The 122,951-nt window shown below is 40.9% G+C and overlaps 3 protein-coding genes, 2 long non-coding RNA genes and 1 other non-coding gene across 10 annotated transcripts in view; 4 read left to right on the top strand and 2 right to left on the bottom strand.

The window, feature by feature from the left end:
- The window catches only part of LOC143353883 (uncharacterized), a 15,541-nt gene extending 6,160 nt beyond the window's left edge, over positions 1-9,381 (bottom strand). Inside the window, exons 1-2 of the mRNA XM_076787488.1 lie at positions 8,253-9,381; positions 6,825-7,149 (exon numbers count right to left, since the gene is read on the bottom strand). Coding sequence (XP_076643603.1) covers positions 6,868-7,149; positions 8,253-8,294 — 324 coding nt within the window. The 5' untranslated portion in view covers positions 8,295-9,381 and the 3' untranslated portion in view covers positions 6,825-6,867. The remainder of the gene's footprint in view (positions 1-6,824; positions 7,150-8,252) is intronic.
- A 9,390-nt stretch (positions 9,382-18,771) lies between these two features.
- LOC143353280 (very long chain fatty acid elongase AAEL008004) lies at positions 18,772-86,010 on the bottom strand. 2 transcript variants are annotated; one of them, XM_076786478.1, is made up of 6 exons: positions 85,855-86,010; positions 53,954-54,026; positions 37,754-37,944; positions 21,085-21,222; positions 20,507-20,749; positions 18,772-20,357 (listed from the first exon to the last, which is right to left on the bottom strand). In XM_076786478.1, exons 2-6 carry the CDS (start codon positions 54,012-54,014, stop codon positions 20,004-20,006), a joined length of 987 nt encoding a protein of 328 aa, XP_076642593.1. In that variant the 5' UTR covers positions 54,015-54,026; positions 85,855-86,010; the 3' UTR covers positions 18,772-20,003. The 2 variants fall into 2 exon arrangements, with proteins under 2 accessions (XP_076642593.1, XP_076642592.1); XM_076786477.1 differs by lacking the exon at positions 85,855-86,010 and adding an exon at positions 54,664-54,793.
- LOC143353282 (uncharacterized) lies at positions 54,047-54,394 on the top strand. The gene is made up of 2 exons (XR_013082103.1): positions 54,047-54,168; positions 54,242-54,394. It is a non-coding gene; the product is annotated as an uncharacterized LOC143353282 (long non-coding RNA).
- Positions 54,869-57,923, top strand: LOC143353281 (uncharacterized). Its single transcript, XR_013082102.1, has 3 exons — positions 54,869-54,979; positions 57,060-57,154; positions 57,234-57,923. It is a non-coding gene; the product is annotated as an uncharacterized LOC143353281 (long non-coding RNA).
- Positions 86,011-102,139: 16,129 nt separating the features above from the next.
- Trnav-uac (transfer RNA valine (anticodon UAC)) lies at positions 102,140-102,212 on the top strand. The gene has a single exon. It is a non-coding gene; the product is annotated as a tRNA-Val (tRNA).
- A 3,908-nt stretch (positions 102,213-106,120) lies between these two features.
- Positions 106,121-121,441, top strand: LOC143353882 (nuclear receptor subfamily 2 group E member 1). Of its 4 annotated transcripts, none has more exons than XM_076787486.1 (9): positions 106,121-106,260; positions 106,845-107,014; positions 116,008-116,151; positions 116,532-116,647; positions 118,470-118,658; positions 118,745-118,858; positions 119,325-119,488; positions 120,041-120,287; positions 120,734-121,441. In XM_076787486.1, exons 3-9 carry the CDS (start codon positions 116,021-116,023, stop codon positions 120,961-120,963), a joined length of 1,191 nt encoding a protein of 396 aa, XP_076643601.1. In that variant the 5' UTR covers positions 106,121-106,260; positions 106,845-107,014; positions 116,008-116,020; the 3' UTR covers positions 120,964-121,441. The 4 variants fall into 4 exon arrangements, with proteins under 4 accessions (XP_076643601.1, XP_076643600.1, XP_076643599.1 ...); XM_076787485.1 differs by having other exon boundaries at positions 118,742-118,858; XM_076787484.1 differs by having other exon boundaries at positions 116,532-116,665.
- Positions 121,442-122,951: the final 1,510 nt, after the last annotated feature.

The following is a 122,951-nucleotide window of genomic DNA, read 5'->3' as shown; positions in this document are numbered from 1 at the left end:
TCCTCCTATAATTCCCATCGCCCCACCCACAATATTTCCTTGTATTTCTCGCCCAAAAACTGCTCCTTTTTAAACAATGATATATACTATTCGCATAGAAAAATGATAAATCCAATATTACATCTGCCAACTCTTTTACGAAAACGTGGAATGAACGTTCAAGCAAAATGAAATAAAAATTCAAGAAAACGGATAAACGCCTGACCCACAACTTGACACATTCGCGACCTCTGACGTGAATCCACATCATTTTAAATTCTATTCTTGATTGCCGCTGACGTGAATTCATGACCTGCAATTTTTGCTATTCTAGTTTTCAATTGCCTACGACAAATCTCCATTTTACCCTCTTGCAAGTGATGCTACGAGACTTAAAACATGTTCACAAGTGCTGGTCGATTGTCAATCAATTGTACAAACAACCGTGACAAACCTGAACCATCGAAGTCAATTTTTCCCTTGGTTGAATTTTTATAAAATAAAGCTCCCGTTTCTGTTCGCGTGCATCGGAGCACTTGTATATTCAAGAAGAAACCGAACAGAATTACCGTGAATCGAAGCTTGTGAACAGCCATAAGGTTTCGGAAACGGTCGGCTCAATCGGTTGCGTTCGACCAGCCGTAGAAACGTCCAATTACTGTTCAATGATTGCGCGCGGATGAGCTGGATGCCGATGACTATTTGCACGGTGGAACAATCATTCGGACGGTGTGTAATTCTCGTCGACGCCGAAACTTTCTCTTTGCTAGTCGATCAGAAATCTTTCTCTCTCTCTCTCTCTCTCTCTCTCTCTCTTTCTCTCTCTATCCCTCCCTCTCTTCCTTTCTTTCGTTCTCGCAAACTGTTCGAACGTAATCGACGACGACCAGCTCGACGAAAAGAGAAGCTAGGCATCGAGTCGAGCGAACTATCATTTTTCGAGTTACGACGACGAGGCTGAAATCGCGTAACTATTACTTTACCACGCGAAATTACCCGGCGGATCGTTCAACGCCGATTTGGTTCATTTCCCTAGACGCTTCTGCTCGGTGCGTTACACGTTCTCTGTTCCAGCGATCACTATAAAAGGAATACAGTGATTACTCTATACAGGCTGTTTCACCTAACTCGAGCATCGAAAATATCTCACTTGTTTTTTATGATAGAAGAAAATTTCAGAGGAAAACATTAGTTGGTTCGGAGGGGCAAATATTATGATAGACAAAAAAATTTGTTCGAGGTTATATTTTTTGAGATTTCAATGTCATCGAAGTTTTTTTTTAATGGAATGATATATTTTTATTATCTCTATATGATAGCCAAGGACAAGACGAATCCAACGACCTGTAATGTTATGACCTTCACGTGACCTTGAGTTTGTTATCACCAACGATTCCACACCATACACATTTACACTCCATGGACACTGGTGTACAACTTGTCGAAGCCATTTCGGGTTTTCAGTACACCAATAATACATATTAAGGTTCAAGAACATTTCTTGAAACCCTAGGGGGACCATGTCATCGTTATTTCACTATTCACATCAAGTGTCCTACTTTTATGAATTTTTCGTCCTCAAGGTCAGGTGAAGATCATAATATTACAGGTCGTTGGATTCGTCTTGACCTCGGCTATCATATAGCGATAATAAAAATATATCATTCCATTTAAAAAAAACTTCGATGACCTTGAAATTGATGAATTGACATTTTTTTCTATCATAAAAAACAAGCGAGATATTTTAGATGCTCGAGTTAGGTGAAACACCCTGTATTAGAATGTCCCGGCCTGACTCATGTTTATGCACACTCGGTTGTTGCGTCATGCGATTTATGAAGGTTTCCGGCTGAGCAAAATCCATGAACATGATCGTGAACGTGGGAATTGTCGAATTTCTCTTGACAAGTTCACGAGAGAAATGAAATGGAGTTGTTCGAACGCCTCGTCCGTTCGTGGTGATAATTATTTATGCATTTGTGAGAAAAGTTAGTAGATGAAACACAGAAGAGGCAAAACGTTAGCTGTCCGAGTTCATGTTAAGACACGGGTAAGCTCCGTCAGCGGGCCGAAGTTACGCAATATCGTTAATGTTATGCCTTAGCATTGTTTACTCGAGGATGAGTGGATAATAAAACCCAGAAAAAAAGTTAATCATTTACTACAGTCTGTCTAAGCTATTATCCGTAGTCTATCAGAGTCAGGAGGAAAAACCGGATCATAAAAGTGTAGTGTTATAATAAGTGAATCATTTATACAAAAAATTTATATAAAAGTTGATTCAGAACGTCGCCTCGGCGGAAAAGAAAAATAGAAACAGAATCTTCCGATGTAATCTACAATATTTAATAAAGAGATCATAAATAACAGCAGTAATATATGTACGTCCCTGGCGAAAGCCCTAGTAACAATAAGACTGGCGAACACTTTTGGCGAGAGCCCTATTTAAATTCGCCAACAGATTCAGCGAAAGTCCTACCGAGCTTGCCCAACAGTTTTAGAAAAAGCCCTACTAAGATTGACCAAGGGTTCCACAGTTTAGACCAGTCCCGTTCAGCTATTGCTCGTACGGGCAGAGAATCTGGTTCCCCGGGCATAAGCGACTTGGAGGGCAACGAACCACGCCTCCATCCGATGATTCAGACTATGTCAATATTTGTCCCGCTGACGTCACATTGCCCTCAACTATGCCCGCGGGCATCGACGGACGTCCTTGCCCGCCGCGGGGCTTGCTGAACAGGACTGGTTTAGGCGAAAGCCCCATCACAAGTGTCCAACAAGGCAGCAAGTTCTAAAACAAAACAGAGAAGATACTAGAATAAAATTCGTCACATTCTCAGCAGAGTCGCCAGGTTGAGACTTGTCTCCCCACTCTACTTTCCCCTTCCACGTCGCTATTCCCCCACGCTTCCGCCACTGGTCACGTGACGCGTTTCGTCTCTGTCGTGCATACTCCGGTACCGGCAGAGAGAGGGTAAATGTTTCTCCTCAATTCGTGCTCCCTCCCCTCATCCGGCGACGCTGCGCAGTTTCATCTGAACAAATGGCGAAAGACACATCATCGAGACGAGTTAACTCGTCAAGCAAGCTCGACGAAGCGTTTCGTAGTGCAAGCGAGTTCTGCGAAGGAAAAATCTTTTCGTTAACACACTTTTCTTTTCTGACAATGATACTGGAGAGTGTCGCCGTCGCGTGACCGGTCCGTGGCTGAACCGTGGGGGAGTAGCGCGGTAGAAGGGGAAATTAGAGTGGGGGAACAAGTTTTGGCGATTATGAGCCTTACTAATAGTGATGCTCGAATCGTGTCGAAGACCTACTCGGAAAGTCACAACACCCTCTAAACATGTCCTTGAAGCCACAGTTTCACAGTTAACGAAATAAGCAAGTAAAACTAAGCTTATATGTATATCCGTTTCAGGGGATCGTTAGTCGCCAGAATTATTTGGAGAACCAATCAGGAGATCGTGAACGCGATTTCACGATTTCGGGATCGAACCGCTCGGATCCCGTGCCACTTTCGGCGAGTGTCGACACGTCCTCCGAGCGTCTATTGTCAACGGAATTGGTCAATACCGTTCTAGACTGTATCGACTTTCCCTCCCTCGGCTTTTCCTAACAATTTGCGACACACGCGACGAGTCTCGCAACGATCTTCAACTTCGCTCGCGAGTCCTCGACCTTCGCAACCAGTTGCAACTTGCAACGCGAATTCGCGTTGCACAGCATCGCTGGCTGTCCGCATTGTTGCTAACACTCTACGCTTATTACTCGTTGCACGTTGCTTGTGCTCATCTAACGGGGTTCGTACATAGAAAAGTATAAAAATCGACGATCGATTGCCAGACTGCGTTTATCATAAAAATGAGCGGGTGTCATTTGAAACAGGTACAGACATTAAAAGAACATATTAAAAAAGAAAATAAGAAGAATTTATTTAGGAATTGATTTATATGTTTATTTTATTTATCTCACTCCAGTTTAGTTACAATTCCGGTGGACCATTTTTATTCTGCATGAAGATCCAGTAATCGATGGATTTTCATGCAAAATAAAAATGTTCTACGTCGATTGAACGGGTTCTTCCAAAAATGATTAGCGTTTTTCAATCTTTTGTTATTTTGTATTCTACGTAGTCGGTTTCTTCATGAATGCGTAAAAATAATGAATGCGTTAAGTAATGGAATGTGGTTCTTTCCCGTAAAAATAGACCGAGTTCCAACCATTCGGAATATTTATGGATAATGGTTTTTGCGAAACGAAATTTGATTTTCGAAATGGATACCCAGGGTGAACCGGCGAACAATGGGGCACGCTAATTAAATGGAGGAGCGTGTGTGGCCACCGGAACTATGTCACCGAATGGCGGATGCGCTACTTGGTGTTGACAATGTTATTGAAAGTATTATAAGTGATTATCACTATTTAAACATACGCCGTTCATTAACGGCTGCTCTTTCCTGACCCCGGGGCCTAACGACTGTCCTTGTTCTGGACGTACGGTCGCAAAACGCGTCACAGTTACATGCGAATTGCGTTGTCGTACTTTTCCTACCTCGGGTTACATTGCTTAACCGCTTCCGCTTTTTACGTTGACGCTAATCGATTCACGTCGCGATTTACGGGTTCGGAAAGATCAAACGCAAGTGCAAAGGGCTCCGCTTGCATAATCGGAACAGACAGAGACTATTGTTTAGCACGATAACACGGCTGCCTTTGAACATTTTGTTCGCAGGAACTGTTCGACGTATCAATTACTTTGCTTTGCTTTGCTTTCTTTGCTTTTTGGGTTTGTTAATACGTATTTGGAGTATATGTGGGTTTTTTTAGAGGAAAAATTGCGATTTTTTCCAAAATTATAGCAGATTTTTCTCGACACGATTTCCTATGACGATAAACGTCAAGAATCATCTTCGGAAATTTTTTGACGGGGAACTAGTAAACCTACAGATTCCAAACTTTGTGGATTTGTTGATACATGTTTTGCGAATGTGTGGGAATCTGTTAAAGGAGAGATTATGATTTTTTGCAAAATTATAGCAGATTTTTCTCAGGGTAATTCCCTATGACAATAAACATAAAAAATCTTTGGAAATTTTTTGACGGGGACCTAGTAAACCTACTGATTCTAAACTTTGTGGATTTGTTGATACATGTCTCTAGAATGCACAGGAGTTTTTATGAACAGAAATGGTGGCTCTGGCCAAAGTTATAATAAGTTTACGAGAGTAGCACATGACTGACAAGATAGAATACGTGGCTGCAGCAGTTGTTCAGAATGTTACGGCTCGAACTATAATTTTTAAGAAACAGAAAGCTTGTTTTTATAATCGCAAGGCTAATTTGAGCAATAAAGAGACACCTATTGAACACACGTACAAAATTTCACGTAACCAAGTTAATTAGTTATCGAGATATCATATGAGCCAATTGTAGCATAACAAGCTATTGTAAAGTATAGGAGAGACACTTCATAATGTCATAACAGACTCTCGCGATAGTAAAAAGATAAGCCTAAACAATCTCTTAATAGTTTTCGATAAGGATATTACTCGAACATCTTTAATTAATACTTGGAATTTCATTCGCGATAAGTTCCGATAGTATTCTAAAACAAAATGTACAAAAGAAAAAAAGAAAAAGATGATGACAGTTTAGTGAACAATAACGAAACCATTAATAAAGACCCCAGGACCTACAAGAATCATTATACATCTCTGCGAATCTCTTTCTTGCAAGAAACAAATTATACTAACTAATTATACTCAATGCCTGAGGCCGCCAATGACAGTCACAACACTATAATAAAAACCCGTAATACAATTAAAATACAGCCTCCAGTCTGTAAGTACAATGTATTACTAGATCTTATAAATTAAAATAAGCGAGACGTAGTTAGCATGTGCTGGTTAACAAAAACAGTCCTGAAAAAATCTGTCTGACGCCTTCAATAACGATCACAGCATCTCCAGCATTTGTTCAAAACACAACACACTCTACACGATTAAATATGAAGTCCACTGTATAAGTATAATGTATTACCATAATAAACGTAACAGATTACGATAAAATAATTGCAGCCAGCGTGTGTTAATTGAGAGAAAAACTTTGAAGCAGTTGCCGGAGGCCTCTTGAGACTACGACGTAATACTACAAACTCTATCTTTATAATAAGTAGTTTCTTTCAGCCGCACGTGTAACTAGGCGCCCGAGAGACCGCAACCATCTCGACAAGCTTGCACGCCGGGTTGCCTTAGTCGAGGGGCTCGCAGCGACCTCCGTGAGAGGACCAATTAAAAGAAATGAGTAATGTTTCTCACAACTAGACCGACAATTCAATGTGTTAGATCAGTGCAAACGTTGGTATACAGTGCAATACGAAATTAAATTCGTATTAAAGTACAACAAGGAATCGGGCACTGAAACGTTTACACTGACCTAATAGAGGAGCCGAGAATATTAATGACACATCGTCTAAGCTGCACGGCCTGTTGTGTCGCCGTACTGACTTCACTAAAGAAGTTCAATCGACAAAATTCTTCCAAAAACATCTTTAGATTGGCAACGATAGAACTATCAGTTGGAATCACTCACCTCTAATCTTTTCTTTCAGTTACCGAAATAGCAAAAAGTTCAATCGACAAAATTCTTCCAAAAACATTTTGCAATTTCAGTAGCTGAAGCAAAAGATTAGAGGCGAGTGATTCCGACTGATATTTCTATCGTTGTCAATCTGGCTCGCGACAACAGCGTACCCACGTGGCAAACGCGCGAACACGCGTGTCCGTGATCGTGCGTGCTCGAGAGCCGGCACATTGATCAGCTGATCGATGGGAAACGTTACTGACCGTGTGTGCATACGTGGGTGGCCGGTGTTCTAGAGTTCTGTTTTCACTTGTTGCGCCGTTGGAACGTGTCCTGCGCGCCTCTTCTTCTTTGCGTCTGCTTCCTAACCAGTCCTGGTCTCCTGCTGGTCGATGGATGCCGCGCACACGAGCCTAAACTTGAAAGCCGAGCTTTGGATAGGTCCCGGTTAAAAATATATACAGGGCGGGGCTCGCCGAAGACGCTCGAGCTTCCGCGATGATTCCTCTTCCTTCCTACGAGGTGCGCGCGCGCACGCACGCACCAGACACAGACTGCTCGGCTATCAAGGTATTTCTGTGAGCGATTCTGGAAGCAGAAATTAGGTGGATCTGTGGTAAAGTGAAATTCGCCTAAGTTCTTTCGTTTTAAATAGTCCATTGTTTTGAATTCTTAACACTCGAATGGCGACTCCGAGGCGCCACTAAAAATTGCTACTATTTAATATATTGTTTACGTTATTAAATTTGTATCTAATACATTACTAAATATTCATCCCCTAGCACTTTTAATCTCTACGATTAATATACCTCTACACCTCCACTGTAGCCCGTTATACCCCCCCCCCCCCCATTTTCCCATATTTCTACCAGCACTATGTATTTATGTAAATGAATTGTTCAACGTACCTTATGGACTTGTAGAACCTTTTAGAAAAGAGAAGAAACAACGTACGGACTTAGAAGACGATTTCAATGACAATGGTTACTCGAGGCTTTAGGCTACGGCAATATTCTAGGCAATCATGAAAGAAAAATCAATTGAGAATGTCTCGAAAAGCGAATATACATTGTGCACAATTACGACCTAACTATCAAGAAATTAATTATTAACAAAAAGAGTCAAGTCGAAGGTCCAGAATAAAATGTTCGTATATACTACTTCCTACTTCGGAGCAGAAGTATTCAAAAATGCTCGGACTCCGCTAACCCTACTATTTACCAGAACAAGCGATAGGTAATGAACGAGCACAGGCTGATATTGAATGGCACGCATGCTCGGCGCGTGTCTAAACTTAGTATGTCAAAAACTAAGTCTCGTACCCGAAGAAGTACACTCGCAGAGCTACCTTGCTTTCTCAACCCCTTGCCGCCATTGCGGGATACCTTGTATAGCCGGTAGACGGTTACGTCTTCGAGAGAAAATAATTGAGATAAGAACGGGTTCTTGTCTTCCGAAGGAGGTGGCAGTGGTAAGTACGGAAACCATGCGAATGGATAGCCGGGAATGTAACCGGCCGTGAAAGACCGGTGCCTATAGTTTAAACAGCGAAAAAAGAACGGTCGAACCGGTGGTTGTTCGCGAACTGTCACGAAGCCGTTTCGGACAGGCCCGTGTTGACAGATGATTCTGTTTTGATTCCATCGATCACAGTGTTAACCTCTCGGTTCACCGTGAAACCAGCTACTCACGTGTCCCGTCGACTCTCGATAGGTTACTCTACGGACTGCCATAAAGTCTGCTTTCCGCCGGCTCGAGTGTCACCATCCAGCTGCCATCATTTCCCACCGTCAACGGTGTTGCACCAACGATCGATGATCAATACAGTAAATTCTCATTACGAGACAGTGCCAACTTCACAATTTGGAGTCAGTGGAAAAACTCACACCACAGCGGTGAGAGGCCGAAGCTCGAGTTCCGTCGCCGCCACAACATTGTCGGCTATATCGGTGTCAGACCTGAAGACCACTACTAATCCAATTACAAAACTTCTTTATTTTTCGTTATTTTTTAATGAAACTTTCACTAACATATTCGTGGCATTTTTCTGATTAAAATGAAACCAAATATGATGTAATTCCGATGATATTTGCTTGTGTAATGAACGATGGAAGTCTTCCCATTACAATTACATCAACGGAACATTAGTGTAAATGTGAATCCGAATTATATCGCGTTTAGTATCAGTTTAATCAGAATAATGCCAAAAATATATTGGTGAAAGCCTCATAAAAAAATAATTAATAATAAAGAAGTTAAATTTTTTATTCAAAGGCCTGCGCTCACGCGGGCTTTGATCTGTGCCGGCGGCCGCGACTCGCCGCGTCTCTTTCTTTCCCATACGCTGTCCTTCTCTGCGTTCGAAACCTTCATCGCTCATTACACAATTAAATATCATCGGAATTATATCATATTTGGTTTCATTTTAATCAGAAAAATGCCACGAATGTGTTGGTAAAAGTTTCATAAAAAAATAACGAAAAATAAAGAAGTTTTGTAATTGGATTAGTATTTGTATGTCTTCTGGTCTCAGACCGATATAACCGACAATGTGCGGCACACTCCTCCGCGGCGAAGGCTCTCGTGTCCGTTTCTCCGTGCAACATTGTATCGGAAACAGACATTTTCTCAGCCTTCTTGTCACTAGCGCTTAGTGGTCATAGGTTTTTTATGACTGGTAGACGGATATGAATCTTAGGTTTCCAGCGTGCCCTGTGTATTTCAAATGCGACGCTCGGCGAGAACCTCCGATTTCGTACAAGAGTCAGTAAAAAGAACGGCGGGACTGACTCGTAATGAGAATTTACTGTAACGATTGTCACTGACAGAGAGGATAGGAGAGTGCTCACGCCCGGGTTTTCGGCGTTTCCGATATAGTGCTGACATCTGCTCAGCCTTAGCATGGCACAGAACCGGGCTGTCTTTCCTGGAACAGAACCGAGCTGTCTTTTAGCATGGCACAGAACCGGACCGTCTTTCCTGAAACAGAACCGACCAGTCTCACCGACGAGATATATCTATCCTCTCTGGATATATATAAAGACTGCCAGCCTTACGGGAGAATGTGTCGCTCGAAAAATACGGTGTTTTCTACCGCCCTCTAGGATAGATTTTGGCTGGAGTAAGAAACAGAAGGCCAACGACGGTATTTCGTCGGTGCAGAAGACCACTAAGGAAATTCTCATCGGTGAGAAGGTGAATCCTCACGGACCCATATCGATTATCAAATGTTACATTCGCCGACCAGAGTTGGGCAAAATATTTATCTAAATATAAATTTCGAATAACGAATAAAAGATAAAAAAATTTTTATTTCCTTATTGGAAGGTTCGAATAAAAAAGGTATCTTTATTCGACAAGTATCGAATAAATAATTTTATTCGACGAGAATTTATCCGACGAAAAAGATAATTCTTTTTATTCGAAGCGGATTTATTCGAACTTCGAATAATTTTTTCTTCTTTTATCTGTATTTTCTATTCGAATAAAGCTTCGAATTACTTTTACCGAGCGCCGAGATTCAAAGACCCATCGACGACAAACAACATACAATGTAAGCGGATGGAGAATCGCGCACGAATGAAAGTTTAAACTTTTAGATTTATCAATATATCCTCATAAAATTGTGACGAGCGAATGGAGGGGATTTTTCTGATTAAAATGTGGTCAAATTCGAGTGTAATCGAACAAGTTTCATTGATACGTAATGTTACGATAAAAATTACAATTTCATTAAAGACAGTCCAAATGATGTCGAGTTTGGACTCATTTTGATCGGGATAAGCTCTAAAACTCATTCGTATTAACAATAGTGTTCTGATTAAAAACATAAAAGCATAAATTGCTAATAATGCTAGATACCTCGTCTGAGATGGTAATCAGGAATTTTATCGATTGAGGTGGCTGCCGGCAAAACAGGGTTTGAGTATGCGCGAGGAAATATGAAATTTTGAACTGGGAAGTAGCTGTTGCGATTAGTGCACTCGCGGATTTTTATGTATTTATGGTAAAAATGGATAGGATAAAATATCAGAATCAACAGATTGTTACTGACGTTTTTATTTCATATATTTTTTCATAAATTTAGTAATAATGTTTTCATTAAAATGATTAAAATAGGAAATATGATTGAGGTAGAAAATATCTGCAGGCTATTATATTTTCTTCTCTATAATTGAATATTGAGTTTCTAAGCTTGCGGTTTTTATTGTATTTAAATACTAATGGCACCCTTAAAAATAAAAATTAAATTAATCAAATGAAATATAGATATCAGTTTTCCGAGATTAAAAAGGAAACACTAAATGCGCCAATAAAATAAACATTTATATGAATTGTAGTATCTCTGCGTTACCATTTATTTAAAAAATTGTCCCATAAGTCGTAGAGGACCCCGCAACTGCAATTCAAAATAAAAAAGCTTGAGAACTATCCAAGCAAATTGGATCCAAAGAAACATGTTCTGTGTACAAGTGGGATAATTATCACACCCGACGAATAATTATTCAGACCCCGTGTAATGGCCACGGTTGTAGGGTAATGTCGATCAAATAAATCGGACACCGATATTTTCCCTGTGTTCATGGCTGAAGGCAACTCGCGCCTTTTAAGTTCACTTTATTCTCGTGTAATTCTCCCCAATTATGTACAAAAATATAATGAGAATCGATAATTATTACAGAGTTCGTAACATTAGGTAGGTACATGATGATGTGTGCTCTTGTCTCCTCGGGCTCGACACCTTTCATCATGGCTAAAACAGTTTTCTTTCTGAAAGTGAAGGACGATCGATCATCGACTTGCCGTATCCATACGCGCGTGTAGCCCTCCATTTTTCCATCTATGAGAAAGACCAAGAAACCAGAAAACAAAACAAAAAGGAAAGGACAGAGAATAAGATAGAACACGAACGAACCAAAACAGGAAATGAAACTGAATCGACAAACCTCGACGACAGCGTCCCGGACGTGAACGTCAGCGTTCGTGCTGTACCGGAAAACAATCGTCGGGTGCCAAAACCATCTCGGTCGTTTCGTATTCCGACGTCGATCGCGACCGAAAACAAGGATCAAAGAAATCAACGTTCAGTCGGAGTCGGAGAGTTAATCTTGCCCATTCTTCGATACGTGACCGTTGCGAAATCTGCGGAATCCACCCGATATTCCGTGCAGAGAAAACTCCGATCGATCGATACCGGCTCGAGAGGCATCCGTCCGCTAACGCGCGGGGAAAAGATACCATCGGAAAAATCGCACGGTCCTCCAGCTGTTCGCTTGCCGGAACATTCAATCTGTATTTCGAACGGCGAAACGCAGAATGGAGGCGAGATATATCGAATTGCCAATCAACTGATTCGATTCCCCGCTGCTACGCCGCTGAATAATGCCGGTCACGTCCACTGTTCTTTATGCTGTTTCTATTGTTGGGGACGCAGGTTTGCCACATGTTATAAAGAACTGGGGATTTTTTAAAATAAATTCTAACACGTCGTTTATTGTGGGACATTGTTAATTAGTCAATCTTCCAAAAATGCAATTGTTATTGGGTTTTAAAAAAATCATAGTATTACGTAGATCGTGACGATGAAACTGTGAGAGCACTTCGAATTGCCCCCAGGGGCAAATACCAACCAGAAAAGACAATATCTAGTTCAAATTGAAGTTTCACAGATTCGGGAACCAAAATTATTTTAGAAAAACGAAAGATGGCTGTTTTCTCGATCCCTGGATATAAAGACTATGATCTGGTAGCTTTGCTTCATTTTTCATGAAATATTGCAGAATTCTCCAAGGAGAACGTGCCCCAGAGGGCAATCAGAGTTGTTAATTTCGATCCCAAGGATACAGGACTGTAATTTTGCTCTCCCAAATTTGCTTTCTTAAAATGTTGCAGAACTTCCTAAGTAGGCGTGGCTTAGATGCTTTCAGCGGACCCAGAGCGTGCCCCAGAGGGCAACCCAGCTCTCCCAAACTTCTAGTAACTCTATAAACTCCCTAGAGCTCCGCAGAGCCACCAGTAAAATTCCAAGAAATTCCATGTAATCTTCAAACTCATCGTACCGGAAATCTCGAGCCAGTGTCGTCGACAGAGAACCCAGGTGCGGGGGCCGAACTCGTGGGACCCTTCGTCCTCAACTAAAACCGTGTCATCTAGGTCTACTAACAGTCATCGAAATGTTCATCGTTAGAAAAGTGCACGACTCGGCAGAAAAAGTAGCGCTCGCATTGTGTACGTGGTTTTAGAAAAATACGAAAGTTGTACATCGAGAAGCAGCCTTTTTGTACCGCGTTAGAATCGAAAGGAACACGGAGAGACGGTGCGCGACGTCACACAGTCGGTTCGCGCACCGTTGACGAGAAAAACGGCAAAAATCTTTTTGTTTGTACAAACGCGTTGACGAAAACGCTACACGAACATCCGCCAGAGTCATCATCATCATCATCATCGTCATCGTGTGGACGTGTCTTGGGGCGTCCACAAGCGGCTTTTATTGTCCTCGTTGACAGACACGAGCCGCGGAGCGAACCAGAGCTCGTCTTTTCCCCCAGAATTTTCCTTTTTCATTCCCCTTCGATTAGTCTTTCGTCAGAGCGCAACTTAAATATTCTTTGCAAGACTTTAACAGGTGCGAAATTGCTTTGTTCTCCTAAATGCTACGACGGGGCGTTCGGCCGTGGCCCCGGGTGGCCCCTAGGGGCCAGTTTGAGAGCCAGGTGCTATCATTCAAAAACGAAGGTTAATCATTTACCGATCTGTTTTTGACTGAAACTGATTTTCTGCTTTTGTCTCTCGTGTTTTAGCGTTTGGCCCCGAGGGCCACGTAGCCGAACCCCCTGCGTTATTTTCCGCCGACGCGTCGGTAGTACAGAGTGCAGCGTCGGTAATCCGAGCACAGCAGAACCTCCATTATCCGAACGGATGTTTTCTACTCACTTCACTGGTTCTATGCTAACTACGGTCGAACTTTTTCACAGGGAGCGAAGTCTGTTTTGTCAGACGGTAGCTGCACACGCGCAACAATGGCGGGGAAGCTAGCACTGGCTACGAACGAGGCGATTCAGAGATTGGAAGATGGCTCCGTCACGGTCTTCCCTCCGTAACGTCGCATTCGTCGTCGCGATCGTCTGGTAATACTATTAATCGCAACGCAACTGTGATTTATCGGTATTCAGTAGAAGCTGATTTGACTGAGTGAAGAATGATTTCACTTTCCTCGTTAGTGTCGCGCGACGCTACGGAGGTAACATCGTTCAATCAGCGTACGGCGTCGGAGAAGCTGCGGTTAGCGTTGACAACGTGTATTTATTTTAATAAATCTTCGAAGCATCGGTTGAGAGATACAAAAGGAACGGTCTCGTGTGTCTGTTCCCTTATCCGAACCGTTCTTCGTCTCAGGTTCGGATAACGGCGGTTCTGCGCGGTATCAAAATGCATTTAGGGTATGAAACAATCAGCCTAACACGCGAACGGGATTGCGAACGCGTCCGCGATTGTTGCGCGAGTTTGCACGTGATAAAAAATGTGGAAAAAGGGACGACGTTTGTTGGTCCAAAATGCAATCCCAGTCGAGCAAACGTTAAATAAAATATTCCCAGGCATGTTAATTCTTCGACAAACATACTGGGAGCAATTCATTTCTGGATTATTGTTCTGTATAAAAGAGGGAATCAAATAAATGCAATCATTAAAAATTATTCTGCAGGAAAATGTTTAAAAAATGTACAAATATTCTGCAGAGCAGTTTCCAAAACATTGGAAGAACAATCACATAATGAACTAAGCACCTGCAGCTCACTTGCACGTGAAAAATAATGTAAAAAACGAGGAAAAATAAGTATGGATAGAAATAGTTTCGCTCGGGGCTAGAATTGCAGTTTCGGATTAAATGTTGCAAGTTTGCAATCGTCGAACGATCGTCACGTTGACGGCTTTTGACTCGTGACCGGGGAACACACGTGGAGGAATAATGTGCGGTCTCAATGGGGTAACGGGGGGAAATAACACGTTTTGAGCGTGGACTCATTGCTTCGAAGATAGAAAATTATTCGCTAAATCGTAAACTCGACGATCAATTCCTGTACAGTGTTCGGGGCGAGCTGCGTCGCCGCCGATGCAAAACGAAATGCAACGTGTTTCGAAGCTAGCAGCGGAAGAATGAACGATCATTGCGCAAAATGGAGGACGCTTGCATGGTCAAATGAAATTTCCGAGTTCTGTAGTTGAAGCATCCTTGACTGCAATCCAAGAGACATCAACTTGAAAGTACATCGCTCGTTTGCTACAAGAATAACTTCAAAAATTACTATTTCGAAGAAACAATGTTCCGAATTGTTACAACATTTACACTAGCTCACAAAAAATCTGTAAATCTCGGAAGCCAAAGTAACGATTACATTAATGGAAGAAAGTTGACCTTGAGGACACATTTGAAGGTCGCCCGGGTCCGCCATTTTGTTCAACGATCATAAAACGTCTGTTCTCCTCGAGGAATCACGGCGTTAATAATAGCTCGTTTTTTATCTATTTCATTTGTATACGTCTAAAGTAACAGTCTTGTCGACGTTGCGTGATTTTCTCTTTCTTTCTTTCTCTTTCTCTCTCTCTCTCTCTCTCGCGCGCATAATCTAGCATTTTTTCTTTTCTCTCGTCGTCATTTTATTATAAATCGTCATCTCCACCTCCATCAAATATTTCTCTAATACGTTATTTAAAACTTGGCATTAATAAACTTTTTTGTTTTCTCCTTTTTTTTTCTTTTATATATACGAATACTTTCACCAAGAAAGCACGTCTTTGACACCCATTATTTATCAAACGTGAACGTTCTTCGTCGTCTCGCGATCGCGACATCGATCTACTTTTCCCTTGTAAAAATATACAACATCGAATTTCTTCGCACGGGATCGAATATTTCGCTCTCTATCTCGCATCTGCTGTCCTTCTATCCTTCTGTCTGCGTATCTCTTTCTATTTTCTTTCCCTCTCTCGTGCGGTTTCTCTTCTTCCATCACCTTCGCTCGGTCTGTCTCTCGATTTTCTCGGTTTCCATCTTATCCGGCGCGATCGTCAACTGAAAAAGATAACCTCCTTCGCGTTCGACGAGTACAAAAGTTCTCTCGCAAACCTTAACAAGCGGATACTTCCTACAACGAGTTCGTTTTGTTTCGTTTTCTTTTTTCTCTTGAACGTCCTCCTGTCGTCGCGACACCCGCTTCTACTTCCCTCGAAGTCGCTGTCCAGCTCGAAGAACAGCAAACGAACAAGCTCGTTCCCGTAAAAGAGAAGCCCGAGTGCTCTGCGGAAGCTTGGTGCCGTCGAATCATCCGATATAAATGCATCAGTGCGCACAGTCCGCTTACACCCCGCAAGACCGAAATTATTGCGCGAAATACAAATTCTTGCGGTTGTTCAAATTGTAGTACACAGTCTCTGGAGAAGCGAAAAGGATTTTCTTAAATTTAGCGGAGAACACGGATCATGAAGTTCACCATAGTGTCAGAGAGGTAGATTAACATTTATTCAACTTTTCATTAAGATTATTATCGTTGTACGTGATAGAAAACTTTATTTGTTTCAATATGTCCATGGCAAGCGTGTTTCGAGAACTTTCTGCGGCCTTGGTTTTGGTTTGTTTGTTCCTGGGAATATTGTTATTTTCTAAGGAGGTACTTAAGTGTAATCAACGTCTGACCGAACACAAAGAGAGTACGACTCACGAGAGTACGACTCTTCACGAAGCTTTCAAACAGAATCTGTTAGAGATGTTACTCTTTTTCCTTGAACCGAGGTAAAATTCTATTTCTTTGGTGTCAATATTCAGCTATTTGAACAAATGAAGGCACAGGATGAATACGCATTCTCTATTCCTTGCGAAGGAGTTAATAAACTGCAGATCTTTATGCAAATATAAGTATTTATCAACTAATATAGAGAAAATATAATCGACTGAAAATACAAGCGAGCTGTGAGCTTTTACAAATCTTTCATCCCATTCGCGACCAAACAAAACTTTCAACAATCAGTATAAATCACTTAGAATGACTAAAAAATATTCTGCGTAAAGATCCACCTTTCAAAAATGGAAATTTCATTTGAACCAGTTTGAAGATTTTTCCGAGTTGGCTGTCAAAAGACCCAATACACTGTAAACGCATAATTCTCTATTAATTGTCCAAACATTAGCTTTCCTACGATTAGTATTTGAGGTCTGCGAGGTGTAAGCGGACTTTGGAGCCCGACTTGTATAGAAAAAGAGAGCTTGCAGCGTCGTGGAGGTTCGACTAAAGGAAACAAAGTGTAGCGTGGCTCACCGAGCCGTAAAAAAGCTAACTGGCAGCGAATTCCTCGGTGTTTTGGTGCAATCCGCCGTGGCATACGCTGATTAAACGATTCCGTGCCGGGACCAAGCTTCTCAGAGAGGAAGGAGCGTTTTCCTTCGCGCAATTCGACGCTTATTTTCTACGACGAACACCAAAGCTTTGAACACAATCGGGGCTATGTCGAGTCGCGTTCAAATTGACCACGCAAGATCTCACAGGACATTGTCTTCACCGCAAAGGAGCCACCAAGAAGCCCAGCGCAATCGACGCACTATCAACATCATTATTTTTCATAGCTCCTTCAACATTCGAGAAATTGGAAGTTGGAATGAGAACCACTCGCAAGGATGTTGCCCAATTATCCTCTCAAATTTTTACAAAACTTTGCGCATATGCTAAACAGTCGAAAACAAGAGATATGTTTCACGGAAAGTATAAATTTTATGAACGGACATTGCAAATTTTGCAGATTTATGAAAGGGACGAAAATGAGGGATCATTCTAATAAAGTATCATCTTAGGATATGTTACGCCTCCATTTTGAAAGAGCGTATCCCAATATCAACCGAAGACCTAACCGAAGGACATTTCTAACTCTAATCATGTTTAATTTCTCCAGATACCCCAAACAACATTGTTCCCTTGTTTCTGACTGTTTGACAAAGATCTAGAATTTTTCGAGAATTTGTAGGACCAGTTTACGTCGCTGTATATAAATGCTTTGACCTTCCGCTGACAAAGGCACAGCCACCGAGACGTCAAAGCCGCTTAAAGCCGCTTAAAGCTTTAAGCCGAGTTCGACATGGCTCTGAACCGGGTGAAATCGGGTTCCAGGGAGTTCTCTCAGGTGAAAACTCTGTGTGAGACCAGTGTTGTCGCTTCGACACGCGACCTGGGCAATAGAGAGTCGGACAACGATAGGGGGGGTAACGGTTAACTGGTAGAGGTCTGCGGGTATCCAAGGTTCTGGTACGACTGGGCCATCGTCAAAGTTTCTCGTGGTTCGGTAACGTTTCCTGCGGGTGACATATACACACATATGTATATACAACATATATACATACACATACACAGGCTGGTCCACCTAAGCTAGCCAACTAAGCATCTCTCTCAATTATTGTCATACAAACACTATTTTCCACGCTGCGAATATGTTTATACCAAAATCCTTCTTCCGCAGGGTTTCACGTGGTTTTTGGCATAGTATCTGATCAAATTATTAGAGCTTGTATGGATTAATCAGTGTAGAAACAATCATTTTTATTGAAGTATCAAGCCTTGTAAATTGTAAATGCTTCTTCGACAAGTTCTTTTTTTGTATCCTGGCTTTAACACTGGGTTTACGGAGCACTAAAGTGATTATTTTACATTACTTCATGCAAACAACGGAAACGTGTCTATCCAAATTTTTAGACATTTTTTAAAAACGATGTATACTCAAAGAAATTTATTTATTGAACAATTCCTCATGGATGCATCTTTACAATCTAAAGATCGCATCGTTTGGACGCGTCCCGTAAACCTAGTGTCAATAATTTGATCATCTACTGTAAGTGTATATTATTTTCCCCTATACATTGTAGCTGACGTTAACCCCCATACGTTCCTCAAGCTGAAAACTCACCACTTTTCTGTTTGTATATACCGTGATACATATGTTTGAAAACCCCATGCAGGCGTTATAAACAAAATATAATCTGTTGATTTGGAGTGTGAAACCAGGACGGGTGTTATCTTTTGATGCAACAATGTTTGAGAGATGGACGGGGGTTAAGACGCACTCAGAGACCCGACTTCATCGTCTCCCTGAGATTAGTAGTACGAATGAAACACATCGTCGACCGCGGACTGATGTCCATCGAGTTCGAAACAAAATATGCTTCATACAGTTACAATCGAAAGAGACGTTTAATTGTCGATCTCAGGCTGAACCAGCTCGTGTACACAAGTAACAAACTGACATACGCAAGATGCGGTGGTTGGAGTTTTCCAGACGTGTTCTCTTATATTCCAATATAAAATAAATAATTACATTACTTAAATCGTGATTCGTAACGCCCTTCCCTCCCCAAGGTTTCTACAAAAAGAAAAAAAGGTATTCGAACAACATACGACGCAGGGGCGAAGAGATATAGTATAATCCCGTGGGATGGTCGGTCCGAGGAGAATAAAAATCCGTGTACAGTGTATCTGTGTGTGTTTTTATGTGTATGTCTGTACGACATCATCGACTATGTTCCCGCTTCGTTGCAGCTCCGGTGTTCCAACCCCAAACAACATAATCCCGAAGCGTTTAGGTACCCGCACACCACTAGACGTAGGGGTTGGGAGGTTTTTGTTGGGATCGTATTCTCTGGCGCGTCCCGACGAGAGGGAATGCGCCAGCGCGTGCCTGGCCCCGCGAATCCTCTCTTTCTAACAACAGGAAAAATCATCGCCCATGCAATCTCACTCAGACCATCTCTCTTTCTCTTTCACACGCAAACAGACACGCAATTGGCAGCGCAGGCAACGCTACGATTAAAGAACGGAATCGGACCATCCGACGAAGACCCAGACGACCTTGATCGACCCAGATCTTGGATCGAGATCAAGGATCACCGTGGGCCGTGTGCGCGTTTTAAATTCTCGTCCGGCGTCGTTCCACCACTCGTCCTTTCCGTCCATCGTTTTTGAATTGTGTCGCTACAATGATCTCGCTCCACACTCGATAGCGGTTCGATTGACAAAGGGAGAAGCGCCGTCGGACGAGCCCTTCACCCGCTGGTGACGATCTCTTATTCGATTTCTTATCAATAACGCGAGTTCAAGCGGCGACAACCCCTTCCACGGCGACAGCCGGCCTCCCGGAGCCGCAAGCTCCGCCCCTCGGCGGCTTCATCAAGCGCGAAACGACGCTAGCCGGCCGTCGTGCGTCTGCGCGACTCGTTACGCCGGTTCTGCGCCTGCGTTTGCACGCAAGCCACGCCCCCGGTCGCCGCGGGCCACGCCCTTTTAGCCCGTCGGAGCCGAGCGGGGCCCACGGTGCCGTTGTCGGGTTAAATATCCGTCGTACGATCTATCCGATGGCCCGAGCTTGCCTCCGACGACCAGACGCCGCCGTCGTCGCCGCCGAGGGGTCTCCTAAGCGAGCTTTTTCTCCGTATTGTTGTTCGCCACGTAGCCGTTGTTCGTCCCGTTGCTGTAACAGCTGTTGTACTCCTTGTTGTAAATCGTCGCGTACGATGACACGCCGTTCTGCTGCCTCGAGTCCTCTAAGACAGGCATGCACAAACCGCCCGCCGAACCGTTCTGAGACCTGTGTCTCGATTGGTCCTTCCCCTTCGTCCGGCCGCCGTACTTCGCCTTGTAGAAGTCCGAGAACAGGCCCAGGAACAGCACGCCGTGCAGACCGATCCAGATCATAAAGCCACGCGGGTAGTTGCACTCCGTGAAGAGTAGTTGGAACTGGTGGGACATGATCATCACGAATTGCACCTGGAATGGACAAAACGGGGTTCGTTAGAGTAACACTGGACAGTATACTTTTTTTGTCGAGTTAACAGGTTTGATGAGCCAGTTTGTTAAGGTACGATGAACCATCTATCTGAAGGTTCGATGAATGTGTTTGAGGGTAGGCTGCCTACCATTTGCAAAGTGGTCAGGTACTTCTTCCACCAGATGTACTTCTGATACTCGGGGCCCATCGCGGCCACCATATAGTAGAAGTACATGATTATGTGAACGAAGGTGTTCAACAGGGCGAAGAAAGTGCTGTGACCACCTGGCGCGAACTTCATCCCCATCCAGACGGAGAACGGCATGATTCCGTGGTGGATCACGTGCAGTGTCGACACTTGCTGGTTCTTCTTCCTTAGGATGAAAAAGATCTGGAAAGAAGATGAAACGTCAATTACAAGACAAACAGGGCCGAACGAAAAAGTTCTTTCTTTCATCAATCATTTCAGTCAATAATAACGAAGATAACTGTGACCGATTTTACTTTTTCAGTGCTATTAACGCGAACTAAATTTCATTGACTTTGTTGGATTTTCTGCGGCAATTTAATTCGGCAATCCAGACAGAATCCTCCGGGAATGAATTGACTAACCAAAGGGATGGAGGATCGACTTCTTCGAATCGCAGAAAAATCAAAGTCAATTTTCTGGTGGCCAAGAAACGTTACCAACGATTAAAGGGAGCAACAATAACAGACTATACTCACGGTATCGAAGAATTCGGTGAACTTGCTGATGTAATACCACCAACACGTCTCCGCCATACGTAGCGCCATCGGGTTGTTCGAATAGTCAACCGGTTGGCACCGGAAGCTGTATCCTTTCGCCCAGCCACTCATCAAGTACTGAAACAAGAAAACGGCAGAAAGTGAGGACAATAAAAGGGCTGCATTCAAGCTTCGGCTCGGTCGCCGACAATCAGCATATACAGTCTCCACGGACGACTACACGACCATGATCGGCCCCCGCTTTTCACCGTGAAACTCTGTCTCGCTCGCTTTGTTCGATCAAGAAGGTGGCGCAAGGAGGGGGGTTGGTTCGGAGAAAACGGGGATTGGACGAGAGATGATCCCGTCGGCAGAAGGGGAAACAAAAGGGAGGCCGAGGACTCCACCGTGTGTACCGTCGGGACACACGACGACGACGACGACGACGACGACGTCGTCGACGTCGACGACTGTCGTTCCTCTCGTATTTAAAATTCTAAAAGCTCGCGCGCGCGCACGCGACTCCTTCGAGAACGGGGAACAATGGGGCTGTTTGTTTCGCGTTTCGCCGCGCGTTTTTTTTTTTTTTAAATTTTCGCGAGAACCAGGCCACCGGTCCCTGCGACCCCGAAAACAAGATCGATCCCGAGACCGGCTTCTCACGCTGCTTTTCTTGGTCACTATCGTTTAAATAAAATGTTAATCCGGCGAGAACGTGGAGTAAAGAATTCATTAATTTATATCGTGCTCGAAATTGACGCCAAAATAGTGTACCGTAGACATGAAGACATTTAAACAGTTTTTTCATATAATATATTTGCGTACAATACTGTACGCAAGAATATCGTGCCATACAAATGAAGAATTTTAGATTTCAATAACCTCTGGGCCCAATTTTTAAATATATTTTTAAAAATACTACGCAAAGAATCGGATCGTAAAAATTCACATATTTTTCTGATGATCAAGAAGAGCACGAATAATAAAAGATGTGTCGTTCCAACAGATCGTTTCTGAACAAAACTACAGTGAATTCTCGATATATGTCAACAACACGGGTCTTGCCAGCGTCGTGTATCGTCCAGGAGCTCTTGACCTCTTGACCTCTTGAGCTTTCGGGGACCCTCCCGGGGTATACTACCCCGCGGTAGTGGGGATATTTCCGCGACGTTTATCATCCAGGCCGAGGCGACATATACAGAGAAATCACTGTGTAATGAAGGCGATCGTTTCGTAAAAATTGAGGAACACGTTTGAATAAATTGTTGCTAATTCTTTCGACGCATCGATCCATGTTTTTTTCTTTCTAGAGAAGGAGTTCAGGTTTCAACGGTGTTCACGGGACAATTTAAAGCAGATTTCTCCGGCCGCCAGACGTGTTCGAGCGGAACCTTCAACACAAATGCTCGTTCGAGCTTGATACGAGTCGGCGGTTGATAATATCGGTAGATTCCCGATTAGCGGAAGCCGGTCGTGCACGAAAACGAGACCGCGGTCACACGTGGCAATCACGGAAGCTAAAAATCGTAATTGGTTAACAAGTGTAAATGGAACCGAGATTGTATTCGCGAGTGCCGGGTACGAGAGCCGCTCAACAACCAAGATTACACGATCAAGGACTCGTTCGCGCGTATCAAAGTGGAAGAAACTGCGGCCGTCATCGAGAACGCATCGCAGAGCACTCTCGTTATTAATATTCATTATACCAGCCCGGAAATATACGTGGGAAAGAGACCATTGGCGAAATGATCAACCATTAATTGAAATGAATTAAGATCAATATTTTCTTCTTCCAACAATTTCTATTTTTCTCGCGGAATATGCTGTGGGGAATTTTCTGAGTCTAGATTGATCGAAATTTTATTTCCATTCAGTAGTTCTATGGACTTTTTAAGACTGCGTACTATTAAAACACCAATGAAACAATTACATAAACTATAAGAATTTTATAGCGCACGAATTGAGAATTGAGAATTTTATTTTGCAATAATTGCGGTCAATTTGACACCGATACGAGTCCTATAGATTTTTGAAAATTACGTTCCTTCTACTATTAAAACCGCAATAGAACAACTACGTAAACTATAAGAATTTTATAGCGCGCGCAAACAATTGAGAATTTTATTTTGCAATAATCGCGGTCGATTCGACACGAAGACTGATTAACCCAAAGTGCATAGTTCCCGAGACGAATGATCCTCCAAAGTTTATGCGATCAATTACGCGTTCGTGTGAATAGCTGGTGCCCCAACCTCCAGTAGATCGATCGATCCTCATAGAGAGAAAAAACTACAGGACATTTGAACTGGATCTAATTGTCTCTGACGTAAAGATAGTGCGCTTTAATGAGGCGTTGTTCGACCCGTGACACACTTCTTGTCTCGCCTTTTTTTTTTCATTCGCGACCGTGACTAAAAGGGGAATGCATTGCGCAACGACGATCAGCAGAATTTGATCCACTTGCGCAATTGCGGAAGATCTTAGACAGGAAAGATCACTCGAGGACTCCGACGAATTAGAATATGAAATTGCATCTTCCGCGCTGACTGGACGCTTGTGCACGCGCGATCTTCGAGATATGAAACTCGGAAATACGGAAAGTTTAGTATTAGAAAAGAATTTTTGTTGTTAGATTGCAGATTTTTATGAAGAATTATAATACCGTCTACTTGGTGTCAATATAACAATATTAACATCAAGCGGAAAGAAAAGAAAATTCCGAGACTGAATAAAATGGCGCAGTTCAATTTTTTTTTTTGGAGATCGAACAGATGTAATTTTCTCAGCGAAAGTGTGTCACGCAATTAAAAAATCACCATTGTAACGAGAGGCTATGTCCATTTGAAAACACCGAGACCTTACGGAAGTTGAAATGCGATTCCTCGCAGAAGACCATCCTAAATAGCCGCGGCTAACAAGTTTATCGGCAAGGGCGCAGCAGGGTAATCGGTCCAGGAAGTCGATAGTCGAACTCGGCCCCGATTCGATGTGACAATTTGTCCCGGTAAGTAAAGCGAGCCTCCGTTACATAGCGAGAAGACGTCGCGCTTTGAATAAGTTACGGTCGCGCGGAGGCGGACGTTTCGCGACTATTGAAAAATTCTATGCATCCGTGAGCGAGTCACGTCGCCGGGAAGCCGAGGGGGTGGTTTTCATCCCCCCCTCCCCTTCAACCCCGTCTTCAACTGTCTCCGACTTCTGCAACGGCCCGGCCGAATTAAAGGACTAATTAAAACTTCCAGTGATGCGGCGCACCCCCTTTAGCGGCTCGCTCGCGTTCACAAAAATGGCGAGCGTTGCCCGGCCATTTGCAATTCTGCGATTTGCAGAAAAATCCCCTCCGTACCATTCCCTTCTTCGAACTCAGTCGAATTCAACGGTTCGGATAAGGGAGGTTCCATTATACCGTGGATTAAACGTGCAAATATACTTCGAACCGAGTCGTGTTTGGTGTCATTTTAATCGGTAGAATGTCGCGGATATAATAGTAAAAGTTTCGCGAGGAGATAATTAAAAACACAAAAGATACTGTTTGCGCTACTGAGTCCTTAAAGACTCATAATCTGTGGCACCGGGGTCAGATTTTTCGCGGGATGACAGTAGTTCATCAATTGTCCTTAATTTTCATTTAACGGTGTTCAATTTCAGAGGATCCATTCCCTCGATCGGGAACAACCCTGTGATCGCGTTTCTCGCTCGTTTCCCCATTCTAATTTCTATTTTCTGGGTCGTCGGAGATATTCTTTTGGTATCGCTAGACCGGGGATCTTTTCGCACTTGTGGCATGCTGTACACATTTTTTAAATACACCTGCGGTGACGAGCATCGTGTATTGAAATTGATGAAAATTTACAGGACCCCATGAAGCAAGAGAAGAGTCGATGCCTGGATGATATCAGTGGAGCACGGTGTCCCATTAAACTTGACCGCGTTAAACGGCCAGAAAAGCTCTCCGGTACAGTTGCGTGGGTGGTTCGTTTAACGAGAACACGCCGCTTGTACACACGCTCCAGGGAACGTGTGACAAATGTTGTGTGCCAAGGACGCCGGAGCAAACCGGAGCGATCTCGAGCGAGTCGCAGACTGCACGCGAGTTAGAACAATTTCCACCGAAAGGCTTATCGACGCTGATTACGATTTCGCTAACCGTGCTTCACATTCCCGCCGGAGAACGCTGAGACGATCGCTTGCGCCTCACGGTTAGGCTCGATTTCGCCCGAAAGCGATACCAAGCACGACTAAACTCGAGCACGGAAAAAGGCAACGGATTTCTTAAAACCACGAGCCTTCTACTGAATAGACTACAGTTATTCTCTAATAACAATTTTTGATTTCCGACTCCATGCATTTAATTCTCAAAGTTTCAAACAGATAATGTAGTCATCCTTTAAACACGAATAACTTTCTCGAAATTGGACCAAACGGCTTCATTTATTTCTGAGAGAGAGAGAGAGAGAGAGAGAGAAAGAGAGAGATATATTTTAGGATTACTAGGTGTAAATAAAATTGTTAAAAAAATGCTGTAGATCGAAATTACGGGGGAAAAAAGTGTGGGTTTTTAAGTTCTTTATCTGTTTACATGTCAGCTGGTAAACAAATCCTTTTAAAATCGGTTCAATTTGTTTTGAGAAGGGTGTGTGTATACTTTTGACACTTATTTTTGCTTTCCGCCAGAAGTGAAGAATTTGGTGTAAGAAAATATTTTTAAGAAATTCCCGTCGGCAAAGGGTGAATTTTTAACTCTGGTAAATACTGATAAGAAGAAATATATTAAATTAACAGTGTTCGAGATTTTTAGCTTGACTCGGGCTTGATTGATCGCAAGGGCTTGTTCCAGCGGAGAGTAGGGTGGTAACACGTGGTTCCGAAGGTACGTGACGGAGTGAACGTACGATGAGGTGAACGAATCGTGTCATGGTGTCACAAAAATTACGTCGACCCCGGTCATTACGGTACTGCGTGGCTTCCACCCGTGCTAAAACGAAACAAAACCTTCGCAGCGTACTAATGGCTCCTCCTCGCAACGTTCGTCGAAGGAATTCTCAGCGAACGCTCGCGATCTTCGCGACTTTGTTCGTTCAGCACCTATAGCCAGCGCTTCTCGATACAGGCTTCTCCGTTGCAACTTGTGTTGGCTCTGGAATCCGCTACATAGTCAAGGAGAGATTATGCAAACTTGATTTTATCGATGGCGTTCCTCCCCTGCATTTTACTACCTTCAATTTCGCTTCTTGTTTATTTATTCAATCGTCTCGTGCCGTGGCTCTACTCGTAGCACCGCAGTTTTGAAAATCGGGGAAATATTGCAAATCTTTGGACGGATTTTTATGCAAAATAAAAATGGTCCAAGTCAATTCGAAGAAACTGAAATCACATAAAAGTTCATTTTGTGGTGTCGAAAATGAGAGATAGTCTCTTTCTAATCTTTAGTCGACGTAAAATCTTCAGAAAATACAATAATATTCCCATAAAAGCACCTTCTCAATTTCAACGATTATAACTAGAGAAAATGTATGCACTTATGACAACATTGAGTTGATGAAATTTGAAATAGTGGGAGGACTATAAGATTTGAAGCACGACAATAGATTATTTTCAATCTATTGAAATGATTAAAGAGATAAGGAATTTTCTATTTGGTCTCTATTTGTTGCAATTGATGAAGAAAACTTTGATTTTGCATAAAGATCCGCGGTCTAATTATAACGATGAAAGATCTGAAGCCGACGATTTTGACTATCCCGATAGCTAAAGGGTTGATGTAAAAATGGTATTGGTTGATTTTTAATTGTACGCGTAAATGAGACATCTGGGACGGCTCCAGTTCCACCACTGGTTAAACGAAATTTAGAGAACGACGTCGTCGAACAGTTTCGACCCATTTTCCCCCGGAGACTCACCCCTTGGGGATTCAGCCAATTTACAGACACCAGGTATGTGAAAATATGCGAACAGGGGCGGCAACGAGGCTGACGAATTGCAAGTCGAGCTCACTATCGCGGGCTGTTGCTTCGCAAATTAGCTCCTACAGAGCTGAACGCGAGAGTGAAAATCCTCTATGGGGTGGCTCGCGAGGGTCCCGGGACCACGGGGGTGCGTTTAGGCGACGTTATGCCTCCATTGAATTGCGGTCTGCAAGTTCATGGAACGTCGACTAGTACAGTAGAAAACTGAGGACATGTCTCTCCTCGAAAATGTCATAAGATCGCCCGGCAAAAACGGCCCGCGCAGGCATAGTAATTAGCAGCCGACCCCAAGCAATTAAACTGTCAATTCGAACAGGAATCTTTCGATCGCCGCAATAACAAAACACGCATGTCAAACAAAAACCGTAATTGATATTTGCCGGCGTTATCGGTCTAGCGTTTATGCGACAATTAACAATACCTCTCGCAAAACGTCGTCGTCGTAATTCATTAGAGTTATCGGTTGGCATTTTACTGCGCGCGATAATGCTATTTAACGTCGGGATCGATAAATATTCTGGAGTCGTAATCGCGAGAAAGCAATTCGTATGATTAACGACAATTGGGGGAAAACAATAAAAAATTCTAAGTGTAAGATCCGAAGCGTAAACCTACTGAGTCTTAAAAGTAACTGGCACATGTTTCCTAATGAAAAAATGACAAGATTGATTTTATTCAGACTTTGTGCTACTCCTAAAGATATCCATAAAATCATTTCTTATGAAACAATCTATATCATTTCAATAATTGTAAAACAAAAAATCTGGAACCGGTCATTTTCGGGTTGAAACGAGAGTACGATTTTTTCGTTCAATTTGAAGAAGCTGTGAATAAAGAGCAAGGTTATCGGAATTTTTTCCATGAAAATGTACATTTTTTAATTCACCGATCAATTTAGATTTTGTCCAAAAAAGTATGAAGAAACTTCGATCGAAAATCAATTAGTTCGAGAATTATGATTTTCGTTTCCCGAACGTTCGTGTCCTCGAACAACGGTGACTCGTGGCGACCTTCGTCGAAATTTATATCTATCGAAAGGTGAGTCGCGTAGCTACTGGACAAGTCGGTTTCTGGAAACGGTGTTTTCGAGATTCGAGGCGTTTGTAGTTCCCCGAAATCGCGCGACCCTGAATTTAAATAGATTTAAATATTCCGAAAAAATCGCCTCGTCCGTTTTTAAACTTGATAAGCCGGTGTCAATGAACGGAGAAGTCGTTAGTCCCGTCGAGGGTCAGCCCGCTTCTTTAATTACTAAAGAGAAATAAAAACAAAATCGATTATGGAGGAATTTTTTCGCCATTTGTAAACAGCTCGCGCGATATCTCGACCAGTCCCGTCAGTCGATTTATCGCGAACTTCCGTTCGGCATCGACAGAAACAGAAACAACGTATGCGTCGATGATGAATCCCCCATTGAGACGTTGCGCGCATGAGATAAGGCGTTATCGAGGCGGCCCCGCGTCATCGATGACTCATGCGCCGATAATTTTTTCCCATTGGTTACATTTGGCTCGCGCGAGGACGCCAGGCGACGCCGAGATTAGGGCCGCGATTGTGTTTTACGCGGGCTTCCGAATCTGCCGAAAATTTTATCGGCTTTATCAACCCGCGATGCCGGATTGTGAACTTCGAATTTATCAAAAATTTTACTGGGGAACCGGGACAGTTTTTTTCAGAAACGTTTTGAAAAGTACCGTACAAAAAAATGAAAGAAAGGAAACACTTTTATTTAAGAAATTTCCGATGGAAAAATTTCAACGTCAGAACGCTCGCAAAATCACGTATTCCCGTTTCAAAATTGATTAAAAAATCCCGTCGACGAGAACATTTCCCGAAGAGTGATACGGCAGGGGAGGGGGAGGGGGTGAAACAGCCCTTGTTCAACCCCGTTGCATTATTCGCTCGAAAATATGTGCCCGAGGTGCTGTGAAAGGGCGCGCGGATCTTAAGTATCGGGTCTCGAATCGAGAAGCGTGGGTGTAGGCTAATTTTTAAGGAGCCCCCCTAGGGGCTGCATCGGATTCGAGATTGAAAGAGGGAGCGACGTGGGTATCGATCGATCGAAAACCGAAGGATGGGAGAACCGGCGCGTCTAGGAACGCCGTGCTGCGTTTGCAAATTTCATTTGAATTCTATTAGACTCGTTTACACGGTCAACAGAAACCGGGAATGTCGGAAATGTCGCCTCGGGGCCGTCCGCCATCGTTCATGAATAAGTCCGAAGATTCATTATTGCGTCGGCTAGATGAGAAGGGCATTCATGGTTGTAGACCTTGTGCTCGATCGAACACGAAAATATCGAATCCTGAAGGGAAATTGTCGACACGCGTACAATCCCTTTAATTAATATTCAAACAATTTTTTAACGAACTTTTTTCACCCAAAATAACCATTTTCATAATGTAATATCCTGAAGTATTATAAATATACTATACATTAGGGGTACCCATAAGTAATCAATTATTTGCAAAGAATTTGTTTTGCCTTTAGTTCTGTACCGATCGTTGAACAGGAAACACGTATTCTTTTACAGTTTTCGGTAAACCAGGCCTGTGTTCAAAATATTCCAAAAAGTATAATTTTTTTTACAACCCTTTAGTAAAATGGCGGCGTCCGTATCTTCCGAGGATCATATTCGTCATTGCATATTTTTTCATTTTCATGCGGGATTTAACGCAACGGTAACAACAAAGAAAATTTGCGATGTTTATGGAGATGTATTGATGGTCAACAAGTGTCAACGTTGGTTCAGAAGGTTTGCTGCTGGTGATTATGATCTCTCTGACAGGCCTCGAAGTGGACGACCAGTTGAATTTGATAATGACACCCTACAATCTCTAGTGGAAGCTGATCCAAACTTAAGTATACAAGAATTATCGAGAAGCCTCGAGTCCACATGGTCAACTATAGAAAGGCACCTACACGAAATGGGAAAGGCATATAGGCAAGGAATATGGGTACCGCATCAATTATCCGAGACCAACAAGAATATTTGTCGATCAATTTGCACTTCATTGCTATCCAGATTTCGTAGAGATCCATTTCTTAGCAGAATCGTTACCGGAGATGAAAAATGGATTCTTTATGATAACATAAGGCGTTCCAAGCAATGTCTTTCTGCAAATCAAACCGCAATATCAACCCCTAAACCTAGCTTATCACTTAGAAAGGTGTTACTGTGCATAAGGTGGGACTGTCGTGGCATAATTCACTTTGAGTTGTTGAAACCTAGAGAAATAGTTACTGCTGAGTTGTATTGTCAGCAATTATAACGGCTGTATTCAGAACTATTGATAAAGAGGGCATCTTTAGTCCACAGAAAAGGTGTAATACTGCAAATTGACAATGCCCGGCCCCATATAGCGAAACTCGCTCAGGAAAAAAGCAAAGAATTGCAATGGGAAGTTTTATCGCGAGGCGATCGTTATCGTCAGCTAAAATAATTTACTATTGCAATGCTGCTGCAGCGAAAATAAAAATCGCATCGCGAAGAAAGCATCGGAAGGTTTGCAAATATTTCAAGCTCAGCCATTTCAGTTTAAAAATTGCAATCCGTCGGAACAGTGGCGGAAATAGTTCTTTTTTACAACTTTTTTAATCGGATCCTGTATCGAACATTTAAAACATTTTTCCGATAGATGGCAGGCCCGAACCACTCTGATGGGACTGGTTACAGAATCCGATTCCTCGATAGAATATTCAAATGCGAGGATTTATGGTCGCCTCTCCAGAAGCAGCGAACCCCACCGGCTATTAATTCTGTTTCTGCCATTCCCGTACCTCTTCTTTTTTTCTGCTTTTCATTATCGAAAATAGCCAGTCGCCCGAGTCGAAAAACGATATAAATAAAACAGTTATGATTGGATTGTTGAAATCCGTTGTGACTTGTAGCGGTGTGTTTCTATTTTTGTCCAAGGTTGAAGGGGACATGTTTTCTTTATCTTTGACTTTTGAATAGCATCGCTTCGGACTTTTTTCCTGATTCGTTATTCGAAATTGTTTGCTATTTATAGGACTTGTGAAGAGAAAATTTGCATTTTCGACGAAAGAAGCGTCCATTTTTTTTCGCGATGAATGAAAGGAATTCGGTGATCTTCAGGTTTTTAATAACCTTTTTGCTGTTTTCGTCTAGTTTGTGATGCAGCTAGTGACATTTTAAGAAATTTATGGGACCGATAAAAAATTCTGCATTTTACCGATATACTACGAAAAATGTTTCTATTCTTAAGAGAATGATCTGGTGGCCTTCAAGTAACCTTTCTTGTTCATATTTTTAGCATCACCATTTAGTTTCTCCATATATTTGTTATTCTATTATGACCAACACAATTATAATTTTTTATTTTTTGCACTTTTAGACAGTTTTGAAATTTTAGTGCATCTCAGTCTAATATACAGGCTGTCCCAAAAATGTTGTACTTCCTTGAAAGGGGTGATTCCCGAGGATATTTCTAGTAACTTTTTCCTTTGCAAAAATGTTCTACGCGGCTTTGTTAACGAGTTACTGACGAAAAACACGGACCAATCAGAGCGCGGAGACAGCGGACGGATTCCCACTTGGCGACACGCCCCGCTGAGCGTAGCGTTATCATTGGCCGAACCGGAATCCGTCCGCTGTTGCCGCGCTCCGATTGGCCGGTGTTTTTCGTTAATGACTCCTTAACGAGGCGGCGGGGAGCATTTTCGCAAAGGAAAAAGTTACTTCAAATGACCTCAGGAATTATGCCTTTCAAGGATGTACAGTATTTTTGCATTTCGATGCTCATCGGCGTTCCGGTGTATTTTCTGGAAATTTTCTCGGCTCTTCCGGGTTTTCGGGGCCGTTCGCAAAACCTTGCGTATGTTTCTTGTTGCAAGTGCAATCTGCTGGCCAGACCGCAGTAAACACGTTAATGCTCCGACGAAGCGTCTGCACTATAGTTCTCCGACGTCTGTGGCATTCGGATTTAGCTGTCGCGCTAATGGGATACTTTCGTGAGCTGTCCTCTATTTTGAACCGGCTCGATGTTCCCGAGCCAATCGTGACCATTTCGCTTCTGCCGATTGCAGTTTCCTGCTCGCGAGATAGGTACATTGTCCAAGGCCGTATTAATTGCTCTGCCGCTGCGAAGTTTAATTGATTTCGATGCCGGATCAAGATCATCTGCTGCACGTTCTTCACCGAGGTTGTCGATCGATCTGCAATCGCGTCTTCACGTTCGAAGGACGATGCTCCTAATGAGTGCGACGTCGCAATTAAAACTTTTTACCGGCCACCCTTCACCGTAAATTTTCCCGTCTTATTCCCCTGCATTTTTATACTCTGCAACAATCTTTTTACCAATGCGTCAAGAGTTCGCTTGGTATAATCAACAATTCCATCACTTCAAAATGAAATTCCCCTACACAAAGAAGAAGTGTCTCGCTCGCTTCAAAAATTATTTGAACCTTCTCAAATGTTCATAACGGTACAAAAAAAAAAAACCGTTGTATTCGGGAGAGTCAGTAGAATCATCCCGCACAAGAATCACTCGCGTAGCCATTGCAGTTGAAGCAGAAAAAATTCGCAAACTCAACAATCCGACTAGCTATTCAAACTTAAATTCGCTAAATAAAGAGGAAGTGTCTTGCTCGCTTCAAAAATGATTTGAACCTACTCAAATGTTCATAACGGTACAAAAAGAAATACCGTTGCATTCAGAAGAGTCTGTAGAATCGTTCCACAGAAAAATCACACGCGTAGCTTTTGCAGTTAATGCGGAAAAAATTCTCGGAAAATATAAATGATCGGTGAGAAGAAGCACTTCCGGATTCGTATTCATATAGAATCCGCGCTCAGAGGGGACCAGTAAAAATTGATTGGTAATCAAAGGTGCTGGTCGCGTCCGTGGGTATCGGTTTCCTCGGCGAAAACGTAAAAACCGAGGTATGGGGGACGTCGAGATCGTCGAATTCCCGATCGATCGTCGATGCCGACGAGTGAACGCATTCCTCCGTCGTCTCCCCGTCCCGCCACTCGATAAAATCCGACGACGTAACCCCGATATTCGAGGATCGTCCTCGACGTCACTTCATCGTCTTCGATCGGGTCTAATACGCGGCTCGTCGGGGTCCGCGACGACGACGACGACGACGTCGACGGCTTAAGACCGACTTTTGTCCGTCGTCTTTTGCGCGACGGAATTGACAACGTTGCCGAACCGCTGCCGCCTTTAATTTTGCACAACAATCCCGCCTGCGATCGAGGACACCGCCAATATGTACTCATGAATATCAATTCATTTCGCACTCGGCCAACGAGACCGATCCGTTTCACGGTCTCTCGAGAAACGAAGGAGATTAGCTGTTGTTTTCGATGCTACCTATCCACCGTTCTACTAGAATCGCAATTGTTTTATGGACTGAATAAATTAGGATTCGATGGTCCGGCTAGGCTGCGTTGTTTTATCAGAGATTTGCGGGACACAGGTAATCTGTTACTTATTTACTGATATTCTGGAGTTTTTCGGAGAGCTAGACCTGTCATATGCATTTTGTAATTGGCTATATTAGGTATAATATTATACCATTTTATGATTATCGACTTCAGTTCATATTTATATTATTTCATAATTTATATAATTGTAATCGCTGTTCTTCGGAGAGCTAGATCTGTCATATGTATATTGCAATTGGTTATATTAGGCTATATACTATTTTATGATTCTTGAATTTCAGTTCATATTTATACTATTTTATCATTTATATAGTTATAGTTATCGTTCTTCGGAGAGCTAGATATGTATTTTATAACTGGCTATACTGGGTATAATATTATACTATTTTATGATTATTGGCTTCAGTTGATATTTATACTGTTTTATGATTATCACGTCTGGTCTATCCGTCCGTATTTTTAATTAAAATTGTAACCAAAATCTCGGAAGCAGATTTCGCACTGTAAATCCAGATTTAATCAACAATCGGATCGTCGGAACGAAAAAGAAAAAAAAAAATAAAACGGCGTAGAAAGCTACGGCGAGGAGGACGGTCCCTACGTGAGTACGATTCTCACGAAATAACAGTACCGAGGCGCGCAGGAGACATACTAAACGCAAACCAAATACGATCGGTATTTGATCGGATACGCACGCGCATTCTTGACCCCTCGATCCGAAGAAAACCGGGACTGCCGCGTGGACTCGTTCAGGATTTACATTTCGAGAAACGGGAAAGTCATGTCGGATCCATGGAATCCTATTCGGGCTTCCGATTACGGAATCTTACGGAGTCGTTTAATTAAGCGTTAATGGAATTCGGGAACCCGTAACCGCAAAATTTGTGGGGAACTGTTATTGCTGCTTCGAGAAATCGAATAAGAATTTCCCGTTTGTTTTTTTGTTAAGTCAAAGTGATTAGAATCAAATTTTATCAACCGTTTTGAGAGGTCTTTTAGTATACTGAATTTGATCAGAACTTATCACCGTTCACTAAATTCTACAATTTTAATTTCAAGGTTACTACTTGTGGACACGATCGCGCATGAATAAAGATGATTTTAAATGTTTCCGCGTGTAATAGAGGTATGCGCGATCTAATCTTTGCCACGGAAGATATTGTATGATAGGATCTGACCATTTTGTTACGGTTGTGTTGGTTCATGCTTATCCTATCTGATCATTGACGTAGAAAATCTCTATTCGATTGAAATCTCTCTCACACCGAACTGGGAAAACATCGACAGTCTAAAAATTAGTCAATATTAACATTGAAAAGAAAAAGGAAGCATTCTTCGGGGTACCAGTTTTTGTTACCAAAGAAAACAATTTTTTAATACACATCTTCCGAATCTCCTGTAGTCACTTCACGTGTTTAGATCAACCTTGATAAAATCGTCGGTATTTTGATCGTCGATCGAGCGGTTTTTGTACAAGGAAAAATGAGGAATACGGAACGGCGAGGGGGAGGGGGGGGGATCGCGATAGGATTTCGTCGTCGCGACGAATTCCATTGACTGACACCGAAGTCAGCGCCTTATGCAACCCACGAATCGTCGGCTGGTAGACGGCAGGCAATAACTTTCACGAATAAGGGACGCGAGAGTAAGCGGCCCGGCCGAGGTCGGCTATTAATTATTCTGGACGGGATCGATGATACACGTCGGAATGGGATTATTTTGTCGGGGGGCCAGTCTGCGATACGCACACATAGCGACCGTTTTCTGTGTCACTATAGAAATCGTGAAACTGGCGGAAGGAAAAGGGTGTGTATATATGTGCACTATCTATGGCCAACCGAGAGAGAGAGAGAGAGAGAGAGAGAGAGAGAGAGAGAGTGCGTTAACCCCTCGTTGTCTTCTTGCGATTTCTTTCGCAACTGTGCTCATCAGAGCCACTTTATCGTTAATTACTTGCTCGGAGAAGTTGAGGACCAGGGAAACGCTCGCCTCTGCGAGTTTTCGCTTAGTTTGCCAGCTCAAATACCGGCGAACGATAGGGAAATCCGCTCCGCGAATTGTTTCCCAGGCCGTTTACACTAGCCAGCACTCGATTTCGTCATTAGCCCCTTCTCATCAACGATTCAACACTGTAATTAATAGACTGAGGATTCTTATCGAATTTCTCTTTATGCTTCCCACGAGAAAAATTCTATTCTGCTCGAAGAGTGATTTTTTTCCTGATAGAATAGTCTGGAGAGTTTCTGATATCCTCCTGCGCAGTAAAATATGAATATTGTAATAAATAGACTGAGGGTTTTTGTCAAATCGTCTTTATGCTTTCCACGAGAAAAATTCTATTCTGCTCGAAGAGTGATTTTATTCCTGGTATAATAGTCTGGAGAGTTTCTGATATCCTCCTGCGCAGTAAAATATGAATATTGTAATAAATAGATTGAGGATTTTTGTCAAATTGTTTTTATGCTTTCCACGAGAAAAATTCTATTCTGCTCGAAGAGTGATTTTTTTCCTGGTAGATTGGAGATTTTTGTCAAAATATTTAATTGGAGGAAGAAGTATCTCCTCTATTTCAACTTTTATAAAATAATACAGTACAGTACAGTACAAAAAAATTACAGTCAACTGATGGAGTACTTTTAATCTGGTCAGAAAAATATCTAGCGAAAGACAAATGTTTTGAGGGAGAAATTTGTTGGATAAAAAAATGTGTTGATCGAAAAATACGTTGCATCGGAACGACGTGTTGGTCCAAAAACATGTCCAGCACGAAAAATGCGATTTTGCAACGGGGAACAGGAAAGATGTGAAACGAAAATTTGCACAGCGTTCGCAACGTCTCCGGTAAAATAAAGTGGCATTCCCGCTGCAATTTAGAAAGCACAAGATATCCCATCCATAGTCGCACCATCCACTTCCGAATGCAAATTTCGTTATATAAAATAACGAAGCACCCGTGTGTCACGCGTTTCACGAAGATGAAAGTTTCAATTCGATTCGGCTCCGTCTCCCTCTCTCCCTTCCCTTTTTTACTATCATGGGATACCTAGCTATAAAAAAGTTCTTTTTTGCTGCTCTATCACAGTAAACGGAAGTGAGCGCGAATCGAACAATAGACAGATTCTGTAACTGGAACGTGTTCTTGCCAACTTTCTCGTTCCTAACGAAGCGAACATTCGCGAAAAGTGTATTGAAGTGCGGCGAGCACGAGCAACATCCTAAGCAGAATGTCTGGGCAATTATTTGTCAGCTAATTAGTTTGCAATTTCTTGAATTTTGTTCTTAAACGGTGCAATTATATTTTTCATAATGTAATCAACCCCCTCTAAAATTTAAACTACTAATTTTTTCCTTATAGCGAACGTTGCTCAGCTGTGTTGAATTAGTTTGGACTTTTTTGAATTTTGCTTCGAGATTGTTCTGTGCAACTATGTTTTTCATAATTTAATCAACCCCCTCTAAATTTTCTCAAATCACTAATATTTTTCCTTATAGCGAACGTTGCTCAGCTGTGTTAAATTAGTTTGGACTTTTTTGAATTTTGCTTCGAGATTGTTCTGTGCAACTATGTTTTTCATAATTTAATCAACCCCCTCTAAATTTTCTCAAATCACTAATATTTTTCCTTATAGCGAACGTTGCTCAGCTGTGTTAAATTAGTTTGGACTTTTTTGAATTTTGCTTCGAGATTGTTCTGTGCAACTATATTTTTCATAATGTAATCAACCCGCTCTAAATTTTAAACCACTAATATTTTTCCTTATAGCGAACGTTACTCAGCTGTGTCAAATTAGTTTGGACTTTCTAGAATTTTCTTTTTGGATGATTTTGTGCAACTTAGTATTGCAACTGGTCGTTCCTTATAGTGAACGTTGTCTAGCTGTGGTCAGAGGAGGAATGATTAAATGAGCCCAAACAGAGCCATAAACAGAAGCTCGTTTCGCGGGCCTCGGAACGTGTTCGGTGTTTAAAAACAGTCCCGAACCGGTCGAAAAGGAAAACTAATTTAGAAAGGAGCTGCTTCGCGAGGAACTAGGCTAGGCGCACTTTCCTGCTCTCATGGTACTCTCCGATGATCACTGGACTCGCACGAAATTTCGAGATTTCTGTGACAGGGATTCTCAACTTCGGTCACAAAGCGTGTGCGAATATTCGTTGAAACAAGATTTCAGAAATAATTGATACAAGTCAGAGGTAAAAATAAAAAAAATCACGTGGAAGATTTCGAGATTGGCCACAAGTTGAGAACCGCTGTTTGCGGTAACGGTGCGATGTAAAAAATTGAACAAACCTCGTAGAAGATCCATGACGAGAATATCGTCTGTATGAAATTGTACACTATTAGGATTCGACGGAGGGTGAAGGGTTTTCTGTTCTCCATTATCCTCGGTCCCAAAACCTTGCTGAAATAAGCGTAACAGAGGCATATTGCCATCGTCGGCAACGGACTGCTCATCATCGCCCAATTCTTCACCCTGGGATCTGAAATCGAAACACAACCTGTTAGAGACCAGCCAGACTCTTCAACCCCCAAAGTTTCAAAATGTACTTAAAAAATGTGTCTACTTCAAATCGATATTCATCTATCCTTATAAGGTTCACAACTTACACGAACCTGATTCTTTCCACAATAACACAAAATCAAATAACAAATTTCATAATCATTTTAATGGGATGGAAATAATGCAACAGCATCTTTAAACTGTTTAAATATTTTCACTGTTTTGTATCCCATACAAGCAGTGAGAAAATGATTTTGTTGACAAATACTGCAAAATATGTAGGATTCACCGATTAACCCTTTGCACTCGAAGCTATTTTAACTCCAAAACGAAACATTTCTTCCGACCTAGAATATTTCCCTTCTATACATATCTTTTCATGCTATACATACGAAAATGGTGCAATTTACTCGTACAGTACTGAAATATTTAGTAATTTATTAAATACGAATAAATGTAATAATGTAAAAAAATATTTTCAATAATGATACCGGAATTTTGAATGGTGCCTTACAGTCGCCATTCGAGTGCTAAGGGTTAAAACTTGTAGATATATTATTTTGAACCTTCTAAAATTGATAAAGAAAAAGCATCTGTATTTTGTGCAATTTTTATTTTACATGAAGTAATCCGTTCGTGATAGATTCCTAAAATCACAGATAGCTTACTTATCATCCAGGGTTAAGGGGTGCAAGTGCAAACAAGCGAAATTCGGAAAGGAAGAAAAGGATGCCGGGAAGATTTGGAGAATTTCTGAGGGAGGAATCGGTAGAGATAGGCCTAAAATTCTTGCGGCCATCAATCCGGGATAATTGAGCGTCGGAGAAGTTGGGGGTGGGAAACGTCGGATCCGAGGCGAGGCTGATTAATATCGCGTTCAATGGCGGATCGTTAGCGGTCGGATCGTCGGGGTTATCTCGAAATTAGAGGGGCAACGTGGCTCTATTTCGAAAGCCGTATTAGAGTCTCAGCCGCCGCCGCGGGTAGATACCCGACTAGCCCGCCCAGGCCCGCCCAGGCCCGCCCAGGCCCGCTAAATGAAAGATTCCGCGATCCCGAGGAAATCCCGGCGGCGCCTGCGATATCACCTCGCGATATTTCTCTATCCCTCTGTGTATGTGTGTGTGTGTGTGTGTGTGTGTGTGTGTGTGTTGGACCGTCCATTTCTTCATCCGCGGTTATTCGTTAATTAAACTTCGCTCCCCGGCGATCACGCCGCGGTTTAATTACACTGTCCGACACCAGTTTTGCGTTTCGATAACCGACTTGACGGTTCCCATAAATTGTTGGACCGCTGCGGAACTTTAACAATTCTTGCTGACGTTATTGTTGAAGATAGAGGAATGATTTTTGCGTGGATTGATTCTGTAGACTCTCCCGAACATTGCGGTATTTTTTTCTTTTAAATTGTGATCGATTAAACATATATGAATAATGTTTTGTAGGAATAAAGCCGGCTAACTGGGTACGCAGATATTTTTTGGCAATATAAAATATAATTCACAACCCGTTGACATTGCTATGTGTTGCATATGTATGCATATTTACAATTGCTTAAAAAATGTTCAGAGCACCTCCAGAGCACCAACTCTGTCGGAAATGTTTTAGTTCATTTAATTTATGTATAGTGCAATAAAACAGGTTCTCCTTCGTCGAAAACAATGGAAAATTGTAGAAAGCAAATTTCGTTTTCGAGTGTGAAAATAAAATAGTCTGTGACCATTCAGTCTGTATCATTATTTTATGGCCTGATTTTTAATTACGTTGATCACCCTAGCGAGAATGGAGCCAGAGATCGGTTCATGCTCTCCTCGAGCATGAATCGCTCTGTTCGCGCGCTATTGGTTTTAGTTGTTGTTTTCTTCGTTTTTGTTGTTTCGCGCGCTCGCGCCGGCCGCCCTTTTCGTATCTTCGCGCGTCGCATTCTTTTTGTTCGGCGCCGCGATTTTACGCATCGTTGTCGCAACACACTTTCCTGCGATTACGTGCGACAATAAAGCACAACCTTCCCCGGTTCGTTAACCTCTTTGCGAGGCGATTATTTTTAGAGGAGAGCGACACACTCTTTTTAACCCTTTGTGCTCGGCGGCCACTTTCGAGAACCCGCCATTAGGATGATCATGCTGTCAATCGAATCCTCCTCGTAATAGTTCTGAACAACGCCTCGATTCTTGTCCGTAATCATTCCCACGTTTCTCTGGGTTCATTTTACTTTTAGACGGTGCATCAAATTTGCAAGACTAGATTCAACCATTGCTTCACTGATTTTAGAATAATTTTTCGAACATTAATTACACGCGTAAACATCATCGAAATTATACCATATTCGGTTTCATTTTAATCAGAAAAATGCCACGAATATGTTAGTGAAAGTTTCATAAAAAAATAACAAAAAGCAAAGAAGTTTTGTAATTGGATTAGTAGTGGTCTTCTGGTGTCACACCGATATAGCCGACAATGTTGTGGCGGCGACGTGTTGTGGTGTGGGTTGTTCCACTGACTCCAAATTGTAAGGTTGGCACTGACTCGTAATGAGAATTTACTGTATATGTCGCCAAGGCCTGGACGATAAACGTCGCGGAATTATCCCCACTACTGCAGGGTATACCCCGTCAGAGGCCTCGGACGCCGAGGAGTGTAAACATAACACGGCTCGAGTATGTCCCCTGGATGATACATGACGCAGGCAAGACACGCGTTGTTGACATATATCGAGAATTCACTGTAATTTACATATTTCCTCACATTCATAAAAGTCGGAGCAACGCGGGGGTTTTAAAGAGCAGAGCGGCATTTTCGATTTAGTATGTCACGGGATCACGTCCGAAAAAATTCGCTACGCTTCGCGGAAAAAATTGCAGGCTTTTGCGAATCGCGGACACTTGAAACTCGGGTGCAGAGGCGATGCATTTCAGGCTGATCTTCTTCCGTTGTTTACTTTCTTCAGCCCCGTTCGCGGCGACAATGGCGTCATTAGGAGCATCGACTCAGACGGAGAACAATGGCCGGCTCGCGCGACCATAAAGGCTGCTAGTACGAACGCAGCACCGGATAATTATTCCGATACCGAGAGATATTTGAGGCTGCCCCCCCTTCCCCGGTGAAAAACACAAAAACAGAAAACACGGAATATTCCAATCCCGATGGACACTGCGGCGGGAGAACCTCGACGAGCCTAATCGCGCTTTGGGAATCGCTGAACGGTTCATAATACTTCGCCGCAATACTCTCTGATTAATATTCATTTAATAATGATTCAAGGAATATCTGCATCTTATGATATTAAATAACGCGATGGAGTATTAAAAATTCCGCCAATTTATGTCGTAAGAAGTTGCTCCTGTTTACAAAAATTCTACGGCGTTAAAAAAATTTTGTTTCGCATTCGTTTCGACATGATCTTGTAAAAGAATCTCTCCGCTTTGCAATGACGTCTCAAAAATTGATCTGCGATTTTTTTTCGCTGATTCATTCCATTTCGAATGGAATTATCGATTCGTTGAAATTGTCGATATTCGAACGCCCACAATTTTTTGTAAAAAAATCTTGAAAAATTGTACCTAGGCTCATTTTGCAGGGTGAACTCTCTGCTTTCGCGTCCTTGAACTCGCTCTTCAAGTAACTTCTTCGTTCTCGAACAGATTGAGAAATCGAAGACGCTTCTCCGCATTCGAAATTTATGAAAATTCAAAAAATTCTACGACGATCCATATTTTTTTTTCACATTCTCTTCAATACGATCTTACAGAGAGATATCTCTGCTTTACAATGACGTCTCAAACATTGATCTGCAATTTTTTCCCACCGTTTCATCGCATTCTAAATAATCGCGCAACTTCGTTCGAATTTGTTTGTATAAAAATCGAATCGACTTGCACAGCAAATAGCATAGGAGGGAAGGCATAATTTAATATTAAAATTGAATCGATTGCCCACCGGGCACAGGTCTGCTACAATGCTGCAACGCAAGGGGTTAAAAAAGTAGCGATATCAATTAATCGATGACCCAGCTTCGCCGTCGGAGGATTAGCGCGATGAATCGGATTATCGATCGGGCCGCGAGAAAGAAAACAAAAGTGATCGTTCTGTTTTAATTAAAAGAACCCAGCGACGCTCGCGTCGCCCGAAAATACTGTTGAAAGAAAAAAAAAAAAGAAAATAAACACGGCGATAAAAAAAAAACTATGAAAGAGAAGATTCAAAAGCGTGTGTCGCAGCCGGGTGTTTCGATTTTTCCGCGCGCCGGGGCACATTTGAAATTCCGAGCTCGAATTTGAAAGTTGTCCTTGCCCTGGCGAATCAATTCTTCTTGCACGGCGCTGCAAGGCGACTCGCTGAACGCATAACGATGCCCGATGCACGCGATAATCGCGTTGTAAATCGCGTACACGCTAATTGCGGCCGCGATTACACTCGTTAAGCAAAACGTTGGACCGTCGGGCGACTTCAAAGCGGCGCGCCACGCCGGCCTTGTGCGCTCGATGTTTAAGGGAGTGCATCGCCGGTGCATACTTTACGCACTTCACGGGAAACCAGATTTAGAAGGTGCGAAACTTTCCGGGAAACGATGTTGGACACAACTTGACGAGTTTCTCGGAGGGTAGGAGAACTTCGAACAAAGTAAAGGAACGCTGTTTTGATTCCGATTTGTCTTCCGTAGATTTGCAAGCGAAATTTATGCTCACCGTTGTCGGAAGATACTCGATCGATTCGTGAATGTACTTTGGCAATAATTACGATTTTATGGATTTATCGCGAAAACGAGTCGTGGCAGTTGAGAACAGTCCGAGGACGTCGAAATATTATTTTCAATTTCTTCAGATCGTTAAAGAAATATCTTCACCTCCCCTTCTCGCAATTGATTCAAACGATTTTTATTTTGCACAAAGTCGAGTAATGTGATTCACGTTCTTCATTTTTCAGATTTTAATTTGTCGTCTTCGTGTTGAATTCGACCGGTGGTAAAACAATCGATAAGCGCAAGTGGCCGAATTTAATGAATTTCTCCGGAGCCTTTCGAGGGTTGTAGAACTTCAGATGAAATAAAGAAGTTCTTCAGGGGGTTGTAGACCTTCCGATGAAATAAAGGGGTTCTTCGGAGGTCGACGGAAACTCTCTATCGACTATAGCTTCGGTGAATTACCACATAGTACGATTGTACTATTATTAAAAAATACTTAATCGCATCTTAAATTTATTTTTGTGATACCTGACTGCTGTTCGTCCTTTAGGTTTCGCATTTATTTTATCACCTCGGTGTTAAATCGAAAAGATGAAACAAAAAGAATCGGTATATTGGAAAGCAGTGGCTGCTGGATCTGAGAATTTCGCTCTTGAAAATAAAACTGCAGAGCTTCCGTGTATCTAGGAAGTGGATTCTCGATATTTACTGCAACATGCACTTTACGTGCACCGACTAAAGTGATCTGTCAACTCGACACGAGGGGTCAAGAAACGAATAGCCTCATTACAATCTTCGCAACAGCATCTAACGAACATGCAAGCTCGTAAATATCGGACTTCCGGTGCGAACGAGCCAATAAAGTTCGCTCTAGAAATATTTATTTCTTCGCTGAATAACAATCATTGTTGCAAAAAGCAATCGAATTTTAACTTCGTCGACAACAAATATTCGGAATAATTGATTTCCAAAATGAGGAGGTCTCAAGCTGGTAAAAATGACGTGTACAAACATCAGAAATTCGAAAACCAAAAGCAAGGAGGTTCCCGTTGCGGAAATCTTGAATGTTTCCATGCAGTTGCACCGTGGATGCATTTCTCGAGCAACGTGGTCCGATATGCATTAAAAATCTTCGGAATGCGTGAGAGAAAAGCTCGGGAAGAATGAAATGGCGCGAAAGCGAGCCGTAATGGTCGACCACCTTAACCCTTAGAGCGCTGCATGGGTTGATATACAATACAACCCTGCGAAAACTGTCGGCGCTGCCTAAAGGCGCGTTTATTCGCGCGGAATGATGCGTTCCGCGCCCTAATGGCGGATATACGGTGCCTCACGTGTTCTGCGAAAGCTGTCGTATTCATTTGTCCCAATTATATTTAAGTTTTTCATTCTAGAGGATTTTATAATGGGCGAAGAGGCAATTCGCCGTACGAGCTTTCTATCGGCTTCCGGGAACTTTTCATTTTCTTCTTAATTCGACGAAAAATTGCGTCTTCGTTTCGTAATTTGTGTTGTCCAAGTGACGGTGTGCGTCGAAAATCAAACACACTACTCTATGGAGATCAACTGGATCTCATGGGGCAACAAAACAAAATTTCCCAGCAATTAAATATTTCGTATCTTATTTGTTATTACCGAGTAAACTCTCAAAAAACCCGTTGGTTAACGAGAAAAGCAAACGCATTACGGCGATTCGGAAGAGACACGTCGTTGAAACGCATCGTCGGCCCGGCGAGAGCGAATACGTGCGCCTTTCGCAGTCAGAGGGTTAAATAAGCATCAGCTATGTGGCACTTTAGATCCCGCTCGGTAAGGGTCGTCGTCCCTGCATCCCCTAAGCCCTCGGAGCAAGACCCGTTCCCACCCCTAATCCCTGGGGAACCCCGTCGGTGTGTATACGAGTGTGCGTGTCGATGGTCGAGGAGATTCTCGAGGCGATGCGCATTTTTACGCGCAGTTGACCACCGACAGGCCTCAATTTGCAAAGAACCGGCGAACGGAGAGATTGCGTAACAATGGAGGAGAACGAGCAAGGTGACATTCCGTCGGCCTCGGAGAACGAAATAAGATGGCCGACGGATCAGTTTCGCAAGCTTAGACGTTCTTACGACGCGACCAAGTGGAGCAATCGGCCAGCGATTTCGATCCGAATTATGCGCCGCAATCAATTTTTTTGTTCTTTCAAATTTAAATCGTCGATAACGACCCAAAAAAAAAAAAATCACACAGTGTGTGGACTATCATAATATCTCATCCTTGGTTTTTACAAACCCTGTGATTTTTTCATTCCTCAAAATTGTTTGTAACAGGAGATTTTTTATTTGTTTAAAATAAATTTATATTTAACGGTCTCTCTGCAACGAGCCGTTCAATCGACAAAAGAGATTTTCCTCCGAATTCGATTTTTCGAAAATGAACCACGGAAATTTGCACAAATTTGTAGATACGAGTGTTGAGTGTGAAGGTACATTCACATTCAACATGATTCATGAGAACAATACCGCGAGTGAGATAACGCCATCTAGGGGATGTATGATGTGTGCAGTCGTATGAAAGTGATGTATGCGTGAGCCTAGTGAGAGAACCTTAGTGTGTAAAATTCATATTGTATTACAACAAACCAGTTGTTAGTAGAATCTCTTCACCACGCATCTTTTATTTAACAACGAGTTTGTTAACGGGACAAATTTATTCATCGACTTGGACAGCTGCGCCCGCCTTCTGTCGTCGCCGTTGTTACACTTATCGGTAACGCAAGATCGTTCCCGCATGCATAACGGCCGACTCGCATAATGAGCGAACGGCGCGACGGTCCCATTGTGTCAGCGGAAACCGATTAACGAATCGGTTGCATCGATTGATTCGCGCGACACCCTTCCGCCAGCGGGGTGTCATCATTCTGTCTGCTCTTCGAGGTGATCTCCGCCAGACGAGGTCAATTAGAAATTCATTTCTCAAGGAACTTGTTCGTGCTGAAGAGCATAATGGGTCTCTGAGGTGTATCAGGCAGCTTAGCAAATATTTGCAATGGGAAATATTGCGCAATTTTTAGGCAATTTCGAGTCGAATGCTTGTCTGACGACGTTACTTAGTAGACTGCAAATTGTTGTGCGCAATAAAATCGTCTTATTAATTGCTCGTATTAATTGTAGGACACGGTATAAACATTGATCTCTTTCTTTTTATAATTTTATCGTTCCGCGAACAATGCAACAGTATTTTAACTCTCTCGTGCTATGCCGGAGTCATTCGTGACTCGTATATGCACAATTTTATTATAAGACGACGCTTTTTGTTCCGAAATAAGAAAACCATCCGAAATACGACGAAGGCCAGTCCCGAGCCGTAGCTTTATATCGAAAGAAACCGAAATATCGGCGGTAGTACGAGGGTTAAAGTTCAATGTTCACTGTGAAAAATCCCGACCTTCGCAATTCCAACCGATTATCGATAAGCAAATTCTTTTAGCGTCTCAAAAAAGTTCGAATCGATTGTTACAATTTTAACGAATCCATTTCGAAGAGTGAGCGAATATTTTTGACTATCGCTGCGGCCCGTGAAATTCTTTATTGCGCGTTGAAAATTGTTTTGATGGTCCCCAAATGTTTCGTGTTAACAAGAAGGCGTGAAATAAATTATGGCGAAAAATTCGGCAGTGTGTTGCGAATCCCGTGGAAGAGGAGAAACACGAAAATAAAAAAGCGACCGGTTAGAATGGTTTCGCACGGTGTCGCGTCGCTGATTCGCGTGATATGTAATATAGCAATTCGCATACGTTAATTCGCACTTACGTTGCTTCCATCCGTGACAAGGAGGACGTTCATTAGATCGGACTCGAGCTCCGCGATGCTCGCTTACCGATTTCTTTGCGCGTCGCGTATTGCGCGACGTTATTCTAATTCCGATCGAACCGGGCGGACAAAAAAATCGTTTAATTATATTGTTGTAGGAGAAAGAATTATTTTATTGATGTAATTTGTTTTTTAAAAAATCTGCCATGCTTGTGTATCGAACACTACTAGTATCACAACTACAATGTCATAATTGTACACGAGTGCAAAAAGGAATCCATTAAGTGTCCTGTTGACTTCTTGTCATTATTGACGCGCATTTGCAACATAGGGACGAGAGCCGATCGTATCGAAATTTTTACGTAATTTCACGGAATACGTCATTTCGTTTGCGTAAGAATCTGCGGTGATTCGATAATTTTCGTGCGTTTACGGTCGCCGAGGATTAGCAGAAATGTATCGTGCACGTAATGGTTATTAATTTGATTTTATTGTGAGTGTGTAATTTTCCTATGCATATATAATTTGCACCGATAACTATTATAAATGCGCATCATACATGTGGCGACCGATCGAAGTTCGTTCAGTTAATGTGGATTATTGTAATTTCTGTGTCGGAGGGAAGTTTTCGACGATCACACTCGGTTCATTCAAATTATTCAAAAAGTAAGTTTCTTGCAGATAAACTTTTTTAACCATTCAAACATTTTTTAACCCACGCCTTGCAATGTCGATCTTTGAAATTAATACGAACAGCAAATAAGCGAAACCAATTGCCACAAAGAAATGATAGTTATTAATGAGTCCAATAATTATTCAAAAGCTTCCGCGTGCCGGGATTTACGACGATCCATTACGGCCGGCGAGATCATGAACTATTGCGAAGGAAATCTCGAAGTTTACGACATGGAAAACCTCGAATTTTACGACTGTCGACGCGTTGTTTACTCCGATTTCGATCGAGCACGGGTGCATTTATTTCGAACGGAGTTCATTCCGTGTCCGATGTTTCACGCGATTCCGTTTCTCATTCGTTGTCCAGTGATCGATCTCTATCGCTCCGATAGCAATGATCGACTTAACCCGGCCCCGGTTGAATAATTCATGCGAATGCATACTCTTTCCAGGAATTACTTAGACTAAACAATCTCAAAAATAAATTCCTGCGGTTTGGAACAGTCGATTTGAAAAATTGCTTCGGCCTTCCAAAAGTTATCAAATAAGGGGAAGAAAATTACCAAGCCACTGGAGGGTTCTAAAAAATTGTTTTGGCCTACCAAAAATTATTAAATAACAGGACAAAAAATTACCAAGCCACTGGAGGGTTTTAAAAAATTGTTTCGGCCTCCCAAAAGTTATTAACACATTCGCGACCGCTGACGTGAATTCACATCATTTTAAATTCTATTCCTGATTGCCGCTGACGTGAATTCACGTCCTGCAATTTTTGTTTCTGAATGCGACAACATTAGGCGCATTAATGGGATTGGATTTAAATTAAAATTATTAATTAATTTAATAAATTAATCAATCCTTGCTTTAGCGATACAAGTTTGCGGCAACCAGCTTCAGAATTTCATTATTTTCGCCGGTACTCGGTACCCGGTCGCGAATGTGTTAATTAGGAAAAAAGAATTACGAAGCGGCTTCCCCATCTTGCAACCAGCGCAGAAAGATTTCTCGATCCGATCGATAGCTCCCGCTCTCGAGGGCCGATGAATCGATCAAAGAATGTCGATTGCTGGCGACATTTGCGTGGATATGAAAATTGCGTTGGGTTAATTATTCGTGGAAAGAGTAGCGCGGTAAGAGAATCGAAGTTGAAGGAGAACGTGGACCAAATGAGCGTCGTTGCGAGTGAGTTAGCGACTCAATTAGCGCAGGAGAAAGGAGAAAAAGAAAGAGGCAACGCACATGACGACGGGACCCTCGTGTGTCCGTGGAAAATTCGCCTTCCTGCCTGGCCGGTTGCCCGGCAGCTTGGATAAATTTCTCGGGGACTCTGTTATTCTTTTTTTCTTCATCGGCGACCTTCCGGTAAATTAGCCCTGTACTCGCATGACCCGAGCCAACCGCTCTAAGGACCACGTGCGCGTCCAGGTCGACGCGTTTCGCGACCCTGCCAGAGCCCGTTTTCGCAATATTTATTCACCCGCTCGGATTCCCCAGCGGCTCGATCATCGTTGTTAAACTGCGGATCTTAAAAATTATAACTTCAACAGTTTCGAATTTGATCCCATTTGAAAACATACAGAAACCATTTTTTGATTGCAGGTATTTATTTTTGAAATTATTTATTTATTCGATCGACGGACCCGAGAGCGAGAGAAATTCATCACCGGATTGCGAAATAAAACTTTTTCTTTTAGTGCCTCGCGGAGTCCATTTTCGATTTTCTTTCGAAGCAAAAATAATCGTCTATCAGTTTTCATTGCGAGTAGAAATGAAAAATCTATTCCCGAAGCTCGTAGACCCGTTATAGTGAGAAGATCGTGGAATTGCCATAACGATCGCCTCCCACCTGTAGCCACAGACTTGATCTCATCGCGAAGAATGTTTCCTTTCACTTTTCACTGATAACTGATAATTGACTAGTAAAAGTTCCCCGGGGTTTCGGTGTTTCACAACTTGTGAAACTGATAAACAAACGTCGGATGTTTACGCAAAATCTTCATCCGAACCGACCATTTTCAAGGCCGGGGAAATTAGTTGGACAGCACAAACAACTCTAAAAGAATGCTGTCAAAATTCAGTGGTCGACAAATTTTTTTCTTACATTCCTGCAAACCAGATTGAATATTTAGATATGTGTTTTTTCGCTCTTTCTGCTGGGAATAATAGCCGCGATGTTAGATATTTACGACCCTCAGCTGATTAGCATAAGATCCTGAATTTTATTTTGAAATAGTCCGACGAGTTCCAAGAATTTTTAGCTGTTTCTTAATGTTGTTCGCAGACTGCGGATTTTATGCGTGAAACGCAAAATAGGAGAAATAGAGGAGTTATTTAAAAAGTAGGTTCTGTGATTTATTACAACTGTCGAGAGTAGAAATAAATTCCTATGTGCTTCTTGTTTGTATATCAATTTATATGAAGTTTCAGTACTCAGACCGAGGAAGTTGTTTTGCAAGAAAGAATTTTCACTGTAAAATCTGATCGATTGTGTTTTGTTTTCAGACCGGACACAAACGTTAGCGGTGACATAATGCAACTTAGTCTCGAAAAGAAATGTCAATTCCGATGCAGAAGCTTCTCAGGTGAACAAACAAATCACAGAATTGCAAATGGACTTCCCTTGACCCGATTTCTTACGCAAACTTCCGTCGGCGAAGGTGAACAATTAATTCATTAATCATTCCGCATTCCCAACGCTCGAACGATTCGGTAACACCGAATCAATTATAATTGGCGCTCCAGATATTTGCTATACAAATTCATGCATCACCCCAGATAAATCTGTTGTAACTATAATGCATAATACAAGCGCGTTCACATGAAGGTGCAGGTTTGCAAGGTGATATTTTGCAATTTTTTTCTCGAAAACTGTTCATACACATCTCATCTACATTCGAGAATTTTTATACACGGCTGCCGTCAAAATTGCGGTAATTATTCGCACATGTATGCGCCAAGTACTGTGGAGCAGGTTCTCATTAAGGTCCTAATTTTTGAATCGGCATTCAAGGTGCACTTTTGCAATTTTCTTCTCCTAAAGTATGCATCGAATTTTTATAAAACTTTACAGACTTGTTTATACATGTCTCAGCTACGTTCGTGAATGTTTCTGATACGATAGGCTACGTCCACACTGAAGCACCATCGAGCAACTTTCTGTCGCCTTTTTCTTTTCTCATCGAATAAAATCAGGCGATTCAAAACTGCTCGATGTTGCTTCAATGTGGACACGGCTTAAGATAAGGTGCGAAGAAATTTCGCGGACGCGTTATCGAACGGTTTGCGCGACCTGTTTTCCACGGCTCTGTTTTACACGGCCGGAAAATTTTCCGCGACGATGACGCCTGTCCACCGAATGGCGTGACTGCAAGAACGGATTCCACTGATGCAGTAGGCCCCAGGTGTAATCAGGCAGGTGCTGTCTACACACGATTAGCGGAAAACACACACGGGCTGCTTCGCTTGGCTTTCGGATCGATAATCGGGCTTGGGGATGTGGCAGAAGAGAAAAGAAAAAAAAATAGAGGAACAGAAGGCGAAGGGCCGATGTCGATTCGAGCACCTTCGACGAACGTGCAATCTTGTTCGCGGGTTGCATCGTGTCGCATCGGTTCGTCGAATCAATCGACCAAGCCGCAGAAACCTAACCGGTGCGAATCATGCGCCACGCAATCGCCCAAACGAACCGCTGACCCTCGGATCGGCTCTAAACAAGCGATCTTCGAGGGTTTCGCTTGCGAAACTATGCGAGCTGCTTGTTCGCGATTTCGGGACGGTGAAATAGCTGTTCTGTAACTTGGCGAATTTGTTCTCGGATACCCATAAGGCTCTGTTTATGGGGAAATCATTTTTATGACGGTTTCGATAAGTCTGTCAAGTTTCATAAAAATTCGATACATACTTTAGAAGAAGAAAAATTGCAAAGTCCACCTTGGAAGGCGATTCATAAATTAAGACCTCGATGAGAACGTACTGCAATACTTGGCAAATGTACGAATAATTGCTATAGCTTTAATGACAGCGCCGTATAAAAATTCGCGAGTTAATAAGTCTGGAGTTTCATAAAAATTCCGCGTACTACGAATTAATTATAAAAAGAATCGATTTAAAAGAAGGAAGTCGTGAATATTGATAAATAGACTGTGGTTTTCTTGCAAAATAAATAAATATTTTTAATTGTTTTTACAGAAAATACAGAAAACCATTGCAAGAACAATCGACTCGAGACTTACAGTCTTGGAAAAGGGCCTAGCCGATTAAGATGGTCAAAACTGCCCTTAGAGGTTTTCCAATGATTAATGAACCACTCGAAAGCTGACCAAGAAAAACCCCTCTGAGCAAAATTTCAACCCCCTACCCTGCCCGCCAGGGTAGTTACAGGGTAAATTGGATTTGGCGTTTTTCTGATGCTTCCTAAAATTCTGAAAAAATTTGGCATATTTTGGATCCTAAGGCGAATTTTTGAGAATTTTTCAGATTTTTTTGTTGCAAACTGTGTTCGTAAAGAATGAGAAAACCTCCAAAAAATCGGGAAAATGCAGATTTCTCAAAAATATGAAAACATGCTATTCCACTGTTTAGTTCCCTGATAAAGTACTATAACAGGCAATGTCGTCAATTTTTTTTAGATTTTTTGTTGTGGGGCATCATTGTCAAAAACAATAAAAACCGAATTTTTTCGACGTTTCTGCTATTATGAGGAAATTTACAGTTGTTGGTTTTATCGCAGGTATATATTAAGTAATGTTTAACATTATTACATTGAAACAAGTAATTGTTTGACCTAAGAAATGTGATTTAAGAGAAAGAATAAATTGTATTTTGTGTGATATACACCAGAATGTTCGTAATGTTTACAACCGATCTGTAATGCGCCAACCGACGATGTTTTAGGATCCAAAAATATGCCATATTTTTTCAGAATTTTAGGAAGCATCAGAGTGCGGAAAATGCGCGGAAACGCGCCAAATCCAATTTACCCCGTAACTATCCTCACGGGCAAGACAGGAGGTTGAAATTTTGCTCAGAGGGGTTTTTCTTGGTCAACTTTCGAGTGGTTCATTAATCATTGAAAAACCTCTAAGGGCAGTTTTGACCATCTTAATCGGCTAGGCCCTTTCGGATTCGTATGCCTATTGACTCAGTTCTATTCGCGAGAAATCGATTCAGCAGTCAAAGTTCCCTCGATCGGCGGTTGTAATTTATTTTCAACGTGCACGTTTACGACCAGCCGACGCAATGATTATTTAAACATTAATGCGGTTAATTCAGGTCAAACAGCACTGATTCGGCTAACAAATTCACTTCCACGGTCGGAATAATCGAATCGAACGTTGCTTCGACTGCGCGGTTGATTTCCGGGATCAAGGTTAGAATCGATCTCTGGACAGCACAACTCTATGCAAAATATGTAATAATTGTCGGCATAAATTGTACAACGTACGAGCTAAATGGAAATGTATTTTTTTTTCTCTAATTCGTTTAAACTCCCGTCGCTTGTCAATGAAGTACTGGAAATTCCCCAGCTATGAGTTAATATGCTGGAGCATCAACAAGCAAAAGTACTTCTTTAATTTAAACCACCTCGCTCAAACAGGAACCGAATGCATTAAGATTCCTCGTAAAGAAAATCGAAAGAACTGGATTTCAATTTTATACGATCTCTGTTTATTACTGCGAAACAGATTCGCTGTGTAGACTGATGGATCTCGATGCAGTGAATTTGTTAACGTGAACAAGAAACAAACATTGGTTGGAAAAAAAACTGGTAGTGTTTTAGCACTTCTGTTTTCAATGCAGGAGAAACGGTTGCCTCTTTTCATGCGAAACGACCTGTTTACGCAGCTCGATGCACGAAATGTCTTGAATAAAAATCCATAGTCTAATAATAATATTTCGATTTGGAAGAAACGAACGATATAAATGCTCGGTATCGTAAACGATGCTTCTCGATGGTTCTGAGTGTGGTTGCAGCATGCACGCGCATTCTTTTCGGCCATTACGGGGTCCCATATATCGGGTACCGTTACTCTATGCGTCCCAGATAGAGAATTTCGTGGGACGAGCATGGGAAACACTGGCGTGGCTCGGACAAACAGTTTTCCTCTTGAAATTCCAAGTTGACGAGCTCACCGGGCCGAGGATCGAGAGATCGAGAAACACGCCAGGGAAATCGGGAACAAGATGGAAGCGACGTTGCGACATTTTATTGACATAACCGTGAGCATGCGTCATTTCGAGAAATCGTTTCTGCGAGGAGCTTTGGGAATGCTTTAGACATATACGTCAACTTTTTACGACTCTAAGCTTCGACAAAGCTTATTATGCTCTCGTTATGCTGAATTCGGAAAGAATCTTCCTGTTTCAATTAATGTTCACAATTTGTACGCAGTCTTGCGAAAATATGAACAAAGGCATATTAGAAGAATTTGAGAATTTTGTCAAATTATTTTGTAGTGCGCATGGTAATGCTATAAATTCGAGAATGATATGGTTAAAAAAAATTCTTGACGGAGTCTTGCAATTGACATTTTGACAGACCTATAGAGATATTTTGCATAAAAATCGTCTAATAATCTCCGGTCAAATTGCTCGCGATAATAATGCTCGGTAGAATGAAAAGGTCTAATAAAGTCGAAGGAGGATGAAATACAATTTAATGACAAAAGGTAACAACAAGGGTCGGGAAGGAAGCTTGTTTGCAGCGAATAAAGACCGCCGGTGTCTGGATCCTCGAAGACAGAGTTCGAAGGTCCAGGATTCAGTTGAAAGTAGCGCGGCGCTCTTGTTATCGTTACCGAGAAGACGGACTTATTCAACGACTTAAAAGGAAATCATCTTACCGGATTTGTTATCCATGAGGTCCCTGTACCCGTGCACCAGATCCGCCACTATACTCGTCATCTTGGCTCCGCTCTGAAACCAGACACAAAGCGTGTTCGTTTTACTCCGGTGAACCGAAGAAAATGTCGCAGGACTCGGGCGAATGTTCAAGGGGAAAACGGGGCCGACGCTCTTAAACCCTGTGTCGATAACCGAAAATTTTCAACGAGGCTCCGTAAGTTGCGAAGAGCCTGTACTTTTCATTCCGGAAACGATGACAAAAATAATTTTTCAATCTTGTCTCGCAGGACTTTCAAAAGAATTTTTGGGGAACCTCGACCAGCGATTGTTCGATTGTCGACGGCAGGGTTGAGCGACGAGAATACAGTTTTTCAATACAGTTACTCTTCTAAAATAATTGTTAGCTTGAATTACTCTAGCTCGAAAAATTTCGGTGAAACGTGGAAAAACGTGGAATTTATAATATACAATAATGATACAATTTCGACTATAAATTGAGTTCATTCAATATTGAGGATGAACAAGACGAAAACAATCTGATAACATTTTTATTATGTATTGATTTGATAAAAATTCTACTGCAGAAAGTCTTGATAAAATGTTTTCCATATATTGATTTAATCTGTAACCGAGCAATGTAGAATTTAATAAAAATTAGAAAATAAACGGTCGAAGCAGTGCTATGGTTTGAACGGTAATGCATGCGTACCTCCGTAAGTTCCTATCGTATTGAACACAATGAACTCCACCACGATATCAGTAAGGTTAGTGTCACCTGGGTGACGAACTTAACGAAGAGTAAGGTATAGCTCTAATTCTCGGCGTATTTTAAATGTGTTCGAATTTTCGCACGGGGAGAGGGTAACGCAGAGTGGGAGACGGCATTGACAATGCTAATCAGTGACAGTTCCGCACAGTGGCAACAGCCGGGTGCACGAGAAATTCGATGCACAACCTCTGTACCGTCTCTTGAGCCGCCACCCCCACTACTGCTCGTCTCTCAAATTATCTGTAAACAGGACCCTGTGAGCGCCAAAAATATTTTAATTAACAACACACTCCATTCTTAATCGCATTTTATGAATTTCACTTCATTCAATTACTGTTCATTGGATTTAAGGGGGCCGGCAGGCATTTGGCCTTGACTGTCACGCTATGTTACGCTGTGCCTTTTTTTTTCTAGACATTTTACGTCTTAAATAAGTAAGTAATCAATTAAAAATGCATACCACCGTGTTTGTACATGTCTTTGCTAAGTCTGTATAGAGCCTTTTTTCGATACGAACGCTAAATCTCTCGAAATTAAGAGAATCTCTCTGCGGCAGCCATCTTGTGACGTCGTACTTGCTTCAGAATTCGAATTTTCTGCCGAATATTACAAATTACTCCACGATGAGGTAGAAATTCGCAATTTGAGCTCTATACAGACGTAGATTGGACTTTTAGGAAACACAATTGACCACTTCTAAACTGCTCATTGCAATATTGAAGCGGTAGTTTGAAAAGGTTTTGACCCTTGCATACGTATATGGATTTCAAACCATGCCGGCCCCCTTTAAGGGCCCGGTCTTCGTATATTCGCGATAAGGTAGAGTGACTACATTACCGTCAAAAAATGGTTTTACGTGCCTCAAGTTTTCGTCCTTATATAAGAATATTTTGTCGCTGGTAAAGGGCTCATTCGAAAGAGGAAGGTTCAATCTAGTGCGCGCTGATCTGGAGCTGCTGAGATTATGCAGATATTTGGTAATATAAGCGTTAGAAGTAGGCCAAAAATTGACGACGTGCATGCCGTGGAATCCAAGCATTTTTATGCCATTGGATGAGAGTTTTCTTGATGATATCGAGAGCAGCGCGCACTAGAAAATATCTCCAGCTACAAATTGAGCTATATTTTGTCTTGATTCTCTGCGAGATAAAGCGAAAAACTTGAAGCACGTTTCTGGCGTCAGAATTCATAATATCGATAACACAGAGCAAAAAATGTGACGAGTTTAGTCACAGACTTAAGACCCGTCGGATCAAGACCAAGACGGATCTTAGGTAATTATTAGAAATTATTACTTGAAAGTCACGTGATTATCCTGGGCCCTTAACTCGTGTCCGATTTGTGTTCGTTTAATTTCAATTTTGTTGATGGGTTATGTGAAAATAATTGTGTGTCTACAAGACGGGCGCACAATTACGTACCTTCATACCTGAAGGGAGGACAGCCTTCGATAAAACGAAGGGGAATCAGGTATTTCCCAATAACCCTAGGATCTGGGGTTTTCCACAGAGTACAGTAAAAAGCCTAACGTTTTACTTTGACAAATTTATTTGGCTCTTCCATAATTTTTCTTTATTTAATTTGTTTTGACATTCTATTTGGCCTGTATCGATTTCATTTCGTTCGATTTGTACTCGTTTTACTGTTCCTTCATTTTGCTTATTTTATTTCATTCCCCTTTGATTAATTTTATCTTTATTCAATTAATTGCATGTTTCCATTTGACCTGTACAGATTTCGTTTCGTTCGATTCGTATGTGTTTTAAGTCCCCTCATATTTATTCATTTGATTTCGTTCAAATGAGTTTCATTTCAGTGGTCGAACAAATCGTCGCAGTTTTGCGCGAGCATCGCTGATAGAGACAAATAATAGGGACAAGTAATAGCTAATTTTCGTACATTTATGCAGATGTGTCTGGCTACCATTGTGCAGCAAACTACGAGGTACTGCGATCTACGTGCTGCTCAAAGATTGCTTTAATTTACTAATTTCCATTGACTGACACAAGTTTTTAGATTAGTCTACCTCTTCCGAGAATATTCAACACAGTTTACGTCATGCCACTGTATAAATATTTATAAATTATCTCGCAATGTGATCGAACAAGCCCGAAAGGTTTCATAAATATTCTTTGCACAGTTCAGGGGAAAAAAATTTAACACCCCGTCCACGTGCAATCCTAAATGAGATCAAAAAGTTACATGTGCACATAATTACCGCAATTTTTATGACAGTGCTGTGTAAAAATTCATGAACGCAGCTCAGATATGTATCAACAAGCCTGTGAAGTTTTATAATAATATCTCGCACAGCTTTCGGGAAAAAAAAATTGCAGAAGCGCGCAGAGGAAGGAGGTTGGAAACCACGGGCCGAACGCGAACGGGTTACAACACTCGATGGAAGAGCGCGCTCGCGTTCGCGCGAATAAAGGTAAGTTCGCAATGAAGTTTTGGCGAGGCAACTGTCCCCGTTCCCATTTTTTTAATACTCTCCTCTCGACCGGCTGAAGGCGGAGTAATCTGCGAGGTTCAAAGACTGCTCGATTCGGGGAAGAAAGAAATGCATTCATTCGGGATGGCTCTGACAACTATCAAAGGAAACGAGATGCACCGTACATTTTCGCCTGCCCTTGTTCCGTGGACAATATCATGGTTGCATGCAGCCTGGGGATTACGAGGAATTTCATTCGAATAATGGACCGTTGTAAAAGTTGCGTGCACAATTTCAAACGCGACAAGACGCGCGCCAGATCCCCATCGATCGCTCCCAATCGTTTCAACTATCTTGATTGTCCACACCACGGGCTTCTAATTATTTTCGCATGTTCATTGCACCGAATGACGCATCCTATCCCCGCCCCATCTTCAACCATATTACTTCACCCTCAAATTTCGAACCGTAAAAATTCCTTCACCGTTAAATTTAGGACAGTAAGAAATCTCTAGCCTTCTAACTTGGGGGTGCAAAAATTCCCTACTCCCAAATGTTATAGCTGTACAAAACATTCTCCTACCCCCAAATTTAAGCCTGCAAAAATTCCTTTACCCCAAATTTAGAACTGCAAAAATTCATTCACCCTTAATTTTAGGACAGTAAGACATCTCTAGCCCTCTAACCTGGGGGTGCAAAAATTCCCTTACCCCCAAATTTTATAGCTGTAAAAAAATTCTTCTACCCTCAAATTTAAGACTGCAAAAATTCCTTCACCCCCAAATTCGGGGCTGTAAAAATTTCTTCACCCCAAAATTTAGAACTGTACAATTTTATTCACCCTTAAATGTAGGGCAGTAAGAAATCTCTAGCCCACAAAATTGGGGTGCAAAAATTCCTTGACCCCCAAATTTTAGAGCCGTAAAACTTCTTCCAGCCCCAAATTGAAGAACGAAAAAATGTCTGCATCTCCGAATTCAGAACTGTAAAAATTCCTTTACACTTAAATTTAAACACTGTGCTGTGAAAACACTCTCAAGTTGAATACTGCAAAAATGTCCTCACCCCCGAATTTGGGGCAGTATAATTTCTCCCGCCCTCGAATTGAGGCAGTAAAAATTCCGCCACCCTCAAATGTAGCGCTATAAAAATTCTCTCTCCCTTAAATTTAAAACCGTAACAATTACTTCACCCTCAAACTGTGACCTGTAAAAATTCACTCACCCTCAAATTTACGGCTGTAAAAATAACTCCACCCTCGATCTTAAGATTTCCGTCGTCGATAGATACGCGACACAAAAGTTGCTCTAGATTGTAAAAATGAGAGAAAACGGTGCATCGTATCCCACGGTAAAAAATTAAAATGCAGTGCTTTCGCATCGCGGCTCTTTCGCAGACAATATTAGGGTCGGCTCGTGTATCGTCGGACGAAAGTCGCGAGAGTTTCGACGATCGATTCGCGAGGGAGACGAGGAAAGTCGTTAACGATGGAAATGCGTGCGAAATGCAGGGGGGGGGGTGGCAAGTGTTCGCGAAATCCACTCGTTCCGTGGACTCGCGAGTAGACTGGTTTTCGCGGAAGCGTAAAACGCATCGATCGCCGCGTCCTTTAAAGGGGCCGTCGAGATATTCGGATAAAGCGAACCGTTTTTCCAGAAACACTCTCTTTCTGTTTCCTCAATCTATTCCGCAAATTCTACAATAAATTCTACCGGATCGAAATTGAATTTATTAACCCTTTGCGCTTGGCGCTAGTTTCAATCTAAAACTAAATTTTTCTTCCGTCTTACAAAATTTTCATTTTATTCATACGAAACTGATCTGATTTCTACGTGTAATATTTAAATGTTTAGTAATCTATTGAATTCGAATTTTGTAATGTAAAAAATATTTTGTAATATTTTTTGTAATTTCTTTGAAATAATACCACAACAATTTCTAGTGGTGATTCAGAGTCACCACTCGAGTGCAAAGGGTTAACACTTCAAATATTCTTCACGACGTCCGCACTTTCAACTGTTTTCACCAAAGCGATTGAGAATCCAAAATTCGTGTTCTGGGGAACAGAAAATATGTTTGTGAACTTTTATTTATTCCGATTTCCATCAGCGAGTCCCTTTATGCTAATGCATGTAAAAATATTGCTGTTATCGAAATTGAGCAGCAGACTGTAAATGTTTTCCCAAACAATTGCATTGCAACAAAGTGAAGCGAAACGGAAATTTATTTTCTTTCTTAATGTGACTAATAGGTTGAAAATAATAATAGTACTTTTCGTGTGGCCCATAAAGTATAATGGCAACTTTCGCAGGGTATCAATCTGGCTTGCGTTGATTTGACGCTAATGGAACCGTGAATAGAAACAAAGTTTGATTCGTATCGAAACGTCCATTAAAGTCAGAAATTCAATTATCATTGACGAACCGGTGATTTGATACGCGAATCGCGGCGGTTGCTTAACGAATAGGCTCGCGACCGGGCCTACAAAATGAAACCATCGAACACCGTGGAATGGCATGGCAGGCTGCTGTAACGACCGGTTGCGTTACTTAACTTCCTTTTGTGAGTCGGTTTCGAGCAAATGCGACGAAAAAGCGGTGCACGATGACTGTGCGAATCGATTAATTACGCAAGAAGAGAATCCAGGCAGCTATAACTAGAAATTGCGATTAACCAATGGAAAAGCCACATTCTTAATGCCTGTCATTTATTTAATTGCGTGCTTTTTCTTTGCAAAGCCCCGGCTAAATTGCCATTATCGGTGAGAACGGATTGCGAACTTGCAGCGTCGAAAAGAGAACCTTTATTGTGTCGCAACTTCTGAAAAGTGAATTTGTTCAAGTTGAAATTTCTCGGAATCATACTTCATATTGTCGTATCAATGTGTAAAAAATGTGGAAAGAATCCAACGAACCGTTGCGTTATTAAAAAGATCCGAAACATGCAAATCTGCTGACATTTTTGGGTCACTGTGCAACGTAAACGGGCTTGCAGAAATGTGATTGTAATTTTCGGAAAACTGATCCGATCGAGTTCAAATTTGGCATACGAGCAGTCCACACTATCCTATCAATGTGTAAAAGATATAAAAATTTTCTGCCGCATAATTACGCCGTAAAAAAATGCGCAAGACGCGATCATGGTCTGTGCATATTTTCAGTGCAACGTAAAAGGACCTTCGTATATTTGTTTGTAACTTCCGGAAAACTAATCCGATCGAGTTCAAACTTGGCATACGAGTAGTCCACACTATCCTATCAATGTATAAAAAACATGAAAATTCTGCACCAAGTGGTTACGTTCTAAAAAAAAATCCGAAAGCTACACCATTTCAAGCAAAGATTTCAATTCTCCACGGCTTGCAAGAGGACGCAATTTCGTGTCACCGGCAACGAACGCGTTAGTTCCGCGCGCGTTTAAACGTCGGTGGAGGTCCGTATGAGTTGTGGATCGAGTATAACGCGTGATTCGACGGCCGAGAAGAACCGGGTCACCGAATTCGCCTGTTGAAAACGTCGGGATTCGCGCGGGCGGTTCGGTTTTTCGGTTGCAGCTACTGTTGCATTGTTCGGATCGGAACAAGAGGATGCACCGGGCACGGCCGAGGATCGAGCGCTCGCCCGGACGGTTCCGGATGACTCCGAAGTGCTCCCCGACTGTTCCAAGTTTTCTGATAAACCGATAATAGAGCGCACTCGAGAGCCAGGCATCTGCTGCACAGGCTATTCCCCGACGTGCACCAACGGGGTGCATCGGGGGTGCAACGGGGGTGCAACGGGGGCTGGGGATTCCGGTGGAGGAGACTTGACAAAAACGTTGCCCCCGTTTTCGAGCCGTGGCTCGATAATTTCGCCGTTGTGTCGGTTAATTAAGACACATTAGACGAATTACTTTCGACGGAACTTTCGTCCGCAAAAAAGTTGACGAGACCTCGATAATTCATTTGTGCAATCTCCTGTGTGTGTACGGGAAAACAATTTTGCTTCAATAACGATAACGTCACAACATAATCTTTTTAAAGAATTGTTTGACAGAGAGAAAGTTGTTTTATCCTATAAGGGTTGTTTTTATTTTTCAGGACAGAAAACAAGATGGAACTAAATCGTTTGAACTCTGAGGTTTGTTTAATTGAATTTCCGTTTTACGAAATGGACCAAATGGAACATGTAATATGAAAAATGAGATGTTTAATGATTTTTGGAACAATTTCATCGTCTGATGAATTTCTTTTTTTTTTTTTTTGCTACTATCTTGTAAGGGCTGTTTTTCTTTTTATGAATTGAAAAGAGGCTGAAATTAAATTGTTCGGACTGTGCTGTGTCTTTCTTTTTCAATTTTTTTAAGAAGTGAGAAGAAGCTGAAAAAAATGGTTAGAATTTCAAAATGTATTCTACATTGAAATAAATAAGGAGACGTGTTTAGAAAAACAGAGACATGTGATGATCGCAAAAATGAGATGCCTGTTCATTTTTTGATCAACTTTAACGAACTTCCTTTTTAATTAAGTTAAGACTAGGACATCTCACCGTTCCTGAATCAACGCAATTATTTGCAGAAAGTTTGTTGACCCAACGAGCGTATCGTTATTTCCATCGATTTGCTGAGTGAGTCCAAACTATTTAAGAGTGTGTGCGCGCGCGTGCGTCTCTCTCTCTCTCTCTCTGTGTGTGTGGGTGTGCGTTAACTTCCGCGTTTCATTTAACTGATAAACTAGAATAATTCACAGCTTCCGACTGATTAGTATGGAGTATAGAAGTTTTGCAATTCTAGTGTAATTTAGTTGGACATGTAAGGTGATTAATATACGTTCCGCACAAACTATTTGACAGATTGCGCTTAAAAGTGACATGCAAACAACTGACAAATGTACCGACCTAGAAAAAAAATGATTTTGACAATATCTCAATCGCGGTTCGTTTAAATGAGAATTCCGGGTACTTTTCGATCATAATGTATACACATATTCCGTTTCGCTGTTTCACAATAACGTAAATGGAATTCACATCATCAACATATTTTTCATCAAATCCCCGCCAATGTTCAAGATATTGACGATACGCCAATCTGTTCCGAGATTGTCCAACAATATTGACGGTATACAGCGACTCGAAAAGCTCGTTTGTTTACACACGAAATCCCCTAAAACTTAGCAAACCAACTAAAATCTCTAAAACAATTTAATCTGAGCAAATTGTCTTTCTAGCCAAATTCTGATATTACAGAGAGGTTGAAAAACAATGGGATACAATAATAATTGGCCTAAAAACTACGGTACTCTATGTACTCTTTTACAGACAAGTTGCAGTACTCTGTGCACTATTTTACAAAAAAGATTTGCAATACTCTGTGCACTCTTTTACAGAAAAATTGCAATACCTTACACGTTCTTTTTCCCAGCGAAAGGTGCAAAATATGAAATTAAATGCTTGAAATAAAAATTATCCGGTCCAATAAGAGAAATTCGAAATAAAGAAAATTGATAGGCTCCCCCACCCTGTCCCCAGGCAATTGGCCCAGAAAAATCTGTTGCACACCGAGCGATCCTTTAATTAGAAAAAAAAAAAAACAAGTCGATATCTCAATCGTTTCAAAGAAAGGGACTACATTTATGAAGTACATTAGATACCCCGATCGGTTATCTGCTTTTTAATTACCGTGTAATTACATTTGCTCAGGCTGCGCGTGGCATAGTAATTTCTCTGCTATTTATCTCTTTTGTTGTCATGAAATTATATCTGGGTTAGGTTTACCAGCAGCGATTAATCTCTGAACACCGCCCTCGCACGCAACACTTTGATATTCCAAATTATACTTCGTTCGCTAATTAATTTATGCTCGCTCCCTGTTCAGCATTTTTAATATTGTCTCTGACAGAGAGTAAAAAGAAGAAAGTAATTGGACGAAAAGTAGGCCAAAAAAGAAATTCAATATGGATAGAAACATAAAATAAGGTATACATAAATAAATAAATATTAATAGAAGACTGAGAAGTAACACAGCTATAGAAGTAAAGAATAATATATTTCTGTTGTTGTTGTTGTTGTTCTGTTTGCAGAATCAGAGAAGCATCCGCGAAACAACGGACCACGAATTATCGATCGCAAATTGCCGATCGATCCGCGAGTCGCGCAACTAATTTGCGAGGAACCACACGTCGTGCAAATTTGCACTCGCGGATTTCCTGGAAATCGCCCGAGAGACCAATCAAGCGCGATTCAATTTCCGTGGAACAGTCGGAAGAAAAATAATGCGCGAGCAATGTTCACAAATTCGCACACGTCGCACATAGTCCTCGAGATCGGCTGCCGATGCAAATCTTTATGCAAAATCGACAATTTCCGAGGTGAACGGAAACAACAGGAGCTGTGTTCCAGCTTAATCACCATAATTTACTTAACAATGTTTTTCTTTTTCGTTCAGGGAGCTGCTATGAAAAACTATTCTCGGAGTAGCATGAAAACATTGAATATTGAATCTTTGGAATTACACAACCTTTTTCTCTGAACACTATTAACATCTTGAATGCTGAATTTCCAAAGCTCGGTTCGTCATGCAAGTATTGCGCAACAGTTCAGTTTCAATTAGACAGATTCGCTAAATTAAAAAAAGTTTTGCATTTTGTGCACCAATCATTGCAACGAACGCATCAAATCTGCAATCTGCTCAACACTGCACGCCAGAAATGCATAAAATTTGACTCCTCGTTAAAAGAGTTTCGACGAATCAACAGCGGAGGCAGCACTGTCTATAAACTCTTTTGCACTGTTTACCACTCTACATTTTATGACACTGGTTCTTGCAGCAACTGCATAAGGCCTGCAATCGTCGATCTATGCAGTGCGTTAAACGATCGACACGGAAATAGATTAATTAATCATTGGGAGATATACTTTCAGTTCCCGAAACGGTTTATTCATGACTCACGGGCGTGATCTGTACTCGTTTATTTATTTATTTCGACAACCGTGCCGCGGATGTTTGCCCGCAGTGTTTCGACCGTTTCTAGGCAGAGCATTCGCGCGTTGCGTTCGTGCGCAAATAAAATATAAGGAAGCACCGGCAGCTGTCAATTAATCAAACTTCCAGGCGATTGTCGGTGCCGGTAATTGCACTGTGCATACCCAGCTCGATCATGATAGGGGCACACACGATGACACGGTGAATCATAGAAACTTTCTGCAGAAACCTATATTTCATACAGTCGAAGCCTGTGCGCCTCCTCGCCTGGCAAATTTCCAACGTTTCGGCGAAAAAAATCGTTCCCGTGAATCATTGTTCGATGCCCAGAGTGATCTCATTTTTATTCGGATTATTACGTCTGATTACACGTGAATATTTTGGCAATATTAAAATCACATGCTCTGCAAAAGCCTCCAACGAGCCGTCCTTTCTTTCCCCAATAATTTTGACGAATATGTACGAATGTACGAATGTATTCATTTATTGTTCCCCTCAGGGTTACAATCCCATTACAACACATCTCCTTCAACTCGCAAAATCGCAGACCACTAAATACAGAGAGAGAGAGAGAGAGAGAGAGAGAGCGCTACTGTCGCTTTTCAATATAATAAGTATAATGAAATAGTAAAAACGGACATAAAAATATAAAATAACAATATATCAAAATAAAATAAAACAAACATAACGCTCGCCATAACGCTCGCCGTAGATACAATATAATAAAATAAAATAAAAATAGAAATAAAATAAAATAAAATAAAATAAACTTAATAGATTACATTATGTAAAAATTTTGACGAATACAGATCATATATTTTTTTTATTCTATTATATTTGCACAAAATTTCCTATTCGAAATACACGATCACCAACGATTTCGAGACACGAAAATACTTTTCTCGTCGATAAAAATAACGAAACTGATTAATTACGAAACACGAAAATAAATATTCTCGGTGAGCAACGTCAACATTATCTAACCTTTCTTCCACGTCCGTAGAAATCATGTTGGCAGCGAAAGCGACGTTTTAATCATTTTTCCGCGCTCGATGAAAACATCAGAAATCATCAGAACGGGGAAAAGTCTTCTTTTTTTTTTTTGTTACCGTACAACGAGAGCACTCTGCCAACGACGCCGAAGAGGTAAAATATTAAAAGTTTCGCCAGGCGGAGGGTCGATTCCTGCGTGCGACTGTACCCCTGGCTGCAGCCAGGTAAATTGCATAGATCGCGTGGCAGGCTGCAACCCCTGTTTCCGCGAAAACCGCACTATACTTTCGTTCGCACGGCAGAAACGTGAAAAACGTCCCCGACCGTCATCTTATCATCATGCAAATGATCGCTTCTCCTCGACAGTTTCCCGAACACGTTCCGATAAGGAACGCTTTGAAACCGACGCGTTTCCCGCTTTCACCAATTGGACAATCTGTGACGCGTCACGATTATCAGAATAATCGTTAAACGATGCGATTACACCACGGGGACAATCCATCGGGCCTTAGGCTCGTCCATAATCATAGTCAAGTATAAACTTCGCGAACTGTTCTTTGAAAAAAAAAAAGGAAAAAGTTGAAGATTCCTACATGTCCAGAATATCGATTCTAAAAAATCGTTGGGGAAATAAAAGTGGCTTCCTTATTCAGCAGTTAATGTTAACGTTGGTTAATTTTTCGTGTTCAGACTGCGGATTTTTATTGTAATTTCAATGATCTGGAAATAATACAGTTTTTTGATCCACAGTTCTGTCACAAATGCAGAAAATCCTTCTGTTAGAATAGAATAGAACAATTCTTTATGTAATTGTTCTACAATGCGGATGTTTGCTAATTTTTGACAATGCTAGAAAATTAAATAAAATACTGGAAGTTTCCGTGGGAACTGATTCGGTGGGCGCAAAGACGCTCGGGAGCGAGACAGGGGGAAAATCATTCGAGCGAGCATTCCTTTTGGAAAAAAGGAATCGAGAACTGAGAAAACGCAGGAAGGTGGGATAGAAAGATGGGGAAATAGGGGAAAGGGGCGGCGAGGCACGAGGCAACGACGTGAAAGTTACTAAACGCGTGGTTACGTCGTGCGAGATCGATTACACCAGATTGCCAGCGTAACGACGAAGCGGGGATCATTTTAGTTCCGTTGCGAATTTGTCTCTTTCCCTAAAAAAAAAAAAAAAATCATTTCCTGAAACGTCTCCGGTTCTGGTACCCGTAAACTTAAAACACAATAGTGTTTCGCCAGCAGAAACTTCCTCTAGAACTGTTGACTCGTCACACGCCTTGACCTTTCCAGAACTTTTGCCACGCGCAAAATTTTGAAAAATCTTTCCGATAAAAGTTGTAGAGTTCATCGAGGACTACACGATCATACACAAATTTTTTGCAAATTCTTTGAAGAAGGTGCTTTGACCTTCACATGTAGTTTACAAGGTCATACAGGGAAAATTGTTCTTCAGGATGGGAAAAAAATGCTCTAAAAGATTGTTCGATCCTTACGATCGGCAATCTACACACAACTATGCGAATCTCCAACCATTAGAATTTATTATGAATAAATGCCTGGTTCTTGGTCGGCAATTGTTGCGCACTATGCAACAGCTAGAAAAGTCAACGTTGATTGATCGAACAGATGCGGCGGGACAAAAGGGCTTCGGTTACAATCGGCACTTCGAATCTGTTCGAGCGTCGATTGACAAAATGCCCGCGGGTGTAAAGTTCGACGAGACGGGTTTCTTCTTCCCGAGCGTTTCGCAAGCGTTATCGGCGAGAGATTCGAGAAGTCGGCTAATAAAATACTTTCTAAACGGTGTTAGAAGTCCACCGGAAGAACGCTGAAATTCTGTCGCGTACCTGCTTTCCCCGCCCACCTACAATTCGCAGGCGAATTAACGCGCAACGAGTTTCGAATTGAACTCAATCTGCCCGTGGTCTACATACAGGGTGTTCCTAGCTGTAAAACATAAGTCTGCAACGTTACAGGAACATCTGGAGCTCCGCGCGGCGACAATAGTCTCGTTTCATTATAAAAAGTATTTTAATGAGATGCGAAGACGAACGTTCGCCCTTTTTAAATCGGGAGCTGTGTTTTATTTAGTCGACGGTCTGATCGTTGTTCCCAAGAGAAATCCGGCGAGGTGTAAACGGAATTTGCGACAGAACGAACCTATTGTTCCTGGACAAATGCTGTTCTAAATGCTCTGGTGATTTTTTTGCGAGACTGTAATTACAGGTTTTGTGCTTTTGAAACGTAAAAATTTCACAATTTAATAACGACCGCGAGCCGATACAAACAATTACTGCTCGATAAACGTACAGTTAACAATAAATTGCAGGTACGCAGAATACAAAGTAACACCAACGCAAAATTTGCAGAAGCAAAATCCTCGCAAATGTCAGCACAAACAATTGCAGGCAACGCTGCTTGACACGCATACAGTTATAATGATGCAAAATAATACCAAATAATAATCTATAATAATACATAATAATACGAAATAATGCCAACAGAAAATAGCAAAATCAACAAACGGCTCGTTTTGGAGGCTACGATGGCTCCAGCGTTCAAACAGTGAACAAATGAATACGCGCGGCATTAACGACGCCAAACAATTAACAACGAGTCCGAAGAACTCATAAATAATAACGAGGGTTGGTTTCGTGGTCAAATTGACCCGAAAACTGATTTCCCTCCCCGCCGGTGCGGTGGTTAATGTTTAAGACAAATCCGATGCGAATATTCATCGACACACTTTTCGCTCGGGTATTATAGATTCGTATATTAAAGCATCGGCGAATTTATTTAACTGTACCGTCTCGCCCGCAAACTTTTTCTACAATCGCTTACTTTCGCGACGAGAAATGCTTTATATAACTGGCCACCATTCAAAATCGATGAGAGAAAGAAATAGGAATAACGTTCGAACCAACGCGGATAGAAAACAATAAATCGCCGACCGCGTGTTACGGGGATTATCGTTTATCTAATCTGGAGGTTTTTTCTTTCTAATTAGCCAGTCGGGCAGATTGCACACCGTGATACCGGGAAATCGTAAACTGATAGATAACCGTGATCGTGTTGCACGATCGATTCCGCTTTTTTCCGGGGTCTTCGGAACACCCTGTAGATTCCTAGCGAAGGCATTTGCAATTCCGATGATCGGAGATGATTCGTGTTGCGCAATCCGTTTCACAATGTTTACGCGACACGAACATGCGTAAAATTAAATCGAAAGTACGAAGAGAAATGTCCCCGATAGACGGTCGTTTATCGAGCGACAGATAAATTGTTTTGCTCGTTGCAAATGATCTTGTCTATTGTGCGACGGAACTAACAAAAATATAAATAAGACGTACTCTCTAACAAATTGGACGAAAATAATCTGAAGCGACGAAAATCTGTACAATTTTCTGCGTCTGTAAAAATCTTCACCATTTTTCAGCTTGATTAATAAATTTATACAATTTTGCAGCGTGTCTAGTTCAGCGTGTCATTAAACGATTTTGGGTACTCGGCAAGCGTTTCTACGGCAATTTCCATGCTAGTATGTATCGATAACGCGAGGTAGTAACTATAATATAAACACGATCGCGAGATCGTTCGGGGGGTTCATTAAGGCAAAGCTGGGCGGGATTAGTGGAACAGAGTCAACAGCAGGATTAATGCATCTATGACATGCTTATCGCGTCGATGCGTTGTTTATCTGCGCTGAGTAGATTCGTCGAGTAGACTATAGTATCGTCTCGCGTGACGCAGTATACTTGAGACCCCTCGGCACTTAGATCCGAAGGTTGACACGTTGACTGCGGATATTTCAGCATTTACAGCTTACTTGAACTCGGAGCACGAACCCTCTTAATCGAGATCTCTTTTAACGCAGGACAAGGTGAACGCTTCGATTCTTCGTGAATTAGGGTCGCGGACTTGATCAATAAAACAGAATATGAAGAATAAAAATTGCCCGCGGTCTCGTACGATTCAAATACAGCCATCTCTCCATATATGTCGCCGAGGCCTGGATGATAAACGTCGCGGAATTATCCCCACTGCCGCGGGGTATACCCCGCGAGGGGCCGCGGACGCCGAGAAATGTAAACATAACACGGCTCGGTTTGACGCTGGCAAGACCTGTGTTGTTGGAATTGGAACCGCTCGAAAATACCCAGGCGATCCAGCGACAGTTGATTGGTCCTCGGAGTTGGAGTGATTTTTTTCAAGAGAGGGGAAAGATGGACGAATCGAAGCAAAAGGTTGGCCAGAGGCGAGGTCTCGGGAAGGAAGCTAGAAAACAGGAAACGTCGCCGGCGAAAGTTCCGAAGGGACATGCAGATGGAAAAGCCAGAGAAAGAGACCTCGAGAAAGTATCGGAAGCCTGAAACCGGCTGGAAGAGGCGAGGCCTGCTCGCCCGAAACCTGGACGAAAGTGAACCGCACGGCCGAAACCTCGACAATACCTGGAAAAATAAACGGATACGAAATAGAAATACGAAAAAGTGAAAGCTGCCGTCGACCCGGAGGAATGCACGTGAAGAAACCTCTCTGGACCGAGCCTTAGAGCTCTCACTCCTAGGTTTTCGGAATCTCGAATCCCGAACGCTCGGATCGAGTCCGATCGCATTTTCATTTTCATTCTGGTAGCCATTTCCCCGATTAATTTCAATTTCAAATATACGGACACAGTCTTTAGCTTAGGTTCGGATAATCGAGACTCGATTTTTGTACGTAAGCACTTTGTGTTTCAATCGAGACCGGAAGCGGTCTCTTCAGCTTTCCGAGGTCGCAGCGTCCAAGTGGAAATAGATGCGCATACATCGCAGCAAAATAGATGCACATGCCGGAAAGCCCGAGCCCGAGTCGCGAAGTTAGCGAACGAGAAAAATGACGGAAGCATGAATTCCAGATTCCAGTTGGTTCTTCATCGACCTAAATTCCTGACAAGACGAACTTCACGTTTAAATGATCGACGAGGAAAGTTTTTAATTGGGATAGGTGAGTCTATCAGATCCACAACGACGCATTCAAGAACGAAAATAACTGCGAAAGTATCAACAGGTAGCTTTGTTACTGCACCAAGTTAGCTTCTTTTGACCTAGATCCTGGTAAGACGAACTTCACGGTTAAATAATCGCGAAAGGAAGGTTCTAATCAAGATAATTGGCCTCCCGGGTTCAAGTCCACACAATGAAGTACTAAAATAATTATAAAATCGGCAGAGGGTTGCAATATTCCCGGTTCATTATCTAAATTCGTCAAAAATCAATTAAAATGTTCCGATTCAAAAAATCGAGTTCCCAGGTTCAAAATTATTACCACTGTTCGCATTTCTTTGTCTCAATTTCGAAAAAGTTACGATGAAATAATCAACGGGGAAAATGTTTTAATCGATCTGGTTCTCGGATCAAAACTACGCTCATCCGAGCACCATAACCGCTCAAATCCAAGTCTTAAAACCAACAGCAATCCCTCCCAGCTAATCGAACAAGTTGAACCTGGAGCATAAGCGAATCATGATCGTCGTAATTCGAGCCAGCATTCCATCGACGAGGAATCGTTCCGACGGAGGAAATGTTCGGATGGAAATAGACCCGTCCACTGACATGGCCATGAAATTCTACCGTCGAACTCGCGCCGCTAACTGTGAAGAACAGTTCTCAATTAGCTGCTCGTTTCGTGAAACGACAAAAACATTTTCTCGCACAGTATAGTATCGCGCGACGATTAAATCCTTGCCCGCGTTTTTCTCGGATCAGCGACCCGAGTACATTAATTTCCTCATTATTCAAGCAATCAGTATTAAGTGTACAAATTAATTCGCGGCCAGCTAATCTGCTGTAATTATATCTTGCGCGCAAGCCGTTCATCCAGTGTACTAGAGATTTATTAATTATTTGTGAGGCAGCGTAAACTCTACAGAAAATGACGGAGGTTATTTTCTTTTGGGAACATTACTCTGAGCAAGCAAAAATCAGAATTTGCTAAAGATCTATCCACAACAATGAAAATAAAAACACCCGCTGAAGCGCTAATAAAAAAAAAAAATATTAAATAATAGTAAATATAAATAGAATATTTGTAGATCTTTCAAGTATTCCATAATTGTCGGTAATCTTTCGGTGTCCTTTCGGAGGGGAAATTTAGGTTTACGTCTTTTCAGAAGACTATGGTAACGGCTGAAATGCCACGGTTACGAGCGTATCAGCGTCGGGTTTATGTTCGTTTCGGTCGAAAATTACGCTAGTTAAGCAGCAGCAACTGTCTCGATGCCCTTCAGAGAACCGCGGCGTTGTTACACTCGCGGTTATGGCGAAAAACTGGCTCCGGCTGTGTCACGGGCAACGCCGGATCGATCGGATTATTTGCTAAATTAATATTGACCTTTCGCGATTGTTCCCCGCGTAATCAGGTTTGTCCCGTTGCCCGCCGCGCGTTCATTTCAACGCGCTATGCGAGGGGACGCGAAGCGAATGGCGATGTTCAATCCTCTGCCATAATTTTTCAGCGATTTTTCCTGTCAACTGCTCCCTCGAAGCTCGTTACAATTTTTATCGCGATGGATTCAGTTATTTCTTATTTATTAAAGAACGATTCACAAACGATGTGTATGTTTTACGAATTATTATATATGTCTTATACAAAGATGTTGAAGAAGTTCCGAAAAGTTTCGAATCAAATAGAAATGATTTTTTCTTCGAAAAGAGACTTGCACATTACAGTGATATCTCGATATATGTCGCCAATACTTGGATGATAAATGTATAGTATTGAAAATATTTTTCCAGAAAAATCGTTCAATCCCACAAACGCGGTCTTGCTGCTTTCGAGAGGCAACACAAACTACAGTGATTTCTCTATATATGTCGCCATGGCCTGGATGAGATACGTCGCGGGATTATCCCCACTGCGATAGGCCTCGGACGCCAGGAGTGTAAACATAACACGGCTCGGGTATGTCTCCTGGACGATACACGACGCTGGCATGACTCGTGTTGTTGACAAATATCGAAAATTCACATCTTATCATGTCTATCGCCTTTCGTTCAGCAACCTCTTTCAATTTCAGAGGAAAATTTCGCGCACACAATCGGGACAAACAAACGTGGTCGTAGCGGAACAGCAAGTAAGTAATTATTCATAGTATCGGCAACACGATCGAGTCAATAATCGATCGTACACACAGGGGGAGCACGTGCACGGGAGCCCGGCAACCTTTGTTCGCCTTCAAAGAATGTAAACGAAGCCAGCGAAGCCAGAAATTGTAATTTTTTCGCGAAGCCTCTGCGCTCGTCGGAGCTCTATTCACAGTCTCCCTCGACCATCCTCTTCCTGAACCACCATCCTCAATATTCTCCGGGCCATCTTTGTCCACTCAGGCTGATCGCCACTTGCACATCTTTGGCCGGCAGCCCTAAGCATCTGGTTCTCGGCCGTACCTCCGAAATTCCTTCGGCCATCTGCAACTATAGGCTCTCTTTAGCTCTTGAAGACACGAGCGATCCTTCAAGCTTCCCGGAAGAGTTCTCCAATAGCTAATCAGCGATCTTTAGACGGTGTGCATTTTGTTTCATTTCGAAACGTAGAAATGCAATTTTTGTTCTAATCGCTTCGACCATTGGTAGGTCTTTATGTGTAATATTTATGCATTTTTAAAGTGCAAGAAACGTGTGAGAAACCTTAATAATATATTAATTAAAATATACTACTCGAACAATAATAAGGTTAACACCTTAACTTTTGATTTTCCATAGGGTTAACAGGATGCCCAGTTGTAGTGGTTAAAAATTAAAAGGTCGTTTTCATCCCCTAATTCTCCATTACAGTGGTCATTTTTACGAAAGCCAACTGTGGCCGAGGCTGTACAAAATTAGTCTCTTAAAATTAAAGCCTCGGAGCATCGATCTATTAATACTGAAATCAACTAGATTATTGTGAAAAGAGCAAACATCATTATCAGGTAATAAACAACTGTTATTAATAGCGCTGATAGCTTTCGCGAACGCAACGGGTGAAAGCATGTACGAAACGCACAAAATTCACTATTCAATTAAATTACACGGCTCAAGCAATGTTCAACGCCTCAACCGTTTGAGCAGCTTGCAACAAGGGCTAACAAGAAGGCCAACTATATTGCTGCACACTTAAACGATTAATATTTTCATCCCCTGACTCTCCATTATCAAAGCTAAATGACACCACCGAGAGAAGCCAAGCCCAAAAGCATATCGAGAAAAGACCAGGGTGCGATTTCGGGGTGCGAGAACGTTGGACGCGTGAATCATAAAGTCGTTAACACGATCCTCACCATCCCTCGTCCATTAAGGGCGAAGAAAATTGGACACGGAGATCTCCCGCAGGGTTAAAAGCCGGCCCCGCTGACGTACAAATGAAAACCGCTCTGTAATCGGGGGCGAGATTCTCTCTCGGTGGGTGGTGGTTGTTCCCCTTTAGGGCAGGTGTCACGGGGGTGAGTTTACCATGGGGTGACCGCCTTGCACCCCTCCCCCCCACTCTCTCTCTCTCGCGTGTATAATTTATGTGCGGAGGCCCCGCGCGCGCTTGTTGTTTCGTGACGGAGCACACGCGGTCACTTTCGTATTGATTTTCCCGTTCTTTCCGTTCGGAACGGCGACCCTTGCAACACACAGGTTTCCTAAAGGTAATTTACGGGGTGGGTCCACACACGCACACGAATCGCGTGCCTTTTCCCCCATACCTTCCGCTGCGAGCCACGTGCCCTCGACGAAAGGGGTGGGAGACTGATAACGCGTATCAGGTTGCGACCAGCGTGTTTTTTTGGGGGACTGGGACAATTTTTATTGCTGTCGGAGAATTCTTTCGGGGAAGGAGTTTCATGTGGGTTCGAACAGTGAAACTTCCTCTTTCGAACGACAGCAAACAATTTGAGGAACGATTTTTTAAAACAGTTCTATCGAATGGGACGCGTGCCGTTAATTGTACAGTAGCATAACGAATCGATAACTCCTCGATTTTGTAATATTTTGGCAATACAAAAATTGCAAAATGAAGCTAAAAGACGCTCCAAGATCTTCCAAAAAATTCAAAATTCTTGACTGATCGTTTACCTTCGAAAAAAATTCCCAAAGTAGACATACCTCCAGACGCCACAAATTGTATGTCTGCTGGGTCGATAGCCTCCCGTAGAGAATTGATAGCTCCTCCAATTTGTCACATTTTACCACTTCAAAAATCGCAAAATGAAGCTGAAAGATGTCTCTACGTTTCCCAAAAAAAGTCAGAATTTTCCACCGATCGTTTACCTTAAAAGAAAATTGCGAAATCCAGACGCCACAGGTTGCGGGATTGGCAAAGGGGGTTGACGGTCTCCCATAACGGCTCGATCCGAAATGGCAGTGCTCGGACAACCGGTCTGTGACCAGATAGACGGTAGACGACGACGACGACGGTTAGGTTACCCGCTGCGGAAACCCGACCCAGTTAATAAGGTGCTCACTCAATATTGACCGAGTATTGTAACGCAAGCGTGTGTGCCCGCGTTTGCGAAAGTCTCTGCTCGGCTATTATTTTTTCGGCAGGAGAGCGCAAGAGAGATCCTACGGGTAGCCCCCGTCACTCTATTTGCGAAGCCGCGCATGCGTTCCCCGCGGTTCAATTCATTCCGGAGCAGAGAGCTATAATTCGCTTTCGTCGAATCGGATTCGAGCACTCTTAATCTGATCCAGGAAGACGGACCGAATTCGTTATCCAGATAAAGAGGCTTGGGGCGAGGGGACCCGACGATAAGGAACTAGTTTCCCCGTTTCTTTCATCGAAACGGACGTGTACGTATCTCGCAAATATTTCCCTCTGATCTCGGACCAACGGTCAATTAGTCCAATTAATTTGTTTCTGCCTGAAACCTGCTCCAAAATTATTCTTAGATGAAAATTCACACCTCGACCGACGATCCAGCAACCTTACAAATTACACACTACAGTAATCGAATGAAACAGAATTAAAAATGTTAACGTGTGCGGCACTGAGCTTACCAAAATTACTTATTACAAATCATGACAAATCTCCTAATAAGTTGAGCCATAACCACAGAATAATTGATTATGAACGTTCAATGTCAATCCAGTTCAATCACAAACTTGGGTTCAGTGAACAGTGTTAAAATTTTTCTCTACAGTCTTCAAACTAACAATTATTTAATCCATTGCTGGAAGAGCGAATTAGTCGTTTCTAATTTAATTTTCAAAATAACCTGTGCATGTTTACCAATTTTTATAATTTGCTAAATGAGGTTACTACGAGCCAGAGAAGATTGGAAAACAGTGATTGAGTCGTGTCAGTTTGTTTAACTCTCAATCTCCGGGTCTGAATTTTCGCTCCGAGCTTATCGTGTAAATTCTAGGAACGGTGAAAAATTTGTGCCGATCCTAATCTAGGCGATACAGTTATTCGGTAAAGATAAGCAGACTGATTCCAAGGAATCGTTCAGTTTCACCGTGACGCGCCGACATTACGTGGGCATCTGCCGAACGCGAAGAAAGTGAAAGATGTTTATCTTCCTATTGAACGGACGCTTCGCTTTCAACACTTTTCTCATGAGGGATTTCGTCATTGGCAAACGTAACCTCAGGGGATGGATGCAGTATGGATCACCGGTGGACACCATTTCATCATTGGTGCATCATTGTATCCTCAGATCTAAACACTTTCAATAGTTCAATTGTCCCTTTGTAGATCTAGAAATTTAATTGTTCCCCTCACCTGAGTTTTGGAATTCTTTCAGAAACGGTTCATTGCACATGGACCTAAAATGTTTTGTATGTCCTAGACAATGTACCGAGAATGTCCAATAGCCCTGAGGCCCTGTAAAACAGCCTTGAAATCTGTAAGATTTTTTGCAAGCCAGGGAAGACGATTTTAAGAGGAGTCCAATGAACAAGGACTGTGAATAAAGATTATAACTTAACGACAGACTTGAAATTTTTGTAGGTTTCAGATAGTGCTCCCACAATGCCTAATAGCGCTAAGGCGCCATAAAATGGCCCTGAAGATTGTAGGCATTTTTGCAAACCGGAGGTAATGATTCTTAAGGCTGCTCAATGAGCAAGAGTTGTAAATGAATCTTTGAACAGATACAACTCGTTGAATATTGTTTTGCCACGGGCCTAAAATTTCTTGTAGGTCCCAGACAGTGTGCTTAAAATGCCCAATATCCCTAAAACCTCATAAAATGCCCCTAAGTTCTATAACATTTTTTGAAAGACGGAGATGACGATTTCAAAGAAAGTCCAATGAACAAGGATTGCAAATGAAGCTTGAAACAATTATAACTCTTTGAATATTATTTTGCCACGGGTCCAAAAGTTTTCATAGGTCCCAGACAGTCTGCCCAAGATACCTAGTAACCCTAAGACCCCCTAAAATAGTTCGGAAATCTATAACAATTTTTTCAAACCATCGGTGCCGATTCAACAAGCAAGAATTGTAAATAAATCTAGAAGTAACTGTAACTATCCGAATATCATTTTTTCCTCTGGCCCAAAATTCTGCATAGGTCCCAAACAAAGTACCTAACAGAACCAGAAGCCCCAGGGACCCCATAAAACTAGCATTTACATTATTTGTTTGAAAGCAGAGTAGGCTATCCTAGGAGCTCGAAATAGTTCCATCTACCCGAATATTATTTTTGTCCCAATCAGCCAAGCAATCGTGTTTTGCTTATCGGTTTAAGAGGCTCCCTTTGATCCCGTTGCATAAGACTAACCCGCCTGTAATCGATTATCAACGCGTTGTTGAACACCTGAATCTTTCGGAACACTATAACGCGTCCGCTCGCTCTCAGAAATTAGCAGCTAGGTCGTTGCATAATACCTGTTGAATTTCATACGGCACGAAATGAATTCTTCTCTCCAATAAATGAATCACTCGGGCCAGCCTAATTAATTGGAACAGGAAGTATCGGGCTAGAAACGTTTAAATCCTCGGTGAAAGGATGAACACGTAAAGCGAATTCGCAGCGTTCGCGTACTTTCGAAGCAACAATTAAACGCGGATACGTTTATGTAAGCCTCCGATTTCTGTGTTCTACAATTTTCATATAAACTTTATCGCTTCTTGCGTAATCCGCGTAAATAACTGCGATTGCTTTTCACGAGACAACCACGTGCCATTGTCTCCGGGGACACGCTTTCATCGAAACATTAGATCGTTCGACGTCAAATAAATCAACGAACAAACGCGACAGAAAAAAAATGTTCCTGTAGCTTCAGGATGTATCTACAAATTCCAAGAAAGTTTACTCCCATAACTTCGGTAGTTCTGTATGAAAAAAAAATTTATGAAGATCCGTAACTTTAGCAGCTGTTAAACGGGAGTCCTCCAATTAGTGCATAATCGAAGAGCTACTTGAAAAGTCTCGAGCACCGATGTTCCGCGAATGTTTCCAAAGACCGATTAACAATTAAGACGTCAATATGGCGGCCTAGATTAGCCAAGATGGCCCCCAGAAACAGACTCCCAGGGGACATAGTTCTCGCCCGGTGGAAAACGACGAAACGGCCGATTAATTATTTCCGCGGGCCAAGTTCGGTTCTGAAACTGCATTATTGGCGAAACTGCGTTGTGCAGATTCCTGAGGCACGTCTGTCCGGTTTTACGTCATCGGACGATAACACGGAAACGGGAATCTTTTTATCGAGCGCGATTAAAGTCGCAATCGATGAACGGTAGACGCAGGGCGACTTATGGCTTCGCCATTCGGCATTCCTTTCTATCGATTCCTCCGCGAATCTATTACATTGGATATATACGAGTCCGACGAGCTCTTCCTTGACAGTGACATCGCCATTTTGTCGTTCGGAAATTTTTTTGGAAATTAAAATCAGACAATTCGCCGTCTCAAGATTTTCCAGATTTAACGATCAGATGTTAACTTGGTCAAAGTTTGTGTTGCCATCGGTTGATTTAATTGTAAAACTCACAAACTTGGTTTGCGTTAACAAACGTACTGTTTGGAATCCCATGTAACCGTAATAAATCGTGCCAGTACACAACGTCGCTTTCTCTAAACGTATAAAACGGGAGTTCGCATAAACAGTTATGTCTCAATAGCGTGTAATCGAATTGAGTTTTGCCTAACGCCATTACCGGGACATTTCAACCATAATGTCTCGCAACCCTGAATTAGTCGGGTGGAGATGAGTGTTATTACTCGGCTGGGGTTGGACGCACCCCATTACCAACTAATTCTTGTCGTAAAACAGTTAACAACAAACACGTACACAGAAAAAATTGTGTCTAAAAAATGAATCTTTGAATACTCGATGTTTTACGATGCATTTTTATGCTCATGATGGACTCTCTACGACAACAATCTAATATTTTAGATCATTTGTTGGCAAGTGAGGTAAACTGAAAGAAAAAATTATATATAGAATTGAAATAGAGAACTGATTTTCTAATATTATTTGTGAAGTAGGAGGAACACAAAGTGTTTGAAACAATTGTTATAAATTTCGAAGTTTGTTATATTGCTGTGGTTTTGTGGATTTTTTGATGTTCGGCTATCAGCGTGTGTAAATTGAATCCAAACACATTCCTTGGGGGGAGGGGGGGGGGGGTTGCAGCCCTCGGAACTAATGCAGGTTTAATTGGGGCTCAAGGAGCTTTCGCGAACCCGATACAGTAATCCTTGAACGAAATTATTGGGTCGTCCTGCGGAAATAACGCGGCCTCTGCGACCTGTGCGCAATAAAGCAATAAAACTCGACGCGACACGCTTCTGTCCGGCAAAAATGATCGCCAACGCCGAACAGAAACTTCCCTCGAATCGGACTTACAACTCTGTTCCGTGATGTCCGTTCTCCCGTCGCAATAAATCTGAATTTTCACTATCGAAACACCTGATGTCCTAACTAGACCACAAAGTTTATCTCGACTGCGAAAACATTTCTGACAAAAATGAATTAGTGCAATTTAAAACAATAGAAGGGTTAATAATGATTAACACTGAATTTGCGAAGCACTAAAAATTAATGAAATTGTTAACTTTTTTTTTTTTTTTTTAGAATATATACCCGGTGAAATAAATTTGAATAAAATAAAATATTAGAACTCGTAATTCTGGTTTCTTTTTTAATCTTTATTTTTTATATTCTAGCCTGTTTGCAAAAATACTACTTTGAGAATTCGCGAAGTACGCAACAGAGAGCACTGAAATTAAAAACCGAGTCCTTTTCAGGGCCACTGGGGCTGACAATAAGCTAACTGCTGCTTCGAAAATTTATGAGCAAATCTCCCGTGTGCCTTGAAGTAGTTTCAGCGTTTGCTTTATAAAGTGTGCGTTTATTATTTCTTGTACGAATGTACCTGTCGGGCAGTGCCAAGACAGGAAACACCGTGAAAACGCACCTTTACGTCAAGGATTTACGATCCGAGGAAGGAAGCAAGGGAAACACAACGGCCGAGGCCAGAAACAAATAATAGGGACCGAGGAGCGATATGTGCTCGGTGTACAAACCGACGGAGTCATTAGTATGTAACAGACAGAGCAAAGGGGATTCGAACTGTCGTGAAACAATCTTGAGTCAACGAACCAGGCTCTGTCTCTCTTTCTCTCTCGAGGAATCGTAAAATGTGTCTGCGGTTGAAGGCCTGGCGGATTCGATAAATTTTCGACTGTCGTGGATGCTAACCGCACAACGTGATCAGGGAAATTGTGTTTTGTTGTCCCGGTTGCACGATGCAGACCAGTCCCGTTCAGCTATTGCCCGTGCGGGCAGAGAATTTAGTTCGAGAACGTCCCTTTTCGATAGTTCAACCTATGACAATATTCCTCCCGCTTACGTCACATTGCCCTCAGCTTGCCCGCCGCGAGGCTCAGAGTCGCCAGATCAAGACTTGTTCCCCCACTCTAACTTCCCCTTGTACCGCGCTATCCCCCACTGTTCCACCACGGGCCGGTCACGTGACACGTTTCGCCTCTGTCGTACACACTCCGGTACTGGCAGAGAGAGAGAGGGTAACTTTTTCCCCTCAATTCGTGCTCCCTCCCCTCATCTGACAACACTAACACCCGACGTACACTCACAGAACCTTCAAAACATTTTGCACTAGCTTCTGCCAAACCTGTTAGCAACCAATCATCTGCCGAAACAATTTGCTCCAGGTACGAAACGAAAGATTTTAGAACGTTTTAGAACGCTAGAGATTTTATAAGAGCAGTTCAATTAATCGTCACGCCTAGAATTAGTGCGCGAACAGTGCACGGTGTTTCGCAACGCGCGAGCAGGAACTGTCGCATCCGCAAAACCGCAGATAAAGAGAGAAGCCGGCGAACGTTCAAGGCTCCGTTCTCAAATTCGATTCTGGAACAACTCGAGACTGCTCGAAAGTTTCCCAAGCAAGAGTATTAAAGTTGCAGAGCATCGAGAACGGTGCCAAACTGGTTTGGGCGCCTCGCGGGGCCAATCCCCCAAACAATTGCTCGGCCGCGTATCAAACGGGCACTTGATCGATTCCGAATGTAACATGTTCGATCCTCCGACGAAATGAAGTTGGCACCGGTGACCCCCGTCGTTCAACCTAGGTCCGGGACTCCTTCACAAATTCGACGAGCTATCGAGAAACACACAATCAACACTGTCGACTCGCAGTGACTGTAGAAATATTTAATTGTACGATCAATGATTACATTTATCGCTCTCATACACCATTCAATTTCACCCCCGAAGTGTAGATAATTTTCTGCACGAATTGAAGAGTCCTTCTCCGCAAAGGTTGTCGATCAGACAAACGATAAAATGAGCAAAACATTTTAGAATATAGTATAAAAGTATAGTATTGAAAATATTTTCCCAGAAAAATCCTTCAATCCTATAAACACGGTCTTGTTGCTTTCCAGAGGCAATACAAACTACAGTGTGATTTCTCTGTATATGTCGCTAAGGCCTAGACGATAAACGTCGCGGAAATATCCCCACTACCGCGGGGTAGTATACCCCAAGAGGGGCCCCGAATGCTCAAGAGGCCTCGTACGCCGAGTAAACATAACACGGCTCGGGTACGTCTCCTGGACGATACATGACGCTGGTAGGACCCGTGTTGTTGACATACATCGAGAATTCACTGTAGTCATTTTTATTGCTCGGCAGTTCCGAGAGCGTTAAATACCCAAATCCTGGAAGAATATCTTGGGAAGAGGGGAGAAGCGGGGGGGGGGGCTCTCCATCTGGGATGACAGTAACCCAATAAAATCGTTCGAGATTCGCGAGTGTTCACGGGCCATTCATCGGCAAATCTATTGCTCGGAAGGCGACTCGCGCAAAACGGATCAAACATAACCGCGTTAAAAACACTTTCTTAAACGTTTCCCTCTCCCTCTCTCTCTCTCTCTCTTTACTCCGGGATCATTTCCATCTGGGCGGATCCGAACGATTTATCCGGTGATAGATCGCGGATAGATCGATGATCGAGACGATCATTTCACGCGGGTGCCGTTACTTCCGGTTACCGGAGAATTAATAATTCCTTCGCACGCGGCCCGGCAAACGTGTCGCGTTTGAAAATGATAATACACCGGGACGTAATGCTCGTTTCCGGTACAAATTGGACCTCGTTGCTGCTGCACGATAGTGACGGATACTGACTGTGTCAATGACAGTCTGCTTTCTCTATGTATACTTCGATTTTTTGTTACCAGTCTCACGTTGGTAGAATTTTTTTCGATTTTTTTGGGATATGCGGTGCCTGGATACGTTTGCTATCGAATGTGTTGGAAATAATCACTGAAGATTCTTTTTTGAGAAATTTTGTGAACGTTCAAATACTTTACCACCATATCAGTGTTGAAATAAATATTTCTGCTTTTTTTTTTTTAGAAAAATATCTGTACAATCGATAAATTGCAGTGATAATGACGATGACTCAGTTTGTAATGTAAGATCGTAATCATCTGTGCAATTAATGCATCGATGTCTATGTTAGATTTATCTTGCAAAATTGTCGGATTTTTTTCAATGACAACGCCTATCTCGGGATTCTCATTACCGCAACTTTACGACACTATGTCCCATACTATAGTGTCGTAAACGTTTTATGTATTGTTTTATGCACGTCATGGCCTGTCTAAATATTTGTTCAGCTACTGGTTAATTACCGCGTTTGTAAATTACACTAAATTTATACAAAATGTCAAATTCGATAGTTCTTTTTTTTTAGAGAGTTTTATGCAAAATAGAAACTTGTTGCATCCATTACGAGCAACAGAATCTGAACACAAATTAATTTCTTCGTTAGATAATTTGATAATAAAGTACAAATAATGTGACGGTAATCCTAAGTTCTTCTAATATGTTTATTATTCTATCTTTTCCAATTTTATGTCATTAATATATAAAATTCATAGATTAATTATTAATGGTTGTAACATGCAATTATTAGAAGGTTAATTGTGTAAATAGATACCGAACGCAGAGTTAATTCGTCGCGGCCATTCTAACAGGTTATAGAACCTAATCAAGTGAGGCCATCCTGTATAAATTAGTCGAGTACGGTTTAATCTATAGAGATTTTAGAAGACCTTCGAGTGGCCGTTGTGATCCATGGTTGTATAGCGATCATAGAAATCCAAACACAGTGTGCTAAGGAAGGTTAATACTCGGCGTTCGAGGGTTAAACGATGGTGTCCTGTACACAGAACATGCAGGATGCACCAAGCCACATGGCCCGGACAAAACAAACTCCTTAACAAAATAAACTAACAGTATTCCAAAAACTGTAGAAAATCCAACAAACCTCATTCGCTCACAAAATCTGTAAATCCACACAGGAAAGAAATCAGGCAGAACACGAAGGGCTTGAAAATAATTATGACCGCGTTAAAAAATAAAACTATACTCTAAGCAGTACATATTCACTGGACTGCGGATTTTTGTGCATTTATGGCTTCTCAAAATTTCCAAAAAATGCTAGACTATAAAATTCGATAGAATTTGGTACGATTTTTATTTGTTTCAGATCTACAAAGGCTATGACCACTGAAAATAAAATTTGATTTGATTCCACTTTCTTCAAATTTGCCTACAAAAATTGAAAATTGCCTAAACATCCGCAAGTTCAGTAATCACTTTAGATGCCCAAATTCCTTTTACAAAAATAAATTCTTTAATGGGATTTTAAGGACTTCAACGACCCCACTTAAAATCCTCAGGCCTCCCCGAGTTCAAAGCTAATTAGCGTTAATTGCACACTGAAATACAGTGTGCGTTATCCTTGAACAGATCATGCTTCCTCCAATACAACCAGGACGCGGATAAAGGTGAGCATTCCGAGGCCAATTACATCGTAATGGAGGTGAACGCGACATAAGTGAGGTTGTACTTCTATTTGTAAAAATCTGACTAATCGGTTTTCCATTTAGGACGAGATGACTCGTCCTATCCGATTAACAAGTGAAACAAGGTGGGTCGAGTAACCGCGCGAGCACACGCACACACACACAAAAACGAACGTTTTCTCCTCGCTTTATATAACATAGTTCCTTTTCGCGTTGTGATACATATAATAGTTCAAACTGGTGAATTTATGTTACGTGTTCGCAGCGTACACGTGCCAGAGATTACGCTCGATATCTATACTCCGCTCGAAACCTGCCGTTCAATTCCTTGAGAAACAATTGTATCTCGTAAACAATGTATCTCATGCTTTCAACAATTTCAGTTTCCCACCGGAGAGGGTGATTCATTGATTACGAAAAATATATTCCGAACAACCACTGTCTAGTTTTTTAGACACAGCGTTGGCATGTCTTCATCGATGTAAACATTCTACGCCGGGGCGTTATCTAAACCATATGGCCTTGCAAAATCGTTATTTGTCTCGAAATTCATGCTGGAAATACCGGAACAATATTTTCCACAATATTTGTCTGAACTAAGTTTTTTAACTTGTTACTGACGAGTTAATTCGTCCTTTGTATATATGTATACTCCCCAATTGTTTCTTATTTTATTATTTATTTTCAGTCACCAGCTAATTACTTTAATACGTGCTACACCATTTGGCAATTATTGCACTTGTTACCAGCCGACGAGTTAACTCGTCCTTTGTATTTACGTAGATACTGCAATTTGTTTTGATTGTATCATTTATTTTTATGAAAAGGCTAATGATTTTAAAGTATGCTACTTTATTCAGCAATTATGTATCTCTTATTTAAATTTAAAGTCTCTCAGTACATAAATCTGATTGAATGAAGATTTTATTTAATAATAACATTGTAATTTATTTTTCTTAGTTAAGAGTATTTCAAACGAAAATTTTATTAGTGCGTGTATTATATTCGTCAATCCGATTTGTTATTTCTAGCACCAGATATGTACTGTTATTTATGAAGCATTTGTATTATAATTTGTTTCTCGGAATTACTTCCAGTGATTCGTTCGCGCCGATGAATCATATTTATTATATTCCTCGGAACAATGATCCGGCCGTCTTATTTTCAATTCAAATAGAAAAGTGACCGGATTGAGATACCGACCGTGATTATTTCACGATTATCTTTTCTCCGGTGACTAATTGCTCGGTATACTTCCACGAACCGAGCTCGACACGAGCTTACACTGAAACGCTCGGTAACTGTCACGCGAAACGGTTCGTTACGAAACCGATGTAATCGTTGTAACACCGTTATTATGCGGCATTGTGTCTGATAGCAGTAAAAAAATGTCTTGGCGGAATTAAGGCGAGGAAATTCAGGCCGGATTTAACGCTTCCGTTAATACCCAGGTTCCCACTGTTAATTTCTCTTTGGAAAAGAGGAAATTCTCCAAAACTACATCTGTATATTTTTCAAATAATATAGGAAACAGTTCGTCTATACGGGAAAATTTCCTCCCCGTAAATATCGGCGCTTCCAATTAAAAATTTCGTATATGGACAGTATTAAAGTGGATCCTCCCATTTGCTAATGGAAGAACACACGGAACAAGTGGAAAACACAAAAATCATACTTCTTAATTACCGCTAATTTCATTCGTTAAATTGATAAACTAGTAAAAGTGTTCACAAAGAACAAAAATAAAATTTGAGTCCTCCATCACACCTTACTTTACACAGAGCCAAATACCTAAATACTTCATACCTGATTTTGTGCACAGAAAAATAAGGCGAGTGCGAGACACAAAAATCGTACACCTCCATCGACACTAATTCCACTCATTAAATGTGCAAGTTAATAAAAGAACTCGAAGAGAACAAAGATACGAAAATCTTAATCCTCCCCAACCATACTACCGAACCCATAACCTACCTAATACACAAACACAAAAACTACACCACCTAAACACAGTAAGAATCACGCTGTTTCCCCGATCCCCCCACAAACTACTCCAACAAAATTTTCCAAAAATCTAAGTCTTTCCGGTGGCCCGCACAATCGATCCATTTCGAGGTTAGGTCGCCCTACCAAGATTCTCATAACGTCCGTATTCCCTTCCGGCCGATTTACCCGCGAAACCCTTCGCCAAGCCACGTTCCCCACAGTCGTGAAAAACCACCACTCTTCTTTTCTCTGGACAAACTCTCGGCAAATATAAAATTCTCACAAAAAATTCTCGCGAAAATGCGTGTCCGTCGCGCCGTGCCGCCGCGTCATGTTTCATCGGTGGCCAGATCGATTGTCTGTCCTAACCTCAAACCGCGCGGCCGGCGCGGAGGCACGCCTCGTCGCGCACAGGTACACTCTCGGACCGTTAAAGAGAGCGTAGAGAGACAACACCCACCTGCGTTTACCGTGGTATTCCTTATCCGGCGATTCCCTCGGGAACGACCCCTTCTTCCTGGTGACGGTCCGTCGACTCGAGTACACCGGCTTGATCTCGAGGACGATGTCTCGCGGCCGTGGTTCTCTTGCTGTCACCTGTGCCGTTTGTACATGCAGCGCGCGTCCCGATAAACGAGCCCGTTTATCCTCGGCCGTCGCGGAACAAACACTCGGTTTCGAACAACTACGACGACAACAACAACAACAATGACGACCACGGCGACGACGACGGGGATCGGCTACGGTAGCCGTGTCCGCGGATCGGTTACGAACGCGGGCGAGATCGGTCGTTCGGCACTGCTCGCCGCTGTTACGAGCGAGTGTGCGCGAGTAAGAACGGGGACTGGCGGTCGCCGGTTTTCTTCATCGGCGGCACGCGTCTTCTTCCTCCTCTCCGTGGTCGCGTCGCGCGAAGGCGAAGAAAAAGGGGAGAGAGAAGAGAACAGAGAGAGAGAGAGAGAGAGAAGTGACGGAGGGATTAGGAAAAAACAAAAGAAAGAAGAGAGAGAGAGAAAGAGAGAGAGAGAGAGAGAAAGAGAGAGAGGAAGGAGAAGTGTCAGGCGTTGACGGCTTCCTGTGCACGCGGCCGCACTCGACTGATGACGGTTCCTTTTCGTGCGAGACGCGCGCGGCCGTTTAACGTTCACGCTACCTGCCCGTCGTACTCCTTGCCAGCAGCGGACTCGCCGTCACCCTACTACTCCACCGAGCCACGGTGCTTCATTCTCTGTTGTGTGTTCTAACTCTCTCTCCTCTCTCTCTCTCACTCTCTTTCTCTCTCCCTCTCTCTCTCCCTCCCCTTCCCTCCCACCTTTTTCCTTCCTTCCGTCCTCTTTTCCTTTTCTCTTCCTCCCACTTCTTCCCAAACACCGAGCGATCCGTGGCTCGTAACCTGTCACGACTCGACGCGCTGCTTGCATACGGATCTTCCACCTAAACGTCGAACGATCTCCATGCGATTGATTATGTACTCTCTTCTTTCTATCCGATTCTCGCTCTCTCTATCTCTCTCTCTCTCTCTCTCTCTCTGTCTCTCTTTTTTTTTACGTGGGATGGACGGACACTTGACCAGTGAACAGCACTAGGATTTTCGATGGTTCCATAAGCTTCTTTGAGGTTGCTGTTCGAATGTAGATCACACGGAAACGAAAGACCGCGAGGCGAGGACCACGACCAGGACGACGCGGTCGAGATGAGGGAAACCGAGGACCGCCACGCCGTCACCACCGTTGAAAACTGCACGACATCTCGCGGCGATTTTCAGCATCGCTTTCGGGCGGTTCTCATGGCGTGGATCCCGTACTCTTCTCATGTACAGAGTAGTGATGGGCACCATCGACTAAAAACTATCGACTAAATCGACAGTAGCCAACTACTATTTTCAGTCGACTGATTTTTTAAACTATCGACTGAATTTAGTAGTGGTTGGGTTACTATTTTCAGTCGACTGTTTTACACGTCGCCATCTTGAAATTTCAAATGTCAGTGTCGCACGATGAAACGAAAAGGTTCGAAATACATGATTATGACAGGACGCATGTAATAGATATTTCAATACTTTAATTCATATTAGATGTTAAAATCTTATTGCTATTTATGCGAAATACTTTAATTCATATTAGATGGTAAAATCTTATTGCTATTTATGCGATATAAACTATATATGTGATATAAATAAATTGTGTATATTTATATTTATAACATAGTGTATGAATTTATTATTAAATAAAGACAGATTTAGACAAAATCATTCAATCACGAAATTTATTATCTTTGTACTGTCCTACTATTTATTTAACTAGCCAACATCGAGAATAAGAGTAAATACGAGAATAACCAGTAAATGTAAATAACCAGTATGTAGTAACTAAATAGTAATTAGTCGATAGTTGAATTTAGTCGATAATGTCCATCACTAGTACAGAGTGTCCCAAAAATGTTTTTATTGTCAGCGTGTCACAGTGATCAGGTTTTGGGCCAGGTGATATTGGCGGGAAAGTACCGGAACAAAATGTTCCGAGACGAGATGAGTGTCTTATGAGTGTTTGGTAAGTTATTGTTAATATTTTATTACACAGTGGCAGCTAATATTGGAGAAAGAGCTACAAATCATAACAATTTTTGAAAATTCTGCACGGTGATATATATATATATATACTTTGAAATTTTTCTAATGTTTTTACCGTTTTAAATCACACCCACCCATTACATCCATTTCTTTGATAAGTGCATAAAATTCGCAGTCCAATGATCACGGTACCCTATTTTGTCCAGAATTTTGCTTTACTGATGTTAAAATCGCCGCGAAATATATGTAAGTATGTATAATGTACAGACGTTTAAAAAATTATCTAATAATGAACAGAAGTGTTTGGGGCCGCAGATTAAGTATCTCTCTTTTTAAACATTTATGAGAATTTATGCGCTTTTATGCGAAGATAATGTGCGAAATTCCTTTTCATTTTTAGATGCAGATGGGATTTGAGTGTCAATTTGAATTGCAATGGAAATGTGTAGTTATGTCTGTTTACATTTGCGCGACAGGTTGTAACTGATTTCCATTATTATCATTATTATATGACGTCAAACAGAGAGATTTTAAATATCAATTTAAATTGTGAGGTATTCGCGAGAGACAATGGTATGAATAAGTGACTTTATGCGTGATCACATGATGGCACAGTCAAGGCCGATTCTCATTAATTGTTACGAAGGAGACAAAGTTCAAGCAGATATTTTGATGAACAGAGTTCTTTTACGAATGAAAATGATACAAATAATCTGTGATTTATTTATGCACTGGATCGTGTCGGTAAAGTAACATCCGCCATTTGAAAATTGAAGAAGCGTCGATAAGGAGGCTCGACGAATCAGGTGCTCCGGTTTGCCCGGGAAATAGGGCTCGCAGTTTAAATATTTAAATCTTTTTTAATACTTAACTCGCAGCTTAAATCTTTTCTATATCTCAACAATGATATCGGCAGTTTATCGACTGCTACATTGAACAAGCCCATTCCGCAAGTAATGATTAGGGTGAGATCATCGCAAACAGTCGTGATGCAATGATATTTAATTGAAAATCTAAATATTTACTGTAGTCTTTCAATGTGTAATATGCAACAGTCGCAAATGGACACTAATATGAATACATTTGCAATTCGATGTGCGTATTTTGACTCGTCTGAACAGCCTCAGGCATCGGGTAAATAGTCAAAAATATGTTTATTTAAAAAATGAAAATTTCAGAAAATTTTAATAGATCCCAAACAATGTAATAATATTCTTAAATTTTTTGTACTCAAAACTGGTGCACTATAAGACTGTTACGTATGGAGAAGTTTTCTCCACGTTCATTTCAATTAGAAGTTCTAATCTCTTTTCTGAGAACGAAAAGCGTCCCAACCGGCCCCCTTTTATTAATGGAAGATACAGTATGACTTATTTATATGAAAATCTTGAGAACATTCCCGCTTCCCGATTCCGGCTTCCCGATTCCGGCTTCCCGATTTCGCATTGGGTGCGTCCGCGTACCTAACTAACAAATTGAAACCATATTCCCGGGGTAATAACCCTCTCGCCGGCCTCTCGCGTTGCTCGCAGCCCTGGCTCGTAACAAGACAGATAATTCTTATACGATAAAATCATCTTTCATAGCTACCTAAATCGCAAATTTGCTACTCCATCGAATTGTTAATTAGTTATTGTTAATTGGGTATCAACAATATTAACTGCTCAGTAACGAGCATGGATCATTCTTCTCCTGGAAGTATTCGAATCGCAAAGTCGCTTCTACCTGACTCTCTTCTAGGGTTGTCAAAGGAATTTAAGATGAATGAGCGCAGCTAATTAGAGAGCGGTGATCCTAATTACTCGATAGCTGCATCGTCGATCCTTCTAGCTCTTTACTTTCTTTGTACAGCGATTGCGTCACTGATGTGTTTACACGCTTTAAACGAAAAAGAAATAATGACGAGCTGCTACGAATGTTAGTTTCGTAACTGCTCGCTTCTTGTTTTCGAGAAAGGTCACTCGCTATTAATGCGAGTACATAATACAATATTGCCACTCGATGTTCTTTGGAACAATGGAAAAGATTTATGCATTTTCATTTGTTTCCAAGACCTAGTTCCATCGTTGAACAAAACGACGCAGAGCAGGTGAGAACCAAAATGGTCGACGCTTCCGGTAGCCACTGAATTATTGTAGTACAACTACGCACATTAGAATTCTGCTCATTAGAATATTTAACAAGTCTCTGACTGTTTTTAATTTTTAGGTGATACGCGACACAATGACGATGCAATAAAATACAATAAATCATAATATTTGGGTTAAATCGTTAATGATTTCCGTCACTGGTATTGTAATATTGCGGAATGGAAAACAATGATAATGAGGACAGTTTCAGACCAACATGCAGTTCTGAGAAATTGTAATATAGCTAACACACTATCACTACTAATTAAATGTTTAGATTTATATTCTTCAGTTTGTAATTAATGAAATTGTGGAGATACTCCCAGTGAAAATAATTCAATGAAAATCGTGCACAGCTTGAAGATAAATTTAATTCCATGTAATTTTGGATAAGAGATTTTACAAAATGGGGTTTAAAGAATTATCAAACAATTAGAAAACCGAGCAAAGCAAAGCAATGGTTCCGATTTTGTAATATTATTTTCCTTTGCAAACATATGAAATTTGCATTGCTCGCGGGGTGAGTAATACTTAGTACCAGTGAAATGCAGTCTGCAGATCCGCACGTTCACTCCCCTATTCGTAGAAGCTCGAAGAATCAATATTTATTGCAAGGTATTACGATCAGTCGATTCTTCGATATTGAACTACATCGCCAAGGCCGGGAAAGTGGCCAATTGTATGTTGCAAGCCATATTTGTTCAGCTTAACCTACTTGAAGTCCGTCTGGAATGGCGGTAGCCCTTCGACGTCGAGCGTTACATTGCCGGTTACTTCGAAACTAACTTTAAGCGAACCTTCTTGATGTAATTTTCCTCTTCCTTTCGCAACAATCGAGTTCCTTCCTGCAAAACAGCCGTACTCGTTGCTACAGTTTTTCCAACTTTCTGCTTTCCACCGACCACGAGGAAGAAACACACGAAGCCTTCGGTCGGTCGGTTTCGAAACTTCCTCAAAAACAATTCCTTGGTTTAGTTCTTATTACTATTAAAAATCGCGGGGTTCATATAACAAAATGATTATATTTATCTCTTCAATTTTGTAAACTTTCTGTTTGCTACCCCCACGAGGAAGGATCAAGAAGTCGATATAAATTGTCTTCCTCTCCCAAGAAATTGCTAACGATAAAACGGTTCTAATCAGCGTAACTGTAAAATAAATAGTGCAAGGGATTAAAGAAAGATTTGATTTGTTCCAGCTGGAAATGTTGTTCCGGTGGTTTCGCAGAGCGGAATCGCGGAGAAAAACGAAGGAAATCGCGAAGGATGTTCGCCGATCGTGTCGCGCGGATAATAATCGGGCCCGTACCGAGGTCGATCGTGTCCGGTGATTTTTAACGAGCCGGCAATTGGCGCGTTGCCTCGTTAACTTTGTTTTCCGCAAGGCGACTCCCGGCGCGAAATAATCGGGCAGGAACGAGCGTAATCCGAGCCGAACTTCGAAACCGAGAGGAGTCTTAAATTCAGCAACGAGGACGGAGGGAATACGCGTGCAACATCGCGACGCTGCCTACGACGGGAATCGTGGTAAATCATGCGAAAAGATAACAAGACGTCGAGGCACCGCCGGGGGTTGGAAACGCGAGTAAAACGATCGCGCGAATTATTTCGCGTCGTGTCCTCCCTACGGACCTTGGAAACCGTGACGCTGGGAGACGTCATCGGCTCGGGATCGGACGGAAAAAAGATAGAAATCGGTCCATTGATGTTTGCACTGTGACAAAACCCTTGAAAACAGTATAACACTTTTTAAACAGCACCAAACGACTTGACTTTTTCGAGCAACTAGAATAATTGGTTTTCCAAATGATTTGCAAAAAAGATTTTTAAAAAATTGCAATTGCTAGGAATTGTAAGAGCAAATAAAATGCCATTTTCCAAAACTTTTTTATTTATTCATTTTTATTTCTCATGTAATTCTTACCAATTGCAATTTTTTCAAAATCTTTCTTGCACATCATTTGGAGAACCAATTCTTCTAATTGCTCAAAAACAGTCAGGTCGTTTGATCCAATTTAGAAAAAGTTATACTATTCTAAAGGGTGTTCGAATACTTTCGTGAGTCAGTGTAAATTATTTCAAGGAAGTTATGGTTCATTAAAGTAAATCAAATCTTGTTCCAATAGGGAGTGAAACAACTGGAAAACCGCAAGCATAGTAGTTCGCATAAAAATCATATAAAGTAAGGATTTTTTCCCAATAATGAACACGGACGCCGCAGGGTATAGCGAAATTCAGCATCACAGTGATCATGTTAGGTCCGAAGGACGACGCAGGATGGGGAGTCGCGAGTCATCGTTCGGCCGCGATTATGGCGAGGAAAGAGCGGGCAAGTGGACCGGAATGAGAGTAATTCCGACCAGCAAGGAAAAGAACAGAAAGTGTAATGCCGTGTAACAGCCTTGCGGGAGGTTATGCAAGTCACGAGCAGCTTGGTCGGCGACGACGATCGGCGAAAGTGATTCTTGGCTGAGCTGCACGGTCACGGGATGCTTGTGAATCGTTTCGTCCCCTTCGAGACGATTTCATTCGGGCCAGCATCAGACGAACAGACATCTTACCCAGATCCTATGGAATAGAGTTTCTTCTCCGGGGTGTTGATAGAACGGTCGATGTAGAAATTAAACGACCGAAGCCGCAGAGCCCGAGGAAAGAAATCCGACGAAACCACGAAATGCGAGTCATCGTGATCTTCGTTTCTCTCGGTTCCTGATGGCCTCCTTACTCGAGCCGGTAATACAGAAATTCCAATCAAATTATTCAGTCGGATCCGTGAAGAGCGGGCTCCAAAATTGTCGTCTACGATTACTTGAGGTTTTTACAATTCCAATCAAATTATTCTGTCGAGAAAACGATCGAAAATTTCCCTTCAAAATCTTTACAACAATCTTAATTGAATTATTCGGTCGGGTTCGTCGAGAATACGCTCCGAAATTGTCCTTTACCGTAACTTGGAACTTTTATTCGTTTCATACCGTTGCACGTGAAATGCTGAGACCGTGCTTCGGTATCGCGGAAATTCCAATCAAATTATTCAGCTAGGTTCATGAATATACTACGTTCTAAAATTATCGTCTACGATTACGTGTAATTTTTACAATTCCAATCAAGTTATTCAGTCTGGTCCACGAAGAATACGGTCTAAAATTATCGTCTACGATTATTTACAATTTTCACGACAATTCCGATCAAATCACTCGGTCGGAATCGTCGAGAATACGTTCCGAAATTGTCCTGTACAATTCCATAGAATTTTCGAACTCTGTCACTCGTTTCCAACAATAACAGTGACAAGCCGAACATCCTTCGACTGATCCTCCTTGGTCGTTTTACAACCTTGCTTGCAGACGTTTGTGTTGCGTCGAGGAAGTGTTTACCATTTACTCTTCGTTAGGATTGCAAACTCCGTCGACGCGCAATTCAAATATAATTGAACACTCGACATTGTTGCGTTTACCGTGTTCCGAAACTGTGCCCGATCCTTCGCGGAACTGATTTGCAATCGCGCACGGTGTTTGTACAACATGCGCCACGCAGGAAGAGGATTACATGGAGCTCGTGGGTAAGTAACGGAATACATCGGACCGCGATAACGTCTTCTAGACTCTGTTTTCGTGCAGGAAATCCCGAGGACGAGGAAGATGAAATTCAACTATGAGAATGCCGAAGACGAGGAAGAGGAAAGCTCAGCTAAGAAGTTGCTGGAGAAGAGGAAGAAGATTTTCAGCTAAGAACGTGTCGAAGAAGAGGACAGTTCAGCTATGAAAATGCTGAAGAAGAGGAAGAAGATAAAATTTAGCTCTGAAAAAGCTGAAGACGAGGAAGAAGATTTTCAGCTAAGGAAGTGCAGAAGAAGAGGAAGAAGATTTTCAGCTAAGAAAATGCAGAAGAAGAGGAAGAAGATAAAATTTAGCTCTGAAAAAGCTGAAGACGTGGAAGCAGATTTTCAGCTAAGGAAGTGCAGAAGAAGAGGAGGAAGATTTTCAGCTAAGAAAATGCAGAAGACGAGGAAGAAGATTTTCGGCTAAGAAAATGCTGACGAAGTGGAAGAAAATTTTCAACTAATAAAATGTAGAAGAAGAGGACAGTCCGGCAAATAAAATGTCGAAGAAGCGGAAGTGGAGGAAAGTTCAGCCGCTACCCTAACACATCAGGAATAGTTGATAGAATCCGATCCGTGCCAAGTGATTATGCAATGGGAACGACAGGTTACCGTCTCCGAATTGTCCGAGAGAGTGGATGATCGTAACAACGACACTTTCACAGCGAGGGTTCAAGGTTCTTGGATCGCTTTCATCCGACGTCGACGCTCGCTGACTCCGGTCCACGCGAACCTAAACGTTGCATTGATGACTCGCAACTTGTCGCTTGCCGACTCGTTTCATAGCAGAACTCGCCTTGCGCACCCAAAAATCGCATGAAGCGTTGGGAATCGATGGGAGATCGAACGTTGGACCCTTGAAGACGTTGATTTCTGTCCCTGGGACCTCGAGTCCGGTTATAGCAATTATCTTGTAGATCTTGTGGACCTTGTAGATTTATAAAGACGCTTTGAGTTTCCGTCGGAACGAGCGATTCTTTCGTCGAACGGAAACAGCAATATGGCGGATGGACTACTCTTGTGGCAGGCTGCATAGGAATTTTTTAAAATTCAATATTTCGTGAATGGATTAAAGAAGAAATGTTGGACTGAGGGTCGAACAATTTTTAAGAAATTATTTCTAGAGATATGTAGCAAGTTTTGGTAAGTCCAGGGGAAGATGGTGTTGCAAACTCCGCGCGATTTGCCGCAACCATCCTGCTACGCTCGTCCCGCGCGAAACTAAACGCTTCTAGTTGATTTTCCAGGAAGTCGTCCGATAAACGCGTAACTGCGAAAACGCGGAATGGCGTCGCGGTCCGTCGCGTCTCGTTGCGTTTAAATAAAATGTTTTTACGCGTCGACGAAGGTAAACGAGGATCCAATTAACACCGGCGCGGCGCGCTTCGTATAATAAAGCCTCGAAGCCAGCGCAGCGTTCATTTATGCCGGAACAAAAAGTCCACGGAATCTGCGCTCGCGATTTCTTACAATTAAACCCCTCCCTTACGATGCGCATCGGTAACTCATAAACAAATAATAAATATGCAGACAATTTTATTTAATTCATTCGTCGAAATGGAGTCAATTTTATATTGCGCCAATTAACGTGAACACGGGTTATTTTATTGCAAACGCGACTCATTAATCACTAAAAGCAGTTCCGCACAGAAATTTTAAATCGCAGACTCTTCGGCGGGAAATGTGTCTTCCCAAAATCCCAATTTTGGCCATCTGAATGGGAACATTAATTCGCACAACACAGCAATATGTACATAGTACTCACTTTTGGCGCCAGTTACGTACATAGTATTGAATAAACCTGTCGTAGTTTGTTTTTGCAATATCTCCGGAACCGGTCTGCAATCGGAGACTTATTGATCCTTGCTACTGATAACAATGCGTAAAAAGTTTCCAAGATCGTACAAACGCGCATTTTGCTCGGTGGGACAAAAAGCGTGTGAACGCAACATCCTCGATGTTCTCTATAAATTATTGCTCGGCGTTAAACGATACGTCAAATGACGTATTATACGTGTTATTGTACATTGCGAGTCCTATGCATTTATAATAAAAATGTGCAAGTGGAATGTAAACAAGGAGTGAGTGAGTAAAGAGATCAATAAATGATATATAAATAATAATATAAATGATATATAATCAATAAAGAATATTGTTACATCATTTCCGGTGTATTGAAACCATTAAAGCAGACGATTTTTATTTTGCATGATAACATAGTCCGCGTGTCATCGACGAACTCCATTTTCCCAGTTCCCACACGGCTTCCTGGAATGTGGCCGCACTTTGAAACGCGGTATTCACAAATTTGCGCATGCAGACACGCGTGTATCGGTAATCGAAATTAACCTTTGGTCCATTCAATATTTCCAGTTAACATCACCGACAACGTCAACCAGTTTTAATACGCAGCGACAGGTGGACGAGCCCGAGCACAGCGTTCTTAAATCCCAATCGAATTAGCATAGAACGCGACAGTGTATAATAGTATTAGCATAATCTACGCACGGCGATTAGGGGACACGGAGGGCCGGATGTCGGTTCACGTCGATTTTTATGCCGATTTTATGCGATCGCGTTGACGCACGCTGATTTGGATCGGTCGTAAAAATTGTACCTTAACCCGCACCACTGTCTCCTATATATTTTCTTTAACGCTAAAACTGCCGAGGTAAAATGACGGATTTCAGATTCTTTCACAATTCGTGAAGCTATAGAAATGTTTATTATACTTAATTTTTGGTATATTTCTTTATGCCAGTTACCACAATTCTATGAAATCTGAATGGATTCGATCTTGGTATTACAAAGGGTTTAGGAAGGGGTAGTACAAAAAAGGTGGTGAAAAAAAATGTTTCTAGAGAGTTTTCGAGTTCCAGAATCCCCCACTATCACTTTTATATTAAAATTAAATAATTCCTCGAGTAAAAATATTTTTTAAATATTTTTGTCATTGGAGGAAACCGAGTTGGATTGCGCTATCAGGAAGACGACGAAAAGATAATTGAAATTACACGTTCCGTGTACCTTTTTGTCTCCAAGTAAGTTGCGAACGTCGTGAATATAAAATTAAAATCCGATGAGAGTCGTGGTACGGTTAGCATTAAGTCGCTCTCCATTTTTTCCACAGTGCATAATTATCACTGAACAACGAATCTGTACACAAAATAAAAGTGTTCGACTGCGACGATGTTGCAGCGAAGAAAAATCGATCGAACCCAGAATAATCGCAAGTTATTCGTTCCGCGATTGAATTCGTGCATCAACAAATCGGCATACAATGCGACGCGAATTCCCGTGCAATTGTCATTGTATTCTCATATTCTCGATGAAGTCCACGCGGCTCTACTGCGTCACCACGGCGGAATCGTTGAATCGTCTTGCGTATCCGTTGACGCAAGTGACGTTGCTTGTTTGTTCCCTTTTTTGCCCTCTGTTTTCCATAACGCCTCGATAGACAGAAACACGCACGCACGGTATATGAATTTGTATAATTTGTATAATTTGCAAAGATTGCAACTTTGTTTTTTCAAATAGAAACCTATATGTTTTATTACGGGATCTTATTGTACGTAAAAAGACCAGCAATTTTCGTAGACGAAGCTACTTTTTCTACCCATGGACAACTGAATACACATAATATGCATTACACTGTCCAACAAAATAAAACTTTTCTCAAGTTTTGCAATTCCTGTTGGGTGATTCTTATACACTTTGTCATTCTAAAACCAAATCGCAACGTATTCGAAAAATATTGGTTTTTGTAAAACTGCATGATTTTGATGAAAAATGACGTGTTACGCAAAAACTAAACATGCGAGAAAGTTCAAGTTTGAGTCGAGAGATAGAGGGGACTCTCCTCTACATATCCATATAGTCAATTATATTTTCATGTACTTAATCTATCTGTGCCATTGTTTCAAACACAGGTACAGCGGTCCGTCTCACGTGTGCCGCGCGTGACCCCTCGAATTTAGGGAAGGTTCCTTATGTAACGCCGCCGCAGCGCCACGGTTCTCGGTGAGCAATCATTCTTTGTTCCACTAGTTATGCCGGGCAAAGTTTTCCATTCGCAGCGATCGTGAACGGACGACTTTTCCGTGGAATTCTACCTGCTTCCCAAGCAAGCGAACACTCGAAACGCCCATCAGCAATCTGCATTTGCACAAATTCTTCTGGACGGAGACTCAAAACGCTCTGGAGTTTTTCGACACTTACTGTTTAACCATTTACACTCGAAGCTATTTTAACTCGAAAACCATACATTTTTTCTGACTTGGAATATTTCCATTCGATGTGCACAAGAGCCGTCGCACCAATACACCCAGTGGAACTGAAATTTTTTTTTTCAGTAGGACTTTGAAATTATGATTTTCTTTTTCATTTCATAATATACAAACAAATTTAATACTGTAAGCGATACTTTTAATGGCGCCTCAGAGTCGCCGCTCGAGTGCTAAGGGTTGACACTTTGAGCTTCGCGTCGCGGCGGCCTTATGCGACTCGCAGAAAATTTTTTTGTTAAACTTGAAAATCAATTTTACTAGAATCTACTAGGATAAGGGACCCCATTACTGAGGCGTTACCAATTACTGTGCCTATATTAATTACACTTATTTTTAAAGCATAATGAATATTAAAAAAGAGATATATAACATCTATATTAACTAATTTTAATGAAAAAATTTAATATCTCTTTTTTAATATTCATTATGCTTTAAAAATAAGTATAATTAATATACGAACAGTAATTGGTACCCCCGCAGTAATTGGGTCCCTTCCTCTAGACCCTTGCGAGAACATTTTCGCAAAGGCAAAAGTTATTTCTAATGACCTCAGGAATCACCCCTTTCAAGGAGGTGCAACGGTCTTGGGGCACCCTGTATATGAGAGATTAGTTAGCCTTTTCTCCACGAGTCTGTTGCTTCTGAGTTTCTTACTCGAAGATTCTTCAATCTAATAATACTAGACGTCGGCGTCCACATACATCAATTCCCCCGGAGAACGGAAAAATAAGAATTGTCATAAATATGTCTCCAAAGAAGGACGCCGAGGAATAATTTAGATGAGGCCTTCGCAAACTGTGTTGAAAATCCCGCGATTCGTTAGAATCGTAGCAAAAAAAAAATGATTTGCAAGCGTTAGGAATTTCTTCATCTTCGTTGCGTCGTTGTTTAAGATCATAATATGCAAAACCATGGTTATATCACTGGATCGACGTTCATGGTGGATCGGGAACAATAATTCATTAGCAATTAAAATAGAAGGAACCGAGAAATATTCTAACATTTATTCGCATAATTTAAACGATTAAGGTATCAACATTCTTCTTTGGCAATCACGCAATTACTATGAATTAACCGTCGTATACAAACAGATTTTTTTTTCTTTTCAGACGTCTATCTTTGCAACGTGACTAAGTATACGACTATTATGCCAATTGGCAGTGTGATACCGTTTTTTTCCGACAACATGTGTTTTTATGTTCCTAATCGAGCGTATACCGTTTTTCTATTCAGTGACGCACTAACGAGACTCGATTGTTTTAATAGTAGACAACAATCTATGATCGATGTGAATAAATCGTGTGAAATGGAAGGCTGCTTGAATATAATCGATTTCAGCTGACGGAAGAATTTTTCAGTCAGTGTTTAACTTTTTATCAGTCGGTGTCTGAAACGTTTACCGTTAATGAAACGGTAAAATAAAAATTGCATACACCAATTGCAACCATGCAGAAATTTCTTTCCTTCTTTAGTAACTTGAGAAAATAATACGTCGCAGCTTTTAAATTCTTTCAATCTTTGTACACCTCCAATATGCACCTATTTTCGACGGTCGGTATTTCATACATTCGTTCTTACCGATAAAAAAAACCAAATTTTTCGGCACGGCCGACCGTGGAAAATACACCTAAACCGCCTATTCGCCGGAAATTGTCCTAGTGGCCGCATTTTTGTTACATCGCGCCGATCAACTCCGTCAAGGTCAAAAAGGTGAAAACCTAAATGCGATAATATCAGTCGGTTTTCGTGCTCGGCTTCTAGTTTATTGTGTGAAATTATGCATTTCGTTATAAAGCGAGGAGGAACAAAGACAGAGGGTGGGATTCAAACGGCATCGCGAGAGAAAAGGTTTGCGCGAATAAAGTTCGTAAGACATTAACGGGATTTCCACTGCAGGATTTTATGGATGAGGCTGCTGAGATGGAGAATCCATGTTTGGTTCGCGTTGCGTTAATCTGACTCTGCGAGAAAAGCTGAGAGACACACTATTTACGGGCACAGCGGCGAAATCTGTTCGGTGTTCTACCATTCAACCTGAATAAATATTGCAAAAATAAATACACAACTCAATACTCGAATTATGAACAATGAATTGACAGATTAAGTCCACCAACGTGCATCAAATTTACTGAGAATCAAAGCAACTTGTTAAATAATACAAGAATCATAATAAAATTTTGTTTACCTGATAAATTGCAGTAACAATTGATGTTTAAGTTTGGCAAAAAATTTGTGTCGATCATATAAGACCAACGTACCACTCAACGTGTTAAGGGAGTGACAAAATTTACAGTAATATTGTAAGATTGTTTTCATGTGTGAGCGGGAACTATCAGGTTTCGCACCCCTAATTCTGGTCAGGGGACAGAGAACAGTGGTTTCTAGAAAGCAGCACTTCACCGAGTGGTCAGAAGGAGCTCTAATGAAACACAGCATTGAGCGTCGTGCTTGTGTCACTATAATTGACCGCAAACAATGGCATGGTCGGTTCCGGTTTCAGCACACGAGGCTCGCTCGGACCCTCGATTACGAATTCTGGTTTCGCGCGGTTCGAGCCCGCGGTTCGCCGGTATCGTAATCACCGGGTAAAAGCACGATCTATCTGTCGTAATACATTAGCACGTAGAACGCATGCATTAGCGAGGCGTATGCAGTTTATCCGGAGCCTCCTTTACGTCGCGTGGCCCCACGACTTTCACCACGGCCGGGCCGCCACTTTCTCCGATGAAAATTAGTGTCGGCGTTGGTTCGGTTCGGATAGATTGGCTTCATTGGGACCGTAGGACCCAATCATGACTGTTCCTCCCGTCATTCATCTTCAAAGTTGCGTCAGCGATCAGTTTCCTTCGCCAAAGAATTATTAATAAGACCAGTACGATTGAGGAAGGGATTGCTCGATAGATTGGTTGTGTTGGGACCATAGGACTCAATCATCGAGGGAACTTTTTCTCAAATCAATCATTTTCAAAGTTGCGTCAGAGATCAGTTTACTTCGACAAGGAATTATCAATATGACGAATACGATTGGGGAAGGGATTGTTCGACAGATTGGCTATGTACATTTGGACTATAGGGCTCGATCGCTGTGCTTTGCTTTATATTGCGATGCAAAGAATCATTTGCTTTATACAATTTGAAAACGGCGCTGTTTGCGATAATAGTGCCACTTGTGGCGAAATTTCCAAGCTCAGTTAAGTCTGCACAGCGCCAATTAACGTAGTGACAAAACGCTTAAACTGCTAGTCAAATTTATCGACGGAGCAGCTTTTTTTTATTAAATATGTTCCACAGACTTAGTACCTCTACTTTAATCATTTCAGTCAATGCTCTCGAGCATTAGAACTGGTATTATCCACTGACACTGTCTTACGTAGTTCACAAGCAAATATTCTATTCAGGAAGAGAGCGCGGAACCATCAACAGATACTTGTTACCAATTAGTTCTCGAGTCTACCGCTAAGTAACGCTTACCTTAAATTACGGGACGTTACCATGTGCGATAGCATGATTACCGACGCGCAATCCACATTACCACCGAGATATAAATATATCTCGTCGATGACATTACAACTTGTAATTTACAAGTAAAGATTATAATGATGTAGGATCTGATCCAGGCTAAACGTTCCTCTCTGTCGTGGGTGTGGGATCTGATTCAGGCTAAACGTGGGTGTTGGATCTGATCCGGGCTAAACGTTCCGCTCTACCGTGGGTGTAGGATCTGATTCAGGTTAGGATTTAGTGTGGGAGCAGCACTATACCGGAGACACAAAAACCCCGGGCGTGAGCACTTTTGTATCCTCTCCGATTGATGTAAAAGTAAAGTAAAGTAAAGTAAAAAATACCACAAATGAGTTGATGAGCTATAGGAATAGACCTTACACCTTATTACATGGGTGTACAATATACATTTTGATATAACATGCATATTTTATAGCTTTTTTATTACATTCTGATCTACTAATGCATACATAGCTATATAATTAAATCAAAATATAATACACAGATATAGCTAGTACACTCTATAATATACTCTATAATATACTAAAATATTGCCATTTCTTCATGACAAGTACACTCGTCGAAAATAGCTAACTGGTTAATAGCCGTAACATAGGAGCTACAAAACTTCCCTTATAATATAGAGAAATTTTACCATGTGGTTCCGTGGTGTAGCGGTTATCACGTCTGCTTTACACGCAGAAGGTCGCCAGTTCGATCCCGGCCGGAACCATGTTTCTTTTTGCTATCTTCTTTTATCATTTGAATATTCATTTTTCTGTCAATACAAGTAATCTAGATTATTTGTAAACACAAATGATGCATCGCAATAAATAAAAAAAATCCTTTTACAAAATGGTTCTATCAAAATATTTAATATTTTTAGAGTTTCAACTGTATTATGTGCAAGTAATTTATTTAAGATTTTATTAATACTAGATCCAATTCATATTTTTATACTTTGGTGTGTAGGGTTCATACAATCTCAACTTCTGTCAGCTGCTAAAATATTATTAGGTAAGTTATATGGAATACATATTACCACATTGGTGATCAATTTCAACGTAATTGAAAGTAATAACTTCGTGTCCCTGTATTTTATAATACTTTTGTTGTAACAGCGACTTAATTTATCACTCGAGATTTATGGAGCAAAAAAGCGGCGCGCGTTTCTTCGATAGTTACGCAAGCCACATTGATTCGCATCCTGGAAAGGCTGAAAGCACGAAGCGATTCAGGGGGAGGGGAAACCGAAGGAATTCGCGAGAACGGTGTTATATGCGTGGGCGAACCGTGAGAAAAGACAGGTGGTATCTTGTCGTGGTGGTCGACGGTTCACACTTCCAACTCATTCTCTTCTGGTGACAAGAAAACCAAAGTGACGGTACAGGGCCGCTTTTATCGCGTCTCTCCTTTTTTTCCGAGTAGATCCAGCGACATACGATGAGAGTAGATTGGTGACATCTTCACGTTATTCCCAATCTATTACTTACTTCTTTTTTCGTGCAGTCTTTCCTACGATTCATATCATTAACATTTTGCAACAAAACTTTTGGAAATTCTGAAACTATTGCTCAATCTTTAAACTACTTTATTATCTAAGAACAATACGTATTTCTAATGTTGGCGTTTATTTGACATGACATTTTACAAAAATGTTGAAAATAATTTCTCTGCCACGCTATATACCATACATATGACCTATACACTACATGACCTTCTGCGCCAATACTGTTAACACATTAATTTTAATTAATTAAGTGTTATTAGTAATTTATATCTTGCAAAGATGTAGTTCGAACCGCTTGTAAAAGTATTTTCGGTGGTTACGATATGAATATTGTTAATCGGTATTTACGAACAAATAAGATTTGGGCAAATACATTTCACGCGCGACCCATTTCACTCGATAAGCGGTACAATACACGCAACGTCGAGAGGGAACACAAGCCGAGCTCTCTTGAAACGGAGCCGTCCCTGTTGTCGAACGGCCGCGCAAGAAACGGTGTGGGGGATAAAAGGTTTCCTTGTTTAACAAAATATCGTCTCCGAGCCATTAGCCCGACCGTTGCCACTTCAACGCGATTTTCTGCTCCTGCCACGTCGAGGATGTGCTTCAGGATCTGCGGATCCTTCGACCTATCAAGTGCAGACTGCTTGCTTTCCCCCAAGCGGAGTCGAGATCCGATGCAGTTAAAATTAATTTTTTTTTTTGTTCAATACTTCCTTCTTCCTCTCGCATTTTAATTTTCTTTTCTTGCAGTTTTATTGCTTTTCAAAAATACAACTATATTTAGTCGAATTTAATGGAATCTCTTAAAATAGAATTCTTTAATAGAGCTAATTAATGCAATCATTCAATTTAAACATTTCAATTTCCATTTAGAAAACATAATGTATGAAGTACCTAAACTATGTATTATCACATTATCTCTGTAACGATAGAATGGAATGCAATGATTAAAACTTTTAAAAGAGTGCGTGTGGATATCTGATAATAAGATTGCATTGCATGCATAGACAAAAAGGTTGTAATATGTTTCTGGTATCTAACTTTTCACTGTTTCTTTTTATCTTCAATATAAAAACAATTTGTAATACGAAAGATCATATCATGAATTCAATAAACTTTTTTTTTTTAGAACTTGGGTAATATTGTATATGTATATATATAGTATATTTTGATAAACTTGAAACGTTAGAAATTTTCTGAAGTCTTTTGCGCTAAAAATAGTTACATTGCAGGGTAAGGGACCCAATTACTTACTGTGCCTACATTAATTATACTTATTTTTAAGGCATAATGGATATTAAAAAAGATATATTACATTTTTTTCATTAAAATCAATTAATATATACACGTATGTTACATATCTCTTGTTTTCTATCCGCTATGCTTTAATAAATATAATTAAAAAAGACACAGTAATTGGTGCCTCCACAATAATTGGGTTCCTTACCCTAGTACTCGATCGATTCGGCAACTAACAACACAATTCACAGTATTTGTAAACATGGACATGCAAATAAGGTGAACTGAAGATCAGTACATGCATAATACATATCCTTAACGGAAGACCATCATTGATTTTTATGCAATAATGAATCAAATATTCATTGTCGGTGTTGGTTATTACGAGTGTTTCTTATAACAGTAATTTCACTGACCGTACCGTGTGAGAGGAACAGATGTCAACTCGCTAACACTTCACGCGGTAATTTTTCTCGCAAGTTCACGATCCACAACTTCGCCTTCAAGAACTTTGCCCACAGCGAATCCAAAAAGTATTCGAATACTGAATTTCTGATTTGCGAGAAATCATGGATACCCGTAGCGTGATAATTTTGTTAAAGAGAATAGCACAACTCGAGACTCTTCAACTACCATAAACTACCTGTCATTTATTTTTATCGATGACAATTTTGCACGGGTGGAAAACTGAAGAGATGTTTTTAAAAGCATTCAACACTTTTTTCGCGAACGAATCCGTGACTAATTATCTAATAACCTAATAGAATACCTGCAACGGGTTCAGATGTAAATTCTGAAAGGTCGTGATTTCATTCTTTATACCGTTCACTAATTCTGTACAAACTGGCGAAAGAATATACAGCTTCATTTCGATATAAAGAAACGATCCCGTGCCAGAACGAGAGAGTATGTCATATTCTATTCTTCTCTAACGAAAGATACACACCGCTCGGTCGGACAACTGTATGGGACCCGCTCAAAAACAAAGTCAGGCCGAATAGGTACCCTCATCCGAAATAGGACCAAAGGCGGTACAGTGACTTCTCGATATATGTCAACAACACGGGTCTAGCCAGCGTCGTGTATCGTCCAGGAGACATACCCGAGCCGTGTTATGTTTACTCGGCGTCCGAGGTCTCTCGAGCTCCCCGATCTCTCACGGGCTATACCCCGCGGTAGTGGGGATAATTCCGCGACGTTTATCAGCTAGGCCTTGGCGACATATATAGAGAAATCACTGTACCGGTCTTACCTATATCGGAATAAAACTATATTGAGATTTTCCTAAAATTTTAACGGTTCTTCTTTGTACAATGACTTTTCCAGATTTACGTCGACGACCCCTGTATATCGCGGTCGCGACATGAAGTTCTCAAACAACCTGGGGGCGATCGACATCGTGTTGCGGCTGATGGAGCTTTTACGCCGGCATGGTACGTGGATTCTACGCGTCGAATACTTTCTTCGATTATTAGGGGAAGTACGCGAGGAGTTGACTTTGACGCTTCCGGCGTCGTATCGTGCTACGCAAACGTTCGCACCACTTCGCAGAGCTTCGCAGAGCTTCGCAGAGCTTTGCAGAGCTTCGCAAGGGAGCGTTTCTCGGCTGGCCAGCGGGGATGGTTCCGCTGGTTCGACCTCGAAGTGCAGCCACACAACCACCACGACCCGGCAGGGTGTACAGGGTCGCCCCGCCTGTCAGCCAATCGTCTGAGGTCCTCGGCTACCATCCTGCGCGCGCGATTCCTCCGCTGGGCGTGTTCCTCGCGCACGGAGCCGATCAACGGCGACGTTGCAAAGGCCACCCCTGCTGCGGCGAGCAGAGACCAAAAAATTACGAGCCCATAGATCACGCGCGCGCCCTTCCGCGCCAACTAGACCGTCAGCACTCGTGACAAAAGAATCTCCGGTTTCGATTCGCCCCCGGTCACATCCGTCCCCGTGATCAACGCTGTTCACATTTGCCGCTGTGCCGGATACCAATCGGTACCATGAAGCCGTCGGCCATTGGAACGTGAATAGCAAAAAGGTTCGGTTTATCAAATTCGTCATTCCGCGGAGCCCTGTCTGGTATCGATTCATCTTTTGCAAAAACAAGACGACTGTACATTGATTCGATTTCTCTTCTCGTGGAACTTCGTGTCAATTCGGTTCGGAGATTTTTATTCACGAACCAGGATGTCGCTGGTTGTTGTAATATTGCAGTTTACACACAGTGTACTCGCACATGTATCGTACAGTTTGTCGTGAAATTGTTCGAGATCTGATTAACGAGTGACTTGCACACGTGTTTTGTAAAAATTGTAATCCAGGTTCTGTAGAATCTACTATATGATTTTTTGGAATTCAATATATTGTTGGTTGTCTAGAATTTATATTTTGGACTTTATGACACGCTTGTCTGAAACGATTCGTATAAACAAATTTATGACAGTTGCATTGTCATCGTGATTTACTTGTCGGTGCAAAATATGAGTTTGAAACCTTCTACTGGGAAACGTAGCTGAAACATTTTAATTAAACGCGTTACGATTCGAGGCATGCATGTGCAGTTTCCTCGATTGATTTTTTATTCTTAAGTGATAACGAACAAGTAATTATTCAGTTAAACAGCTCCTTATCTTGGGCAAATCAAGATGGCTGCTGTCGCTGGAGCAGGAAGTTTGAAAGCGTCGTTGATACAGACGTGCGTGTGAATGTCCGCAGTTTCTTGAAAAATAAGTGATTCAAAATCGAATATCTGACACGCAGTAACGCCGAAAATCGAGAAGAACATCGTACAGGTAAGCGGAACAATATGGTTTTATTTTCTTGAATGTGTGTCTCGCGGGATTATTCGTTTCTATTGTTAACAGAATACAGAGGCGAGATTATTAGAATTCTCTAAAATGAACAAAACAATTATTTTTGTAGTACACGTGTAAAACTGTTTCCTTATGTTATAATGATTTTACACGTAGTTTTAAACTGTAATATGGCAAATGAACATTGTAAACTTACATTTATTCATGACTATTTTAAATAAATCTTATCTCCAAATATGTATAGCAAAAATGAATTTTGTTCAAATCGAAGTGCACTTGAAGGTTCATAGAATATAATTTTTTGGAGACTCATGTTCCACAACATTTTTAATTCTTCAATTTTGTTCTTCGCAAGTGATTAATGTTTGCTAGTGGAAGATCTTTTAACATTCTTCTAAGTATAAATAATTAGGCCATGTAAGACATCTTTAAAAGTTATTTCTAGCTTTTTCACACGTTTCATACAATATGCATTCAAATGGTTATTTATGAGTTGAAGCATTAATTAGAGAATGGAAATACATTACGTCCAACTAGATCAATTTCCGGGCATCGTACTCGCAAAAGTAACAGTACATGAATTACTTGAAATTTGTTCCTATTGTCTTGAAAAACTTAGATTAGAATTAATTTAGTTATGTATTAGTTTTGGTGCAATATTCGTTGGTCATTCGTTGATTATAAATGTCACAATTTCAACTACCAGGTCGCGGTAGTTTTTCTATCAAATTTTGTATTGCTGACAGGAAAAGTTTTCCACGACTCGATATTAAATTTTTTCATTAAAATCAGTTAATGTTATATATCTCGTTCCTTAATGTTCAATTGTCCTTTAAAAGAAAGTATAATTAATCTGGGCGCACAGTAATTGGGTCCCTCACCCAACTTCTTCTTCATTCGAACAGCGTCGGTAGTGAACATTCAAAAAATAGGGGGACATTTTAGGATTCGAGCCCGTCGCATTTCCGTGGCAGTACGGAACGATTAGGTGTCACATGTGTCGTTGTCTGGCCAGTTCAGTAATTATCCGTGAGTAAACGCACCTGTAAGCCCGGTTTTTCGGCGGTGAGGCGTGTAATTGTCCATCCACGGTTCGCCTGAATTGCCGCGCACAACGTACGTCACCGGCGTGACATATGCCCCACAAGATATCCACATATGTTGCAAGCAAGACTCGCGATTCAAGGCGAGCCGCTGAATTTTTCGCCAATTGACAATACCTTTTTTTCGCACGCAACGCATTATGGTTGATCGCGGCCGCGGCAGCCCCGAGTTCGAACACGCCGAACATTACCTCCGGGCGTTCTCTGTTCACTTTAAACTCTGTACTTACTATCGAAAATTACACGTGTTTACCTGTACTGTGCCCACGTAATTCTTACAAAAACTTTGGGAAAATTCTGTCGCTCCAACACATGCGATTTTTGATCTGCGGATAATACACAAGGGTTAGCCGGTGTAATTCCTACGTGTTTCTTTGTCGACTAATAACCGGGTCGAGAGAGCTACAAAATGACTCGAACGAATCCGGTCTATGCATGATTAACAAATCTAAAGATTATTCAATCTTTCGTTGTCTCTCATTCGTTTCTCTTCGATACGAAATTTTCAGAGCGTGCATACATACGTACACCTGACGCAAATCTACCGAACGGATTTTTGAAAATTTTAACACTAGAACAATCAAGCACTAAATGCAACTGGCATGCATTGCCTTGTAATAACAACACAATTGCATTCGTTTAAATTTCGTACCAGTTTTGTTTAAATATCTACTTTTATAGAGAAGTTTATTAAAAAATTTTCTCATGGAAACATTTTTATAATATCAATATTTCTAAAAGGAAAAATTAGAAGCAAGTCATTTTGACTCATCCTAGGCAGTTCTAGTGTTAATGCAGGTGAAAATAAAAAAGTGTGAAAAGCAAACTATTACTATTTTTTTCCACGATTTCGATACTTTGCAATCTTTTAAAAATTTCTTGTTCGCTTCGTCTAGCAATCTTTTTGAGTACTTGGAAAAAAGTTGAGTCGTTTGGCTCAATTTGATAAAAGGTATTCCATTTTGAAAAGCGTCCGAATATTAATTCTGGTATATTATTAATAATCATTAATAATGATTCAAAACGATCCGTAAGAGAAGTGGTGTATTCAAAATGTCAACGTAACTGTAGTAATTATTTAATATGTTTGTAGTACTGTTCATTGGACAGTATTATCATAAGTTTAGTATTCAGTATTTGTTAGAGCAAAAAGAATTACTAGAATGAAAATAAACTAAGATAAATTCTTATATTACTTCAATTTTAATTTGAATTTAAAGGAATTTCAAGATAAAATTAAATTTTAAAAGAATTATTATAATGAAAATAAATTAAAAGAAATTCTAAAATATTTAAAAACATTTTTACATATTAACATTTTTACTACATATCTGCTACTGTTATAGAAAGTTCTATCAAACTAAAACATTCTGTTTCAAGAATTTGTCTTGATTTGTTCTCATCAGAAATGACAATACGAGAACAATTATTTAAAAAGTATTATTACGTTTCATAACATTTCCGATCCCATGCTGTGTGTGTGTGTTCTTTTACAAGAAGAGGTGCGAGAAATTAAAAATTGAGGAAGCAGATTTGTACGGGGTGATCGGTAACTCTGGTGGAATAACCGAAATGGCGGCGACTCTGTATGAAAAAAGTAAGTTGAGAATATAGAATAAAATATTTTTATATTTGCACTTGTCTTCGAGAAAATCGAGTTTGAAAATTCGCCGAATACTATTAAAAAGAAATCGCCTGACGCGTCTGATCATGATCTACTAATTCTACTTCTTACATATACTAACTTCGCGAACTTGACGGACTCTCGAAGAGGATTATCACGAAATCAAAGTCTCGTATGAACGAATTTTATTCTACATTTTCGACATTTTTTTTTTATGTAGAAATACCTCCTTTTCGATTGTACCACCGGTTACCGATCACCCTGTATTGACAAACTGGTTACAATTATCTAGCAGAAGTGGGGAGTATTATACTTACGCTCGGAGACTGTTCTACGAAAATTCATGTCAATGTTAAATTTCGATTCTGGTTCAAGAAGTTAATGGAAGCATTGTCGATGGACAATGGTGAGTATTAATAAAATAATCGACAGTGAACGTTCGTGCAGTAGTTGTTCAACTGGTATTTCTGAAACCAGAAAACTATCTGACACACGAAATCACGGATATCTTGGGACAGTTATGTACATATGTACACGACTGTCGCGCAGAGTGCGTGTTCGACCCGAGTCACGCAATCACTGCCACTCGTGTGAAACGTGCACGTGCACCACCGAAACTAATTTCACGCAGCCGTCATTAAATTAACATCGGTTTAGGAGTCAAATTCGACTTCCTGTTCTTCTTCGACGTGATCGCTTCCAGCATACTGCCAATCATCATTTTATACTTTCTACCCTTAACATCAATTTATATTTATCAATACAGTGATTTCTCTATATATGTCGCCAAGGATTAGATGATAAACGTCGCGGAATTATCCCCACTACCGCGGCGTATACCCCGTGAAGGGCCTCGAATGCCGAGAGTGTGAACATAACACGGCTTATGTCTCCTGGACGATACATGACGCTGGCAAGACCCGTGTTGTTGACATATATCGAGAATTCACATACAGTAGGAGGAGAAAAGGGATATCAGTGTATTATCGCCAACTTATTAGAATTATTAAATATTGCAACAAATTTTTATTCGATTTTAGTACCTTGCAATTGACGTAGAAAGTTTTTATTTTTCATAGAAAGATCCGCAGTCTAGTTATAAGTAAGTGAGAAGATAAAGTACCATTCGATGTGACTGTGGAGATTTATGTTAATGTTAATGGATTATTAAGAATAAAAATTAATTTGGAATGTTTATGGAAATGTATAGAGGTAACCAACGTTCTCATTTGAAATTCAAATAATGAAATAACTTTGACAAAATCATTTGGCTGTTCAAATAAACTAACATATGATTATTTTAAATGTCATGTAGGCAAATAAGATAATATCTTATTTTAACGATTATTTTTCAATTAATTTATTTCGATAACGCCCAAGCTTGACTTGTAATAGTTAATTAAACACCCATGAGGTATTGGAAATTATACGGTTCGATTTGACTCTACTTAGAATCCCAAATCTAGTAATTACTGAGAAAAATACTTCTGCGGGAAAGTTCAACACAATTATCGATTAATACGTAAACAGCGCTTTGCGCTACAGTTACATTGGCAGTAAGATTTAATTGATGATTTATTATTGATAGGCCTCTCTAATTGCAATCAACCCCTTCGGAAAACAGAAGTCACGTCACGGGTGGTAGAGGCTAATGACAGCATTTGCATCGAACTCTTAAAGAATTAACGAAAAACCTAGCTGGGATGAAAGAAAATAAGCCGTTAGATCGAAAGCAAATTACCTGCTGGAAATATGGGCACATGATGAAACTTATTGATAATGTAACCTATGTTTACTGCGGAATAACTCGTTACGTATTGGGCTCGAACGAAAGATTGTTTTTAAAATAAAATTCAAAGATGAAATTAAGATATTTATTCGTAGGTTTGTTCAAAACCTTGCCCAAAAATGGCAGAAAGTAATAGAACAGAACGGAAAATATGTTATTGAATAAATCTATGAATAAATATCTTAATTTTATCTTGGCATTTTAATTTAAAAACGCTACGAACTTTCGTTTCAACCCGATCACAAAAGTAGTGAATATTGACACGAATGTAAACATAGCTAAACCGGTACAATTAGTAATTAATTAAACTAAACTAGTAAAGTAACTAGTTTATAATTATGAATCATCTTTAACTCCCGAATGGTGGAAGTAGATTTTGTCCAGGTTTGTAAACGTTTATCCAAATTTTTGGTATTTGGCAACCAGTTTAAATTACCAATTATTGTTATTAAGTCTGATAAAAAAATTGACATTGGTCTAAAAAAAGTGAGCTTGAAAATATGTAAAAGAAAATCGACGCGTAAAGATTCGAATAGATCTAGCTGTGGACGCCATTATTACTTGTATCACGGACTAATTACTTTTACAAATCAGAAGTTAAACACTGTCGGATGTTGTTGTAAATAAAAGCATGAAAATCGGAAAAGTTTGATAGAATTGAAATTTTCGTAGAAGACGAACGGGGGCAGATGACACCGAACCGTTTCGCCGGGTAATCGATCAGCATTTTTTATGCGAAAGGACGCACGTGACGCGTGACAAGGAAAAAAATTTGCATAGGCTCTTGAATTTTCAATTGACAGAGTTCGCTCCTGTCCCGCAACGAACTTTCGACACCTTGCACTCTGCGAAACTATCGAAAAGTCATCGGGTTGGCATTAAGCAAAATTGCGCCGCAACTGTGACGAACTTGCGTCGAAGTTCTTATGATCGATGGACCTACGTTAAGCAACGTCTAACTGTACTTCGATCGCCTTATCATTTTATTCGAAATAATTTCATTTCGAATTAATTTCACGACGAATCTCCCCCTCGATGAAGGATAATTTATTAAACGAACGGTTATCAAGGAGCAGTGGATCTTCATGCAAAATGAAAATGTTCGATGTCAATTGTGAGAATCAAAATTAAATAGAACGGTACTTTTTCTATTAATAATTTTGATATGCAGAAAATAGTGTAACGGCGTTCTTAAATTTTTCTAATGCTTCACAGATTCGTATTTCTCTAATAGAATTGTATCACTTCTTCATTTTTGTCATAAATGCGTAAAATCCGCAAGCTATAGTTATCAATTAATTTAATAAGAATACTAATGGCAAATACGAATTTTACAATTCGTGACAATTCGTTCAATTTTTCATTTTATTTTAAATACGAATTACTCTTCTTTTTTGTAGGTTGAAACTAGACCGTGGATTATATACATCGTTCTTTAATTTTTATTGACGAATGTATATGCATTTACAGTATACGTTATATTTAGTGTTGTTAGGAGAAAAAGACTCTATTTGACTTTCCACAATCGTATCAGGTACCGGACAATCTGTCTTTGTATTATAGAAAAGCGACATATGTTACGTGCGTGCGTACACTTGGTAGGTGTTCGTGCAAACAGGGTTAAACAATCTGCTCTCCCCTAACTGGCGAACCAACGACATCCACCTTTACGTACAGTACTTCGACCGATGCTAATTGTTATTCGAGTGGAAGTTTTATAAAGATTTCTGTTGTCCACTAATATCAATCTTATTAATTTACAAGGTATTAGATAAAATCTTTAAAGCGGATTGCTGTATAAATAATCAAACACTTGAACCGATATTTATCTGCAGCAAAACGGAATGGTTTTATGCTAAATAATTAACTACTCTTTTAAAAATATACGGGGCCAGGAGAATCTACAGGAATTTCTACACAAGTCAATGTACATCCTAAGAGTTGTACAAAATACAAATTATCTTGAATAAATCATCGTTCTATTCAGAGAAATTTGCAATCATTACCTTGAACCTATAATGATTCACAGCACTGTATTTTATTGGATAAAATCTTGAAAATGTAGCTTCCTATACCGTCACCGCTCCCTTTAAGAGCCAAGGGTAGTCACGTGACTTTTGCAGAGTCAGCAGGTCGGCAACTGCTGTATAATTTCCGTTCACAGCCTTCAGCCACTGACTTAAGGTCCGTCTTGGTCTTGATCCGACGGGTCTTAATTCTGTGACTAAACTTGTCACATTTTTTGCTGTGTATTATCGATATTATGAATTCTGACGCCAGAAACGTGCTTCAAGTTTTTCGCTTTATTTCTCAGAGAATCAAGACAAAATATAGCTCAATTTGTGAGTGGAAATATTTTCTAGCGTGCGCTACTCTCGATTTCATCCAGAAAACTCATCCAATGGTATAAAAATGCTGGTATTCCACGGCATGCAAATCGTCAATTTTTGGCCTACTTCTAACGCTTATATTACCAAATATCTGCATAATCTCGTCAGCTGATGACCATCGCGCGCTAGATCGAACCTTCCTCATTCGAATGAGCCCTTTCCCAGCGAAAAATATTCTTATATAAGGACGAAAAGTTGAGCCATTTTTCGCCTATTTCTGTCGGTAACGTGGTCGCTCTACCTTATCGCGAATCTACGGAGTCTTGGCCCCGTAGGATGATAATGATAATACGTTTGGTCGCATCGTCGTTCGCCTATGGAGGAAAAACAAAGACACGGAATGATAGAACGACGGAATGATTTTCCTTTGATACCACCGCTCCGCTTCGTTCAACGATGTAGCACATTCGCATTGTACATAGGCCGAAGGTGGTCATCGAGCAATGAAAATATTATGGCAGGTTAACGCTCACACGCGAGGACCGCCGTGCTCCGTTCCGCCAGGTTAGGGGGCGGACTATTAAGAAGTCAGCCCCCAACCAAGATCTCCCTATGGACGATGCCATGACGTGATGGTGGTAATGACGGTGTCGGTGAAACTGGTCTCGGGACGAAGGGTGCGGCGAAGCCTGGTATCATCCGTCGGGACTCTTGGTGGTTTACCGTCGACGAGGCTGAGCAATGCTCCACGTCACCGATGCATTATTGAGTCTGTGAACCGAACAGGTGGCTCGGGCTGTCCTATTAGAACGAGAAAGACGGCAGAGTCACCCCGAGGGCCTCAACAAAGAGGGAACCCCATTATACTCAGGGAGTAACAGGGAGAAAGAACGTGGAGGCCCGAGAGGTGGGAGGACCGTGAGTTTGTTTCCGAAGGGGTTACAAAAGTCACCGGGAGGGTGAACGGTACTTTAACTTGACCTTCGTGCTGCCACGATTTTTTGACTTTCGTCACTACGTTCCGTGGCTATCGTGAAAATCTACCGGGTGTCTCGCGTGAGCGCGAAGCCCCAGAATATCTGCTTTAATTTTCGACCAAGTGACCAATTTTTTATGTGTAATTTTAATGGTATCAAGCGGTCAGTATCGTCCCGTAGAGGTTCTTTTTTTAAAGTCCTTTTTATGTTTTTGAAGGTTCGAGGTCGTTTGAAGGTCATCTCACAGTACATATGTATTTTTTTACAAATTTTTGTAATTATTAAGAAAAACAAACATCGTTGACCTTGGAAACTACGAGAGAAAAAAACCTCTGGGGGTTATTGACCGCTTGATACCATTCGAATTAATAATAAAAGAAATTGTGTAAACGAAACTAAATAATATTTCAATGACCTTTTCGCATATTTATTTTCGACGTTCTATTCTTCGATAAACACAATTTAATGAAAGACAAAGTGCGACTGGCGGGTGGTGATTTATGTATAGAGAGTTTTTACTTTGGTGACTGAAGAAAGGGTATATGGGCTTAAGTTATCGAAGTTTTCTGGAGTTTGCGGTTTCTACCATTAGCGAGCTAGACGTCAGTAAATCGTAGGCTTCGCGGAATCGACATTTGTCGGCAAGCACTGTTTAACAATCTGCGGAGCGCTCATTATGTGCTGCAATATGCAACAACTCGTCGCTTGGTGACTCTAAGTTCTTTCACTGAACAAGGTATTATTGGTATAGTCGCAACAACTGTGTCTAGAGTCAGCGTTGCTGAAAATTGCACATAATGAGAAGTTGAAACGCAAAGCCCGCCATTACAATTTCATCGAAATCACTGAACAATTCCCGGTCGAAGAAATTGCAAATGAAAGAAGGAGGTTAAATGTCTCACAGAATCTGATCAAAGATTTGAAGTTGCATACTCCCTTAAAATGGAGTGATCTGGATTACACGAATCCCTTACAATTTTTTCTGTGCTACAGATTCAGTTAAAGTTGTTTACTTCATAAATGTGTAAATTGTTTAAAACACAGGTTGGGTAATTTTTGGATGACCCTGTACAACAGTGTCAACAATATTTCAGTTATTAAAGAAATTTTTGTTTGTTTCTCTTTGGTTAATCAAAGTTTTAATGATAGGTCCGGAGACAACATGGAGGACAGCAGCCGAGGAGAAACCGTGTGCAAAGTTTGCGGTGACAAAGCTTCGGGGAAACATTATGGAGTGCCAAGCTGCGATGGATGTCGCGGTTTCTTTAAGCGGTCGATCCGCAGGTATGCAAGGTAATTAATGCCCTTCCAATTTCGGGATAAGTGTAGCCAAACATGTGTGTAACTTATACGTATCTACAAAACACATTTTTAGAATTTTCGTTACAAGCCCAAATATAAAGTTGTGGATAGTAACTTTCACTAAAGGATATTTTTACAAATTTTTTATCATATATCATCTAGTAAACTTATCTCCATCCAATTTGGCAGAAAAACTGAAGTCGTTTGGTCCATCTATAAAAAAGTTATTCTAATTTACAGTCTGTGTCATCCATTATGAGACTGGCAAAAAAATAAAAACTAGGGTTTCCATGCTTCATTTGAATTTCTATGAAAGACAAATGCTATACATGAAATTATTGGTTTTCGCAACGTTTAATACTTTTTTGCAGGAATTTGGACTACGTCTGCAAGGAAAATGGCCGCTGTATCGTCGACGTTTCACGTCGCAATCAGTGCCAAGCATGTCGTTTTACCAAGTGCCTTCAGGTTAACATGAAACGAGATGGTACGCTTCGTTTTACCGGTGATTAAAACTTAATTCTATTTTCTACGTATAAGGAATACTTATGTGTATGTGCATTTCAATCATAGATAAACAAAAAACAAATGACAGATAACAAGCAGTACCAACACGATAGATACGACATATATTTTACAAATGCTCCATTCGAATTTCATTCAAACATTCTTTTCGAGATTTAATTCTTACCAGTTTCTCAAAAGATAAACATTTTAAGGTTATTTATGTACAAATAATACAAAAATTCGTCATTGAAGTGAATTGGAGAAAATCTAAATTTTTAATTTACATTGAAATAGTTATGTTAAGGTTTTAATTCTCGATTGATCAAATTTTGTGGGCAGAAATATCATTATTGTTAATTTCATGGCTATGAAATGATATGCACGAAGATAATAACAGGTATGGAAATACACAATAATGTGAAAAGTGTAATACACGTGCAGATTTATTACACTGTTTTCTCCTTTGTATTGATGTATGATTATTATTGCAGTAATTCAATCTACATTTTAACATCACAATTTTCGATTTTCTTGTTAACATTGTTTTTACATTGCCGTCATTTGAATTTAAAAAATTTCCTTCAATTCTAATTTTAAGTGTTCTTCCCTTAATAATTTTAATAACGCAAAAAATAGTATATGGACATGTTTGAATTCAGTTAAACTTTCTATAATTTAAAATTTCGTCTACTCAATTCTGTTATGTTTTAACCCTTTCGCTACCCCGCTGCCAGCTTTCGCCGGCACGCGTCGCTGTGGGTCACATCGTGCATGCCGGATATATCAGGCGATCGGAGTGAAAGGGTTAATGGAATAGAAGAGTTTCTTACCCACACCGGGAAATTTTGCATCATGAATTCGGCCAGTATTTTGCCATAACCGGTGTTTAATTGTATCGAGTGATCTCCCATCAGTCGGTAACATTACGGGTAACAGAAACCCGGCCGCTTCAAGGTTCTCCTATCTGCAAATATACGCGTATCTAACGCCCTGAATATTACAATGCGCGTCGAGACGCTCCTCTCCCGCGGCAAAGAAATGGAGAAGGCATAAAAAAGAAGGGGTGCTTCTACCCACATGAAATTCTATACTTGCGCTTGCTCACATAAGAATCCGAATATTTCACCGACCCACGAGTGGCGAAGCAGTGTCACGAACAGCCTGGCATTCACAGCTTTTGTAAACACTTCTGCCCCGACTAGGGTTGCTCGATAATCCAAACACTTGATTGCACAGAGGTATCAATTAGCGAAAGAGGGAACGAAAGATGCCCATTAAATGTCCCCGAGTCTGATTTTCTCTGCCAAGCTAGATAAAAAAAGAATGGAATAAAGGGGTCAATAATGGTGGCGCGCTATGCACTATATATTTGTGCGTAGTTTCTCGGCTTTCAAATTGACATTTGGTAAGGATTGCAGACTACTAAAATAAAAGGACGACGAATGTTTTGCAAAAATTACTGTAACTAGAACAAATTATTTCACTGTACTACTGTACACTGTTTTGAGGAACAATCTCATTAATGGGTCAATAAAAAGAAAATTTTTAATATATTTGTTTGCTGTACCATTGCACGATTATAATATTCGTATACTTCGGAATACAAAATTGAAGATGCATCAATTTTTTGCAGACGCCTGGTACAGTAATGTAGCGTTTAAATTTTTAATACTATACTATCTTCATAAATTGTGAATCTGTAGCTCAGTTTTCATTTATTTCTCTTATATTGATAATAGTATTTACCACTACTTACGATATTTATTAGCGTCGGAATACAAGGAAATTTGTTATATTTGCAGCGGTTCAGCACGAACGAGCTCCACGGAGTACTTCTTCATTGGTGGCGGCTGCGAGGAGAGGACCCACGGGTCTTTATTCTGGAATTCCACATGTGTACCATGCAGCAAGCAACCCTTATCATCCCCTTCTGTATCCAGCGCTATTTCCCTTCAAACCAACGATTACACCAGCGTTCACGCCATCGGTCGGTAAGTTAACTTTATTCAAATATTTCGGAATTTTCTATTTACGGTAGGATACGAGGAGGTTACAATTGTTTCATGATCCATAGCAGCACATTTCTTACCACGATCACCGTCAGAACCAATATCAGTGACAACTGCTAAAGAAGACGAAGTGACCAGCTCCGAGGAGGCTGGATCGATAGAGACTAGGATAGAGCCAAAGGGTAACGATCATTCTTTAAATTATTACGTCAAAATTTCTTTAGCAACAATTAATCACTGATAGAAACATAAAAAGAGTAATATTTTAGACAAATAATGTAATAAAAAATGGGGACGTTGAACTGAAAGAATTTTTAAATATTTATTTTGATCTCGTAACAGGAATGCATAGAAAATATAAAATTTTGTTTATTATTATCAATCTTCTAATAATCTTTTATAGTATTTAGTACTATTAAAATTTTAATAATTTGCGAACTTCTTGTACATACTAATTTTTTTGTATTTGTGTTATTGATAAGTACTAACTATAAGAAATAGGCAGACATAGCGGCCATGGTGTATTCTATGTCACGTGTGTTATCAGCAAGTATTGAAATTGAAAAAACAAACAAATATTTTAGATTCGTTGTTGTGCGAGAAATCTATTTTACTTTATGCTTACGTTTAATATAATTTATGCTGCAGAAGATTTAATGAGCACTCGGTTAGCACCTCCAATCATTAACTCTGCATCCTCGGAATACATAACTAATTTTTCCATCTTACCCACGGAAAACATCTACGAATTCGCGGCGAAATTGCTCTTCTTTGCTGTCAGATGGGCGAGGAGCATTCATTCTTTTCTACAAGTATGTTAAAAACTTTCTCTCTTTTATCCTTATCGAAACTGAATGCGAGATGAAATTTTTGCAATTTCAACTTACTATATTTTTGCTATTTCACGTTTATTATATCGCACACTTGCGACGAATGTGGCACAAATGATATACAAAAATAATCAGCCTTGTCCCTCTTGTTCATATAGTTTACTAACAAGTCTGTGACTTTGAATGACCTTGAGTAATTATAGTCCCTGAATTCCTAATGAAAGGGACTATCATCGTAGCTGTTTAAAGAGGGGTAGTCCCGTTTAAAGAAATGGTGACCTTGAGATCTCTAAAAAAAAAACCAGATAACATAAAAATAAATATTTTTATTGGACCGTGTGAGCCCCGATGAACCATTCAACTTTGTCCTTAAGACGTTTGACATATCTTTAAAAACAACAAAGATATTCGAGGTGCAAATATTTATATATGTATTTCGAGTTGTGCCACTTTTGTCACAATGTGTGATATCTTAACAGATATGTATGTTGTATACATACAATGTGTTTAACATTTCATACAATACTTTTCAAGCTACCCTACAGAGACCAAACTATTCTTTTGGAAGAATCTTGGAGTGAATTATTCGTCCTAACAGCCGCGCAATGGAATTTTCCCGTGGAAGACGTAACATTGGTACCTAGTGATGTACCATCTGAAAGGAAAGAAATGCTCGTTGACGAAGTGAGGAGACTGAGAGAGCTACTGGGAAAATGCGCCCTCCTCAGAGTAGACCACTCAGAATATGCCTGTCTAAAGGCAATCGTTCTTTTTAAAGGAGGTATGATCCATTTCCCACATTAAAAATTTCTGAACATTCTATAGGTTAAAACATTTTTGTTGTAACACTGTTACTGTAGATAATTCTGTGGAAACGTATAATTGTAAATTCATTCAGCAGTGTCATTATTTCAAATAAAACATTTATATTTTAAACTAATCTGACAGGGGAACATATTCCAGTTTTGATTTTAATGAGTGTGAGAAAAAATTCTTAGAAAAATATTCGACATAGGGTAGTTGTTCCTGTAGTCCGCCATTTAAGGCGAGTAGTCGGCCACCTTAAGCGTTGTTACTATTAATATATTGTTTTCTAAACGTTTTATTTGGAGACATGGGGCTACACATTGGAAGTGAGGCAATGAGTAGATCATTGTGTTCATTGAAATGTATACGTATATAAAAAACTTCAATGAAAATTCAAGTTGTATCACGTTTCTTACATAGAATCCCGAGGGCTTTGCGAAAGAGGAAGAGTATCAGCGTTGCAAGAACAGACGGTTACAGTATTTTGCGAAAGGGATGCTCGTAGGGTTGGACGGCTATTGCTATTGTTACCTCCAGCGCGCGCACTCTGTCGATCGACCCTGCAAGAATTACTGTTCAAACCAACGGTAGGTGATGTTAGCGTCGAACGATTACTGGGCGACATGGTGAGCGCTCTTAGACCGACATAACATAACTTACCGACAAGTCTTGCTCTATTAGTAAGTGTTATCAGAAAAACAATCGGTTTACTTGAAATTCATAATTGCAATCACAGACGAGATACTTGATAAACCTTACATTTAGTATATTTTATTATTACATAATAAATCACTAAATTCCAACACGATCGCAGTGGTAACGTAACTTGTTAACGTTTTATAATTCCATAACGAAGCGCTTTCTCAGCAAAGGTCAGTCGGTGAAATGCACATTATATGATCAACATTGAAAACGGTGGAGATACGCGTATGATTTTTATATTGTATAAAATTCATAATGAAATGATGTATATGTAGCTATTATACATAATTTTTCTACTAATTTTAGTAGAATGCAATTGTGAAATGTGATCTTATGAATCATGTTTTATATAATTTTTGTTTAGATCCTGGATCTATTATGTCGTCTGTGGTTACAATTCTTCGTCAAACAAAATTGTAGCTCGATACTTATCTGCCACACAGACTTAAGATCCCTACAGACGTCGCATTTTATGGACTTTTCTGTACGGATCTTAAAGGAACTTTCTCATCAAATGGTTTCAAATAAAGATGATACTTAGGAATTTTTGTTTCTTAAAATATATTATAGAAATATGAGAAAATTGACTTTTTTGACAATTTTGATGGGAAAGTCTCTTAAATCTGTGACTTATGAGATATCTGGGTACCCGGGTAATCCACGAGATACTTGGATAAACAAAAATTAAACGATGATAAATTCCCGACTACGTTGTGTCGGTAAGGAAGATTTCTTACAAATACAAGGTCTGTTAATACTTGCATTAATCGCGGATTAATGTTACTACTTAATAAATCTAGTCAATTGTTTATTGTACGCACTGCAAGGTAGAGCTATTAAACTAAAACAAATACTCAAGTATTATAATATAAAGCGCTACGTAATTGTTTTACGTCGAACCAAAAATTATACAATCTATTACCGAAACTGTAGAACAAATAAAAATATTTGATTTCCTGATGATATATATAATCAGAATTTCTTACCGTTTTATGTTACATTGTTCCTCTTCCATAATAAAATGCGTTTAACCTGAAACGTTCAATAGACTTACCATCTGTGAATAAATGCATGTACAATATTGAAAATTTGAAACAGGACAATCGCAGGAAGTATTAGGGAAACTGTCATAGCATCGCGCAGGACACAAGAAATGTAATGATTGTTATAACAATAATCTAATGGAACGTTATCAGTGCAACAAAGACGGTAGTCCTGATGAAACCGTGTAATATCCTAATCATCAATTTTACATCATTAAATATTTTAAAGTAAATTGTCGATTTTGCTGATTCTTAATTGAATGAATAAAATTTAATACAAGCAAATATGAATGACATAAGAAAAACTTTCATTTGGACATTTGTTTGTTATTGTCAACGGGAAAAATATCGTAATAGGCTGAACCGTCGAAAGGAGGCGTGGTTCGTTGCCCGCAAAGTCGCTTATGCCCGTGGAACCAAATTCTCTGCCCGCACGGGCGATAGCTAAACGGGACTGATTTAGATGATAAAATTTTGTAAAAAATTATCCCATGTGATCCGCTTTCCTCGCGATATTGTGAATTTCTTGTTTTACAGTAAACTGCCCTTGAAACTTTTCGGAACGTTTATTTCGCATCAACAATAAAACTCACTTACACGGTTGTACGTATCTGCGACGATGGAGCGGAAATGTCTCTGGTTACAGGCGTCGGGAGGAGAGATTGGCGTGTTTCAAATGAAAAGAAAAAAACACTAAACGCACACCATGATTTTTTTTTTTTTATTAACTAGAATAATTTATTTTGTTTTTTTCATGGTAGAAAAAGAAGAATATATCTTAATTCATGGACTGCATTGTACTCATATATATACAATTACATACAATCCTCGATTGAATGTTACACGTAAATTCATTATAAATCGATTTCTTATTATTTTCTCTGCCTTCTGCG

This window comes from Halictus rubicundus, chromosome 4 (assembly GCF_050948215.1).
Source record: "Halictus rubicundus isolate RS-2024b chromosome 4, iyHalRubi1_principal, whole genome shotgun sequence".
Taxonomy (NCBI): Eukaryota; Metazoa; Arthropoda; class Insecta; order Hymenoptera; family Halictidae; genus Halictus; species Halictus rubicundus.
The sequence above is the reverse complement of the archived record's forward strand: the minus strand, read 5'-3'. Positions and strand labels throughout refer to the sequence as shown.

Bases quoted from the DNA above. Each gene is read 5' to 3' on its own strand.
- LOC143353280 (XM_076786478.1), bottom strand. From the start codon at position 54,014: ATGACGAGTATAGTGGCGGATCTGGTGCACGGGTACAGGGACCTCATG. The intron at 37,945-53,953 runs GTAAGATGATTT...TTTCGATTTCAG, and splicing joins CCTCATGGATAACAAATCCG to ATCCCAGGGTGAAGAATTGG. The intron at 20,750-21,084 runs GTGAGTATAGTC...TCTTCTTTCCAG, and splicing joins TCACCGAATTCTTCGATACC to ATCTTTTTCATCCTAAGGAA.
- LOC143353882 (XM_076787483.1), top strand. From the start codon at position 116,021: ATGGAGGACAGCAGCCGAGGAGAAACCGTGTGCAAAGTTTGCGGTGAC. The intron at 116,666-118,469 runs GTGATTAAAACT...TTATATTTGCAG, and splicing joins TGGTACGCTTCGTTTTACCG to CGGTTCAGCACGAACGAGCT. The intron at 119,489-120,040 runs GTATGTTAAAAA...ATACTTTTCAAG, and splicing joins GCATTCATTCTTTTCTACAA to CTACCCTACAGAGACCAAAC.